This window comes from Neovison vison, chromosome 4, assembly GCF_020171115.1.
Source record: "Neovison vison isolate M4711 chromosome 4, ASM_NN_V1, whole genome shotgun sequence".
In the NCBI taxonomy this organism is placed as follows: domain Eukaryota; kingdom Metazoa; phylum Chordata; class Mammalia; order Carnivora; family Mustelidae; genus Neogale; species Neogale vison.
In genome coordinates, this window is record NC_058094.1 from 186,053,810 (window position 1) to 186,196,757 (window position 142,948).

The 142,948-nt window shown below is 39.4% G+C and overlaps 1 long non-coding RNA gene across 1 annotated transcript; it reads left to right on the top strand.

The window, feature by feature from the left end:
* Positions 1 to 9,924: 9,924 nt before the first annotated feature.
* LOC122904079 lies at positions 9,925 to 73,249 on the top strand. The gene is made up of 3 exons (XR_006384148.1): positions 9,925 to 9,948; positions 71,976 to 72,103; positions 72,967 to 73,249. It is a non-coding gene; the product is annotated as an uncharacterized LOC122904079 (long non-coding RNA).
* Positions 73,250 to 142,948: the final 69,699 nt, after the last annotated feature.

Below are 142,948 nucleotides of genomic sequence, written 5' to 3' on the forward strand. Positions count from 1 at the left end.
TTACTTGCTCCAGATTCTCCATTTTAGGCTCTGCTTTTATAGAATCCAGACAAAAACAGAGGCTATCATAAAGGCTCAGGTAAGACGATGTCTATTCTCTGGATCAGGAAAACGTGCCTGGAAGGTTAGGTTAAAGTCAAGCACGTTAGAGATGACCGTTCATTCCACAAACACATACAGACTTAGGAGCTAAAATCTCCTACTGGCTTGGAAGCTCTCCCAGGCAGGGTATGTTTCAATCATCTTTCTACACCTGATGGGCACAAAACAAATCTTACTGCACAGGAATTAACCACTGACATTCGTGGAAATAAGTGACTTCTAGGACACTTTTTAGTCCCTGCTTGCCTGCCTGACTCATGATTCCCAAAGGCCAGATTACAGTCCTTTCCCCATTTGACAAGCCCCATGGCCTTTCCAGTACGATGCCTTTGCTCAGCCTGTTCTTCTGTTCAGTGGCTGCCTGGGGAATTACCTCTGGCCTGCATTGGAATCCCAGAGCATGTGACTTAGGGCAAATGGCTTCTACACAGGAATCTTACATAGAACGTCCCACTATTGTCTGTACGGAGCAGATCTTGACATATTTCTTTCTCCAGTTCCCATCTTCCACCCAGTCTGCTTTTGAAATATTCTCCTCTGTTCCCAATAACCAAAAGGCACCCACCTTTCCAGTGTCCTCTCTTTCACAAAGGTTCTCATGATCGTTGGGATGGCTGGCTGATTTTAGAACTAATTGTTTTCTCCTCTTCTGTAATTTGCATGGGATAGAATCTCCCTAATGCAATGGTGACCGATCCTATGAAATCCAACATTCTTTTCTCATCATGCTTTGGGGGGCTATTAAGGCTTTCCTAAATATTTTGATCCTTCTCTTTATGGGAAAGAAATTGGATGGCTTTCACCCCAGTCCTTGACGTCAGGCATGGCCATGTGACACGCACTAGCCAACAACCCATGAACACAACTGAGCTGGGCCACTTTGCTCCTGAAGCATTCAAGAGCCGTGGGAGATTTGTCATGTTCTTGTTCCCTCTGCTGGCGCAAAGATCAATTTGGAAACACCCTTTGTGCCAGAAAGAAACCTTGGTTATTTTAAATAACAGAGATTAGCACGGCATTGTTGATTTCTGTGGCCTAATAAGTGCATTATGACTGATGGATGCAGTTTACTTCCCTAAAATGAAATCCATACTATGTATGTGTCTATATGTATATGCATCTATATTTACTTACATTTTTAAGAAGCAATAGAATGGTCTAACTGCTATATAAAGAAGAAAGAAAGGGGCATTGAAGTGTAATGATATATATTCAATAAGCAAATGCCCTTAGCTGATAACACTAGCAGTCGTACAAAAGTAGAATACAGCCATTGCAAGATTATCTAAGATTAGGAATGCATCTCGCTAGGAATTTTGTTTTGTTTTGTTTTGTTAGAGAGAGATTGTGTGCTTGACAAGCATAAGCAGGGGAAGGGGCAGAGGAAGAGAAATCATCAAGCAGACTCCCAGCTGAGCACAGAGACCAACTGGGGGCTCCTTCCTAGGGCCCCAAGATTGTGACCTGAGCTGAAATCAAGAGTCAGATGCTTAAATGACTGAGACATCCAGGCGCCCCAGTCTCAGTAGAGTTTTTTTTTTTTTTAAAGATTTTATTTGTTTATTTGACAGACAGAGATTACAAGTAGACAGAGAGGCAGGCAGAGAGAGAGAGAGAGGGAAGCAGGCTACCCGCTGAGCAGAGAGCCCGATGCAGGACTCGATCCCAGGACCCTGGGATCATGACCTGAGCCGAAGGCAGCAGCTTAACCCACTGAGCCACCCAGGCGCCCTCAGTAGAGTTTTTGACAAGGGTTTACGTCTCCCTTGATTAAAAAAGTTTCCAGGAAATGCAACATATTTTAAAACTATACCCCTAATACTTTTCATTTAAGTATAAGTATAAACAGGAGTTGTGTTCTCAGTCCAGGTTTAGATGTCAAACTCTTTTGGCCCAGATTTTAAAACCTGCATGTTTTGCCTCCACAAAGGTTGTTAGGATGTTGGAAAGCTCTGCAGGGTGTGGGGCAGAGGTTCAGGGTGTGGACTGGCCCTGTATATCCCAGGATGCCCACTGTTCTTGGCCCCTGCCCAAGGGATGCCAGTTGTACTCCAGCTCTCATCATCGTGATGATCAAAAATGTCCCCCGAAATTTCCAAAGTAGACTTCAAGACTGCGCTTTTCCTTCCTTGAAAGCTCTCCTGTCTTTCTAAAGAAGGATCCTGCTCTACACTTCTTCAGGTTACCTAATACCACCCAGCACTGAGATATATCAAGGGTAGCTTGCTGACTCCGTTGAGTTGATTTTCTAAAGCTGATTCTGTTAAACTGAGTTTTTCTTATTAGCGCATACTGAAGGACTGCTCCTAGGGCCAGATCTTCCAGGACTCTGTCTCTGATGGCAGCACTAGGAACGGGGTCATAGGGCAGCACACTGCTGCCCAGAAAGCTGAGTAACGCCATAACTTCCTGGCCAGCACCGTCAAATGCCAGGGACGTTTCTGGAACATCCGCACCTTTTACTTATTTGGTTGTTAGAGTTCATCATACAAGTCATTTCCACACCTCCCAGGAGGCTGTCTGGCATTTTTACCCCATTCCAGTGCCTTCCCAGTATTGAATGGTCCAGCCTTGGTGCAGGAGATAGTAGTACTTGGGCGGGACCGGCTGAACGGAAACTAGCTGTTCACATCCTCTGCAGGCAGCACATGCTCTCAGCTCTTCTGGAAATTATGGTGCTCCCAGATTCTTGTGGTTCTCTGTGCCCTCCTTTTCCGACCCACCATTCACCATTCCCAGCTGTCCTCATCTTCACCCTGGAGGGATTTCCCTCCTGCCTTGCTTTCCATAGCTACCTTGGAAAGCAAGCTCCAGGAGGATTCTCCTCTGCCAGGGCTGCTGGGTGTCAGAAGGAAGAGAGGGAGCCAAAAGAAGGAAAGGAGGAATAGGAGACGCACCTTTCTCCCTTTCACTGTAATTAGATAGTAAATACTTAGTCTGATGGTCTTGGAGATTAGTAGTCCCTGACCCCCATTTACCAGTTTTGGGGAATTGATAAAAGGCTGATTGACCATCTGATTCTTAGAAAGGCTGTGCTCTGCTCTCCAATGTCCTAAATCATGGACAGTGGCCCCCACTCAGGATCTTGTTGGGTTCCTGTCTCCCAGCACAGGCTCTCGCTCTGTTAGGTCTCAGCTTGGTGGCTACTTTCCTGACCTCTGCTGCCAAAGGTTAGGAAATATGTTTGTGTGTTGTAGGGGAGAGTAGAACCCATCCGTTCCAGCCTCCAGACCCCATTTCCATTGGGTACTCCCAGATGGCAACAGGCATTACCTCAGATGGACAGCAGGGGGCAGGAGGGGACCAAGAATATCGTGTCCCCCATTTCTTGGATTCTTCCCTGGCCTGAATCTTTCCTTCTGCCACATTTCAACTTTCTGCCTCTGTTCAAACAGGATTTAGTATACACGTGGCAAACATTTAGCTTTTGCAGTTCTACAAGGTGTTTGATTCTCTGATTCCTCTTAACAAGGCTGAATCCTGCTTCCATTCTCATTCAAATAGGCCAGCTTGAACCAAAGCGTATAGCTTTCAAGAAGAAACTTACCAGATGTAAAGAAATAGAAGCTAAACTATAGTATCTGTGGATATACATTGGTGTAATAAAACTTTAAAGAAGTCAGGGAAACGACTATTATAAAAGTCAAGATAGTCATTAATTTGGGGGGGTGGGGACAAGACCGTGATTGGAATGCCACATGGCTGGTGGGGGTGGGTGGCGGGGGCTTCGGAAGCAGCTAAGGAAAGTTCTGGGTGCTGGCAATGAGAGTTTTCACCTTACAATTTGTACATTTTTGTATCATTTCTGTATCTGTATTTATCTTAAAAAAGTTAGAATAAACAACTCCATCAAAAGGCAGAGATTATCCGATTGGATTAAAAAAATGATCCAGCTCTATGCTGCCTCCAGGAGACACTTCAGAATCTAGGCAATAAGTAGATGGGAAGTAAACGATTAGCAAAGGGACATCATGTGAGCAGCTACCACGGGAAAGCTGGAGTGGTTCTGTTGATATCAGAAAACATAGATGTAAAGGTTTTATAATGATACAAGGGTCTATTAATCAAGGAGATGTGCATTTAACAGTAGAGCACTAAAGGGACTGAAGTAGAACAGACTGAAATGCAGAGAGAAATATTTCAACAACAATAGTTGGAGACATCAATACCCCTACTTTCTTTCCTTCTTTCTTACTTTTTTTTTTTTTAAGGATTTTATTTATTTATTTGACAGAGAGAGAGGTCACAAGTAGGCAGAGTGCCAGGCAGAGAGAGAGAGGAAGGGAAGCAGGCTCCCCACTGAGCAGAAAGCCAGATGCAGGGCTGGATCCCAGGACTCTGGGATAATGACCCAAGTCGAAGGCAGAGGCTTTAACCTACTAAGCCACCAAGGCGCCCCAATACCCCTACTTTCAATAATGGATAGAGCAAGTAGACAAGATCAATAAGGGAATGGAAGTCTTGAATGACACAAGAAACCAAACTAGACCTAACATGTATAGAATCTTCCACCCCACAAGAGAGTATACATTCTCTTCAAGTGCACAGGACACCATCTGTTAGGCCACCAAATACACCTCAATAAATGTAAAAGGAGAGAAATAGTACAAAATGTGTTCTCCAGCCACTGGTGGAATGAAATCGGAAATCAATAGCAGGAAAACAATTGGGAAACTCACAGATTTGTGGAAATTCGACAGCACACTCCTAGATAACCCATGGGTCAAAGAAGAAATCAAAGGAAGTAGAAACTACTTCAAGATGAATGAAAACAAAGATACAAAATACTAAAAACTTACATTATGCAGCTAAACCAAGGCTTAGAGAACTTATCACTATAAATTTCTATATTGAGAAAGAACAAAGATTTAAAAAGCCTTATACATGATTGTTTCTAGCAGCGTTATTTACAATCACAAAAAGATGGACATTCCCCCCCCCCAAATGTTCAGCAACTGATGAATAGGTAAACAAAATGTGGTATAGCCATATAATGGGATCTTATTTGGCCTTAGAAAGGAATGAAGTACTGATACATGCTACAATGTGGATGGACCTTGAAAACATGCCCAGTGAAAGAAGCCAGTCACAAAAGGCCCAGATTACCTGGCTCCATTCATATGAAATGTCCAGAACACAGAAATCTATGGAGACATAAAGGAGATGATGCTTACTTTTGGGGGCTGGAGGAGGATTGCGAGCACAGAGGGATGATAATGAAAACACTTGGAGGTGTTTGTTTGTTTGTTTGAAACGAGGCAAATGTTCTAAAACTGTAGTGATAGTTGGAAATGTCTGTCAGCACACACACAAAAAAATCACTGAATGGTACATTTTAAATAGGTGAATTTCTTGGTATATGCCTTACATCTCAATAAAACTTTTTTTTTTAAGTTAAAAAATGAAACACCACTATAAAAGAGAAACACTGCTCTAAGTAGCTTCGACTACATTTGACCAGACATATTTGGGTGGATCTGTAAATTCAGGCTTAACTACTACTACTGCCAATAAATGTAAATAGTAGAAGCTTAGTTTTTCTTAACTTTACTCAACTTAAGCTATACTTGTTCTGTGTAAATAAATATGATCATAGATTTTTATGCTTGATCTGTCTTCAGCATTTTTAAAAAAAATATTTCGTATTAGCTTTTGTGATTAGTTTTTTTAAAAAGCTGTGTGCAATTTTAAGGCAAATATGCTGAAGGTTAGGTCATAATTCTCCCTACCCTTTGTAAAAAATCAAACTGTTTTCCAAAGGCTCTCTGCCCTTTTGCATAGCCAGTGGGAACCAATGGGAGCTCTAGTTGCCCTCCATCCCCACCAGCACGTGATAGGTTTTTTCTTTTTTAAGCCTTTCTAATAGGCGCGTAGTGCAGCTAACGTTGCAATTTTAATCTGTATTTTCCTAATGAATTATGCTGATGAATATTTTTTCATGTGTTTATTTGCCACTCGTATCATTGCTTCGGTTAAATGTCTGCTCATGTAACCCATTTTTCAAAAACAGTTGGGTGATTTTTTTCCTTCCTATTGAGTCCTGAGAGTTTCTTGAAAAAAAATCTTCGTACAAGTTCTTCACCAGATGCCTGTTTGACACGTATTTTCTCCTAGTCTGCAGCTCGTCTTCATTTTCTTAACGGCGTCATTAGAAGAACAGACCTTTAAAAATTTTTATAAGGTTCGATTTATCATTTTTTTAAATTTTTCAAAATTTATTTTGCTACTTCTGTTTTCAGAGACTTTATATGCAATGAGAAACAAAGATTTTGAAGCATTTTGAGCAGGGGAGCGACATACAGAAAAAGATGAAAAAAAAACCACTTGATCTGATTGAAGACAACAATATGAATTGGAGTAGAAATAAATTTAGAGTAAGAAAAATCAGCTGTTATAATAAATTAGGTGTGAAATAAATGAGGACTTAAGCAATGCAGTAACAACAGGAATTGCAGTTTATTAAAATTTCATCACTGCTTAACTAGAATGTACTAATGATGGAACAGAGTTAGTTTCAGTCCGGGTTAGATCGTCCAGAAGGAGATCAAGAGTCCTCTGACTGGCAACATGAGAAGGATCAACGTCCTTAATTCCATCAGACTTGTTCCTCAAATGTACTCCCCCTCCTCCCCCTTTTTTTTTGTATCGTGATTTCCTATGCAGTCAGGAAATATATTTTCTATATATGTTTTAACCACGATGTTTATATCAGTTACCTATTACTGTATCACAAACCAACCCAAAACTTAGATTTTATTTAGCTCATGATTGGGAAGACCAGCTGGGATCAGATGGGTGGTTCTGGCTCTTCCTGCTGGGTCCTCTCACACCTCTGTGGCTGGCTTTGCTCATCTCGGTTGGGCTCTTTCTCATCTCTCAGTGCCTTGCTACAATGGTAGTCTCTGCTCCATATGTCCTTGCATGTTCCACAAGGCTGGTTTGGGGTTGTTTGCTTAGGGTTGTTGGCAGCTGGCAGTGTTCCAAGAGATTGAGCAAGGTGTTTTGGGATCCAGGGTCAGAACTGATAAGTGTTTTCCATTCTGCTTTATTAGGGAAAAAACAAAAAACAAACACAAACAAACAAACAAACAAACAAAAAACAAGTCAAACCCAGGCTGGATTCAAGGAGTAAATGCAGGGAGGAGAGTAATTGTGGCTGTTTTTACAAGCTATTTCAGGGTCTGTCTTCTGACCTGACCTAAGGTCATTTTGTGAATTTTTTTTTTTGGGGGGGGGGAAAGAAAAGCATTTTTAGAGACCCTTTCTCTGAGAGTTGATGGTGAAGGGATTATTTCTAAGACCAATTTTCATTGGATTCATTATTGCAAAATCTGGGGCCCTTAAAAATGAGCCAGAATTACAATCTAATGTGGAAATCCCAATTCTTGTTATTTGCCTCCCATAAGGATAAGAAACAGCTGCATTATTAAGTGCTGTACTTTGCTACAAATATTAACTAACAACAATTGACCCTCTCTGGGATTTTCCATTTAGTTATTTACTGGAAGCTGTTCCTGTAATTTTCAATAGTGCTGTTATCTATGAGATTGTCTTTCTTTTAACTGTGCTGGGTTTTCAGATGCATTAATACAGCTTAATATCTCTTCCTGTTGCTTCTCTAATTAAAAGCTTGTTGGATTTCCAAATAAGAAATACTATATCCCAGCACTAGCAATAAAGACTGCTAATAATTAGGAGAAAAACGTCAGCAAGGGACGACATTAATCAGACGTGAGGGATCTTCTGGTCAGTCCAAGAAAAGGGGCCAGGGATCTGGAGAGGATTGTGGGGGAAATGATGTGGTTCTGAGAAACCAGTCTCCCAGGAGAGGGGCTGCTGCAGATGGAGGACCGCCAACGGGCAGCCTGAATGTAGTTCAGATGCCCTGTTCCAAGCCGGATTTGTGATTCCTGGGTCCCAGAAGGACAGCTTGCTTGTGCCTTTTCAATCATTATCTCTCTCCTTCCCTTGCTTCCCGAACTCCCTCACTCCCCTCTGTCGGCCTGTGTGCTGGCTTTGGTCCTCACCGCAGACCATAGTACCACGCGTTATAAGAATCAGCCACTAGATGGCGCCAGCTGCTTAGATTCCAGTGCTTTCCTTCGCCAGCTCCGCAGGACCTCGCTGAGAATGCAAGGTCTGAGGAAGGCTTCTCCGCTCTGCCACTGTCCTTCTCAGTCTCCCACTTCCCTCTCTCTCCACCTTCTCACCTATTCCCCACCCCACGGAGAAAATTCGTTCTCCCGGCAGCAGCTTGTGCACGCGTGATTTCGAAGCAGAGGAAACAAGTGCGCGCGCGCGTGCGTGTGTGCGTGCGCGCGTGCGTGTTTGGCGTGGAATGGCGCTGAGTGGGGAGGGAGAGGGCATTTGCGGGGACCACCAGATCTTTGGACGGCCTCTCTGAAGGCACAGCTTTAACTCTGGGCGAGAAAGAAGGCAGCTGCTTCCTCTTCTCTCTCGAGTGTCCCCCCGGGACTGCTCCGCAGGCACCTTAGCGTACTACCATTTCACAGTCTGAACCGATTCCTTCCTTCTCTCCCTCCTGTCGCACCCCCGCCTACTCTTTCTTTGTGGCGCCCCCTCCCCCTTCATTACAGCCGTGAATCCCAGTCCTTGCCCGGAAAAGCCGTCCAGCGGCCTATCCAGCTTTCCCGGTCCCATCCAACCTGCCCCCGGTTAATGCGGGCCCCACTTGACGGCTACCTGGGCAGTCCTAACGCCCTCGTCCCTGTGCCCAGAACACGGCGGTGTGTCGGAACATAGCAGTGGTGTTGACACTGGGGCCACAGCAGCGACGTTTAACCCGAAATCTTAAGGGTGGGCACCTGGATGGCTCAGCCTTTGGCTCAGGTCATGGTCTCAGGGTCCTGGGATAGAGCCCTGCATCAGGCTTTCTGCTCAGCAGGGAACCTGCTTCCCCCTCTCTCTCTGCCTGCTTGTGATCTCTGTCTGTCAAATAAATAAGTAAAATCTTAAAAAAAAAAAAAAAAAGAAAAGAAAAGAAAAGAAAAGAAAGAAAGAAAAAGAAAAAATCTTGAGGGTGAGTTGGAAGTTAGCCAGGTAAAAACATTCTCCATAAACAGTGGTTCCTAACCAGTCACCCCTGGATTTTGCCCCGCAGGAAACTTTTGGCAATGTCTGTGGACAGGTTTGGTTGTTACAATCAGGGGTAGGTGTACTGGGATCCAGTGGGTAGAGTGCAGGAAGGCTGCTGAATATCCCACAACACCCAGGACAACCCCCACAATGAAGAATTATTTACAGGCCCCAAATGTCAATAGTGCTGGGTTGAGGAACTCCCAGAGGAAGCAGCACAGGGATGAGGGAACATGTCTTGTGTTTTGAGGAACTAGATAGTCTTGTTATGGTGGGAAGGCATGGTGGGGAGATACGGCTAGTGACGTGAGTGTGCAGAGTTGCACTCAGGAGTGTAGACTCTGTCCTCAGGCCACCAGAGACTCCCTACAGCTACTTTATTCCAAGGGTCATTGAGAGCCACCGGAGCCTTGGATATAATGAATGAAAAGGCACAGTTTCAGTCACTGGTGTCAACAAGGCATCCTTGTCCAGACCTCTGTAGAATAAATGTTGGAATGCCATGATACTTCTGAAGAAAACTGGAAGTAATTATATTCATTTATGTCACTAAACAAACAGATGAATTGAATTTATATATTAAAGCACTGTTCTAAGTTTCGTAAAGGTTTTTACCTTTTATCCTCCCAACACCCTTATACAATAGGGACCTTGTAAATTTTGCTTTTAAATCCTTGCTTTTTTTCAGATGGGGACACAGAAGCCGTGAGAGGATAAACCACCTTCCAAATGTCACATAACATGTTGGTAGTAAGTTCAAGATTTTTCACCCAGAGCTGCAAGGCACAGCTCAGGTTCTTAACCAGAAGCTATGTTGTCATTGTACGATTTTGCCATATTTCCAAAGAGAAATGAGAAGTCAGTAGTCATTCACCTTTTGTATATTTCCAGTAGTCTTGAAAAATAACACACGGGTTTCATGTTCTTTCTTGGACAACTTTGCATATGTGTATTTATTTTTAAATACTAAATCCATTAATATTTTAAAAGAATTGGGAAAAAATTTCACATACCCCCAAACACTTATGGTCTTCAAAAATAAATGATGAGAACAAATGACTTAAGCATTGTTTCACAAGTTAGGAAATGGTAAAAACCAAGAAAAGCAGAAAAAAAGAATTAAAAGCAGAAATTAATAAATTGGGAAACAAAAATCTTTGGAAATTCTAGATTTTGTTATTTGGAAAACTAGAGACATAGATAAACTGTTAATCTAATTTTTAAAAAGGAGAACATAAAATCACATATTAGAAAAGATAAGGTAGTACTAATTGCAAAACCAGAGGAAATTAGAAGAATACTATTTTTGCTTAATATTATGGAACTACATTTGAGCAGTGATATGAAATTCGTTGATATTCTAGAAACATACCTAGTAACAAAGCCAATCCTAGAAGGAGAATACATAGCTCAAGTACAAGAGAATAAATAGAGAAATTTCCCAAAGAGGTACTATCAGTTCCCACAAAAAGCTCCAGACCCAGATGGGTTCATGGAAATAGTTTACTGTATCTTTGAAGAACTTGAAACTCCAATGTTGTTTAAACTTATAGGAAACAAGAAAAAATCTCCACATTTATTTTATGATGTGAAAAGTTTCAGTATCAAGATAAAAGTGAAAATTATAGACCGATCTTTATTTTGACTATTAGGAAACAAAAGTGTAAACAGAATTCAATAGCAGATTAATGTCAATAATATTCAACAACTAATACAGATTTATTCCAAAAATGTTAGGATTTTTTTTTAAAAGGAAGTGTGATGATTAATGTGTCTACATGGCTGGACCACAGTGCCCAGACAGTTGATCATAAGATAGGTATTATGTTAAGCTTTAGGAGATGGGGCCAAAAGCTTTTCCAAAGGCGCTTCCTGTATAACTTTATGCTTCCCCTGGCATTATATGAAATTTAAAACTGCTTTGTTTCCTCCCCAAGAGTGGGTACTATCAATCTCTTAAATTTTAGTTATTCTTGTGGATGTGGAGCTGTCTCTTACATTATGGTTTCAGTATTTATTCCTCTATTAAATAATGACACTGAGCATCTTATAGATTTATTAGGACATTTGGATATTCTCTTTTGTCAAGTGCCTGCTAAAATCTCTTGTCCGTTTTTCTATTGAGATGACAGTCTTTTTTTGTATTGATTTGGAAATGTTTTGAAAATATTTTCTGTATACAAATCTCTTGAGAGTTATATAGATATTTGCTAATATCTTCTTCTACTATCTGATTTCTAATTTTATTCTCATGATATAATCTTTTCATGAATAGAAGTCCTTAATGTTAATGTAGCCCAACTTTCCAGTCTTTTCTCCTTTAGTTAGTTCTGTTGAGGTTCTAGTTAAGAAATCGTGGTCTTTCTCAAGTTCATGAAAATGTTTCCCTATGTTATATTTTTGATGTTCTTTTAAAAATCATTTACATTTAAGTTTTTGGTTTGTCTCAAGTTTATACTCGTGTAAAAGGTGAAGTCAAGGGCTACATTCATTTTTTTCCTTATGGCTATTCAGTTGACCTGGCACCATTTATTGATAAGACCAACCTTTCCCCAGTGTTCCGTGGTACTTCTGTATTCATTTCCTATGGCTACTGTAACAAAGTCCCACAAACTTGGTGAGTTCAGGCATCAAGACAGAAATTTATTCTCTCACAGTTCTAGAGGCCAAAAATTCAAAATCACTACTGCTGGGCTGTATGTTGTATGTATACCAATATGTTGGCAGGGTGGCCCTCCCTCCAGAGACTCCAAGGGAGAAGCATTCCTTGCCCCAGCATTCCTGTTCGTGGATATATCACTGCAGTTTTGCCTCCATCTTCACATGACCTCCTCTGTGTGTGTGTGTGTGTGAGTGTGTGTGTGTGTGTAGTCTCCTTTTGCCTGACTCATATAAAGACACTGTGATGGCTTTTAGGGCCCATCTGGATGACCCAGGATCATTTCCTCATTTCGTGATTAAGTGTTCTTAATCACATCTCCAAAACTTTTACCATGTAAAGTAACATTCACAGGTTCTAGAGACTAAGATTTGATATCTTTGGGGGTACATTTTTCAGCCCAGTAGAGTCACCAACCATCAAAAATCAGGTGTTCAGGGGCGCCTGGGTGGCTCAGTGGGTTGGGCCTCTGCCTTCGGCTTGGGTCATGGTCTCATGGTCCTGGGATTGAGCCCCGCATCGGGCTCTCTGCTCAGTGGGGAGCCTGCTTCCTCCTCTCTCTCTGCCTGCCTCTCCGCCTACTTGTGATCTCTCTGTCCAATAAATAAATAAAAATCTTAAAAAAAAACTCTTAAAAAATATCAGGTATACATATATATATGTGTCTGGACTTTGTGTTTTATTCCACTGATCCGTTTGTCTCTCTTTGTGCTGTTATCACATTATGGTGATTTTATTTTATACTGATTTTATTATATATCTTTTTTTTTCTGTATTTTTTAAAATTAATTTATTTATTTTCAGCATAACAGTATTCATTATTTTTGCACCACACCCAGTGCTCCATGCAAGCTGTGCCCTCTATAATACCCACCACCTGGTACCCCGACCTCCCACCCCCTGCCACTTCAAACCCCTCAGATTGTTTTTCAGAGTCCATAGTCTCTCATGATTCACCTCCCCTTCCAATTTACCCCAACTCCCTTCTCCTCTCTAACTCCCCATGTCCTCTGTGCTTTTTGTTATGCTCCACAAATAAGTGAAACCATATGATAATTGACTCTCTCTGCTTGACTTATTTCACTCAGCGTATTCTCTTCGAGTCCCGTCCATGTTGCTACAAAAGTTGGGTATTCATCCTTTCTGATGGAGGCATAATACTCCATAGTGTACATGGACCACATTTTCCTTATCCATTCGTCTGTTGAAGGGCATTCTTGACATCTGTTGGCATCTTTTGGTAAATCATTTTATTTTTCCAGGGTTGTTGTGGCTTCTTTCCCCCCTTTTACTTTTCTTTATAAATTCTAGCATCAGCTTGTCAAAAACTGGGGCTAGGATTTTTTTGACTGAAATTCCTTTGCATCTAAAAATCCATGTAGGAGGTAACTGACATCTTCAACAGTATCAAGTCATCTAGTCAATGAATGTGGTAATGTTCATCCCTTTGTTTTATTAAAAAATATTTTTCAGTAATGTGTTATAGTTTTCTCTGAAGAAATAACATCTTTTTTTTAAAAAAAGATTTTATTTATTTATTTGACACACAGAGAGAGATCACAAGTAGGCAGAGAGGCAGGCAGAGAGGGAGGGGGAAGCAGGCTCCCTGCTGAGCAGAGAGCCAGATTCGGGCCTGGGATCATGACCTGAGCTGAAGGCAGAGGCTTAACCCACTGAGCCACCCAGGCACCCAAAATAACATTTAGAAAGCTATTCTGGTGATTAACTTTTTGATTTTTTTGAAAATTTTCCATCTTTCATTGCATGTCTAAAGAAATAGTTAATTTTTTCCATAAAATAAACTTGTTAAATTTATTTATTAAGAATTATACATTATCTGTATTTTAAAAACATTTCTGCACACAATCATATTGTCTGCAAATCCTTTCTTAATAAAATGCAACATAAAGTAGTATTTTTACCACACTTCTGTTAATGCAAAAACCCCTTAGAATTACATATTTTAATTTTACATACCTATTAATTTCTATAAACAAATATTATTTTTATACAATCAATATCAATATTTATTTAGATTCACGGTCATATAGACCTTTCTTATTTTTGCTCTATATCTTTTTCTGCATTACCAGGATTAATCTGGAATTATTTTCCTTATGTCTTTGGCATTCTGTTTACTGTAGATCTGCTGATGAATTTTCTGTTTTCCATGGTCTGAACTGTCTTATTTTTTTTAAGGATGTTTTTTCTGGGGAAGAATTTAAGTTCAGCAATTATTTTCTTTTGGTACTTGAAGATGTCATTCCATTGTCTTCTGTATTCCATTATAGAAATTGAGAAGTAGGCTGTCATTCTTACTTTGTTTCTTTGAAGAAAATGTCTTCTTTTTCCTCTAGTTACTTTCAACACATTTTTTTGGTTTGTTTTCAGCAGTTTTACTGTGATAAATCTAGGTGTGGCATTTTTTTTGTTTGTTTGTTTTTGTATTTTCCTGGTTGGGGAATTTTCTGGTTGAGGTTCATAATATTTCTTAAACCTGTGACTTGACGTCTTTCATCACTTGAAGATAATTTCTATCTGGTATTACTTTACATATTGCTTCAGTGCCTTTTGTTCTCTACATTCCCTCCAAGACTACATATATTTTTGCCATGGCTTACATGTCTCTTACTCCATCCTTCCTTCTTTTTCAGGCTTCACTTTTGATATTTCCTTCTTATCTACTGCCAGCTAATTTTTCTCTCCCTCCCCCATCTCTGTCTCCATCTATTTTATTTTTTTTAAAGATTTTATTTATTTATTTGACAGAGACATCACAAGTAGTCAGAGAGGCAGGCAGAGAGAGGAGGAAGCAGGCTCTCTGCCGAGCAGAGAGCCTGATGTGGGACTCAATCCCAGGACTCTGAGATCATGACCTGAGTCGAAGGCAGAGACTTAATCCACTGAGCCACCCAGGCACCCTCTCCATCTATTTTAGATATAGACCTAGAGCTCTATCTATATATGTACATTGCTGTTAGACACATCAGTTGAGATTTTTAATTTCAGTTTTGCATTTTTAATTCAATTTTTCTGTTGTGCAATTTATATTCTCTAATGAAATCTACCATCTTGTCATCTAATTTCTTGAACAACAGTAATCACTGATTTTAAAGACCATATCTGATAAACCAATATTTTATCACCTGTGGCTCAGGGGTTATTAATCTGTTTCTTTCTTTCTTTTCTTGATTTTTTCTTTTTTTTTTTTTATTTTATTTATTTATTTATTTGGCACAGAGAGAGAGAGAGATCACAAGTAGGCAGAGAGGCAGGCAGAGAGAGAGTGGGGGAAGCAGGCTCCCTGCCAAGCAGAGATCCCAATGAGGGGCTCGATCCCAGGACCCTGAGATCATGATCTGACTGAAGGCAGAGGCTTAACTCACTGTGCCACCCAGGTGCCCCTCTTTTTTTGATTTTTAAAAAAGATTTTATTTATTTTTGTGAGAGAGAGAGAGCAAGTGAGCACACAAGCAGTGGGGAGGGGCAAAGAGAGAAGCAGACTCCCCACTGAGGGGGGAGCCTGATGAGGGACTTGATGCCAGGACTCTGGTATCATGACCTAGGCCAAAGGCAGATGCTTAATGATGAGCCACCCAGGCACTTGTTTTAAAACACTTGTTTTACTTTCTCTCTTTCTCATGAAATAAATCATCTGGTTTTATTTCCTGATGTAACAATAATTTTTTATAATAATTTAAATTCCTTTATTGAACACAACACTTTGGAGATGCTCTGGATGGTGTTATCTAGGCCTAGAGATATATTTCTGGAAGGAAATTAGAGTAAGATACAATCATTTTAATCCAATCAGATATTGAGTTAATTTGAAGTCAGGCTTCGGTCTTTGTAAGGGATGTTTTATTTCTGGTTCATGCCCATTCCTGCCATGTAGGTCATTTAGGTCTCTCAAAGGAAATCCTGGGGAGTTTACTAGGGCTCCTCCTCCACTTATTTCCCTTAAGACTTGTAAGAATACAGGAAATCCTTGCTCAGCTTCTCTATATCTTCATAACCACTGGTGAATCATCAAATTCCTTGATCAGAAAAGTAGTTTGAAATTAATGCCCAGCTCACCCCTTTGTAAGTTCCTTCTCTCCAGAATCTTGTTTCTTCAAGTTCTCACTGGCTTTGTAGTTCTCCAATGTCTTCAAATATATATTTAAAAACATATTCCTGAGCATTTCTAGGTGATTTTAGTGAGACAGTTGTTCTGAAACCAGCTACTCTGTCATTACCAGAAGGATTCCTTTCTGATTACTTATCTTTATAGTATGCACAGTTTTCCCAGAGGAGCTTTTATAAGAGGTAGAAGAATGGTAAGTGTTCTGTGTGAAGCGAGGTGAAATTTTTCTTATGATGCAGGGTTTGGTATATAAGCTCATTTAACTTTTATTTCTTTTCTGTGAACTGCGTAAACATGTATGGGATTTTTCTTTTTCTTCACTAAAAGAAAACGTTTATGGTTTCTGTGTTTATGTTTCTCATTCTTCCTTTTACTTTACAAAGACTTTCAGAGAAATGAAGGAAAAATTCTAACTTTATAATGCTGTCTTCACATTATAAGTCTGATCTCATTTTCATTTTAGTTGTATCACTCTGGCTATTGTTTGGAACATTATTTCAAATAGTAAAAGATTGGCATGAACCTGAATGTACGTGAATGCAAGATGGTTAAATAAATGATATGATAAATTCATATAATGAAATATAGCCATTAAAAATAATTAGGTAGCTTTCTATGTAATGATATGGAACTATTCCAAGAGGTATTAAGTGAGAAAACCAAGATATGGACCAATGTGTGTGCTATTACTGCTACTATCTGTGTGGGAAAAAATGTTTATGCAGTTTTTGTAAGTAATTAAATTGTCTTTGGAATAATATACAAAAATTTGTAAAATTTGCTACTTTCTAGAAAAAGTTACTCCTAGGGAGTGGGATGGGCCACTAGGAGACAGGTCTCAGATGGACATTAAATTTTCAATGCATATCACTCTTTATCTTTTGAATATTGTACTGTGGGCATGTGTAACCTATTCAGTAATGGAAATAAAATGTTTTTTAGATGGAAACATTCATCTAAACATTCATCTTTACTATACTCTAAAATAATCTTCATTTGTGGACATTATTATACTACCTATTATACTACCTATTACCTTCCATTATTTTTCTACTAATATACATATTTTATATAATCATAACCAGAATTTTATGTTATTTTTAAATATAAATTTTCATATTTTTATAATGTTGAAAATTATCTTCAAATTTAGCATGATATTTTGTTAGTTCATGTACCATAATTTACTAATCCTTTCCCCAGTGTTGGTCATTTATATATTTATATGTTTCCTTACTATGTGTAACATGGGGTTGAGTATCTGTGAATGTGTATTCATTTGGATTCTATAATTAACTCTAAAACTTTATGGTTATTTGGTAAGGCTGAGTGAAAATAAAATAAGCACTCTATGGAGTAGAAAAAAGGTTAAGAATGATTATAGATGATACTTTGACTTATGCATGATAAGCATGGCAATTTTCATTTATTCTAACATTTGTCTATATGGACAAAATAAACAGAGTTGTTGCTCTTTAAATATACATACAGTGCAAATTGAACTCTTAGGAAATAATGCACTTAAAGAATCATTAATTATTACCTAATTACTTGCACCACTGTGGCATGGACAGAAAAGTGCTCTGCAATGATGAAGTTGTCAATTATAGTTGATAATTAAGGGGCCAGGTGCATGTTTAACTTAACAAGATAAATATCTGCCCAGATGTTGTTTGTCTGCTGCTTCATTACCAGGTAGGTTAGAAGATTTTCATAAACTAGAAACACTATTAAATGCATAACCTTGCTACATCAAGAAATCTTTAACAAATCTGTTACTCTAACCAATATTCACTTAGGAAGACCGTTCATCAGATTTCCTGGAGAGCTGGAGTAAGAATTAGTATGTGTCTATAATACCATATTTGAAGATTCTCAATGAAATGGCTATTTGAATATAAAATAGAGAAAAAATACAGCAGTACTAGAAGTTGGAGATGATGGCTTTGCATGCCAGAAACACGAAGGACTGTATGCAGTATTTAAATACCAGCTTGCAAGAAGACAGCAAAGAATCAGTTCATGTTTGGACCCTTCCAAGGAACCTAAGAGCCTAGCATGTGAGAGGTGAAGATTCTGGCAGACATATAGTAAAATAAATGACTTGTTATCTGAAAAATGGAGGTCAGACCATATCACTCCTTGTGTGTCTGCTCGGAACACCAGACAGATGGTGGCTCAAACAACAGGACCTTATTTTCTCAGGGATCTGGAGGCTGGACGTTTTAGTCTAAGGTACTGGCAGGATTGGTTTCTCCAGAGACCTCTCTCATAGGCTTGAAGATGACTGCCTTGTGCTATGTCCTCACATGGCCTCTTCTCTGTCCATGTGCATCTCTGATGTCTCTTCTTCTTCTTATAAGGACACAATCATATTCTCTTAGAGCAACCAGGGTGAACAACAAACAGGAACTCTTTTAGTATTTTTTTTTCTGTTCTGTGATTGTAAAATGATTTCAAAATAAAAAGTTAAAATTTCTATGTCCTGTGTTCTTTTTTTATTTTTTTAAGGGTAAGCTCTACACAGGGCTTGAACTTACAACACCAAGATCAAGAGTTGCATGCTCTACCAAATGAGCTAGCCAGGGCAGGGCACTGTGTCCTCTATTCTTGAGTTCAATTTGGCCAGATATAAAATTTTTGGCTTATATTTTATTTTCTTGAATATGTAAATTTTATTGTATTATTTTCTGGTGTGTCATATTACTGACAAAAAATACATGATAATTTGATTTTCTTTCCCCTATCAGGGACTTAGTCCTTTTATTTGAGTATCTAAAACATGTTTTCTTTTGTTTTTGTTTTTTTTAAAGTTTGATAGAACTAGTAGAATATGTCTTTGTTTGGCCATTCCAGGCAAATTTTTCCAACATTTGGTATGTCCTTTTAATATGAATTATACATTTTTCAATTTAGTTAATTTTAATTTAATGTTTCTGTAAAGGTTTCCCCAACTTTTTATTTTAAAAAAATTTTAGTGTCTAGAAAAATTGAAAGAATATCAGTGCAAATATCCATATACAGTTCATCAGTTGTCAAGATTTTACCAGTTGTCAAGATTTTACACTTACTCTGTCTGTCTATACATGTATGTGCATTATTTATTTATATTTGTCAAACTTTTGAGAATATAAAATGCGTAAAAACTGCTTGGGAGCTACTACTTATTTAATAATTGGCCCTTGTGGCAAAATAAATATGAATAAGATCCATATAAAGAGGTCTAAACAAGTTGGGCCAGCAGTTCTTAATAGTCACTGGTTATTATTCTGGGGCTATGAAATAATCACATTTAATATTTTTTTCATAATACCATTCTCCTCTTAGTCCACATAAACTTAAGTAAAGATGGGGCAAATTTTTAATTTACTTGACTTATCAAATAATAATAATCCAGAAATTAGTAATAGCCACCATTTATTAAGCATTTACTATATAAATGACATTAGATTAGGAGATTTCACAGACTGAAAGATCATTTATTTTTTACAAGATGTTGGCAAAGGAAGTAGTATTCTCCCTGTTTTTACAGTGGAACACATAGAAGCAGATAAGTTAAGGAACATACAGTTGACCACATCTTAATAAGTGATAGAAAGAAGATAGTAAGATCTGTCTGAACCCAAGCCCTCATCTTTCCACTACAGAACACAGAATATTTGGAAAACTCAATGCGTGGTCTAGAAAAAATGTCTAAAAGTCTGAATGACTCACATGGGCCAATCTGTACTGGTTGAGATGAAGGGCTGTTTTCTGAAGCTCATTCCTCTTTATGAGGCTCAGATATCCCCTAATGCCTAGTTCTGTGGGTATCAGAAAAGAGAACATTTCTTATGCAGGGTGGTTCCTGTGTGAAAGGTCTCCATGCAGCTTGACTTCCCAGAGAATTCATGTTTTGCCCCTTTGGAAGTAGGTTTGGGATTTCCCTTCTTGGTGTGTGATGTTGCTAAGCTCTTGGTGTGGCAGGCAATCAGGCCAGCATTCCAGCACCCACTGTGCTCCACTTCAAGTAACGGCCCTGATTGGGTAGGAGCTTGAATCCATAGTGTGGCCTCGAGGAGAAAGAATATGGCTTGGGTAATTCTAATTCTGTCTTTGTTTTTGAGATCAGCAGTTTACGTACATAGTTCGTTATTTTTTTTTCATCAGCTTTATTGAGAATTAATTTGCCTACATGTATTTTGGCATTTTCTCTTTCCCCTCCTTCTTTTCTGACTTTCCATAACACATATTTTTAAAAAAATGCAAATAATACAGAAATAAATGATAGAACATGAAAGTTTCTTTCATTAAAAAACACAGTTTGGGGGCGCCTGGGTGGCTCAGTGGGTTAAGCCGCTGCCTTCGGCTCAGGTCATGATCTCGGAGTCTTGGGATCGAGTCCCGCATCGGGCTCTCTGCTCAGCAGGGAGCCTGCTTCCCTCTCTCTCTCTCTGCCTGCCTCTCTGCCTGCTTGTGATTTCTCTCTGTCAAATAAATAAATAAAATCTTAAAAACACAGTTTGTTGGGTACTTATGATATATATATATATATATGTATATATATATATATAATCTCCTCACTCATTTCTTTTCTTTTTTTCCTTTATTAACATATAAGGTATTATTGGTTTCAGAGGTACAGATGTTTGTGATTCATTGGTCTTACATAATACCCAATTCTAATGACAACACATTTCTTCCCCAATGTTCATTATCCAGTTACCCCATCCCTCTACCTCTCTCCCTTCCAGCAATACTCAGTTTGTTTCCTATGATTAAGAGTCTCTTATGGTTTGTCTCCCTCTCTGGTTTCATCTTGTTTTATTTTCCCTCCTTTCCTCTATGATCTTCTGCCTTGTTTCTCAAATTCCACTTATCAGCGAGATCATATGATAATTGTATTTCTCTGCTTGAATTATTTTGCTTAGCATAATGCCCTCTGGTTCCATCCATATCATTGCAAATGGCAAGATTTCATTTTTGATAGCTGCATAATATTCCCGTGTGTGGGTGTGTGCATGTGTGCATATATATATATATATATATATACACACACATACACACCATATCTTCTTTATCCATTCATGTGTCAATGGATAACTTGGCTCTTTCCATAGTTTGACTGTTGTAGACATTGCTGCTATAAACAATTGGGGTCAGTGTCCCTTCAGATCACTACATTTATATCTTTGGGGTAAATACCCAATAGTGCACTTGCTGGGTCATAGGGTAGCTCTATTTTCAACTTTTTGAGGAACCTCCATACTGTATGCAGAGTGGCTGCACCAGCTTGCATTCTCACCAGCAGTGTAGGAGGGTTCCCCTTTTTCCACATCCTCGCCAACATCTGTCATTTCCTGACTTGTTAATTTTAGCCATTCTGACTGGTGTGTGATGGTATCTCGTTGTGGTTTTGATTTGTATTTCCCTGATGCTGAGTGATGTTGAGCATTTTTTCATGTATCCGTTGGCCATTTGGATGTCTTTTTTAGAGAAATGTCTATTCATGTCTTCTGCCCAATTCTTGATTGGATTATTCTTTGGGTGTTTAATTTGATAAGTTCTTTATATATTTTAAATACTAGCCCTTTATTTGATATGTCATTTGCAAATATCTTCTCTCATTCTGTCACTTGTCTTTTGTTTTTGTCAGTGGTTTCCTTTGCTGTGTAAAAGCTTTTTATCTTAATGAAGTTCTAACAGTTCATTTTTGCCTTAGTTTCCCTTGCCTTTGGAGATGTGCCTAGTAAGAAATTGCTGTGGCCAAGGTCAAAGAGGTTGCTGCCTGTGTTCTCCAGGATTTTGATGGATTCCTATCTCACATTTAGGTCTTTCATCCATTTTAAGTCTATTTTTTTTTAAATTTTTATTTAAAAGTAATTTATTTGAAATTCATATTTCTTTATTAAGCTTTTGAACCTAGTGCATATTTAGCATATCTCAATTTAGATTAGCCACAGCCACTGTCTTCTCTGTGGAACAGGGCAGCAGATGCATCATTTTGTGCTTTTGCCAGCCCTTTTCAGGTTCTTGCACACCACCAACACACCACGATCAAGAACCTGAGTTGATCCTGGAGAGCAAGCAACAGAAAATACTCAGGTTTACCAATCACTGGGATCTGGAGTTCATTGTGTTGAACTAAGTGGTGAGAGCCAAGATTCTAAGGGAAGCCTTGAGCCTTTATGTTTAGAAATGGACAGACAGCATCCTCCTTCCAACTGACTATCAGTGATGGGGATTGTAATAAACTATGTGTGGTGTTTCTGGGATTTGTAAACATCTCTGCTTCCCTCAGTGTCCAATCTCTATTCGGTACCTTCAAAGCTCAAGTCATACTTGGTGATCATAAGTTGAGTTTCACCAAAGCATTGTGAAATGGTAACACAGTGCTATTCTAGGATAATGTGAATAATCATGGGATCAGAAGACTGCTCACTGAAATTTATGTCTCTTATCTGAGGTCACCTGAGTGGTTATTCCAGAAAAGAGAATCAGTTTTCCTCATCTATAAAACTAGGAGATGGCCAAATGAGCAGCATAGTTCCTTCCTATGCTGAAATTGTGTGACTACCATATAAACGAAGTAAATATAATAAAAGAATAAATCTAAAATCATTTGCTGAATGCACTCAAGCCTTATTAATATAGAATTATCAGTGTATTCTAAATCTATGAAAAGCTAAATTTATGAAATATTATTATAGAAAAGAGGTTCTCATTTTTTTTAATCTTTTTTTTCTTTTTTCCAATTTATTTATTTTCAGAAAAACAGTATTCATTATTTTTTCACCACACCCAGTGCTCCATGCAAGCCGTGCCCTCTATAATACCCACCACCTGGTACCCCAACCTCCCACCCCCCCGCCCCTTCAAACCCCTCAGACTGTTTTTCAGAGTTAAGTCTATTTTTGTGTGTGGTATAAGGAAATGGTCCAGTTTCATTTTTCCACATGTGGCTGTCCAATTTTCTCAAACCACTTGCTGAAGAGACTGTCCTTTTTCCATTGTATATCCTTTCCTGCTTTGTCAAAGATTAGTTGACCATAGGGTTGAGGGTCCGTTTCTGGGATCTCTATTCTGTTCCATTGATCTATGTCTGTTTTTGTGCCAGTACCATATTATCTTGATGATTACAGCTTTGTAATAGAGCTTGAAGTCCGGAATTGTGATGCCACCAGTTTTGGTTTTCTTTTTCTTTTTCAACATTACTTTGGCTATTTGGGAGCTTTTCATGTACTGTACAAATTTTAGGATTATTTATTCCAGCTCTGTGAAAAAAGTTGATGGTATTTTGATAGGGATTTCATTGAATGCGTAGATTGCTCTAGGTAGCATAGATATTTTAACAATATTTGTTCTTCTAATCCATGGCCATCAATGTTTTTCCGATTTTTTATCTTCTTCTATTTCCTTCATGAGAGTTCTATAGTTTTCTGAGTACAGATCCTTTGCCTCTTGGGTTAGGTTTATTGCTAGGTATCTTACAGTTTTGGGTATAGTTGTAAATGGGATTGACTCCATAATTTCTTTGTCTTCTGTCTCATTGCTAAATTCCTGTATGAGTTCTAGTAATTTTGGAGTGGAGTCTTTTGGGGTTTTCCACATAGAATATTATGTCATATGCAAAGAGTTCTTCTTTGCCAATTCAGATGCCTTTTATTTCTTTTTGTTATCTGATTGCTGAGGCTAGGACTTTTAGTACTCTGTTGAACAGCAGTGGTGATAGTGGACATCCTTGCTGTGTTCTTGACCTTAGGGAAAATGTTCTCAGTTTTTCCCATTGAAAATGATATTCACTGTGGGCTTTTCATAGATGGCTTTTATGAGATTGAGGTATGTTCCCTCTATCCCTACACTGAAGAATTTTATTCAAGAAAGAATGCTGTACTTTGTTGAATGCTTTTTCTGTCTCTATTGAGAGGATCATATGGTTCTTATCCTTTCTTTTATTTATGTAGTGTGTCACATTGACTGATTTGCCAATGTTGAACCATCCTTGGGGCCCAGGATCAAATCCCACTTGGTTGTGGTGAATAATCCTTTTAATGTACTGTTGGATCCTGTTGGCTAGTATTTTGGCGATAATTTTTATATTCATGTTCATCAGGATGTCACCAGGGTCTGTAATTCTCCTTTTTGGTGGTGTCTTTATCTGGTTTTGGGATCAAGGTAATTCTGGCCTCATAAAAAGAGTTAGGAAGTTTTCCTTCCATTTTTATTTTTTGAAATAGCTTCAGAAGATATATATTAATTCTTGTTTAAATGTTTGGTAGAATTCTCCTGGGAAGCCATCCAGCTCTGGTCTCTTGTTTGTTGGGAGATTTTTGATTACTGTTTCAATTTTCTTGATGGTGATAGGTCTGTTTAGGTTTTCTGTTTCCTCCTACTTCAGTTTTAATAGTTCATGCATCTCTAGGAGTGCATCCATTTCTTCCAGATTGCCTAACTTGTTGGCATATAGTTGCTCATAATATGTTCTTATAATTGTTCGTATTTCTTTGGTGTTGGTTGTGATCGCTCCTTTTTCATTTATGGTTGTATTTATTTGGGTCCTTTCTCTTTTCTGTTGATAAGTCTGGCCAGGGGTTTATCAATCTTATTAATTTTTTCAAAGAACCAGTTCCTAGATTTGTTGATCCATTCTACTGTTCTTTTGGTTTCTATTTCATTGATTTCTGCTCTTACCTTTATTATTTCTTTTCTCCTACTGGGTTTAGTCTTATTTCCTGTTCTTTCTCCAGCTCCTTTTGGTATAAGGTTAGGTTGTGTATTTGAGATCTTTCTTGTTTCTTGAGAAATATCCTAACTCATTTCTTGCAACAACTCTATGAAAAGGCATTATTATTCCTATTTTGCAGAGAATGAAAGTGAGACATAGATTAAGTCATCTTTCCAGAAGGCCTACCAGGTAACAAAATCATCTTCTTAATCATTGCACTGAACTGCATTAATGCTTGCTTGGCTGACTCGCAAGCTTTCTCACTTCGGCTCTGTTGTGGTCCTTCTGCCACATGATCCTTTTCAGAATATTTTCTCCTCTGTCTTTGACTTCAGCGGTATCTTTTTCTGATGGCTTGTACTATGGGGAACTCACTAGCTAGGAGGCTTTTTAAGAGCAAGTAGTAATTCTGTTTACTTACACAGCAGCAGTGCCTGTAGCACATGGAGTTGCTAAGTAGTAAATCTTCATAGAAACAGTAAGTAAACAAACAGAATTTTTAACCAACAGTCCCTTTTATGCATTATCTTACTTAGTCTTATGAAAGTAAAATAAACTCTGTTTTAAAGGGATAATGTACACTGTTCACTGTTCAATTCAAGTCATGAATTTCATACTATCAATTGTTTATGCAAAGATTTTATAAGAATAATAACATGAAGAGTTTAGGATTTTTTTATGTGCTGTCTGGAGAAGCCAAATGTTCTTTTTTATATATTAATGTTTATTTGTCTTCCATTATCTTCTGTTTTTTCTATTTCATGTAGGCACTTTTCTCTCGTGCCCAGGTTATAGCTCTCTTGCCCCAGACTTCTCGGTTTGCATTTGATGCCCTCTACCTCATGCCTCCTTTCTCTTCTAAAGCCAAAACTTTCTAGGGAAGAAAAGTTAAAACCCCACCTGAACTCTCTTCTGTGTAGGTAGCCTGGCTTCATACCCCATATTTCTCCCTGCTTTGTATTTGTTTTCTGAGGAATCATGTAGGTGGGAACAGGCTATGGGTTTGAAGAACTTTGGCAGCTTTTCCTTCAGAGGTTGCTGAGCACTTGCTGTTAGAGGACAATTTTCATCTCTCTAGGGTCTTCACGTCGGCACCTTCTTTGGCCTCCAATAGATCTTCACCTACCCCTAGGACCCCCTAGGAGGTCACGCTTGCCATGCCCTATGCTCCTGTCTAATTCAGCCATGATCATCGAGGAGCCTGACTTCAAACCTGCCACTGGTTTGCAATTTGACCTTTTAGAAGTTGGTAGACCTTCCTCAACCTCCTGGGAATCAGAACTTACTTCAGAAAGAGAATAGTGAATTGAGAATTGTGGAATACAGGTCTTAAAAAAAAATCAGTAGCGAAAAAAGTTAATTATGCCAGTGTTTCTCCACCCAATTTGTTGATGAAAGAGCCTCCAAAATCATTACCTGTCAATCCCATCCTTCAGATAAAAGACTCTTCCTTTGGAAACAGTCATCACATGAAAATCTGAGAGCCAATATCAATATTTATTAGGGGACACACACCTCTCCTGTCCTGTTGTATCATGGATTTATAGTACAATCAGTTATCCTGGGGTCCCTGAGCTCTTTCAAGGGTTGTGCTGAAATTAAACATGTCGGCTGTTCTTTGGGAGAATCACACAGTTTCAGACATTTGCGTAGCTGACTTGCCTGCAGAAGTATGAAAGTGGTTCTTTTGAATCTCTACTTGGCAAAATATTTCTTCTTTTATTTCCCCTGCCCCTGTTGTTGCTGGCACTTGGTATCTGAAGACCAAGTGCCTCTGGGAGTGGCTGACATGTTCTTCTGTGACTATATAGGTCAAAAGGGAGTTGAAGTTTTATGTTGGCCCCTGAGTGCAAAGAAGAAACAGAAAGATGAAAGGTCACTGAAAGATGTGCCAGAGGAATAAGAAACGTACAATTGAGAGGAAAGAAAAAATCTTTTTTTAAGAATTATTTTTGGAGAAAGATTAGGTCAATCAGGAATGTTAAAAACGTTCAATATGGAAAATAAGGAACAGCAAATGGTCCACATGAACTGAAATTAGTGCCACGACAGATTTAGGAAGGACCCGCATGGCTCTTCCCTAGAGGTAGCTATAACCTTCCCTCAATGGTCAAGGACTCTGAGTTGTGTATCGGGTATAATTCTCCTTTTTCATCTCCAAGAATTTTCTAGGAGCAAGGATCAAAGGCATTTGTTGAGTGAGTTAATGAGGAAGTGAATGAATGAAGGGGACAGAACAAGAACAAGGATACTTCCTCTCTGACTGGTCAGACAGCACCTGGATCATTGTGCTCAAACCAAAGGACTGCTGAGATGGTGATGCTGTGGAAACCATGTCAGATGAGGGATTTCAAAGAAACTGGGCAAAGTTAGCTCTCAAGAGGGGACATGTAAGGCTGTGGACATACCACATAGCTGCTTCCAAGTAGTTAAAGTCTCAGTGAATTAAATAAAAAACTCAGCGGCTGCTGGGGGCCGGCACTGGGCCTGGAACCCGGAATGTGGAGAAGATGAAGATGAATATGTCCTGCCTTCTGGACATCTCTCATGTGGGAAGGAAAAGGAGACTGATTCTGGCAGTTGGAAGATAAGATTTCAGTTTCATCGAAGGAAAAGGATCTTTACAAACAGACCCAACTGACAAGGGGATGCTTACAAGACAGCAAGGCTTCCTGCTGTGGTGGTTCGTAGTGTAGGTGACAAGGAATTGTAGATGTTCTCTGCATTCCGGTAGGGACAGGATGACCACCTACGACAGGGCTATTCTTGGACAGGATTCTCCATTCCCTTCCATCTCTCATAAACTCTGTGTTTTTGAATCCGAAGGTTTGGGAGAGGAAAGAGGCTAAAGTAGCCAATTAATAAAGGGAGCGTAGTTTGAGTTCACTAAATCATACTGGTAATAGCTAGCTTCTGCTGAGAGTTTACCAAGTCCTTGGCAGTGGTGGGCAGCACCTCTCTGATGAGGTTGAACTATTTTGTTTTCTTTTCCCAGCAGGGAAAACAGCTGAAGTAACTTGCCCAAAGAGCCACAGCAGGTCACTCGTCATGGGGACGGAGGGGACATGCTTGAACCTCCAGGCTGAGCCACCTCACTTACTCAGACCTTGGGTCATTTCTTGACTCAAACCTGCACTTGTGTGCCTGCCAGGAATGATACCTTTAGGGATTTGGGGAGTGCGTTTAATTTTGCTACAACTTGCAGAAGCTCATGTGAAGGCACACCAACTGTATGAGACTGTGGGAATGTGAGGAGCTCTGGAAAATTACTTAGAGCAAGGGTTCTTACCTGACATTGTGTGTGTGTGCGCATGCTCACGTCCATCACTCTATGAAGAGATCTGTAGCTTTAAACATGTTCTTATAGGGGTGACCCATAACCTCACAAAAGTTTAAGAAATGCTAATGTAAGGCCTGCCACAGCTCCAGCGGGGAAAAGAGAGAGCCCATCCAAGCATGGGCTTTTATTCACAAAAGGAGTCAGCAAGCTTGAAAAAGAAAAAACAAAACAAAACCCCAGCAATTGCAGTTATTAAACCAATTAATTCTGATTGTAGGAATCATCTAGACTTAACCTTGTGGGATTCGCTTTACTAGGTCTTTCAGACTCTGTTAGGAGGCATTTAATGGATGCTGCTGTTTCCCTAAAGGAAGTTGGGAGCGCAGGAAGAACACAGGAACTAACTGGGCTGGGGAAATGAGGATTGCTCACTGTCTTTACTTCAGCACCCCTCCCCTAGGGTTTTGCAATATTCAACAGTGGAGTCTCTGAATGATCATTTTGTTTCCACAAAACTTCATTTCTCCCACCTTCGATCCTTGCCTGACACCATCAAGCATCGCATGGCAGTGAAAACAAAGGCAACAAAATGGAAACTGGATAGATCAAAAGCAATCAGATTTCCAAGTAGAAAATTCATCTCTGTTTCTGAGCATCTGAAGATGCTATTAACATTGTTGCTGAATGCTTTTGATGCCAGAAGAAAACTCTCCTTGCATAATAACTGCGTGCTCATTCATGCTATCTGTGAAGACTGTTCTTTGACAGAAAACTTCTGTGAAAGGTACTGGGAGAAGAGAGGGTTGATTTTATTAACTAGTTTTATATTAAGCACTTAATGAATCTATTCCCATATTTCTGTTGACACTACATAAGAGATCAGTATCACTTGTATTTGTGTTAATAGTCCCTTCTCTTACAGGAAATGACCCAGGAAAAAGAAAGAAAAGCAAATATTTTTCAACAAATGAAAAAGATCACTTCTGTTTTGACTTAGTTTCTTTTCTTTTCTTGCTTAATTCTCAAACCTGCTTTGGAAGGATGGCCCCTTGCCTAAGTGTCCATCACCACTTTACATGAACTTGCTAACATCTCCCTTACTATGTACCCTGCTTTGGACTTCCCAGTATAGTTTTAGCAGATTAAGGATTTTTATTCTTTATCAGAGGTGGTTCTGGATTTGTTAGCCATGAGGCTGTGGATCAGTATATATTGGTTCTGTTGATTACATCAAGGTGCTAATAAGATGGAATAATATAATTGATGTACGAACAGTTGTCACAGTTTATAAACTGCTTTCATATGCAGATCTCTTCTAATTTTAATAAATCCTGTTATCTTGTAAAAAAGTCCAACTTTCCTAGCAAAATATATTAGGTGATTATCTCTGGAGAATCCTGACAGATACCTTATGGTACCTATGTCCATGTCTGTGTCTCTCTCTATTATCTCTCTGTCTCTGTTTTAGAGGTCACATCTCCTTTGCTACTAGAGCAGTATGTAGCTGGGACTTCTTTTCCACTGAGAAGAGAGTTAGCCCACACACTTGCTGGAGATGGGGAAGATTCCAAGTCTTGATCCTCCTCTAATTTCTATGAGCCAGAGGGTCAGCTTGTTTCTCTTGACTTTTTTTTTTTAAGGTTGTGTCAGTTTTACAGATGAGTGGCCATATTCATTAAATGCAGGCTTAACTAGTTTAATGGAGGGGGTCTGGGGGCCAGGGAGGGAGTAGCCTATGGTTTGCTCTGTGGACCAGCAGTGCTAATAATGGAAGCACATATAGCCACTGCTCTTAACAGTATTAGCAATTATTTTTCTTTACAAATCTGATTTATTTTTAATAGACTTTATTTTTTAGAACTGTTTTAAATTTATGAAAAAGTTGCCAATACAGTACAAAGTTCCCGTACACCCCATACCTAGTTTCCCCTATTACTAACAGCTTGCATCAGTGTGTTGTATTTGTTATAACTCATGAACCAATAATGGTATGTTATTATTAACTAAAGTCCCTAGTTTATTCAGATTTCCTTCACTTTTACCTGATGTCCTTTTTCTATTCCAGGATCCCACCCAGGCTACCCTACTACATTTAGGCTTCTTTTTTTCTATGACAATTTCTCAGACTTTCCTTGTTTTTGATGACTTGGCAGTTTTGAAGAGTAGTTGTCAGGTGTTCTGCAGATGCCCACAATTGGAATTTATCTGATGTTTTTCTCAGGATTAGATGGGGGATATGGGAGAAGGTTCATGGAGGCAAAGCACCATCTTCATCACATCATTTCAAAGTGAAAGGTCCCCCAATGATAGGTCCCTGATCAAAGGAGCGAGACTGATACAAAGCGAAAGTCAAGCAAAGCTTTATTTCACACCAAGCATTGAGAATCAAACTGACCGTTTGGGGCTGCCTCTTACAGAGAGGGCCACCACCCCCAACCTCACAGACTAACTTTTATAGAGCAAAGGCCATGTGGTTGAGCCTGACCACACACAGGTGGCCAATGAGATTGCAACACACAGAGAAAGCTGCATAGTCATGCTAGGTCACACACGGGTGGCCAACTGAATTACAATTCACCCCATAGTAGCTATTTGAACTAGCCTATCACCTTGGTCAGAATTGGCGCCCAAAAGGCGGGGCCCACACTCCTTGGTAGCTAGGAAGACAGTATGCACGCCTCACTGATTGGATGTCTCCCCCTGACCCGACTCATCCCTGCATCCGGGCTCTGTTATCTCCACCTGACCTGACCCACCCTTGTATTTGGGTTCTGTTACCTGGGACTGGTCGACCATATTATACTACTTTCCTGGACTTGCTTTTAAGTAAGTCCCCTGGGGGGAGGCAGGGTCAGTTTAAGTTTTACTGCACAAACAACAAAATGGCTATTTAATCCAAGATGGAATTGCTCTGGTTAAATAGGCCCTTACAAATGTATATATTATCAACATGATTCCTGACTATAGATGTTGACCTTGAGAACCTGGATGACATGGCATCTGTCAGATTCACCCCTGGAAAGTTCTTTTTCCCAAAACTCACTATGTGCTGCCCACACCTGAGAAATAGGGAGTTATTTTGCCCTCCTTCATGGTAGAGTCTCTACATAAACTATTTGTATTCTTCTGTATGGGAAACTTGTCTCTTTCCCCTCAGAAATCAATTTTCCAAAAGTAATTAAACACAATGGCATCAAAATTTTAGAAGGGAAATATACTATCATTTCTTTACAACGTTACTAATCTGTCCATCCAAGGTATATATTTTGAATCACTCCACAAACCCACAATTCAGTTATGGCTACAGAGTTGCCAGGTATTGCAGAAAGCTCAAGGAAGCAGTAGGTACAGTTCCAGTCCGTTGGAAAATGCTACAGGAATAGCTGGGAAATTCCTACGTGGGATCCTGAGATTCCCCAGGGCAGCTTCAAGCCAGGCAGGTGGAGGGCTCCACAGTCACAGGTGCTGTGATAAGGACTGGTAATGCCAGTGTGGCTTAGAGTGTGCCCTGGGGCCCTAGCCTGAGAAGGAGTGCAGTCCCCTGGGGACATCTCAGTAGGTCCTAAGTGGTCAGTGGTGGAAGAACATATGAAAAACTGGTGGTTGACCAAAGGTGCTTTTAGAAAGCTTAAGTTGATCTTGAAGAGGAGGAGGGTAGGAGGGAGCTGATAGGACGGGGTGGCAAGGCCTGGAGGGAAGGAGTTGGAGACAATTGCCCTCCCTCCTGCTCTGTCCTTTGTCTCAGCTTTGTTATCTCTGTTGTAAGGATGGGAAGTAAGGACCTCAGGGGAACAGAATTGACTTAATTACTCTCCTTGGTTTAGCTTGGTTTTGTTTTGTTTTCACCCTTCAATCATTCTCCCCAGTCCCATTCTCCTTGCCCCATATGTACTCACTCTGCTATGTTCAAGCTGAGTCCTTTCCATCTAATTTCCTAATACTCCTAGTTTTTTAGTGCTTACTGCAGTGTTGTTTTGAGTTTGTCATTTTATTTTACTTTTTTATTTATAATTTTTTTCAGTATAGCTGACACGATGTTACATTAGTTTCAGGGGTACAGCGTAGTCATTCAGCTTCTTGTATGTTATGCTGTGCTCATCACCTGTCTCCACAGAATGCTATTACAGTATCAGTGACTCTATTCCCTATGCTGGACCTTTTATTCCTGTGATTTATTCATTCCATAATTGGAAGCCTGTATCTCCTACTCTCCTTTACCGATTTGGCCTATCCATTTAAACATTTCTATGATAGTAGTGTCATGCTATACATATTACTTTTTTTTTTTTACTTTTTAAAACATTTTTTCTTACTTTATTTTTAAATCTATTTATGAATTCTCCCTTACCCTGCCTTTTGTTCTATTCAGGCCAGGCCTCCAGTGGATTGGATGAGGCCTGCCCACATTGGGAAAGGTGATCTACTTTATTCAGTGTATGGATTTAAATATAAAACTCACCTGGAAATGCCTCTAGACATACCTAGAATAATTATTTTAACCAAATATCTGACTTCCCCCCTCCCCATGGCCCAGTCAAGTTGACACATAAAATTAACAATCAGAAAGAGAGAAGGAGGTAGGGGGCAGGTAATGCATTCAGTTCTTTTCTAGAAAAGCTGTTGAACGTCTAGTAGTTAGGACATTGGGCCTATAGGAAATATATTTAAGCATCATATTCAGGACAGCTGTAAATAACATTTAAATTTAAATAAAGGTTATTGAATTTCAACTTCTAGAACCAATTTATGGACAAAGAATGGATGATGTTTGCAGCTGGAGAAATCAATGTGAATGGTAATAAAAGTAGCAACGGTTAAGTGGAAGTTATAGGGTGGAAGGTGGAAGGGTAGAAGGTGGAGATGGAAAATGTTAGAAGGTAGAAGGGGAAATGTTAGAAGGAATGGGAAGCGTGCCAGTAGCCTTTTCATATTTAGAAGAGAATTAAGATACTGGACTCATGTTGATAAAATGAAAAATGGAGTCATGATGTTGTATAGAAGTCTGGTCATTCCCTCTCCCTTTCTAAAGGACTCAATGAAATGGTACTATAGGAATAATATAGGAATAATCTTACAACAGTGAAGAGAAAAGAGAGACATTAACAGTAAACAGTGGTCTTAATAAATTTGTGGATAATGAAGATGTGGAAGCCCTTTGGTGGTTAAATAGAGCAGGAGAGCTATAGCTGAGAATATCCAGAAGGGGGCCCGCAACACCAGTGAGCATCAGTCTGGCAGGCCAGAGACCTGGAGATCCTCCGGAATCAGATGGTGAGGAACAAGTATAGGAGTGGGGTGCTTGGGTGGCTCCGTCAGTCAAGTGTCTGTCTTCAGCTCGGTCATGATCTCAGTGTCCTGGAATGGAGCCCCACATCGGACAGGGAGTCTGCTTCTTCCTCTCCCTCTGCCCTCCCTGCTTGTGTGTGCACTCTGTCTCTCTCTCTCAAATAAATAAAAATCTTTGGGGAAAAAAAATGTTGATGTGAGCACAAAGGAAAGCTGAGAGTGGTGTTGGGGAGAGGAGCATTTAATGGGAAGTCTGTCTAATACTTTCTCTATGGAGGCACTACTGACATTTTGTGCTGATCAGATTTTATTAAATGGGACGGTCCTATGTCTTGTGGGTTGTTTGATGTCCCTGGCCTCTCCCATTAAATGCTAGTACTAATGATCCTCCAGTTAGTATAACAACTAAAAATGCCCCCAGTTATTTCTTTCTTTTTTTTTTTTTTTAAGATTTTATTTATTTATTTGACAGAGAGAAATCACAAGTAGGCAGAGAGGCAGGCAGAGAGAGAGGAGGAAGCAGGCTCCCTGCTGAGCAGAGAGCCCGATGTGGGGCTCGATCCCAGGACCCTGGGATCATAACCTGAGCTGAAGGCACAGGCTTTAACCCACTGAGCCACCCAGGTGCCCTAACCGCCCCCCCCAACCCAGCTGTTTCTAAATAAAACGGAGGAACTGCCTTCATTTAAGATGCACGGGAAGGAATGCCAGTACTGGTTCCATGGCCCTCTTTTCCTTCTGCACAGAGGACAAGTAGTCTAGGTTTTTTCCCTCCCTCCATCCCTACACATCAGATGTCTCTCTCAAGAAATTGAGTAAAAATCTTCTGAGAATTAAGGTTGCAATGTCGATGGCAGTGCCAGATTTTACCTTCTTGTGGTAATAGAATTCTGCCAGCAGTGAGCCCCACCTCTATGTGTAACATTAGTCAGATTTTTCTTTCTTGGAAAAGACCTAGTAATTGGGGGATGGATGGGGTGATGTACATATATGGGAGCAAAAAAATGCATCCCCCAGTTGTATAGGCAGCTATCACTGGATATAAATGAAAATAAATACCATGATACATCAAATAGGTTAATTCTCCTAGAAGAAAATGGTTAAAGCAGAGAACATAAGGCATTAAAAGAAATCCTCTACTTAATATCCTTGGAGAGGTTCAAGAAGGTTCTGTATCCATAAAATAAGTACAGAATATTATGAGAAAAGGAATAATCATTAATTAAGAAGGAGCTCTTGGAAATTAAGAATTTATTTCCCAAAACAAAAATTTGAAAAGAAGGATTGAAAGATAAAGTTGGGGAAGTTTCCCCCAACATGAAAATAAAAAATGAAAAGAGAGAATACTTTAGATAAACCAAGCCACAAATCCTGAGAAATACAACATTTGATGAATACAGCCTCTAAAAATGCTTCTGTAAATAGATGTTTTATACATATTGATAGAAATAAATGAAGAAAAATCCATTTGTGTGGAAAGAAATTTTTCATGCGGTTGTTTTGAATTTGAATAGGTTCTTCTTTCATTGTCTAGATGTTTGGGATTAGGACCTCTGATTCGGTCCCTTCCCTTTGGTGTTTTGAGTGCTCCCGAAGCCACTGTCACAACCAAAGCACTTCTGGGGTATAGACAGGGAGTTCTCCCAGTAAGGAGACCGCCAGGCATACCACACCTGCTTGCGGTGCCTGGATGGGCTGCTCATGGGAATGGGAGCCCACCTTCGCGGTCCTGGCCCAGTGAGAGTCACTCAGACACTTCCTTCTCAGAAAATGGTCTAGGAACTTCCTTTGGGTGTTTACCTGGATGCTTCTTCCTTTCAGACAGATCTCTGCTCAATTATCCTGTCCTAAAGGAAGCCTTCCCTGATCATCTGAGCAAGAGCCCACCTCTCCCACGCCATCATTCTCTGCCTGCATAGCCAGCTTTACATTTCTTACATTTCTGCATCTGACTGCCTGGCTTGCTGGTATATGTTTTGGGTCTTCCCCACAGGAACGCATGTTCCAGGAGGCCCCTGGTGTCATGGTGTTCCTAGCACTTGCACACTGTATACGGTTTAATAGATGCTACTATTTGGCATTCTTTTTTCAGGGAGACCATAGGGAACTTCCATCGTATTTTTATATTACAGGGAGCCTCTCTTTCTGTTTTCTACTTCTGCGGTTAGCTTCTTTCCCACTGGAGTCACCGTGGGAAACAGAATGACTGGTGAGGGCAGCGAAAGTGCTGACAGAAGGGCAGGGATGCCCCGGAAGTGACTGTGGGATTAGTTTAGCCCCAAATGTTATCCTGATGGCAAGTCCGACCCCCCGTCCTCCAACACATTCAAACCACGTGGCTGTATAAAGTGCCAGAGTTCAAGCTCTTGGGAGTGGAAGTATTTGAAGCTAAGAGAAAAATTTATAGAATTCAGATCATATGGTATTATCCAGCTTCAGTTAAAAATGAGTTAGCAAAACAAAGTTTAAAGTTCCCAACTGAGCATTTAAAATAAAAATAGAATTTTACAGGGAACATAACACCTTTCATTTCAAGAAAGGGTAAGCAAACAATGAACCTTTTCTGAAAAATGACATGACAGAAAAATCCAAGGTCATTGTTCTAGGTGACCAGAAGTTTGTAAAGGAAACTAGAGTATCCTAGCTATCAATAACCTCCTTGCTCTTGCAGTAATAAGAGAGATGGTCAGCAAAGCCTGTACTGGGCTACAAATACCCGCTAAGTTCTAATGTGTCTAAGGGCTGAGTGGAAGGGGCTTTTTAAATAGTGGCTATTTTAGCTCCATATCTTGCAAGTTGATTTCCTTGTACTTTTGTAGGTTCAAGGGAGGCCTTATTTTCCTACCATGTTATTCATTCCATCACTGACCCATAAATGAGCAATTATAAAAGTTAACAGTAACAAAACAAATCTTGTGAGTGACCTAAGTCATACATTTGGGAGGGACAACAATCAGAGCTATAAATCACCTGATATGGAACATTCTGAAGCCATAACGAAAGGCTGAAGACTCTTCCGTTATCAAACTTGCTGCACCTTTGCACGTGTTACTCCCATTCCTGGAAATGACATTGCCCTCAACCTGCTGAAGCAATCTCATGTGGAGTCCACTCCGATGTCACTTGCATTGTGCAGCCTTCCCGACCATTGCCTCCCTGCAGATGGACTCACGTTCTCCTCTAAGTTCCCATAGTACTTTCTTCCATGCATCTATTGCAAACAAGCTACATATTGTAAATAAGTGTTCATCTGTTTGTACCCTTCATTGGATCATCAAGTCATCAGGGGTAGGGAACCAAGTCCTCTTTATTCCTCGTCTCTAGTGTTTTTAGCAAGTGACTGGCCCAGAGAGTGGACACAGGTGTGGTGTTAGTCATCTGTAATGCAAATTGATCAACCCCCAGTCCAATTTTATGACCAAATTCTCCCATGGCACAATGTGCTAACCTCAGTCTGATGTTGCCATCCTGTACTTGGGTGGGGTTGTGGCCGTAGGAGTCCTCCTCTGCAGATCTCTGGGGTAAGATTGCACAGAGCAGCCAAGGTTTCAGAGGCCATACTGGCTTCTACTGGTTCAACTGATCATCGCCCCTAGGTACACTGCTGCGTACTTCCTTCCCATTTTGGCAACTTCCCAGCAGACCCCAAAGGCTTACTCTTCAATCTGCTCCAGATGCAGAATCATGGTTTGGCAGGAAGCTTGGATCCATTTCTTGGTGCACTCTGCCTGTCTTGGATGACACACGCGTTCTGCTGAGATCCACCACCAGCAGAATGGAGCTGCTCATCCTGCTCCTTTAAATTAATTTTCCCTGCTGTTTGGAGTCTCTGCCTTCTCAAAAGAGTGACCAGATGTCTTTGAGTGCCTCTGGCAGGCTTGGCACCAGAAGACACTGTCATTTCTCCCAGCGTACCTCCATCAGGATGCCAGGCCAAGATGCTGGAGCAGCTCTCCTGCCTGCCTGAGTACAGGGACTTTTCCAACACTGAGTTCTTAGATGTCTGCCTAGGGCCTAGTAAATCTGCACTCGTTAATTTATCAACAAGCCTTTAAAGTAAACAAACAAAACCTGGCTAAGATCGTCATGTCATGGAGTAGAGATATAAGGAGGTCAAGCTCATTCTTTCAGAACCACATACCATGTGCTCACCAAATCGCTGTAGAATATATCCATGCAAGTCTGGTGTTGTGTCCGGGACCAAAGGCTAAGGTACCCTCCCTAGAGGAATGCCAATTAACATGTTCATTCCTGGTAAAATTGTAAAGACCAGTCATTTACCAACCAAGTCAGCAGACTGGTAACCTTGGCTGCTGAGCTGGCTTCTGATTTTTGGTTTCTTAATCTGAAAAATGTGAGAGATTAGTAGCTCACTGGAGAAATTATTAAGAGTGTTTTTATTGTCCCAGAGCTGCTGTGTTTTAGAAACCTGACCTCTAAGCCTGCCTCTTGCCAACATCTAGCTGTGAGACTTTGGACCAGTCACCTCTTTCTTCTGGGCTTCACACTCATTTCATAGGAACTGAGAATTCCTTCCATCACTAATAAATCAAGCATGGAGAGATTACTGGGGGATCAGAGATTCAATTTTTTGCCAGCACAGGAAGGTTCTTCCTGTCCCTAAAGAACTTTTAAATCTCTTCCTCAACAAACAATCTCCAGGTGGTCTGGCTGTTTTATCCAGATCTGTCCAGAAGGCCCTGTGCTCCGGAGAGCTCCATTTTCACAACTAGAATCCAAGAGTGTCCCTGCCATTGTGAGACACAAGAGTCCAGCAAAGTCTGCCTTTTTATTTTTTTTCTTGAAAAGATGTGTCTATTTTCAGTCTCATAGCTGCAATTAAATTGATAATGGTATATAAATCATGGGGCAAAGCATCGTTTTGTAAAATGTCATCTGAATATACCTCACAGCAAAAAAACTGTGCACCCAAGCATAGCTCCATCGAATATAATAGCATATCTGCTCTTTTCCCAGCCTGCACCCAGTGGGGTTAAAAGAATTTTCTCTAGATACCCTCCTAACTTCAATGCTCTCTTTCTGGTCATTTAAATCCAATCTGCTGTTGGATCCTTCTGTGTTCTTCCTCTCTTCATTTCTGGTATCAGTCTATTTTCTGTCTCATTTCTTCATGCAATCTCTCCAGCTCTCATCTAGACAATGACAGTATCTTTCGGTTTCCCCACCTGCACTCTCCCTTCCACGCCATCCATCACCTGCGCTCTTGCCGGATGCAGTGGTGAAGCCCAGGTGGGGGCTGCGTAATCAGATGCTGCTTTGGATCCGGGCTCCTCAGCTTGCTAAGCGTGCACCTGCACAGGCGACCTACCTCCTGTAAGTGTGACTTTCTTCTTCCATAAAATGGATCTAATTATTGATCTAACACTAAAGAGTGAGGAGACACTATGTTTGCCACATTGTAATTGTCAAAAAAAAAAAAATGTTAGCTGCTCTTTTTATTCTTGGTATTCGTGGCTCTTCATAATCAAAGCTTACTATTTCTGCCCAAACTTATGTGTTTCTGCCTTGCTTTACATAACCTGTGAGAGTCTGCATCGCTCCTGGTTTCTTGCAGATTGCCTGGAAGTTCCCACCTATACATCTGAACACATGTGGGTTCTTTCATTTATTTATCCATGGTGAGATCAGTCACTCAAAAGTAGATATTACAGAAAATTTCATCTGTATCACTAAAAGAGAATAATGAAATGAAACGAACCCTCCTGTGCCCATCACATCTGCAATGAACAAACACATGACCAACCTTGTTTCAACTTTATCTCTGAAAAGGTTATTTTATTTTTTACTTTTTATAAACATATAATATATTTTTATCCCCAGGGGTACAGGTCTGTGAATCACCAGGTTTACACACTTCACAGCACTCACCATAGCACATACCCTCTCCAATGTCCATAACTCCACCCCCTTCTCTCAACCCCCCTCCCCCCAGCAACCCTCAGTTGGTTTTGTGAGATTAAGAGTCACTTATGGTTTGTCTCCCTCCCAATCCCATCTTGTTCCACTTATTCTTCTCCTACCCCTTTAACCCCTCATGTTGCTTCTCCACTTCCTCATATCAGGGAGATCATATGATAGTTGTCTTTCTCCGATTGACTTATTTTGCTGAGCACGATACCCTCTAGTTCCATCCACATGGTTGCAAATGGCAAGATTTCATTTCTTTTGATGGCTGCATAGCATTCCATTGTGTATACATACCACATTTTCTTGATCCATTCATCTGTTGATGGACATCTAGGTTCTTTCCATAGTTTGGCTATTGTAGTAGACATTGCTGCTATAAACATTCAGGTGCACGTGCCCCTTTGGATCACTATGTTTGTATCTTTAGGGTAAATACCCAGTAGTGCTATTGCTGGGTCATAGGGTAGTTCTATTTTCAGCATTTTGAGGAACCTCCCTGCTGTTTTCCAGAGTGGTTGCACCAGCTTGCATTCCCACCAACAGTGTAAGAGGGTTCCCCTTTCTCCGCATCCTCGCCAGCATCTGTCATTTCCTGACTTGTTAATTTTAGCCATTCTGACTGGTGTGAGGTGGTATCTCATTGTGGTTTTGATTTGTATTTCCCTGATGGCGAGTGATATGGAGCACTTTTTCATGTGTCTGTTGGGCATCTGGATGTCTTCTTTGCAGAAATGTCTGTTCATGTCTTCTGCCCATTTCTTGATTGGATTATTTGTTCAAAAAGGTTATTTTAAAGCAGTTGCCATACATCATACCATTTTGTTCATAAGTACCTCAGTGAGTATCTCTAAAAGACAAGGACTCTTTTTAAGCACAATACCATCTGCTTAAACCGCATTGCTTTAGCCACAATACCATGATCAATCTAACAAATGAACAGCTTTTCTTTAATATCAAGAATCTAGTTAATTTTTAAATTTCCCCAATTGTCTCATAAATGTTTGTTAATTTGTTTTATAGTTGGTTATTCAGATCAGGATTCAAAGTCCACCCATTGAACTTTGTTGATATATCTTTTAAATGTCTTTTAGTCTATATATTCCCTTTTCTTTTCATGTAACTGATTTGTTACAGAAATTAGATTATTTGTCTTATAGAATTGACCACAATCTGCTTTTCAATTGCATTCCTAGAACATGGTTCAATGCATTCTTCTCTCTCCCATATTATCATTGGCATTTGGGTCTACAAGCTTGATGAGACTCAGGTTTCAAATTTTGGGCAAGAATATTTCATGGACAGTGCCAGCAATCGTTTCTTAGCCCCTGAGCCCTGGGCACAGTTCTGGGTGTACAGGGCATGAAGCATATTTTCCACATCAGGTTGCAGACTTCTCCTCCAGGGCCCACCTCTACAATATTCTCTTATACTTATATTTTTGCCTGGTATTAGGGTTCTTAGGTATGAATCTTCCTTTTCCCTTCTCTGTAGTGCTCCTTCCAAGGGAACTCTCCATGTGAACATCTATTTCTCCACCACCCTGACCTGACTGTGCATAGTCAGGTTTCCCGAGTGTTTGCCCTTTACCTGGCACTCTTAATGCCCTTAACATCAATCGTCTCGTACAATTTCCCAAGAATCTTCTGACAAATAGTATTTGCATTCTCGAGATGAGGAAACGAAGGGCAAGAGTTTCAGAATCCCCCACAAAGGAACTTCTAAGTGATGTCCCAAATAACTGGGATGGTCTTCAGTGTTGAGTCCTTACCTTTGGTGGTGATTCAGCCCTGTGGATAACCTGTTTCTTTTCCCCTTTTGAGAGAAGCCGTAACTCTTCCTTATGAAGTGGAGGTGTTGGGTTACCAGAGTGTTAGCAGGATTTTGTTAATTATAGAGGAAGTCATTGAGAGTATAAACAGGTTTGAAATACCTCTAAGCTGCAGCTTCAGAAGGGGTTGCAGTATAGTAAGTTAGAGAAGGGTGTGGCCTGGAATCCTAACTTTTCAACCTAGAGCTGTGTGACATTGGCCAGGTCACTACACCTCTCTGTGCCTTAGTTGTGTCATAATAAAATGTGTATGCCAAATGCAAGTGCTTAGAAAGGCATCTAGCATATAGCAAGCACTCAGTGAATGTTACTTGTTACCGTTGCTATTGTAGCCATTATCCAAAGTGTTTGAATAATGACCAGAAAGAAACAAAGAGCTTAAAACCTTATTTTGTATCCTGTGTTGCGAAAAGGCCACCTGCCTTTTCCATTAACTAGTTATTTCTTTTCTTTCCCATAGAAGAATGAGAAAGAAGTACGGAGGTCTCCCCTCCTTCTTTCCCCCCACCACACACATTTTAATTAAGGTATCTTTTGAGAAGGAATACTTTAATCCAAAGTGATCACTTTGATACTCGAAGAGACACATTTGGAGGCTACTTGGCTAGGGGGAATTAAAGACGGAGAAGCTGAATAAATAGCAAGCAAAATGTTAATGTTTTGGCTTTGTGGTGTCTGCATCTGAGAGCACTCGTCGCAGATTTTTTGGCCGGCTCCAGCTGGAAGCTCCGGGGGCTTCTTTTGTGTGCGCGGGAGCTCTGGCTGCGGAGTGCCCCGCGGCCCCTAGGGGTCAGTGTGGTGCAGGGATTGTCAGGATCTGCGCGGCTCTTGGACACGCTGGGGAGCAGGCGCCGGGGACCAGCGGCTTCCCGGAGCCTGCGGGCGGCAGGCCCCCCAGGGGGTGGGGTTGCGCAGATTGCTGGCCCCCGGCCATCCACGTGACTCCTCCGCTGCCCTGCCAGCACCTGCCGCTCCCACCTCCGTTCTCCTCCCTCCGAACACGACTGTTTAGCCAGGGTCAGAAGAGGTGGATTGTTCTTTAACTTCATGAACGACTGGGGTTAGCCTGACTTCTTAATGGTAAAGAGAAAATAAAGAAACAAGAGATGGATTTAAATGGCATAGTAATTTTATGATAACCTCTAATTTTTGCTGGTGCTACATTCAATCTATTGCATCCAGAGCTATAAAATGTTAGAGGTGCGAGAGGGCCAACACCCGTCCTGATAGCTCTTTATCTTAGAAAGAAACAGGCCCAGAGAAGAAAACCAAACTAGCAGTCCGGATATCACACCGGAAGTCCGAGCTGAGGGTTATTTCTATTAGCCATAACCTTATTCATTATTTAAGAAAATAATGAATGATGATTAGTTTTAAAAGTCATCAACTGATACAAAAATCAGTTTTAAGGTGGTTAGCTGACAAAATTGCACCGTGGCTGAGGTGGTGGGCTTCAGAGAGAGATTCTCTGCTTGCAAATGGTGGGTGGGACAGGGGAGCCATGGTTGCCACTGTCTGGGAGTTCCTAGGGCCTTCCCTGTCTTTTTGCCTCAGTTTTACTCTGTGAAATGAGCATAAACTGAGACAATTCATAAAAAAGAAGTCCTGTGGAATAATTTGGTAAACTAAGTGGATATCGACTGGCATCAATTATTACAATTAGAAACATAACAAAGGAATTTTTGAAGTTAGAGGAGGGCAGGTACCCATATTTCATCTTGGGGAGCCCAATTTTACTCCTTCAGTTTGTCCTTTGCATGGTTCCCAGAGTGAAATTTAAACACGTCTTATGAGTTCCTTCCCTTATCCCAATACAAAGAGCAGAAAGAATGAATGTCCTTTGGGAATTTGGTGAAAGAATCAGAGGTGGATGAAAACTTTTAAGGTGACAGGTCTTAGCAAGAATCTGTTGTCAGACAAAATGTTGAAAATAGAACTGCCCTATGACCCAGCAATTGCACTACTGGGAATTTACCCTAAAGATACAAACGTAGTGATCCAAAGGGGCACGTGCACCCGAATGTTTATAGCAGCAATGTCCACAATGGCCAAACTATGGAAAGAACCTAGATGTCCATCAACAGATGGATGGATAAAGAAGATGTGGTATATATACAAAATGGAATACTATGCAGCCATCAAAAGAAACGAAATCTTGCCATTTGCGACAACATGGATGGAACTAGAGCGTATCATGCTTAGCGAAATAAGTCAAGCGGAGAAAGACAAATATCATATGATCTCTCTGATATGAGGAAGTGGTGATGCAACATGGGGGCTTAAGTGGGTAGGAGAAGAATCCATGAAACAAGATGGGATAGGGAGGGAGACAAACCATAAGTGACTCTTAATCTCACGAAACAAACTGTGGGTTGCTGGGGGGAGGGAGGTTGGGAGAAGGGGGGTAGGGTTATGGACATTGGGGAGGGTATGTGCTTTTGGGTAAATTGGAAGGGGAGATGAACCATGAGAGACTATGGACTCTGAAAAACAATCTGAGGGGTTTGAAGTGGCGGGGGGGTGGGAGGTTGGGGTACCAGGTGGTGGGTATTTTAGAGGGCACAGCTTGCATGGAGCACTGGGTGTGGTGAAAAAATAATGAATACTGTTTTTCTGAAAATAAATAAATTGGAAAAAAAAAAAGAATCTGTTGTCAGAGACATTTACAAGGATGAATTCTTCACATTTAGAACCTTCCTCAAGTTCAAATTGCAGAAGAAAAGAAACCTTCTGGAGACTTTGGATATTTTATTTCTTTTTCTGTGGTTCAGTTGGCTGTGTGCTATTCAAGCTCAGGTCATCCAAATGCAACTTCCTAGAACACACACCCCACCCCGTGGCTTACTCCTTTGGACTATCTTCAGTACCATTCTTTCTCTGCAGACACCCCTACAAGAGAAGTGATAAGAAGGGCAATCCAACCACAGACCACTGCCTTTAGGCTTTGCTGTCTTCTTTCCATTGACTTTGCTGCACTGGTGGTGTCTGAAGATCTTGCCACGAACTCTCTTCCCCTTAGTACTTTTTCTGCTCTCTGAGAAGAGCTGGCATTGAATTCCCCTTTCACCTGGCAATTCTGGAGATATTTGTATTTCAGGAAGCTTTTTTGAAGGCCTTGTTAAAATCAAGACGAATTATACCCATGTCATTCCTGATAATCAAATGTAATAACCGAGCACAGGAAATAAGGTCAGTATATCACCACTTGAGTTTTAGAGATTTGTTGCTTTCTTAGGCAAATTGTTACCCCTGTCAGTGGTACTGCCTCTTTTAAGAAATATGGATAAAATAGTGCTATATTATTAGGTTGTTGTATGGAGAGCACAATACCCCATAAAGACAGAGCATTTAGCATGATGTCTGGTACACAGTGTATGCTTTAAAATGCTAAACTACTCTTTCTCATTATTACTTTTATTTGGCCAGCTATGAACCCACTCAACTGGATTAGTATCCAATAAATTGTGCATTCATTCAATCAGGTCTGTTTTGATTTTTGAAATTAGTTTAACCAGTTTGGTGTTCTATAGCCAGAAACCATGGTTGGCTCAATTTTTATCATATCAACCTTTTTTGTTTACTTGTTTGTTTTGTTTCTTTGCCTGGAAGAGACGAAGACCTGAGTGTGTTCCCTATGAGCAGATGCACATGTTTGTTTAAGCTGGTGACACAGGGCTGGGAAGGGAACGAGGTAGAATGGCCAAGAGAGAACCTTGTAAATACGGGTCAGGCCAATGCAAAGAAAGTTTGTTGGCAAAATCATTTGTGATTTGTGAAAATAAAATGCACGGAGTTTTCTCCATCTCTCAGCAGGGTAGTTTAAGCATATGGGAAATGGTCTAGCTTGTTTCATGCAGCTGTATAAGTTAATAAAATCTAAAATCCACTACTGAATGAGGTGTGGTCACTTGCCTCTGTGTGGTTTGATCTGTGGAGTTTTAGTGTGTGAAGGATTTTTGTTGCTTCAGTTGAATGCACATCTTGATATCCTCGTCTGTCACAGGTGATAGTTCTAGGTAATTGTTAAGATCTACCTGTTGTGGGGCACCTGGGTGGCTCAGTTGGTTAAGCGTCTGCCTTCAGCTCAGGTCATGATCCCATGGTACTGAGATAGAGCCCCTGCAATGGGCCCCCTGGTCAGGCTTCCTGCTAAACGGGGAGCCTGCTTCTTCTTCTCCTTCTGCTATTCCCCCTGCTTTTGCTCTCTCTCTCTCTGTCAGAAAAAAAAAAAAAGAACAAAATCTTAAAAAAAAAAAAAAGTCTACTGGTTGTGACCATGCCATTGTCTTAGATTTTTCCTAAATTGCCTTTACAGTCATGATATTATTTAATCCTCAAAACATTCTTATGAGTTAGATATAATTATCCCAACTTCCTAAACAGGGTAAATAATTTGTTTAAGGTCACGCAGCTAGTAAGGGACACAAGTTCTATTTAACAGTTATTAATTTTTAATTATTGTGCACTATCAGCCCCTCCATGACATGCTTCTGTCTTTTAGGAGATCTCAGTGGCCTCTTCAGCTTATATGGTGAGCTCTGAGAATGCTTTATGGAAGCAGGAGTGATGTATATATTATTTTTAAAAACAAAAGGACCACATAACTTCTTGTTTTAATCTCTGGGAGAAGTAGAACCAAAGGAGAAGTTGGTTATAAATTATTCATAAACAGCCATTAATTACTTTCTTTGACTTTTGAAGTTTGATTCTCAGTTACTCAATTCAGAATTTATTAATTAATAATTTAATTAATGCAACAAATATTCATGAAGCACATATCGTTTGCCTGGCACTGTCCGCAGTGCTGAGGATCTGTGCTGCTCCAAAGGCTTTCTCCAGAATTGGATAGTGCCCTAAACTCAATACTCACTTTTCAGAAAACTTAGTTTCTAAGCATCATTGCATCTTAAGTACCCAATGATTGCATTATTCTTTATCCTTCTAGTATAATTTGTATGTAGCTACACCTACTGCTGAGCCTAGGCCTCCGCTCAATTCTTTTAAACACTTAGCCAAACCCTATGTGTAGGCCCTTTCAAGAGACCAGGACCCACCTTCCCTTTGACAACTTCCCTGACCACAGGCTGCAGGCTACCGGTTCTTCCTCCTCTAAACCTCACATGTATGTGGTGTGTGTCACACTCTTTTGTCCCTTAAGAGCATGACTGTTGGACTCTTATAGTTCAAGGATTCTTCACCCGAGATGAGCCCACAATCACTCAGGGAATTTTGTCAAAATTCATGTGCCTGGCCGTCATCTCACTGACTATTTTCTGATTCAATATTTCTGGAGATAGACCTTGATTTTGTATGATTTGAAATAGCAGCTTGAGTGATTCTGAAAGCTGGAGCAGGTCAAGAAACCGTAGTCTTCTATTGTCATCAGGCATTACTACTGACTCCCTCCATTTTATATTCAGTTTTGCATGCCAAATATATTATCCCACCAGCTAGATTTAAGCACCTGGAAACATTGTGATTACAATTCTTTGTATTTTCCTAATTCCTAGCATGATGCTGAACAAATACTCAATAGTTAATCACTGAGTGAATCATCAATTAATTAGATTGATTCCATTTCCTCTTTTCTCATGACATACTCAGAAAATTTCAGGAATGAATTATACAGTCTGATACCTAAGTCTGATACTTTAGGGACAAACTCCCTGGCCTCAGCCTGTGCAGTAAACACGAGGATGGTTCACTTATGTGCCGGTATGTTTTTTTCCAGCCTCAGTAGAACTGTGCTTCCCCAAACTCCTGAAGTTACCTGTGTGGCCACGTGACTCTGTTCCAAGACTTGTGTGTGAAAGGGATGGTGTCTCTATGGGTGCAGTTCAGACTGGGTTCTGTTGTGCCAGCAATGTTGTGTATATGGGAGCTGTAGCCCATTGAGTTCCCTTGGGTCTCCTTTGAGGAGACATGAAGCAGATCCTCCAGCTGACCCATGTGGGATATGAAGCATGAGTAAGAAATAACCCCCTGTGGTGATTAAACCACACAAATTTGGGGGATTTTTGTTACTGTATTTTAATCTTTCCTGACTGACTCATTGTGGGCCAAATCTATATTAAATTATTTGTCATATGCATTATATAAGGCTTTCCAATTAAAATAAAAAGTGTGAAGAGTTGAACTATTTCTGGGAATGACAGTAGAAACAAAGCCAAAAACTAAAGCCTAGCATAGAAAGGTAATGGATTTGGGACTTTTGTTCATATGGATACTAAGATAATGTGTTTCCCGTATATGTGCTTATTAAAAAAATTGATAGTTTTCTCACTGGGCTGGTAACAGAATGAAGGGTTGTTTGGTAAAAGATAGATGTCATCTTCAGTCCTCAAATGTGCAGGACTGGGAATTGGACAAAAGGCAATCATCCAATGAAAGAGTTAGTACCTTGGTTATACCCTTAATTAGTGATCTGGGATCAATTCTGCTAAATGAGGTGACTGGGTGACAGGTGTGTCACTTTTCAAGGTTTTGATACTTACTAAAATGTACCAGTAAGGTAGTTCTTCTTTCTGTAAGAACCAGTGATTTATAAAAAGCTGTATTTCTTTAAACTCTCCCCAGTCACAAGTATATTCTTTCTCTCAAGGTTAGGTAGTTTGATAGGTGAAAAACTATACCTTCCTTACTTTGCATTTCTTTGGTGGATAGTGAGGTCATCCTACACTACAGGTGCTGTCGAATCTTTATTTCTTCTTTTGTGAATTGCCTCTTTGGGTCTTTGCTAAGAGAAGTCTTTATGGAAGCGATGTCTCTTTCCAAGTCAAAACACAAGGCCCCTTGGGCTCTCTGCTCACCTCAGGGCCTCAGTACTGTCCCTAGGTGGCCCCACCAGCATCTTGGCACACTGACTGGCAGGACAGGGGAAGCCAGCAGTGCAGCCCCTCCCAGAATCCCTGCCTCCCAGCTCTGATCCATGAATGTACTGCTCACTGGACTCCCAAAGCTCCAGGGTCTGATCTGTTTTGTTTGTTTGTTTGTTGGTTGGAATGGGAAGGAAGATTAGAGAGGTTATGAGATGAGGGCAGCTCAGAAACCCAAAGGCTTTCACTTTCAAAAATGCATCTTTTCCCCCCATCTTTTCCTTTTCCAACCTCTCCCTTCTCCTTCTTTTTCTACCAGGGATGCCGCAGCAGTGGAGACTGACCCCTTGCTTCCTTGGGAGCTTGTAGCAGCTTATTTCATACCACACACCTCTCCGCAGGTGGGTGGGATCACTCATAGGCCCTCCTGACCTTGTGGAAAGCCATATTCCAAAGAAGATGGGGACCTTCTCCTCCCCACCTCTTCACCCTGCCTCTGTTCAGGCTACCTCCATCTGGTCTTCTGCCACACTGACATCTGTGTGATCTTTCATTGTCCTCATCTTCCCTTCTTTACTGTGAGGTCCTCTCACCTACAAAGCAGATGAAGACCCTCCAACTTGATCACCTAACCCAAAATTTGACCAGAACTATTGGCCATACCTGGCAAGGATGGACTGAGGCCAGATTCTGATGTAATTTGAACTCCAGGCCAAGGAGCTCAGATAGAATTTTTTAGACAAGTGGGTACCTTATGATCAGAGGTGTGCCTTATGAGAAGACCAGGTGACCCACTGCCCCCTCTTTTGTTTAGCACCCGATGAGAAGCAAGTGGTCACCTTCCTGCGTTGGGGTCAAATTCTCTGGTGAAAGAGTCTCAAGATCAGATTGGTCTTTCTCACAAGTGTGGGAGGGCTGGTACACTGACATTACCTTCATCTTGGCAATAAGCACAAGGACAAGTGACCCATTGGTGAGAGCAGTGATTGGGCTTTCATAGCTTCAGAGGACCAGGAAACAGTTGGCCGGACCTTGCTGCCAATCCAGGAGAGAGGGCTTGGAGTAATAGGCATTTGGTGACTCCCTAGGGATAAGGTTCCTGTTCAAAGGCAGTGGTATTGCCTCCAAATCCATGATTGTTTTTTGTCTTCCTTGTGTATCTGTGAGGGTTCTGGTGAGAAAGCACATCCAAACTGGGTACTTTGAATATATGACTATGTCCAAAGATGGAGCAGGGTAAAGGAAAATTCAAGAGGTACTTGCAGCACTCGGGGATGGTGAGGACTCTATCACCCCTAGACCACAAGGAATAAGGGGAGGAAGAAGTTTCCAGAACCAGGAGCCAGAGAATTTGTGTGGAACAGGATGTTTTACAAGAGCAAGGACTTTGAGGCCCCTAGTGACCCTGCAGTGATGAGGGATTTGGGGAAATATAAATACCATGACTTCATTCTTCTTTCCCTGAGCTCTTTCAGATGCTCTCCAGTGGCCAAGCCCCACTGGAAACCAGAGGACAAGGGAGGCTGTTGAGTAGACCATACAGCAAATCTCTTTAGGCAGAGAAAAGGACAGAATGGTAGAGGAGGTCTGAAGGGCCAAGTGGAAAACACTATAGAGGAAGAAAAACTTTTCCTCTATTCTGTTAGCTTCAGAATGTGGGGATTTGTGAATTAGCCTGACAAAAGACAGACTAGCAGGAGAAAAGACAGATTTAATCACATACTTCAGGTAGTTCACAGAAAACTGTGGCAGTTAGAATTTGGGGTTTATATACCATTTTAATAGGGGAAGAGAAAAGGGAGATGGGCATTTATGGGAAAACAAATGACTTTTTTTTTTTCGTGTTCCTCTATTTCTTTTTTTTTTTCAATTTATTTATTTTCAGAAAAACAGTATTCATTATTTTTTCACCACACCCAGTGCTCCATGCAAGCCGTGCCCTCTATAATACCCACCACCTGGTACCCCAACCTCCCACCCCCCCCCGCCACTTCAAACCCCTCAGACTGTTTTTCAGAGTCCATAGTCTCTCATGGTTCACCTCCCCTTCCAATTTACCCAAATTCTCTACTCCTCTCTAACGCCCCTTGTCCTCCATGCTATTTGTTATGCTCCACAAATAAGTGAAACCATATGATAATTGACTCTCTCTGCTTGACTTATTTCACTCAGCATAATCTCTTCCAGTCCCGTCCATGTTGCTACAAAAGTTGGGTATTCATCCTTTCTGATGGAGGCATAATACTCCATAGTGTATATGGACCACATCTTCCTTATCCATTCATCCGTTGAAGGGCATCTTGGTTCTTTCCATAGTTTGGCGACTGTGGCCATTGCTGCTATAAACATTGGGGTACAGATGGCCCTTCTTTTCATGACATCTGTGTCTTTGGGGTAAATACCCAGGAGTGCAATTGCAGGGTCATAGGGAAGCTCTATTTTTAATTTCTTGAGGAATCTCCACACTGTTCTCCAAAGAGGCTGCACCAACTTGCATTCCCACCAACAGTGTTCTCCACATCCTCTCCAACACATGTTGTTTCCTGTTTTGTTAATAACAAATGACTTTTTGAGGGTAAATGGCCCTTGGGAGAAAAGATGGAAGACATGACAGTTTTATGACAATGTCCCCTTTCCAGTGATGAGTTAATGTTCTCTGGTTGCAAAAACTCCTGAGTAGAAAATATATGACATTTGAGTTCTTTTGACTTCTTTTGAGGGATTCTGCTTTTTGGCAGATAGGGGCTTTTAGGTACTAAAATACCTTCTGCTCAAAATAATTTTTATGATGCTGCGGCATCTTCTGGACTCCTCTACCACCAGAGGTAGCAGGGTCTATGAAGGACTGTAAGGAAACTAAAGTTTCCTATTTTCCTTCGCACAGAGAGATGACCAGGGGACCCTGCTTCAAGGATGTGCTATTCTGACCAGTCCTAGGCTATTCTGCATTATGGCTGAAGGACATCACACACCATTTCTACATAGCCCATGGAATATGACACATGGCCTTCCCCTTACTAGAAAGTCATTGTCCTATTTGGGAATTTCAGGAAAGTTTACAGTGTCCAGGCCGGGCTCTGGCTGGAGTAGAGAATTCTAGAGCTCATTTTCTTCAGGGCTTGGGGAAGAAGTATGCAGAAATATGCAGAGCCCTTCTGTGTACTAAGGAGAAAATTCTAGGCACACTCATAAAAGTTTCTGGAATTTAGGAAGAAAGTGAACTTCCCAGGTGGGGATGTATGTGTGTGTTCTCCAGATGGGAGGAAGAGTAAAACAGTTAAGGTGATAGAATTTCCATTGTTAGATGCCTCTTGTTTGTCTATGAAATACACATGAAGGAGCTATACTGAGCCATGAATAGTGAAAACACTTGAGTGTTTTTCCACGTGTGAAAACGTTACCCTTTGAAAAATCCAGAGCCCCTCCCTGCACCACACATGTCGAATCCGGAGCTCAGCTGTTAGGAGCTCCTCACCTGCGCCAACAGCAAAAACAAAAGTGGTCCGGCACAGACATTGTTTAAAATGGGTGCGTTAAAAATACCATCTTGATTTCACAGATTGCTGGAACTGTGAGGCGGCGTCCTCATTTATGTACTCTGATGAAGGTATGTCTGGGAGAAATGCACAAGCCAGTTAAAAGAGGTTCTCTAATTGGGTTATGCAACAGCAGCTTTAGAATCTCAGTGCTTTAAATTTCAAAGAACCAGCAACTTCTCTGAGCTCAAAGTACAACCAGGAAGAAGGCTTTAGGGCATCAAAAATGGAAGGGCCTGGCAGCTTTATCGAGGTGTAATTTTGATGGTGGCTTCCTCTGTAAGATGAGGTAACAGGGCTGCTGTGGGGAGGCAGAGAGATCTGTTTATGAGTAAGTTTATCCTAAGTGCTGAGGAGAAAAGAAGCTTCCAGCATGTTGAAGAGAGGGATGCAAAGTCTCCAGAAGAAGACCTGGCCCTGGGGGTCTGTTCCCAGTTAAAGAAGTTGGTGACAGTCTTGGTTCAGGTTTATTTTAGAAACCAGGTGGGCTCTGCTCTAAAACTGAACATGGCTCTTGCTTAGTCAAGTCCCAAAGACCTAAGTCAGCTTCAAGAGCTTAGTCTTCCTTTTCAGAACACAATCATTTTATGTCCCCAAGCAAACATTTACCAAAGCCCCTTTTATCTCAGTCTTAGCAGCAATCTTAACTGCAATCTTAGCAGCCCAGCAGCCATCTTCCCACTTGTTTGGCACAAGGTTGGCCTGGCCGGGCTCCATTCCAAGGCACAAGGCTGATAAGCTTGTCTAGGACTCACAGACCTTCTGAAATGGAAGACCGTGGCTGTAAATACAGTGGTACATCTGGCTCCAAACCAAACTCTCTCTTGTCTCTATTACTTACTTCTCTTACTACTTTCTACTTTAGTCTCCCAACTGGCCTTCAAGGACTAGTCAGAGCTGTCAGCGTTTCTGAAGTGATGGAGATTGGTGCTGAGGCGAGAGGGAAAAGGAAAGGTGTAAGAAAGATGGCCAATGTGGTGACCCCATAGGAAGAGAACCTCTCGTATATACTTCTGAAAAGTGGAACAGTTGGCAAACCACCCAGAAGTCAAGGAAAAGGATTGTAAAAAGCAGAAGAAAGAGGAAAAATACTCAACATGTGTTGATTATGAATTTTAATTACTGAGTTATCTGTTCAGTCAAACAGACTGGGAAAGAAATGTGGGCAGGAAGAGCTCTATGAATGTTACAGATGATACAATTCTGTTTTTAGGAAATGCACAATTAGACTGTGTCTATACAACCCAAAGTAAAAGCAGATGTATCCGTCATCAGACTATTTTGATTAATGGGGAAATCTGGAGCTTAAATTATCTGGTTCCGCCAGCTATGTTGATCAAATGAACTGGATCATTGCCAGATCTCCATTTTCCTCAGTGGGGTGTAGACACAACTTTTTGGGTGAAGCTGTTTCAGAGACAGGACTCATTGTGTGAAGTAGCAAAATTGAAGTAGAGAGGAAAAAGTACCACAAAGCAAGTGATAATGATATTCTTACATTTGGATAACTGATATGAGAGGTCATAGATTTAGTTTATTTCCAAATCACACAGCCAACTCAGCAGGCCTCATGATCTCTGGTGTACAGTCACACTCCTCATAATCTTCCTGAGAGATTGTTCTCCAATTAGGAAAAAGGCCTTCATGTTATTCGTCTGTGATGAGGGGACTGAGTGGTTGGGCAGAAATAAAGGAGGAGATAAAAAGCCCTTTGACACCCAGGGTAGAACTCTCTCATGATAGCTCACTCCAGACAGGGGACTAGGGCCATAAGGATGGACCACTTCTGCTATCTTATTGACTGGACAAAAGTTCTCTCTTGATATGACAGACCACATCATCTGCCTTCCTAAGTTCCCATGGAACCACTCTGGTGTTTGTTGTTTTTTTTTTTTTTTTTCCTTTCCCCTTCTCTAGTACATATTTGTTGTTTATATATGTTGGTCACTGCAGATTACGAGGTCGGGGTATTCTCTTACACACCAGGGCTCTTTTTAGGGCACACATCTTAAATGGCACCACTCTCTGAGAAAAGAGAATGATTTGAGTTATGGGGGATGCTGTTGAGCCAAATATATTTTGAAATAAGGTCCTATTAGAATGTGGTTCCTTTAACATTAACTGACATATTGAACAGACTGAGATATGTATTATTGCAAAACAAGAGAGGCCAATTAAAAACAAAAAGGGGTAACCACAGTAGATCATCACAATCATTACAGTAGAAATCATTACAGATCATGGGTGATAAGAAATGGCTATGACAACCCAAATGATCATTATGTATTAAAGGATGAACAAATCATGGTCAAGGCATTCTATGGAATATCACTTCACCATAAAACAGAATGAAGTGCAGATATTTGCTACAGCAGAGATGAACCTCAAAAACATGCTAAGTGAAAGAAGCCAGACCCAAAATATTACATAGTGTATGATTCCATTTATATGAAATATCCACAACAGGTAAATCCATAGAGACAGGAAACATTGGTCATTCTAGGGAGCAGGGGGAGGAGAAATGAGGATTGACTACTTAATGAGTAGGAGAAATGTTCTGGAGCTATATAGAGGTGCTGGTTGTACAACATTATGAATGTACTAGATGCTACTGAATTGTACACTTAAAAATGGCTAATTTTATATTACATAAATTTCACCTAAAAAAGTGGCTAGAAAAGCAAACATGTTTGAATCATGCTATTTCCACCCATTGCCTTTCCTGATGAAGTGATACAGAGAGCTTGGGATCATTTTGGAGATGGTTCTTATAGTCGAATTAGGTCAGTGCTTTAAAGAACCTGAGAGACCATTTCCTCCCACCCTTCATCTTGTGGATGAGAAATGATGTGGTAGTTTCACTGGAAGTTAGGAAGAGGGCCAGGCTGGTATCCAAGCTGCTTGATTCTTATGTCTGTGTCTAATCTAGGAACTCACACTGTGTCCTAAGAGTAGGTGATATAATAGTCTGAGATACCCACTCAAAGTGGTACAGAAAGTTTTACTAGCTTCTTTCCTGCTATGATTTGGACCAATGTATTAATAGGAATAATACTAGCAATAATAATAATAATAAACCAATACCAACATAAGTTTTGAGCTCTTTTTTTTTTTTAAAGATTTTATTTATTTATTTGACAGAGGGAGATCACAAGTAGGCAGAGAGGCAGGCAGAGAGAGAGAGAGGAGGAAGCAGGCTCCCTGTCGAGCAGAGAGCCCGATGTGGGACTTGATCCCAGGACCCTGAGATCATGACCTGAGCCGAAGGCAGCGGCTTAACCCACTGAGCCACCCAGGCGCCCCAAGTTTTGAGCTCTTATTAGATTCCAGATACTGGGTGAAAGAAACACTTTCTACTGAATATCTCATTTAATTTGCCCCAAACTCTAGGAAGTCACTGGGAAACTGAGCTCCCATGAAGGGCAATTAAATTTCCTCCAGATATTAGTGGTGGAGTTGGGGTTGGAACTATCTCTAGGTCTTACAGTGTTGATAACCAATACACTAGTGGGTTCTAAACTTTGTCTTTTACAAACTAATAAAATTCCCAGAAATGAACAGAAGGTAGTCATATTGTATTTTACCAAGTATAAACATTGAGTAACAAATAATAAAGGAAACAAACCCTAGTATTTCTTACCATTATGTAATCAAATAAAAAATGTTTTCATCTTAAAAAGTAGAGGTGGGGTGAGCCTGGTGGTGGGTATTATGGAGGGCACAGATTGCATGGAGCACTGGGTATGGTGCATAAACAATGAATTCTGAAACACTGAAAAGAAATTTAAAAAATAAATAAAAACCAAAATAAAGTAGAAGGACCTAATCACAGAATAGAGAATGCTTTATAAAGTAGATCTATTTAGTTTTATGATAAGTTCTTTAGCACAGTACGAGGAGCAAGTACTATAGGAGTCTGAGTGACCTGTCTGTGCTCTTCCCCTGTTCTTTCAGACTTGCTTGGGCCTAGTCTTATGCATACCATTTCCACTTGACAATGGGGTGCTGCTGTGTACATCCATTTTTTTCTGATTTGGTCAATCAAATAATACCCAGTGCATGGCAGGTAATCACTTGATGTCCCATGGTCAGGTGTTCGGTCTCTACTAGGCTCAGTAGCAGGTCTGAATCTGTCTTTCTAGTGGAGAATCATTGTTTCCAGAACATGGCATGGCTGTACCCCAAACAAACCCCGAGGGACATGTTCTGCACTGCTTGTAGTGGGGCTTTCCAGAGACTCCACTGAGCATCCCTATCAGCCACAGATACTCCGATCCAGTTGGATATGATTGGTCATAAAGTCCAAGTGCATAAGTAGTTTGAATGGCAGCCTAGCTTTAACAGAAATTGACAGCCTCACAGGAGATTCAGAACTTGGGTCAGAGCAGTACACACCTATGTTGTTTCTAGAACCCAAAGAGGCCCAGCAAACCTTATGCCTCTTTGTGGACAGTGGGTCAGTTAAAACCTCTGTCTCATACTATAGAAGAGATACCCTGCCATGTCCCAGACTATGTACCCTTGGAATCATACCAATGTGCTAGACCCCTGAAATACTGTGGAGATTTTCTACCATACTCTGGCATGCTTATGTCTTTCTAAGACATCTGGGGTTCTCAAGATTCCGTTCTCAAGATCCAATTTACATCCCGTTCTCAAGATCCAATTTACATAATATCATTGATGAACTGGACCAGTGTGCTTTTCTGCAGAATATCAAGGCATTCAAGATCCCTCTGGACTGTTTTATGACAGAGGGCAAGAGAATGAGAAGAACCCTTATAAAGTATACAGTTGTCCCTTCCACTTGAAGGCAGTCTCTTCCTACTTAGCTTTTCTGAACTCTTCCCTGGCTTACTGGGGGTAATTACGTACGATTAAGTACTGTCATATGATTCCCACCACCCTGAGATTCCATTATTTCCATTGAAATCAGGAAGTTCAATGCCAGCTTCTACCCCTACCTCCTAATAATAACACCTCAGGGGCTTTCAAAGATGTGGGTGTTTCTCTTGCCAATGCATTTCTAAGTGCCTTCACAAAGCATCATCCAGGTCTTCTTATCCAAATGTTTAGGGGATAATGATAATTTGAGCATTCATGATGGCAGCACATGCCATAAACTACTATGTATTAGTCAAGATCCTGGCAAGAAACGGATGACACACTTAAATGGGATAAAATTGAAAAGTTTAATAAAGGGAAGCAATCCTCAGGGGGCCTGAATCGTCAAGAGGAGAAATTGTAACAAGAAACTGGAAAGTGCTACACTTATGGGAAAAGGAGGCCTGGCAAGAACTGTGACCTTAGGCTGAGAAACGCGGCCATTTCTCTAGTGCCAAAATGGTGCCCGAACCATATTCTGGCAGTGAAGGATAGGTGGCTCTCTCTTCCCCCACATTTCAAGTAAGGTACTCATCAGGACCTTTAGGGACTTCCCTTTGGCTAAACCCAACTAGAAGCCAGAGAGCAAGAGCCCCTCTGTGGAGGTGAGACTGCTGGACAGAGCAGAGCAGAGAGTGGATCTAGAGGGGCAAATGAAGAAGAGCCAGCACTTAGGCTAAGGATTCTGCATTCTAGAGTCACTGAGAATTAATGGAAACTTTCTTTCTTCCAAGTTTTTATTTAAAGTCTAGTTCAGGTGTAGAATTTAGTGATTCAACATTTAACATGCAACACTGAAACACCCAGTGCTCATCACAAGTGCCCTCCTTAATCCCCATCACCTATTTCACCCATCCCCCTGCTCGCCGCCCCTCTGGCAACCATTAGTTGGTTTTCTATCACTACAAATCTATTTCTTGGTTTTACTCTCTTTCCCCCATCCCTGCCACGTTCATTTGTTTCCTTTCTTAAATTCTACATGTGAGTGAACCATATGGTGTTTGTCTTTCTTCTCTGACTTATTTCACTTAGCATGGTATACTCCAGCTCCATTCACAACACTGCAAATGGCAAAATTTCATTTGTTTTGATGGCTGAGTAATATTCCATTTTATATGTATACCACATCTTTATCCATTCATCAGTCAGTGGACATTTGGGCTTGAAAACCAATAGTTTGGCTATTGTTGCTAATGCTGCTATAAACATTGGTATGTGTGCATCCCTTTGGATCAGTATTTTTCTATCCTTTGGGTAAATACTGAGTAGTACAATTGCTGGATCATAGAGTAATTCTATTTTTTAACTTTTTGAGGAAACTCTGTACTGTTTTCCAGAGTGGCTGCTGTAGCCATGCAGGGAAATTTGTATTTCTCTGATGCTGTATAATGTTGAGCATCTTTTCATATGTCTATTGACCATCTGTATGTCTTCTTTGGAAAAATGTCTATTCATGTCTTCTGCCTATTTTTTAACTGGATTATTTATTTTTGGGGTGTTAAGTTTTATAGGTTCTTTATATATACTTACCCTTTATCAGATATGTAATTTGCAGATATCTTCTCCTGTCCTGAAGGTTGCATTTTAGTTTTGTTGATTATTTCTTTTGCTGTGCAGAAGCTTTTTATTTTTTAAGATTTTATTTATTTATTTATTTTAGAGAGAGAAAGTGAGAGAGTGAGTAGAGGGGGAGAGACAGAGGGGAGGCAGAGGGAGGGGGAAAGAATCTCAAGTAGACTCCACATTGAGTGCAAATCCCCAAGCAGAGCTCCATCTCACGACCCTGAACAGGACCTGAGCCAACACCAAGAGTTATATGCTCAACTGCTTGAGCCACCCAGGTGCCCTGAAGCTTTTTATTTCAATGACGTTCCAATACTTTGTTTTTGCTTTTGTTTCCCTTGCTTCAAGAGACACGTGAGAAGTTGCTATGGCCAATGTCAAAGAGGTTACCACATGGCGACTTTTTGAGTTGAGACATAATGTTTTTGGTCTATGTTTCGGGGTAATGATAACATGTGATTGAATTTTGGGTCGTTTTAAGAAGGAGTATCTGCTGGAGTCCAACAGTTGGAATGCTCATGACACTCAGGTGTTGCAAGGAGAATGGAAAAGATGGGAAAGATGCTTGGAAAGAAAATATTTAGTGTATACAAGTCTTTCATGCCAATCAGGTGATGCAGAGTTGCTGTGTGAATACTAGAGCTTCCATCTGACGCTATATTAGTGAACCCAGTCAGGAGGCTGTGAGGACTGCATGCAGCAGCAGATTGCCTCCGAGTTTTGCTTTTGAAGTTAGAAAGCCAAATAGATGTGAAGAGCATTTGGTCTATCCTCATTTCTATGCACATAGAGAGCTCATATTAATATCAAAGGAAGTCAGTTGTGTATGTGAAGGAGAAATAATTTACTTTGGGGTTCTTAGTTGTCAAACCCCATCAGGATTTTCTTCTTCTTGCTCATGAAAATGACAGAATTCAATTTAAAAGCTTTGACAGCCTGTGATGAAATTTGGTTCCAGGAGTGGTAGCAATAATAATAATATCTAATATCTATGGAGTGCTTAGAACGATCTAGGCAATGCACTTTGCCTTATTAGTCACTGACAGCAAACCTAGGAGATGGTATTCTTTATCATCCCCATGTCTCAGATGAGGAAACAGAGACTTAGCTGAATTAAATATAAGCTCACACAGTGAGGAAGAGACAAAGTTGGTTCTCTAAGGCAGAACTGGTCAGCTCTGAAGGCTTTACTCCTAATAACTCTTATTCTCTGTCATATCTTGATAAAATTTACCCTGATCTTTATCTGTTGCCTTTTAATTATGTATGCTTGTGCAGGTGTGTATTCAGTACTTTTAAAACTTTGGCTATCCAATGCTGCCATTAAATTCAGGTTTTAAAAAATTAATAATTAATATAATTAATTTTCTATGGGATGAGAAATTGACCAGACTCTGTCTGAGTTATTGTCATAGTGAACAAAATAATTATTACTGATATTAACCAAGTACTTACTTTGGACCAAGCACTGTTTTAAGTGCTTTACAGGTATTATCTCATTTTATCCTCACAACGAATTCTAGGAGAGAGATACTAATAGGGTCTTCTGATATTTAGCAATAATTAACAAGGTGGGAAAATTGCCTTCAGATGTAAAGACCGTATTAACACTTATTTTACTATTTTCACATAAAATGACTCTTTGAAAGTAGAATTTTGTCAGGATCAGTCAATTCCCTATTCACACTTTCAGGTCCATTCATTCATCCATTCATTCATTCAAAAATACTGGCAGCTAATATTTGTTCTCTATAATGAGTCTATTCTCAGTAATGGGACACACTCATGGGTAAGACAACCTCCACTTTGGAGATGCCTCCTTCTTAGCAGGGGAAGAATTGAGGCCCATCTACATGCCACCAAACTCCCAGTCCTAGAGAAAAGTGAGTGAAAGAAACTGGATGAATCCAATCTTGAGGAAGAGATACAATAACATTTTCTTAACCTTTGAGATTAAATTGTTAATTGTTTAGGTTGATAATACAGCACTCTGAGTATGCTGCATTGTCCTAATAAAGTACAGGATTTTGGCTCTCCTGACCTCTAGATCTAATAAAATTCCAGCTTTCCTGCCCCACTCAGAGGTCCAGAAAATGAACCCCATTCAAATGTGATCTTTAAATGGGACTACTTTTACTGGAAAGAAGTTACTTTTCTTTGAGAAGAAAATAATATTATTATATACCAATCAATGTCTATTCTACCATTTAATGTGAGAACTATATATAATTATTTAAATAATCATTGGAGAGTGGCAAATGCTGTTAAGTCACCCCCATGAGCAGGGACCACTAGGTAACACTATGCAAATACTTCTGTTGTTTTCTTCCTTTAGGAAGAAACAGAAAGAAATGAAAAGAATTGAAAATCTCTTCTACACATTGGATTGATATATTTTAATAATCAATGTGGATCAGAATAGTGTGACTGATCATATTGATTATAAAATGTCAATGCCCAGGAAAAGTTTAGCTTGGAAAACTTGCTACATCTATAATGTACACTGCAAACTATTTGTGCAAACCATTGCTTTGATACAGCATCAAACTTATCCAGGAAGAAGTCACAGTTCATCAGAGAACAGGTTTTCCATCTGATTTGTGCCCAGAACATGTAAAAAACATAGCAGATTGCATGCTGCATTGACTAGGGAACATACATATGCATTTAAATCACTTATGTTTTACTTTTTTTATGGGGCATTGGTGAATTGTATTCCTTTTGCATTTGTAATTAGAAGGCGGAACAGATGTGACGGCTTTGTTTAAAGGGATATGTCCATTAAAATAACCTATATTATCAAGTAATTGTTTCTTTCGCAAGGGAGTCTGTCCATTGTGATACCATGTTTGATCCATTTAAATAGATGATGGAGAAAACATGGTATCTTCAGGAAATATTGATTGATAATGGATGTCAGAAATTTTTGTGATGAGGTTCAACTATTTTTATAAATTTGTTCTTTTTATTTTCTTCTATCTAGAGATGCAACATCATCAAAGAAACAGTCATTCTTTCCAATCTCACTTTTTGTCCTCAAACTGAGATGAATTATCAAACTTATCTGTATTTCAAAAGACACCAAGACTTTTAATAAGCTGTGGTACAGTAAAACTGAATATTCAACTAGCACACACTTGGTGATCAAATATAGTTGATATTAGCCTTGGCTCTTTGTTTGAACCTAAATAAAATGCGGATTTTTATTTCGATCAATAATAGCTTTCTGGAGATCTATAGTTATGCTTGATTTAGACAGATTGTGACAGCCCATGCAATAGCCGGCAGACAATTCTTTAATATATGAACTCGACTGACCCAATTACCCACCTCTCACCGCCAATGCAAAGAACATCTCCAGCAAACCTTTTTGCCATTTTATTCTTGTAACATCAGTGCACTTATGATAAAAATTTAACTTAGTCTTTGTGGAACAGATGCATGTTAATTTCTTGTACCGCTATAATTAAACACCTCTGTTTTGAAGTCACCAATGCTGGTAGACACATCCTCAAGTTCAAAGATGCCATTTGTTTTTAAAAGGAAAATTAAAATCAGAAACACTGTATGGCCTGTACACTGCTGAAAAAGATAGTTGGTTTCACACAAAAAGATGGTTTCACACAAATTCCATTTAGGATATATTATTGCCAAAAATATTCTTCGTTGATATAAAACATTCAGAAAGGTTTCATACAGGAAGAAATGGTGGTATCAATCATGGTATGATTATGATGTTCAATCTAATAACTTGCACTTTCATCTGTGAGCCCCAGGGAGACCAGTATTATGCCCTATGAGGCGGATGGAGAGAAAATCCTTTCAAACTCCTGTAACCAGATCTTGGAGATGGTCAGCATGGTTATATGATTGAACAGTAGCAAGTGTATTTTGAGGCTTGCTTCTCTTGGTTTGGTGGTTTTGTAGGGGGGAATTTTTTTCCTCAGCCCTTTTAGAGTTCCTGGATGGATCTGAAAATGAAATTGACAAGGACAGATTAACAGAAGAAAAGCACACAAATTTATTAAATCCAAGTTTTGTGTGACACAGGAACTTTCATAAGGAAATGATGACCCAAAGAAAGAGTTGGGCCTGAGTATATTTATGCTAGGTTGGATGAAGAGTGGACAGCCATGTAGGAATATAGGTTAAGGAGTACAAGGGGAGTATAGTAAGCTGGGGGAAATTTAGCAAGGCCTATTTGTTAAGATGGCATTTTCAACGATAAGGTGCTTCTTCCATCCAGGTGTAGAGAGGTCTCCTTTCCTATGAAGGTTTTATGACCTGATTGGAGAGAAGGGTGGAGAAAGACCAAAATGACTTTCCGGTATCTGCTGTTTCCTCAGATTCCTTCAGTTTAAAATATTCGGTATGCCAAGGTGCCAGATTTAGGGGGAATATGCCCTAAACCCCACTGGTTTGGATTTATTAAAAAACAGAACAGCTAGCTTTTTGGTTTTGCTGTTGAGATTTATCTCCATTCCATTTTTCCTTGTTATACTCAGTCCTGGTTCTGGTTTTCTATTTCTGTAATAAACTTATTGAATTTACACTGTTGACTATACCTTTCATATCTTATTTGGAAGGAGATACACAGACATAAATAGGTCAATGATTGTGAATTGATTTGACCAAACAAATAAAATCTTTATTTTTTTTTACTAGCCAATGATTTTCCATTTGCAAAAGAGAAATGCTGATAAATTTTCTTCAGCTGCATTATATAATCTGTGTTTCCTATAAATCCATATTTTATAAGTACTTTAAAGGTTTATTCAAAAATCCCACTTAAGTGGTTGTTGGCAAATGATTGATAGATACAATTAGCAAAGATGGTACAATAGGAATAATAAACTCAATTTATTAAATTGATATTCTATTGGTTAGTTAATTATTTCTGGATATCAGATAAACAAACACTCAGGAAGGATGTTAGAAAGCCTCTTTGTGGAATGGCTTTCAGTATGATAGAAATCCGTCTGTTTGAGTTTATTTAGATATAATCCTATCTGAATCTTTGACTTTTAAGGATCATTTCTAAAGCTTTTATTTGATTGTTTACTTAGACTAGTTTCATGTTAAAATTTAACATTCATTAGAAAGTAAAGTAGATGTCATTACTATGATCTTCAAAATAAAAAAGTTGAACTCTCCCAGATTTGTAAGTTAATTTTAAACTAATTGATATTAAGTGTAAATTGCCTTTATTCTATAATAGCCAAAAATGCACAGAAGGCTCAGTATGCTATAAAGCTTACAACTGCTCATAAATCCCCTCCTATAAAATATCATTATCTCTTTCAAGCCCAGGGGTTTGGGGAATTACAAGGGAGAGTTTAAAGACAGTTCTCTAATCAATGGGAAAACTCTCTTTTGGGGGCTGTGAGTTCTCAGCACACCTCTTCATGTTCATCACCTTCACACTGTGAGCCCCTAACAACTATGTTCGTAGGATGGGGCAGATTCTGTCCCTCTGTCCATTGCAGATTGGATGGACACTAGGCAGTCCCTGAATGTGGTTATAAGTGGGGATATATTTCTAAATGTAAGTGCCCTGGGCAACCTAATTCAGAAAAAAATCAGAGAAAAGGCTAGACAATGTGCCAGAGAGAGTTTTATAACCTTTGATATTTATATCAATGTTCTATCATTGATGGAATGAACATATAAAAAGCCAATGTTTAGTAACGTAAACTCCATGGAGTTCTTTGATTTAAATCCCACCACTTGGGAGAAAGAGGTAAGGTTGGATTGCTTCTAAGATAAATATTCTATGAGGCAGTATTTGAATATATATTTCTTCAAATTTTATGAAAACACATTTATTCCATTAAAAGAAATCTTGAGATAAGCAATAGCTGGTAGTCATGAGATAGCTTGATTTTTTATATTTCTATTTAGATTTACTATAGCTGAGAAGAAATTGAGATTCCTGTTTTCTGACGATGCAAGTAAAAATGGATCTACTTTATTATTTACAACCAGAGAAACCCTTTCATCTGTTCCATTGAAAATTTTAATCATTTAAAAAAGAGGATACGAGAAGAGGATTTTTTTTTCAAGGTTCTAGAACAACTACCATAGCTAAGTAGAGGTTTTCTGCCAGGTAGAAGCCCTCCTTCTAGCTCTCCAAAGAATGCATCACTTACTTCTCTTTTGACTTGTCTCCCGTAAAGGCCCTCTGTGGGCTTTGCCCAAATTTCTCTTCTCTTTTTCTATTATTTCTCTTGGCAATTTAATCTTTTCTCACAGCTTTAGTGATGATCCAAACTTCCAAACTTACAGCTTCAACCTTACTTTTAGGACTGTAAAAGTCTCAAACATATATAGAAGCAAAGTTTTCCAAAAGGGTATATGTTATACTTTTCCAAACAAATACTGTGGTCGATAGGACATGTGTGTGTACATATATATATGTCTATTCATTGTGTATTTCTGACCCATCTCAAATTGCTGGTCCTCAGTAGCTCTAAAGCTGCACTGGTCATCATCCTCCCTACACCTGTTTTGCCACTCTCTTCCTACGTCTGTAGTTATGCATCATCCCATCCCTCCAGACATAAAAATCAGAACCTTCCAGTCATCACTCGGTTCTTCAGTTCTTCTTCTTCCCCCTGCCTCCCACTGCAAATCCATCTCTTGGGTCCTGATTATTTTACCTGTTCTGTGTTTGTCTCTTCTGAGCCTTCTCTACCCCCTCACTGTACTCTGTTGCCTTGGGTTGCCAGCTTGTCTGCCCCAACTCAAAACGCCTCCCTCTCACGGCTGACCATCACATCACATCCAGGTTAACCGTTTTCAAGCATAACTGTGATTTTGTTACAGTGCTTTCCTTTGCATTCAGCCTGAAAATCCAAGCTTGTTATGTTGGCTCTAACCTGCATTCAGTCTTTCTTCCCCTCTGTCCAGCTGGCACCTCTACTTTTCCGCAGCCCTGTGCTTGACATGTGAAAAGCAGCCAACTCTTCCAGCTCTGTGTGCCCATCTTCTACTCCAAAGGCCATTATCAAGTCACCTTGATAGAGCTTTCTCCGAGGCTTCCAGCTGGAAGGATACTTCCAGTGCTCTGGTCAAGGCAACATGCTTTTTTCTTTTACCTACTATATTAATTTACTCCAAAGACAAGGCAGCTCAAATAAACAGAAATGTATTTTCTTACAGATTTGGAGGCTAGATGTACCAGATCAAAGGGCAGGCAGGGCTGGTTTCCTCTGAGGCTTCTCACCTGGGCTTGCAAGTGGCTGTCTCTTCCCTGCATCTTCACGTCTTCACCTGCTTTTCCTTCTATGTGTGTCTCTGTCCTAATCCCTTCTTCTTAAAAGGATATCCATCATATTGGATTAAGTCCTATCCTAATGACCTCATTTTAATTTAATTACCTCTCCAGAGAGCCTGTATCTAAATACAGTCATATTCTTAGGTACTGGGAGTTTGGGCTTCAACATATGAAGTTTAGGGGGATGCAGTTTAACCCCTAACATGGGGGCTTTTGCAGCCTGTCTCACTTTAGACACTGCATTCTAGCCTTTTGGTGTGTACACATCATAAATTTCCTAACGTGTTCCTCGTATGAGGGGGCAGTCCACATTTTCTCCATGACATATATGTGTGTGTGTGTTTGTGTGTATGAATATATGTATAAAATAGAGAAGACAATGCACAGCATTTTTTTTAAGATTTTATTTATTTGTCAGAGAGAGAGAGGGAGAGAGAGTGAGCACAGGCAGAAGAATGGCAGGCAGAGACAGAGGGAGAAGCAGGCTCCCTGCTGAGCAAGGAGCCTGATGTGGGACTCGATCCCAGGACTCTGGGATCATGACTTGAGCCAAAGGCAGCTGCTTAACCAACTGAGCCACCCAAGCATCCCAATGCACAGCATTTTATTCAAGTTAATCCACTTTGTTATAACCTGCCATATCGTTGGTGTCACCATTAATATTACTGTCATTACTATTTCTCTTTTGAGAAGACCATGCTTTTAAAAAAGTCTGGGTTGGATTTCCATGATGTTTCGCTCTATGATTAAAAATCTTTTTCCTTACCAAAAGGCAACCCTTCATCATAAGAGAAACAGAAAAGACTGAGATTTAGTTGTATAAATTGATCTCCCCCAGAAAGAATTCATAGTCCATAATCTTTCAGGGTTGTATTTCTACTTGGGGCTTCTTTTTTGGGAGAGGAGACTGTCTCTTATAGATCTTTGTTTAAAACAGAGAACATCATCTACTGCATCATAGAAGGAAAATAGTCTATTCCCTAGATAACATGCAGATGGTCCTCCAGGAAAGGAATCTGTAAGGGCTCCTAGGTGACAGTCATTCTGCCAAGGTTAGAGGACAGAGTCAGTGACTCTCCTGCTCTGGCAAGTCAGTAGTAAAAAAGTCTAACCAGGTAAGTGCGAAAGGTAGTAACTAGCTTCCAGTTAGAATCTCTATCCAGGAATCGTCTATGTTTGAGTAAGCCGGAGCTGGAGGGAGACGTTACAGCTTACGGAGAAAATGACTAAAAATAGGCATGTGTGAAAAAGATACAGGTTTCCTCCCAAGGGACCCATAGAAAGGGGGACAACCAGTCAAGGGCAGCCCTGTGCTTTTCTTTGAGAAGGGAATAAACTAAGTGGGTTCTGAAGTTTTCAATGAACAAGTGGAATGATACTGAACAAGTGGAAAGTTTATTCAGAGTTTCCGTCCATGGTTCAGAAAACACTGTGTGCCCGGCAAAGGGACAGGTGCTGGAAAACCATCAAACTGTCTAAGATGTGATCTTGACTGGAAGGAGCCATCTAGCAGTGGCCATCAGACCCCTGCACACCACAGAGTGCTGTCCTTGGGGCCATGTGGAGGAAAGATGGCTTCTGGCTGGCCCCATCAAGGACAGCATTCCTCCATCCTCTCTTCTTGGTACTCAGCGTGCCCTCTCTGCCTCTAGGTTACTGCTCAGTCTGGCCCATTCCAGGCACTTGCTTATCTTCCTTATCTTTCTTGGTGGTGGAGGTGGAGAAATGGAAGTTTGAGAGAGTAAGATCCTTCCTGTTTCAGAGGTGCCTGGTGTGGAACTGATGTGTCATGGAAGTGTCATTCTGCCTTGGTTCGGAAAGGTGGAAAAAATTCAGGGAAAGGAGGGCTAAGATGGGGTATAAGGGTATGGTGTCTTAGTCAGAAGGTGGGAGCAAAGTTATACCAACAAGCAGTTTAAGTACACAACTTAAACCAGGTGATAGAAAGAGCACCAACACTGCCAAGTACTTCAAGAAGGTAGCTGGAAGCTTAAGGCCAAGTAGGTAGGTCTGCAGAACTGGGGAGGTTAAATCCTTTCCTGTCATCTAGTCAAGCTCATCCAGAATGCATGAAAGAATAACGAATAACTAGAGCGTCTTCAATTTCTGGAAAGTAGAAAGATCAAGTAAACTCAGCATCTCCCCTGCTCCCAAAACAGTGAAGTCAAATGTCAAAAGTGTAGAGAAAGCTTTTGGATATCTTCTTTAAGTGTGTTTTTGGTATTTTTGGTCAGTAAGCAATCAAGATGGAGTGAGATGCTATCCCAAAGATGAAAGTTGGTAGAACAAGAAGTAGTTGAGCCCAAGCATTTGTGATGCCTTCAGACTTACACAAAACCATGGCTAATGCCCATATGAATCAGCCAGGCAAGCCAGTGGCCACTGTGCAGAAGTGTGTTGGTGATGGTCTACTTATCCTGAGTGAAGGGGCCCAGGGACCCTACGCTCTGATCAGGGATACCCTAAGGCCAGAAGATAACACACTATAATACCCAAAGAAAATACCCCTCTGGAAGTATGCCACTCTCCCAATTGTTGCAGCACATGCCCAAGAAAGCTCCATGACATATTTCTGTATAAACCCCAGAAACACTGAATACAGTACCTTGTATATAGGAGATATGTGATACATTTTTAAGATGATTTTAAAAATTAGAATTTTTGAAGATACATCTGGTATGCAAACAAGAGCTACAGCAGACAAATAGATTTGGCTAGGTGTCAACTATTTGGATAATTCTTGCAAGTACAGCTACTAAGAAATAGGAAGAATTTTAGCCAGGATTTTTCACATTGTTAGCATTAATTACACTAACTAACTAATGTCTGCGTATTCTGCCAATGGGGCAGAAGGAGTTCCCTAAAAGCAACTACTTCAGGGGCACCTGGGTGGCTCAGTCAGCTAAGTGTCTGACTCTTGATTTTGGCTCAGGTTATGATGTTGGAGTTTGAGATTGAGCCCCACATTGGGCTCTGCACTGGGCATGGAGCCTGCTTGAGATTCTCTCTCTCTCTTCCTCTCCTTTTGCCCCCTCCCATCTATAAAAAAACTATTCTTTTAGTAAATTAAAAACTCAATAATAAGAAGACTTCATCTTTCCTGAGCCTAGCTTTGTACGAGGGACTGTTTCAAGAACTTTTCAATTATTAACTCCATAAACAATCACAACAACTCTGTGGAGTAGAAACTATTATTGTCCTCATTTCGAACATGAAAAAACCGAGAAACAAAATGCTGAAGCAATGTGCCCAAAGTCACATCAATGACAGTAAGTGGTAGAAACAGGCTTTCAACCTTTAGAAATCTGTTATCGGAATGCATGTTCTGAGATCCTGTAGTATGTAGTATGTTAGTCTTATGATAAATTGTAAGTTTCTCTAAATTATTACCAAAAAATGGTTCATATATCTCTGACTGAGAACGTTAACTCCCAAGGGTACAATAGAGTTCCAGGCCCTTCTTAAGACTTTGGAAGTATATATACAACACAAAGTTTTTTTTAAAAAGTTACATTCATTAGCATAGGCAAGCAAATTAAGCAAGTCAGGCCTGGGAGTGGATTCTTTGGTCTCAATTATCTGGATAGCATTTCACAATGATCATTGCCAAATGTCATATTCAAAGTGTTACCAAACAGGCCCAGACTATAAAAAGACTCAGTTTTGTCTCATGGCCAATCTTTCTAGTATAGAAACTCAACTCTAGTGTATAATTACAAATTGATACAGCTATGATGGATGGAGGATTCCTCATGACTACTGAAATATTTGATAAATACAGATCAGTGACTAAAGTGACACAGATAATTAAAGATGGGCTGGTGGACAACCCTTTTAAGATCAACATATATGGATCTTCTGAGATATTGATCCACTTTGCCCTTGTAAAATTTGAATAAAAATACTACAGAATGAAGAAATGTCGGTTGGTGCATACTATTCCTTCTGACTCTTGCAGATGTCTATATTAGGACAATTATCCAAGTCAAAATAGTGAGACAGAGAGAGAGGGAGAGGAAAAGAGGGAGAGAGAGAACTTTTAGGCTCCTCTCAGTGAGAAGTCCTAGACAAGCTGACCTGATATCAACTTTCTGACTCTCTCTTCCTCTTTCTCTCTCCCTCTTTCTCCTCTGCTTCCCTGTATGTCGGTTTCTCTGGGAAAAATTTCACTGCTCACAGCAGTCAAGATCCATAGGCCCTCCCTATTCATCATTTTAGAAGGAGAAAGAACCTTTTCCCTCTGACATATTTAACCCCCTCTCAGGACTCCAGGCACCCACTGCCCCATGACAAGGACGGGGTGGGGAGATGCAGCCTCCCTAGGACAGCCGCATGGCAGGTGGGGAGGAAGTGCAGATCCAAAGAAGGAGAAGCACAGGTGAAGCAAAAGAGGAACAGATGCCTCCTGCAACTGCTCAACTATTTACAAACAAAATCTATTTAACCTCCTTCTTGGGAATATTCCCCATTTTTTTAAACTCAAAATACATCCAAGTAGAAAAGGTAATCCTCTTAAAAGATAGGAAGTCCATCCTTAATACCCTGCAATATGATACAATGAAATCAAGCTGAGAGGGCCAGGTCGTACTTGGTGACGAAAGTAAATGCTGAGATCCTACAAGAATATTAAGTGTTGCGTATATTTTGGCCTTCCAAAGATGAGTTTTTGAAGATTAGTAGTGGTAGTCAGATATATTAGAACACTTGAAAGCTTTGGGGTAAAACAAACAATTTGGATATGTTTTCTGGCTCCAATCTTGCTCTTGCTGCTCGCTTACTGGAAATTTTCATTTCTTTCTTTTTTATGGAGCAAGGGGCTTAAATTCTTCGGGTTTGGGTGTTGCTTTGTTCACTTGTCAAATGAGGATAATTATACCTTTCTTGGTTGCAGATGCAAAGATTAAGGAGATGATGCCCACGAAACAGAATGATGTAGTAGATCCTCAATAAATGGCACTTTTCCAGCACAATATATCTCCTCAGCACAGTGAGGTTTGAGTCCCTGTTTTCCTTATTAGCCATTTTTTTCTGACTTAAGAGCATACAACACAAATACAAATGGAAACAAAAGTAGTTTGTTCCGGTAGTATGGAATAGAAGCAGAATTAATAATAAATTACACTCACTGTATTTCTGGTAATGAAAAAGACAAGCCTATAAAAAAATTAATTACATCTTGTTATATGTCAGAAATCCCGTAGAAAGGAAAGACAGAGCTGGACACCCACTGAGTCACAATCATGGTATGGCACGCATTTTGAAAAGAGAGAATATTATACGTCACATTGTCACCACTGTTCTGTCAGTCATCGGTGACTGCGGCCATATGAGGCCCAGAACCCTGCACAGCTGCTCAGCACAGCATCCAAACCAAAGAACAGAGCAAGATCTCATGTTTGACCCATTATTTTAAAGATCGAAATAATAGTTTCCTTTCATAGTGCCGAAATAAGTTGAATACTTTGTAGCTTTGGATTTTGTGTTCAAATTTTAAAGATGACACAACCTGTCATCTCTTATTTATGCTCTTATTTCTCAAAAATAGGTTACTGGTAGCTGAAATATGTTTTTGGATATATCTGAAAAAATAGTCCCTTCTACTTGCAAAATGGCAAGCCTCTCTTATAATCCTTTGAAAGAATAGTTAAGGGAAAGTTCAATAGTGTTAGCTTTATGTAGCTGTCACTCCTTTGGGCCCATAATTGAGGTTAAATGACAGGTATGGGATTTTCATTAGAAGAAATCTCTGGAAGTTTGATGAAAAACAGGAAAAAAAAAGCCCTGAATTAATTTACACAGCCTAACATATGATCATAATTTGGGGGGGATGTGACTTGCTGCTGGTAAAATTTAGAAAAATCCACACATATTATTTTAACTGAAATATAGTCTCATGAATGTACATGGTTGTGTGGTTAAGTGTTTATGGGAACTTCTCAGTTTTTGCTGTTCGGCCTGCTTTCAAAATATTCAAATATATTTGGCTTTTGTAACTTTGCTAATTAAACCTTCTAAAACAGATGGAATTATAGAAATTACAGGGTTTAAAATATCATTTTAATTGGTTTACGATCTATGTGACACATAGTGCCATTCATACTGTATAAAATATATACGGATGGCTCGAAAGAGATAGCATACCAATTAATTTTTCTTTAACTCTCAATTAAATCATGTTGTCTTCCTTATTTAATCCCCCTTCCATTAGCTTGGCTTTAAGCTGGTCTGATCAACCCTAACTGAAGATATAGGTTATAACCTGCAACAGTATCAGTGAGTTCTTTTAGGATGACTGATGGTGGTGTGTGTGGGGGTAGAATCTGAATTTACCTTCTTTCCAAAGGAAATAAATGACCTTAAGAGAGACCTTTAAAATGCATATGGCAGTCCCCTGAGTGACGCCTAGATCAATCTTTCTTCTTTTAATATGACTGTCTAATGTATGCAGGCAACCATAGTCCTCTGATTTTCTGCAAGTCTTGATTTCAGGTATTCTATTCTACTGTCTCACTAAGAACACTTGCATTTATCAGACTACAGGTTCAGATTTTTGAGTTGAGATGGGAAGTAATAATCGCTGCACATAGATTTTTGAAAGATTTCTATAGGCTGCTTTGTACGTGTCTATGTGCCTTAAGATCAAGAATCTGGTTGAATAAAGCTCACTCCGACTCACAAAGATTCTAATTTTGAGGCCCACAACGAAGGTCTCAATTAAATAAACCTGCTTTACCCAACAAAATAATGTGCAGATTTGAAAAATACTACGCTACAATTTTTCTGGCTACTGTTGGCTAACAAAATTAAACCCAACCGTTTCTTTCAAATATCTCAATTTGCCATTTAGATGTGATTTTAAACACACTATTCCCCTTTGTTGCCATGGTTACAGGTTTGGGCCCTCATGGGTGACAGAAAAGTCTCACAGTACTGGTTCCTGTTTGAACACACATGTTCGCTGGGTCTCGCCTTGCAGCAGGAGGACAGAGAAGGCTGGAATCATCGCATTCCCACAGCAAGGTAAACCCATGTATCAAATGACACTCCGAGCTGGGGAAATCGCCCACAGCAGGGACAGATTACCTCTTACAGTCACTATGGAGAACGATTCAAATTCTGGCTTTAATGATCCCAGATAGAGCCCTTCTCCTCCCCACCAATGTGACACTTTGCAGACATTTTATATATCAAGGAAATATTTAACTGAAATGTGCTTCCGAGGATGCCTACCGAGCTGGCTCTAGGCATCTTCCAACGTTGCAGGGGTCAATTAAAAGAACCAATCAACTGTTTTTAAAACTTTAAAATATTAAAAAAAAAAGTAGGGGGAAAAGAAAGTGGACAAAAAGTAATGTTAAATAGCATGGAGCATGACTAATGGCGCTAGCATGTTAAAATCATTGGGAAAATGTCCTTGGAAGACAAATGAATTTTCAGCAGAATAATTAACTTAATTAACAAATTTGCATGCATATTCATCAGGCTATTGAAGTCTTTCCAGCCCAGCTTGATGAGCGTTGGTGTAATAATTGTCTCATTTACATTCTGCAATCTACTACAATTTAGGGCATGCAAAAAAAGCCGACCTCTTCCCTTTGACTTTCTTTAGGACCCACATACTCCTAATAACACAGCCATCACCCACTCAGTGGCCTTAAGTTCTGGCCTTTGGAGAGAACCCCCAGAGAGAGTTGACGGTGGGTTTCCCCATCCCCCAGCCTTCCTCCTCTTTCTTCTTTTATTTTTTTTCCTTTTGGCCCAGGTTCTCTGTTTTTGCCTCTGCTTGCTCTCCTGGGTAAATCTTGGCACCAGTTCTGACTTCAAATCTCCTGGGTCGCCAGACTGCATCATGTAAAAATTGCCATTTCCCTCTATCTCTGCAGGGCAATCTTTAAAGGCAGTAAGGTGTGACGCTCCAGACTGGCAGCTTGGCAAGACGGAGCCCATGGATACCAGCACACGGGAATCTGGACCGTTCACTCTGACAGCAGTCAGCACTGGGAACAAAAGGAATGGAGGAAAAAAAGCGCAAATGTATTTTTACATATTGTAGGCATATGGCCACAAGACCAGCAGAAATATATTTAATTACCAATTGCACGCATTGAGGAGAAAAACACTAGGAAGGGGGAAAAAAAAACTGTGTACACAGCAATATTATTCTACTTTAACTTTTCACCTCCTTTTTTTTTTTTTAATTGAAGATAAAAGGGATGTGGATTAGAATGGAAAAGGGTTATCTGTTGGAATCCTATGAAAGGTGATGAGGGTTTTTCATGTGCCTTCCTCAGTAGTGTAACATTGTGGTGGGAAATCTAAGTTTTCTTGTAATGATTTTAGTTATAAAATAATTTTACTAAGGCATTTTTTGAGGGAAGGCCCGGGGGGAGACCTAATTTTAACTGTTAGACAATTTTAACAATTTAAATTTAACAATTTTAACAATTAGACAATTTTACCATTCTGTTGAAACTATACTTCCAATGTTAACGCATTAGTTTAGGCCTTAACCATGAACAAACAACCCTTGCAAAATTATAGTCCCGTTCCTTCCTATGAAATCAGAGCAGTTCAACCCACATGTATTGCCTGCTTCCTGTCTGTCAGGCACTGTGCTAGCCAATGGAGGGAAAGGGATGAATCAGATATAGTCCCTGTACTCCAGAAGCTCACAATCTAAGAAAGGAGACAAATACATAGGTGTATAATTATAATAGTAAATTATTGAAATTATAACTATAATTATAATACACATAATAAAACAGCTGCAATATGATGAGGTAGGTATACCGATCCAGGGGCCACAGAGACCTATTCTCAGGTCAGCCTGGGAGTCAGTCACCTAAAAAGTCCAGGGAGGTGACTTCCTCTTGGAGGAGTTAATGAAAAGGAGCTTTTGGCCTAGGTAAAGTGTAGGTAGGTGGTCCCACGGTATCCCCTATACTGTCGGTCCTGTTCCATCAGTCACAAACCTGGTGAAAAACTGTATCTGAGTCAATGTGTTAGAACATCTCGCTCCTCTAAACCCCACCATCTGAGGCTGGAGCTCAGAGCTATGTCCCCTGAGAGTCTGTGCCCAGTGGGTCACAAGTATGCTCTGAGAAATGCTGGAGAGTGACAACCATAGCAGGTAGTAGCGGTAGCAGCCCCAGGATTGGGGTCGTGCTGGGAGACTTGGCTGAATGACCTATTGGTGGCCATGGACTCTAGTCAGGAAGAGAGAGCTCAAGGATCATAGCAGGTAATTATGTCCCAACAAACTAGTGACCAGGCATCGAGTCTCCCAGCCATGACTGATGATACCTGGCAGGTGTGCCCATCAGGCTGACATTTTCTCCCTGGTCTATGAAGCATTCTTTGGAAGAGCAGGTATAGAAAGGGCTCCAATCCTGAGGAGGGTATAGTTGCAATAATTGTCAGAATCTAGACCCACTTTCACTGGAGCAAGTTTGGTTTATTTTGGGAATTGGCCTTGGAGAGGTTAACACTTAAGGAAAAGGCCAAGGTCACTACATGGCTCAAAGGGATCCATTTTCTTGTACAGGAGTTGTACTGACTTAGTTATTTGTGAGCTCAAGTGGCACTAAGTGGCAGAGTCTAGAGTTTTTCAAAAGCCAAACTCAATGTTTTTAATCACTCTGTCCCACCATCTATATTGAAATTATTATTTAAGAGGCCAAATACTGGACACAAACCCATAGGGTACCAGACTGCAGATTTGACTGCTTTATTCACCATGTGGGGTTTGGGGCTTCAATTTCTTATCCAGTAGGAAGACAACAACAAAAACTAGTCCAAACAATTAGGGAGTAGAGGGAGCTAGCTAGAACTACCTGCACAATGCAGATTTTGACTGTACCCGGAATAACATATTCCAAATAACCTTCCCATTGCCTAAGTAAGTCCACACTACTGTTTCTTAATTTGGTTGAAATAGGCAAGTTTCATTGATTCCATGAATCTTAAAGTGAAGTTACCAGGTTGTGTAGACTATACATGGTAACTTTTAAAATTTGCAGAGTAAAGTAAGAATGACACACCACAAGTCTAGAACAATGCCTTGGTAAATTAGACACCTACTTTAAAGTTCATAAAATTCATGGCACCAAATATGTTTATATTCCATCTCCCAGAAGCATATGGAATGTTCTTTAAGGAAACATAATTCTTTAAAATTAAGATATAAAGGGATTTTTTTTAAACAAAAGAAGTTAAATTTGAATAGAAATACATATAAAATTGGTTTCTGGGCTTGCTAGAAACCAGTGCAAAAAGAGAAATATGGAAAATGGCATGCATAATTTTTCATTGTCAAAAAGGAGGAAACCTATTAGTTCCTCAGGAAGAAAAAGCATCCACTAAGACACAAGCATTAATAGTAATCTAGCATAGACTAACCTTTGAAAGAAAGAAGGAACGGTTTAAAGTCTTTGTAGATGGATTGTCGTACAATTCAAGAACTGTAATGAAATACACTCTTTAAAACTAGCATAAAGAAAGTATTCCTAAAGGCATTAAGTCAGAGGGTCACTAGGCCCTGATGCACAGATCTCAGTCCCCAAGGCAGCACTATTTTGGTTATGTATTCATAAGGCAAACATTTGTTGATTACCTGATCTGTGCCATTCACATTTCTAGGACTAGAAACGAGTGATAAAAAAGAAAAAAAAAATCCCTGTTCACAGTCCAAATTAAAATGATTCCAGCACATTAATATAAAATTTTATAGTTTCAATTGTTACAATGATGTGTGATGAATGAATTATGGGTTAATCAACTTACATGATGCTTTATGGTTTACAAAATGTTTTCATACATCATTACAACACAAGTATCCTTATGGAAGCATTGGGACATGCCAGGTATTGGACTGATGTTCCTGGCCATAGAGCCTTGATATGTCATGAAAGTGATGTTCGTGATTATGTTTTATTTCCATTAGAAAGAATATGCTTGAGAGCCCGTTGCAGAACTTAGCAAGAAAATCAGCTAGTTAATGTCACAAGAGACCTTAACATACCTTGATGTGTTTAAGAGTTGAACACTACACTTAGTGACACTTAATTTAATGAACATCTTTGCTTTTTCACATCCCATGAAGTATTGCAGGACTTTTGGCAAAATGTGAGATCCCTGTGCTAGGCACAGCGAGGCGCTATGAATAACTTTTAGATGATAGCCACTCATCCCTATCCCAAGGCAACGATTGCAAGTCTTTTGGTCCACTCAGGCTCTCGAGCCCTTTATTCTCCTTCCTCAGCATCCCTATTGTGCACAATGGGTGAAGAATTCTGCTTCTTTTCCAGCTAATTAACCCACATGCTAATGATACTGTTCCGTCCTTGGTTGATTCAGAGCAACCTCCAGCTGTCTGCCTCCTGTCTGTTCAGAAGCTTTTGGTGATGAAGGTAGAGCCCATAAGAAGGAAACTGCTGCATGAACTCACCAGCACAGGCAGGCAATCTGCAGGTAGGGTGATCATCTCATCCCAGTTTGCCCAGAACTTACTTGATTTCAGCACTGCAAGTCCCAAGTCCTGGTAATCCCTTAAGTCCTATGCAAATAGGATCAGGATTGGTCACTCCCAGTGCTGGGAACCATCTGTGTAATCAATAATAACAAGTGAATATCTCCATCATTAAGTAAAATACAAGGGCGGAAGTGATATTTGGTGTCTTGGTTTGGATTCCCTTGGAAGTAAGCCATGAGTCAAAGATTCCTAGTGAAAGTAGTTTACTGGGAGGTAATCCTAGGAAACAGTGGTAGGAGAGTGGAGAAATGAGGCAGGAAAGCAAGTTGCCACCTGGAACTTAATCTTATTACATTAAACTGGGGAATGGTATAGAGTCATGCCACCCATGGGGCAGAAGGGTTGGAATAAGCACAGTCATTAGTTGAAGTCTCTTCCTACTAGTGTAGGATGAGGTCACTAATTTGGTCTGCTGAGCCTGGGCAGAGTGGACCTCAGCAGTCAGAGAAAGCCCTCTGACAAAGAGACACAGGTATTGCAGGAGGAAGCTGTGCCATTGTCCACTAAAATGGTAAGGGACAAAGGGATATGGGGAGGCCACTGACAGTGCTGTTACAGTGAGTCTACTTTGCTTTCCAGATTAATATATTCCATAGCATTGATCCCCTGTGAGGACCCAGGCTCAGAGATGGATGCTTGCTTGGTAAGGGGAGAAAGAAATGTGCTGGATATGGGGAAATTCAGAATGTGGGTGCACATATAAAAGGCATGGGACTTTGATGCCTCTGAGTAATACTTGATACATATTCTACTCATTAATAATTATCATATGACCAAACTATAGATATGTGGGATTAGTTGGAATCCTACAAGGTAGGCTTCAATAATGTCACTCAGACAGTCATTGATTTTTAGGGACAAGACTTTTGAACACCCCTTAGGGTCTCATCGTATAGCTTATCAGGTCTCATTATTATGAAGAATTTGTTTCTTTTTCACTTACATCTTCCCCTTAGCCATTAAAAACTATTTTTGTATTTCTATCTTTGAGCTGGACAAAGTTTGTCTCTGGTGTCCCTTAAAAACACCTAAAACAGGACCTCCTTCTGAAGACTGTAAAGTGTTCAGAGTGGAATGCAAGGGAGAGCTCTGTATCCAGGAATCTTGGCCAGGTGGCTAGGGTTGGTGACCTAGCCACCCCAGCCATCTAGGCTGATCATCAGTCACCCAGGTGACCTGACAAATACCTCTGCCAAATGGAGATGCTTGAATCTGGTTAGGAGCTGAAGATTCAATCAGCCATTGTTCAAGATTAACAAAGACAGTAGGTGACCAGAATCCATGAGTCATCAGAAACCTTGAGGCAGAGACTACAGGAAGAGTCTGTTGGTAGTGGAGACATCTTAGGAAATAGCAGCTATGTGAGGCTGTGTGGCCATAATAGCAGGTCACTGGAAGTAGCATCAGAAGTTTACCTGCCATGGAGAGGAAAGGGAAACCAGGTGACTCAACCTGGCTTGTGTCTTAAAAGTTGATCCAGGGTCCATGGGTGTGACTTGGAAGCTGTTTTCTGCATTCTTCAGTTCCTGCGTTCAACCTTATAAGAAACCCTGTTTATTGAAGTAAACTGGAAAACCCTTATCTACCTAAAAGAGCCCAACAAACATATATTTTATATGCTTGAAATAATTTTTCACTTTTCTTTGATTTAGGCTAAATAATTTTAATTCTGTTAGTATTATTTATTCTCACAATTTTTTTTGATAAATTTTCATTAGCCATGCTCTTTCTCATCCTGTCATTATGCCTTTTGGAATTGTCCTATTTATTTTTATTTTTAAAAATGTTTTCACTTTTACTGAGGTATAATTGTCAAATAAAGTTGTTAGATATTTAAAGTATGATGTAATGATTTTATACATGTATATGTTGTGTAAACTGGCAGTTTTCTCTCTTTTTTTAATGTTTTATTTACTTAATTTACAGAGAGAGAGAGCACAAGTAGGGAGAGTGGCAGGCAGAGGGAGAGGGAGAAGCAGGCTCTTTGCTGAACAGGGAGCCTGACATGGGCTCGATCCCAGACTCTGGGATCATGATCTGAGATGAAGGCAGATGCCTAACCATCTGAGCCACCCAGGCGCCCCTGACAGATTTAAGTAAACTCTATGCCAGCGTGGGGCTCAAACTAACTACCCTGAGATCTAGTTGCATGCTCTATTGACTGAGCCAGCTAGGTGCCCCTTTATAATTTCAGTAATATTTTCACTTTAAATTGAGTTTAAAACCTCATAGATTCATGTCACCCTCTTCAAGTTCTCCTGCCTATGAGCCATAATGTAAATAGGCCTAGAGTAGAATAGGGTAAGATTGGGGTCCAAGACATAGATTAATTCATTTATTATTATTATTTTTAAAGATTTTATTTATTTATTTATTTATTTATTTATTTATTTTAGAGGGGGAGAGAGAAAGAGAGAGAGTGAGGGAGCCAGTTGAGGGGGGCGTCCAGAGGGAGGGAGAGAATCTCAAGCAGACTCCATGCTGAACATGGAGCCAATGTGGGGCTCCATCTCACAACTCTGAGATCATGACTTGAGCTGAAATTCAGAGTTGGACACTTAAACAACTGAGCCACCCAGGTGCCCCAGAAGACCTACATGTAAATCCTGGTCCCAAAATTCACTATAGAATAGTGAATGAATGTGCCCACGGGCAAGTTACTTAATTTCTCTGACTCTTAAAGAAGGACAATATTTATTATTAACAATAATTTATTATTATTATCATTTCTCCACAATAAAAGATAGGTGAAAATTTTTCTCTCCCCTCATCCTTACTTCTCAAAAATATTCTGTAAAGGATTAAAGTTTATTATATTAAATAATACAGTTTGGGGGCCTGGGTGGCTCAGAAAGTTAAGCATCTGCCTTTGGCTCAGGTAATGATCCCAGGGTCCTGGGATGGAGCCCCACATTAGGCTTCCTGCTCAGTGGGGAGTCTGCTTCTTCCTCTTCCTCTGCCTGGTGCTCCCCCTGGTTGTGCTCTCTCTTTCTCTCTCTCTCTGTCAAATAAATAAATAAAAATCTTAAAAAAATAAAAATACAATTTGATAATAAAAAGAAAGTAAAAGACTAAGAAGCAGAAACTTGGTAAAAGGGTGCGGAGAAAAGCTAAGAAAGTCTATTATAACTGAGTTAAAACCTTAGCAGTGAGCTTCTCACTGCTAAGAAAGAAGAAGGAAAGAAGAGCAAAATATAATAATCACATCTTACTTTAATAAAATAAAAAATAAAATTTTGTAAGGTAAGGAATAGGTTTTTGGTTTAATTTTGACATGAATTATTACATGTTTCTGTCTAGAAGAGACATTGAAACACAGTAGAAATTTTTTGGTAGACAAAGGGCCTCTGTGCCCTATTTCTTACCCTGACTGCAAATTAAAAGTCATGAATGTAAGGTTGTGTTGAAGGTTTCTGGAAGGCGTTTCTACAGACAGCTGAGAGAACATAGCCAAGGCATCTATTTTTTAATCACATGAATAAAAGCAGCAATACAACCTGAAGGAAGCAGAGAAATGGCTTGGTCTATTCCCTAATCCTTTTCAAAGACATGCTGGCTGCCTTTGCCTTGATAGTACATCAGCCTGCTGACTGGGCCTACTGGGTGCCAGGTTTGCCCGCCTCGGGCCCTTTCTTTCCCCTGCAGCCAGGGCAGGGATTTCTAAAACACAACTCGGCGTCATGTCACTCCCTGGCTTCAAGAACATTCTATGGCTCATGTCTCAGTTATTGCAGTTTCTCTGCTATGCCACATATTTTCTCCTTCTTTGCCTGGAGTAGCCATCTCTGCTGTCAGCTGCCATTCCACCAGCCCCTCCCCAAACTGCCAAGTTAATACCTTTTAGAAGTCCATTGCTAGGGCCAGAAAAACTTCCTTGCCAACTCCAACCTGCTCACCTGGATTAGTCTCCCCTCTTCTGTGTTCCTTGAGCACTCTACTCCACAGAGCTGTTACTTTGTCTTTACTGTGTGTGTTCCCCACGAGACTGAAGGTTTATGCATTGGGGAGGCCTCCATCAGAGCTTCATTGAGCTTTTTAGCAATAGTGAAAGCTCAGTGCTTCTCCTCTGCTCTCTCTGCCTGCCTGTCTGCCTGTTTGTATCTCTGTCAAATAAATGAAGCCTTTAAAAAAAAAGGTCACTATTTCATTAGAATATTAATAGCTCCTGTGTTGTTTTCAATAAATAAACTTGTGTACTATATGTTTTTTAATATTTTTTGGTGTGTGTGTGTGCATGTGCATGAACACACAGTACCTGCTTGAACTAATTCCAAGCAACACCACCAGCTCCTTGTGCATGGGCTTTTACTTTAAATTAGGAAATGCAATAAGGAGGCATCTGTCTTCATGATTATTTACATTATTCTGCTATTCTGCAAAGTGTGAGCCAGTGCAGTAAAACCAAAAAAGAAAAAAAAAAAAAGGAAAGAAAAAGATGAAGCACACAAAAACGAAAAGAAAAGATGACGATTTTGCAGATTATGAGTCAGCTCTGAAAATACAAGAGCACCAACTGGGACAACCTATTAAACTAACAAGAAATATAACTGAAGCTAAAAAATAAATATATTGAAAATGACTATATATACTACATGAATAGTAGTGATCAATTTTGGAGAATATGGGAAACATTTAACAGACTAACAAAATACAACAACTTAGAAATAAACTTCACAAAAATATATATGAATTAAACAGCCCAAATTAAGAAAGATTAATATACAGAAGATGAGTAAGTTCAGAGGTCTGCTTCATTCCTGAATGAGATCATTCAATATCGTAAAACATATCAAGCTATCGATTAAACACAATGCTATTTAAAACCCCAGTTCAGAACTTGAGAAAGTGTTTCTGAAGTTCAACTGGAAGATAAATGGAAAAAAGTAGCAAAGAACCAAAGTAATAAAGAAGAGCAATTAGGAGAAACTAGTAATGTCATTTTTTAAAATATATTAAAAGTTACTCAACGGACAAATGGATAAGGAAAAGTTACACATTTTAAAACCTTACTATACGTTGCAAGAATAATCCAAGAGAGACTAGAATATTACAAGCGTTTTTATACCTAAAGACTTAATGTTAAATGGAGTCACACATAAATGTAAGAATGGGTGTTGCTGCTGCAGAAGTTGGTTGATAATTTCTCAATTAAATTTAGTTTCTCATTTCATGCTATATACGATTCCCAGATGGCGTAAAGATTTACAGGTAAAAGAAGCAAAATATAGGAAAACTAGGAGAAATTGTAGACATTTTGTTTGCTTTAAAATTAATACTTGTCCTTTTTTAGTTTTTAGAGTTTTAAGCTTACAGAAGGACTGCATAAGAAGTTCCGGGCTCTCATACACCTCGCTCCCCTTCTCACAGGTCCTCCTATTAGCCCCTCTTGCAATGGTTTGGTGCGTTTGTCATCACTGGTGAACCAATACTGACTCAAGTCCATAGTTTATGTCTGGGTTCCCTCTTTGTGTTAGGTAGTTATAAGGGTTTTGACCAATGGGTAATGCCATACATCCACCAATACAGTATCATACAGGTAGTTCCTGTGTTCCACCTGGTCGTTCCTTCTTTCCCTCCCTTGTGCCTATAGATAGAGACCATCAGTCTTTTTGATACCTCTACTTTTTGCCTGTTGCAGAGTGTCATACAAAGAGAATGATTCAGTATGGTGCCTTCGCATACTGGCTTCTTTCACTTAGCAACGTGCATTTCAAGTTCTCCTGTGTCTTTTCGTGGTTTACTAGCTCATTTCTTTTTTATCATAGTCTAATGTTCCACTGTGAGGATGTACCATAGCTTATTTACCTGCTCATGTACTGGAGGACTAAAATACTTTTTAAAGAAAATTTTGTAATATTCATTAAACAAAATAAGACATTTATTGAGAGCCTACTATGCACCAAGCCGTCTTCTAGAATCTTGTGATATTTCAATGAGCAAAACACAACAATCTTTACTCTTGAGAAAGTTACATAAAAGTAGAAGAAGACAGACACACAGAAAATGAAGAATAAAAATAATGAATAGGTACATTTTAAAGTATACAAGAAGGTGGTAATTTCTGTGGCAAAGTAAAAGGCAAAGGGAGTGGGGAGTATGGGGACTGGTGAGATTAGGCTGCAGATGGTAATTCTGTACCAGGTGGTCACTGGCCCATGAGAAGGTGACGCTTTCACCCAGACTTGGTGGAGAACAAACAGATGGCCTGCAAGTGTAAAATTTTACAATTTACTACCAATAAAAAGAGGCATATTCAAACAATGTTATAAGATCCCATTTGTTAATTTAGCATAAACTTAAAAATATAAGTTTGGTTATGATACATGGAGATTTGACAAGATAGGATAAAGTATTAACTGCTATAATTGTTTTTGAAGGCAAAAGGATAATATGGAATAAAAAGACTGCAAAATGTTTAAGTAGCATCTCTGTCTTTCTCTCTCTCTCTAATAAAAGCGAGTGGGGGAGCATCTGGGTGGCTCAGTCGACTAAGCGTCTGACTCTTGATTTTGACTCCAGTCATCATCTCAGGGTTGTGAGATCGAGGCCTGTGTCAGGCTCCATGCTGGGTGTGGAGCCTGCTTAAGATCCTTTCTCTCCCTCTAGCTGCTCCCACCCTCTAAAAAACAAAACAAAACTAAACTAAACAAAAAAAGTGTTTGAACAGTCATTCCACATCCATAAAGTGATCAGGAATGCTAATAAAGTTTGTGTAAAAACTATTTAATTGTAGTTTTAAAATTTGAAAATAGCATATATTTTCTATAATGGGAACACATTAGAAATTATTATGGTACATTCAATTAATGTAATGCTATGCAATCTTTAAAAATGGTGAAATCATTTTTGAAGAATATTTAATGATTTGGAAAAGTGTTTATGCACAGAAAATGTTCCAAAAGAAATATACCAAATGTTAACAGTAGTTATAAACCTCGGGTGGTGGGATTATGGATGCTTAAAAAATACTTCTTTTTGATGTGAATGTATAATGTATTATAAAATTCATGTATAATACATACATATTATAAAATTCATTATTAAAAATGAAAAGTACAGAAAAGTAAAAAGAAAACAAAGGCGGCTTTGGCTTATTTCTCCCAATTCTGTTCCTCTTTTTACTTTCTTCTTCCTCAATGATTATGACTTTTCTATTTTCTTTGCTCCTTGTTGCATCCCTCTCTCCCAGTGTCTTTCTCCTCCTCCATCATCTCCATCTTCTTCTGCTGATAGTCATGCATCAAAGGGCAACCACACATGTTATTCGTGGCCAGACAGCACTCCAGAAGGTCATCTATAATCCCACCCTTTCTCCTCATCCTCACCAGCACTTTTTTTTTTTTTTAAGACTTATTTATTTATTAGAGAGAAAGAGAGAGAGGACAGGGAAGGGACAGAAAAAGAGAGAGAATTTCAAGTAGACTTCCTACCGAGCACAGAGTCCAACCTGGGGCTCGATCCTGTGATACTGAGATCACCACCTCAGCCAAAATCAAGAGTTGGACGCTTAACTGCCTGAGCGACCCAGGCACCCCAGTACTTTTTAACATATAATTGAACTTGCCTGTTTTTGCTGTTTGGACAGGTGAAGAGTTATGTCTTATTTTGAATTGCATCTCTGTGATTTCCAGTGAGGCTGGACTTCATGTTCTTATTAGTCACTTTGGTTTCCTCTTGTAATGAATTAAGTCTACACATCCTTTACCGACTTTCTGGTCAGGATGTTTGTTTGTTTATTATTTCATTCATTCATTCACTCATTCATCCATCTTTGCACTTCTGTGTGGTAATCTGTCAGTTTAAGCCACTCAACAACCTTCTCTCAACTTCTGTCCTTCCTGTTAACTTTGCTGTGCTGCCCTGTATAGACAAAATTCTTGAACTTTGATCCATCAGTTTTTTAATTGACTCACCAATATTTCCATGTAGAGCATCACCTAGCTCTTCAGTTAGATCTCGGTTTTGAATTTCTGTATCCGTCATTTGTCTTTCTTCCTGTTTCCATTTTTGTCTTTTTCCTCTTTATTCTATAACGAATTCTCAAGTTTGTCCTCCACATTACTTATTCAGTATGTCAATGCCAATTCTGCTATTTCTGCTTCCTGAAATTTTTGGTTTCCTTACGGCATTTTCAACTTCAGTAAACCCTACTTTCTTCTTATCTTACTGCGTGCAGGTCTATTCCCTCGCTAATCTTCTTTATCCACCACATCTCTTCATCTTTTGAAACACAAACAACTCACGACTTTTTCTTTTACTTCCCTGAGCTAAAATGTCTGGACATATTCTTTCTCTGAATACTCCAGTAGGTGGTCCCCCTGCTTTTCACTGTTTCCATCCTCACCCAGGAAACCCACCATGGGAGGGGCCCCAGCCCCTGTGCTCTGACCACTTCTGCAGAGGCTGAGTCTCTTTCCTGGAGTCACAGATGGTAGGTAGGTTGGTGAGCCCAGTGCCTCACACATTTCCTGTCTAGTTTTGCTCCCTCAGACAGAAATGGGATCCACTCCTACGTCCATCGCTGGCTCTCCAGCACATGGAACAGATGGACCACATGGAAAACTATAGCCCTGGTTTTCACTGCTTCTATTTCTATCTACTCCCAGGCCCATAGTGTTTATTTATGGAGACTACTATGCTGGTAGCCCACAACCCAAGTCTTGCCCAGGTGTTTTCTGAAGAGTTGAAGTCTCTGGATGTAGATGGGGGTGAGGTGGGAGTGACTGAAATGAGAAATTACCATCTGGCTGTCCTAAAAAAAAATAACATGAGCTCAGTGAGGGGCTAGCCGGCTAGTTTTCTGGTAGGTGCAGTTCACGTGTTTCTCAACAAAGCATCATGCAGTGGAGGAGAAACAAAAGATTTTTCTCCTTTCAGCTGTGCAGGATTTCTTCCCTTTAGAAGAAAAGCACAACGTGTCCCCCCTTGTGGCATGGTGCTTATGAGTCTGATTATAGTTACAGTTATCTGGTGTTAGAGCCAGATTCTCCTAGTTTTGGAAGTAGATTCATTGTTCTAGCTTTCACTGATGTTATGAATTTTCATCTTTGTGTGTCTTCAAAGAATTTGTAATAAGACACTGAGAAAGGCCAGGTGTCACTTAAAGCTGATCCATTTATTTAAGAAGCCATAGTTTCATTTCTTGCCCTGGAGGGGACAGGGACTTCTGCTTGGAAAGTTCTTCAAAAGACACCTCAGGTCAGGCATAGCCAGGCCAGTTCTCAAATAATAACAGGCTTGAATGCTCTGAATATTTGGGCAAGCAATTTTCCACAAAGAGAGAAATTTTCCTGAGCAATTCTGAAGTCTGATATGATGAATGCCTGCCTCCACTACATAAAAAGGTATAATATAGCTTCTCCTAAAGGTATGAACTTTAGGTAAAGATGCATCAAATTGCATCTGATGAATCCATTCTATTAGATGAATTAAAAAAATGAATAGACTAGCCTGGCTGTGTGGATATAGAGTGAGAGAAGGAAGCAAAGAGTGATCCAAATGAGAAAAATTATACATGGTGAGTGCCATGTGGTTTAGCCTGTTGTTCTGTGGATGGACTTATTTGATATTAGTGCCCTTTCTTTGAGGCCCAAAGAATAACATTAGGTGTTAAGTAGTCTTTATTTCAACACAATGTCTATACCCACTATATGTAAGTTTACCAAGTAAAATGAATCATGCCCCAGTTGAATTTGAATTTAAGATAAATAATACCTAATTTTAGTATGAGTATGTCCCAGATATACAGGACATGGAGGCCAGGTGATAGAATTTTGGAGACATTTTCTAGAATTTGGTATCATTCCCACTGTCTCCAACCCCCATGGGGAAGAGGAGGGTGTGCTCCCTTCTTCAAACACCTCCTTAGAAAGAGCTGAAGAATTTGAACCCTGGAGACAGAGGGAGCTGGTGGGGTCACATGCCTGAAGACTCAATTTAAAGGTGGTAGGAGAGAGACATCTGCCTAGCAGCGAGCAAAGGAAGAGGATGCCCTTGAAAGCAAGTGGTGCCACATTGGGGTCATAGTACCCACAGATCAATCACAGGTCCCTGGGCAGAGACTGGGCCCGAGTTATCTGAAAATGAACTCCACTAAGGAGGGCTTCCTTCCAGATGAAGAAACTGGCAGAAAGGGCCCCTCCAATTGCAAGTACTGAGGAGGCTGTCATGAGTGGTCACTTGGAGGAAAGAGAGGAAGAAGCTGACATTCCCAGAGAAGAACTTTCTGCAGGATTTGTGAAAGTATCCCAGAAAAAGAACCATACAATGGCCAGGAAACAGTGGAGGTCAGCCACTCTTTCATTTCTTCATTCTCAAAGATCTGTACTCCATGCTAGGCACGCACCATTCTTGGTGCTTAGGATACATCAGAGAATGTGGTGGACACAGAAACTTGCTCTTAAGGAGGAAAGGGGTGGCAGACAGTGACCTAAACCTGATCAATACATACTGTATAGAGTATGTTAGAAAGTAAGAATTGTTATGCTGTAGTATTAGAGCAGAGTCAGGGCCTTGGGAGTACCATGGGAGAGGGCGGTGCAGGTATTACTTAGGTGGGTAGGTACTGATTGGTGTCAAGGTTCCTCATGAAAGTCTGGGTTATTTGTTGTGGTATGTCAAGAGGACATGTATTCAGTTCTTTTAAAGTCACCAAGAATAAATTCATGCATATTACCAATGGTCACATGTCATTCTAAAATATCTTCTCAACTGGACAAAAGAGAGGACAGTAATAGTAATTAGTAAAACTCCCTAGTCAGCACTGTCATTTATTACAGAGAAAGCTAATGGAGAGTCAAGAAAACAAAAAAGTCTGGGAAAAAGGTTAATATCAGCCTTTCCCTTTTTTTTTTTCCTCTCACTACCTGGCTCCTGGCTAAGGTGGTGTTAGTAGGGATGACAGGGGCAGGAAAGGAGCCAGAAACTAAAGGATGTGTTCTTTTGGAAACAGAAGAGAAACTAACCCAGGGAGGAAAGAATGACCCAGAAAAGGGAGAGGGTAGCAGTGGAACACACCCAAATTTCTAAAGGCAGGTTTGGGTGAGTGTTTAGAAGAGATTTAAACATGGAAAAGAATATATTTAAATACTTAAACAGCCTTTCAATTATTTCAGTTTGTTAAAACAGGACATCCCTGAATATGATTCTGTGCCAAGGCTGACTTCAAAGTTAGGAAGCCAACTCAGCTCACGTTCCTAGCAGCACAGTTTGAAGTAGTTTGAAGGAGTTGAAGATCACCGGAGAATGCATAGACAGAAAGTGGTATGTACCACTCAGTCATGGACTGAGTTTACACCTAGCAACGTGGTTAGTTTTCAACTATGGGGTGACATAGAAATGGGAACAGATTAATAGCATCATGCCATGAATATAATTTAAAATACACATACACACACACACACAAACTATATTTTTTACATGTCATGGTGTCTACACAGACATATCAATGTAGATACAAAGGCTAACTAAGAAATATACTCGAGAGGTGGGCAAAGGAAGGAGTGGTAAATTAAGAGGGGAGATGGGGAGGAAAGAGTGCTGAACAGTCACACCGTGCCATATTGGAGCTTGTGGGAAGTGTCCTGGATCATCTTTCAACAGTTATGGCCATTGCCTGTGCTGTTCAGGGGCTCAAGTACTTTGCAAGATTTAGGTTGCCTGTTCTTTATATGAATGAATCTGGAGCCCAGTGAGCCCTTGTATGATTCCATGCATCAGTGAAAGAGCAGTAAGGTATCTGGGTTGCTAGTGTAATTCTCTGGAAGCAGCAGGTTGAGCCCAGGAGTAAAAACAACAGAAGTAGGGTGTTAAATTCTGATGTTTAATCATGGCTCTTGGATGGGCACCCCTTTTCCTGGTGATCAGGGAGAGGCTGCAGGGGAGATCAGAGGGGCTTTGGGGAGCACTGCCAGATGCCTGAAGCTGATGAAAGCCTCAGGTATCTCCTGGCCAAATTCCTAAGGTAAGTTTGCGACTTCCCAATAATGGGCCACAGCTGGGGTTCTGCAGGATGTTGTGGGTACTATGGCAAGCCCCAATCACCATCTGGTTCCAGCTTGAGGGGAACGAGGCATGGGGAGTGGCCTTTCCTCTGGGGCAGACCATGAGACCTCTCTTGCAGGGGAGCTTTGGGTCTAGGTCCCTCTCCTTCATCTTCCATTTCCTTTACAACTCATTGACAGTGGTAATGAGATGGAGAAACCCTCCTACCCTCTTTACTGATTTCTCAGTATGCCAGCATGCTTCTGGCTTTCTTGCCAACTCAGGCTTGTGCTTAATCCTACCAGCTTCTCCTAACAGTGCATGTGAAACCTAGAAAGAGATGGAAACTGTTTGTCTTCTGCCCACTGTTGGAAGATCAAACTGCTTGATTCAGATCATGTATGGCTTATATAATAACACCTATTTTGCCATATATTAAGTTTTAAGTTGGTTTGCATCCTTAGGAAAGAAAGCACACTTTGAATATTTCAGTATGGAATCATTCTGTTTTGCAAAGGTAATATATTTTCTCATTTCAGCCTAGAACCTGGACAAATTCACTCATTAAACAATATTGACAAAACATCCATTTTATATTAGGACCTGACATTTAAATGCTTCTAGGCTTACACAGATAAGTCATGGTTTCTGCCTCCATGAACTTATCTACAGCCTACCAGGGAGACCATTATAATATGTTAAGACAATTGCTATCATTGGGGGGATGGACAGCAGCATATGTTTCTTGGAGAATCAAGATAAACTACAGAGGAGAGAGATCTTCAGCTAAGTTTTGAGGGACAGATGGGCAAGAGATGGGAGCTGTGAATGGGTTCTTGATGGACACAGTGGCCATTTCTGTTTCTGGACACCAGAGGAGGCAGGAATGAGAAGCTGGAATGGAGTTCCCATTCTGGCTTTTCACAGGCTTTGCAAAGTGCTTAGGTCTTTGAAGAACTTTGGTTGAGGATTATTTATAGATCAGCGATTCCTACAGACCTCAATAAAGCTTTCTGTTTGTTTTAAAAAGCAGCATGGCTTTGAGAATCAGTGTGCATGGCAAAAGCTCCAACTAATGTATCACAATTATAAAAACACCTGTTCTAGATATGGCAATATTTTTGTTGTTGTTGATCCACTAGGCTGAGCACATCAAAACTAAATTCTACATTAAAAAAATTTAATGAGTAAATGATAATCCTAGCTTTAATTTTCCCCTTTGAAATTTAAAAATCATGAATTTTTGGATTTCAAAAAAAATCACACAGTGAGCATTGACATAACTACTTATTGTAGAAGCACCATTTTCTTCAAAGATTGCAATTGATTATGAAGAGTAAGTTTAGGTTTGACCTCAAGGATTCCAGTTTCTTACCAATATATCTAAGAGATTATCCCACCTTAGTGGGATGAAGATTTTATTTTACTTTTTAAATTAAATATTTTAATATATTATTAATAATGTTAAGAATATGTCATAATAGATATATTATTAATATTAATATTTATGTAATTAATATAATGATTAATAATTATATATCACAGAACATGAATGTATATATAACAGCTCAATGAATCTTAACACTGTATGTATGTGTGTTATCAACATCTGAATCAGGAAATAGAATATTATAAGCACCTCAGAAGCCCCTGTAAGCCAATCTCCCAATCACTACTGCTACTTCCTTCATGACTCTCTGTATCAGTTAAATCTTCTGTGTAACCAACCACTCCTAAATTTATTGGCTTAAGACAATAGTCATTTACAGTTCTGTGGGTTGGCAGCTTTGGCTCAGCTCAACTGGGAATTTCTGTTGATCTAGAGGAGGCTCAGCTAATCTTACGGTGAGAGCACCCTCCTGCAAGTGTCTCCTAGATTGCCTGGGGGCTGGCTGACTTCTGACTGGGATGTCAGGTTTCCTCCATGTAAGCCTTCCCAGGGGCCAAGTCAGGCTTCTCCTTCTAGGGGCAGAATTGTATTACTGTTACAAGACCCAGGCTTCATGGATACATCCATTGGTCACGTTGTATCTGTCAAAGCAAGTCGGGAGGCCAGCCTAATTTCAAGGGGTGATTCTCCACCTCAAAGCAAGGCCTTCAATGCGTTGTGGCCATTTTTATAATCAATCACAATCACCAGTAGTTGGTTTTTGCATTTTGTGTAAATGAAACCATACATCACATACTACTTTTGGGCAGTCTGCTTTTTCATTTGACATTATGACAACAATGATATATTGGTACTACTGACAATAGTAAAAAAAGTACCAATATAACATTTTTGTCTATGTCTTTTGGTGAACAAACGTACATGTTTGTTTCTGTTTTGTATAAAATCTAGAAATGAAATTTCAAGGTTAGAGTATACGTACATATTCAACTTTCGCAAATAAGGCCAGTTTTCCAATGTGATTGTAACAATTTACATTGCCACCAGCAGTTTATCAAAATTCCAGTTGTTACATTCTTGCTTAAACTTGGTGATTACTTAATATCAGTGTTTTTAATTTGAGCCATTCTAAAAGATGTGTGCTTCTGGCTCATTGCTGAATTTACATTTCCTGGGTGAATAATGATATAGAGTTTCTTCTCACGTGTTTTCTAGCCATCCGGATATCCTCTTTGGTGAAGTCCCTATTCGAGACATTGTCCTGTTTTTCTACCCAGTGATTTGTAATGCCTGGTCTACCTCTGCTTTCATTTAATTCCTAGCATGTGTTTTTCAGGGATCCCAAAGGAAAACTTGGGGTGTTTATCATAGTTCTTTTCTTGGAAAGCCCCGAATGTCAGTAAAAAGAAATTCTCCAAAACCTCTACACTTCTTGGCTGCCACTCTGTGCAGCCCACGAAGCAAAATAAAACTCTCTTGGCCCAGCAAAGCAGGGAGGCATCAGTGAGTGCATCAAGGGAAAGCTGCACGCTGTCAGCTGCACATGACTCTGCTGCCTTTCTCCTAGACCCTCAGCCCCGGGGCATCTCAGCAGCCCTTACTCCACTTTCATTCTCACCAGATCTTGAGTTTGCTGAAAGCTTCCCTCAGCTTCCCTGGTTTCTCAGTCACTTCTTTTGGCTTGTCTCCCAGCTTCTTTTCCTGTACCCTGTGCAGGGTGGCAGACCACTTGAGGCATCTCGGTTTCCCTTCTATCCAGGACTTTGGCCTTTCACCTGCTGGCCACTTTGGTACCTCTCTATGGTCTTCAAATTTCTTGTTAATCCAGCTATTTTAGTTGTTCTTAGTGAGAGATTTGGTCTGTTATGAATTAATCCCCTATTACCTAGCACAAGATGAGCGTCTTTTTCTTTTCTTGTCCAGCTACATAGTATATCATTGTATAGATACTCTACAGTGTTTTTATGTACTCCCCACTTATGGATACTCAATTTGTTTCTTATATCTGTTATTGCAAACCACAAAGCAGTGTGTAAACTTATATGTCCATTACTTCACATATGGGCAAATATATGTTATTAAAATTCCTAGAATGGAATTACTTGGTCAAAGGGAATATGCATTTGTGTTTTGATATACATTGCCATACTATTCTTCATAGAACTTCTACTAATTTATATTCTAAACATGTTACAAGCATGCCTATTTTCTCACAGCTTAACAACATGGTGTTATCTTAATTTTGGTATTCACCAATCCAGTAGCTAAAAATAATGATCTCTCATGAAAATAATAGTATCTCATTATAGTTTTAATTTGCATTACTCTTATTGTGGGAGAGATTGAACATCATTTAATATGATTTAAGTCTCAAGTTAACAAACTCCTCTTTAGATTTGTGATCAACATTTCCCAGAGTATATTCCACTAAATTAACATAACATTTTCTGGAAAAAAAAGTCACTGTATCTTATGCTTCCCCCTTTTGGCAATTCAAAATTCATTATAAAAGCCTCTGATAAAATAAACCCATTTAACTTTTTCTTATTGCGGCATAGTATATATAACATATTACTTATTTTAACCAATAGTCAAGTGTACCATTCAGTGACATTAAATACATTTACAATGTTGCATAACCATTTCCACTATCTATACCCCAAATCTTTTCATCATCTCCAACCAAAATTCAGTGCCGTTTAACAATCCTCCCTCCTCCTTCCAGCCCCTGGTAACCTCTCTTCTACTTCCTGTCTCACTGAATGTGGCTTTTCTAAGTAATTCATGTAAGTGAAATCATATAATATTTGTACTTCAGTGTTTGGCTTATTTCACCAAGCATAATGTTCTCAAGGTCCATCCATGTTGTACCACACACAAAATTTCATTCCTTTTTATGGCTGAATAATAGTCCATGTTATATTTTATTGTTTCTCCATTCATCTGCTAATGGTTACACAATATTTCCACCTTTTGGCTATTGTGAATAGTGCTACTATCACAATAGTAGCTACTAGGCATCATGTACAAAATTATTTAAAATTTTTTATTTCTTTTCAGCATAACAGTATTCATTGTTTTTGCACCACACCCAGTGCTCCATGCAACCCGTGCCCTCTCTAATACCCACCACCTGGTTCCCCCAACCTCCCACCCCCCCGCCACTTCAAACCCCTCAGATTGTTTTTCAGAGTCCATAGTCTCTCATGGTTCATCTTCACTTCCAATTTTCCTCAACTCCCTTCTCCTCTCCATCTCCCCTTGTCCTCCATGCTATTTGTTATGCTCCACAAATAAGTGAAACCATATGATAATTGACTCTCTCTGCTTGGCTTATTTCACTCAGGAGAATCTCTTCCAGTCCTGTCCATGTTGCTACAAAAGTTGGGTATTCATCTTTTCTGATGGAGGCATAATGCTCCATAGTGTATATGGACCACATCTTCCTTATCCATTCGTTCGTTGAATGGCATCTTGGTTCTTTCCACAGTTTCGCGACCGTGGCCATTGCTGCTATAAACATTGGGGTACAGATGGCCCTTCTTTTCACTACATCTGTATCCTTGAGGTAAATACCCAGTAGTGCAATTGCAGGGTAAAAGGGAAGTTCTATTTTTAATTTCTTGAGGAATCTCTACACTGTTCTTCAAAGTGACTGCACCAACTTGCATTCCCACCAACAGTTTAAGAGGGTTCCCTTTTCTTCACATCCTCTCCAACACATGTTGTTTCCTGACTTGCTAATTTTGGCCATTCTAACTAGTGTAAGGTGGTATCTCAATGTGGTTTTAGTTTGAATCTCCCTGATGGCCAGTGATGATGAACATCTTTTCATGTGTCTGATAGCCATTTGTATGTCTTCATTGGAGAAGTGTCTGTTCACATCTAGATATTTGCAAATGACAGTACAGACAAAAGGTTGATATCCAGGATCTATAAAGAACTCCTCAAACTCAATACACACAAAACAGACATTCATATTAAAAAAACGGGCAGAAGATATGAACAGACACTTCTCCAATGATGACATACAAATTTATTCATATCTTTGTTTTCAGTTCTTCCGAATGATTATCAAGGAGTGGAACAGGTGGGTCATATGGTGGTTTTAGGTTTAACCAGTCAAGAAATTGCCAAACTGTTTTCCACAGTGGCTGCACCATTTTTTGCATTCCTCCCTGCAGTGTATGAAGTGGGAATCTCTTCATGTCATGTCCTCACCAACACTTTTCAGTTCACTTTATTTTTTCTTTCTTGGTTATAACCATCCTATAATCAGGTTTGAAGTGCTATCTTGTGCTGTTGACTTGCATTCTTATAACGATTACTCCCTTAGTGCATTCAGGCTCCTACAACAAAATGCCATAGGCTGGGTGGGTTTTAAACAACAGAAATTTGTTTCCCACAGCTCTCGAGGCTGGAAGTCTAAGATCAGGGTGCTGGTTGGTTGGGTGAGGGGACTCTTCCAAGTTGCAGACTCCCATGGCAGAAGGGGCTAAGGATCTCTGTGGGAGCTCTTCCATGAAGGTGTTAATTTCATACATGAAGGCTCCAGCCTCATGACATAGGCACATTTGAGTGGCCCCACAACATTATACCATCATACTGGGCATTAGGATTTCAACATATGAATATCAGGGGAATGGAAACATTCAGACCATAGCAGTTAGTGATGTTAAACATTTATTCATGTTTTTATTAAACAAGTGTACACCTTCTTTGGAGAAGTGTCCACTCAGTTCCTTTGTCCATTTTTTAATTGGGTTGTTTTGTTGTTGAATTGCAGGAGTTTAAAAAATATATTCTGGATATTAATCTCCTATTAGGTATATATTTATACCTAATATTTATATTAGGTAATATTTATAAAAATATTTTCTCACATTTGGTAAATTGTCTTTACACTCTCTAGAGTATCTTTGGATTCACAAAGGTTCTAATTTTGATAAAGTCCAATTTATCCATATATTATTTTATTAAAAGTGTTTTTTTAATCAAATTTGTGAAATTGTTACCAAATTCAATGTTATAAAGATTTTCCCCAGTGTTTTCTTCTAAAAGCTTTTCAGTTTTGGCTTTTTGGTTCTTTGATACATTTTTAGTTAATTTTTGTATATGGTAGGTATACATGTGGAGTTACATTTTGCATGTGGATATCCAGACTTCCCAACACCACTTCTTGAAAAGACTGTGCTTTACCTATTAAATGGTCTTAGAACCCTCATCAAAAATCAATTGACCATTTACTTGAGAGTTTATTTCTGGGCTATTTTAGTCTGTTGATCCATATGTCTTTTGTCCTCTAGTACCCCATACTGTTTCAAGTACTTGAGTTTTGCAGTAAGTTTTGAAGCCAAGGGTGTGAATCCTCCAGCTGTACTCTTCTCTTTCAGATTGTTCTGGTTATTTAGGGTCCCTTGTGGTTCTACCTGAATTTGAGGATCAGCTTTTCCATTCCTGAAAGAAAAATTATTTATTTATTTGAGAGAGAGAGAGAAGGAGTGGTAAGGGCAGAGGAAAGGGTGAGAGAATCTCAAGCAGACTCTGTGCGGAGTAGAGAACCTGATGCAGGGCTAGATTTCATGACCCTGAGATCATGATCTGAGCTGAAACCAAAAGTGGGACACTTACCTGACTGAACTACCCAGGTCCCCCAAGGTTGTTGAAATTTTGATAGTAATTACACTGAATCTGTAAATCATTTTGGGTATTAGTGAACTTGTAACAATGTTACGTCTTCCTATCCATGAAGATGGGATGTCTTTCTGTTTACTATTGTCCTCTTTATTTTCTCTCAGTGATGTTTTATAGTTTTCACTATAGAAGTTTTTTCACTTTCAATGTTAGAATCATTTCTAAGAATTTAATTATTTTAGATGTCGTTACTAGAGTTAGGAATTGCTTTCCTAATTTCCTTTCTGGATTTTTCATTGATAGTCTATAGAACAACAACTGATTTTTATGTTCTTTGACCCTGAAACTTTCTCCAAATTTGTATATTCGCTATAGTAACTAGCCATTATGTGGCTTCTTTGGAATTTCTTATGTATATATCTGATGATCTCACCCATGAACACAGAGTATTACTTCTTCCTTCTCAGTTTGGATGCCTTTATTTCTCTTATTCTTCTAATGGCTGCATTATGGTGTTGAATAGCAGCAGTGAAAGCAGGCATTCTTTTCTTGTTCCTAATCTTAAGGGAGAGATTCCAGTCTTTTACCATTGAGCAGGGCCTACTAACTTTATTTTAAACCAAGGTCATCCTATTTATTTGAAGAATAAACTATTCACATTGGGAAACACTTTTACTGGTAGATTAATACCTGGAATGAGTCTATAGTATCTTACAATTAAAATAAAAAATCCCGGTGCTCAGGGAAATACGTGGCATTTAGATTTCAATTTTTTATTCCAACATTTTGATGCCACCATTTTGCGGAAACCATTCTATCTGCTTAATCAACTTCTTTGTGTACTTCAGCTCATTTCACAAAATGAAACCAAAAAAGAAGTACTTTTCTCAAGCAACTAAGCAGGATGTGGCTACTAATTAAAATGAAGAGTGAGTTGTATGTGGCACTGTTAATATAGGGAGGACTGTCACACACATGACTTGGTACTCTGTGGTGTTCTATTGTCGGTGGTTGGAGAAACTCAGCAGGAACACTTAACAGCTGAAAGTTTTATAATTTGCCTTTTAGGGAAAAAGGTGTGAGGTTGATATGAAAACATTGGGTGTTGTTTCCTCTTGCCAAAAAATCCTTGATTTTATCTTCCTCACTCCAATCACTACTCATTAATTTTCACCAAGCACCCCATCTCCACATTCATGCTTTCTCTCAAAAAATCCCCAGTGAGACTCTGCCAAGACTCTGTTCCTCACCTGAACACATTACCTGCTTTTACACATTACAGGTACCTCTGACAAAGGCCAGGAAATGAAATGATGAATAAACAAATTGGCTGAAAAATCAGAGTTGTTGTAAAATTGGCAGCAGTAAGGTAAGCAAGCAGCATCTGGCAGTGGTGAGATAATCAAACAGTAGAGTCAAAATGGCTGGGCTCAAGCTGGCCTCATCAGAACTTTCTGGCCTTGTGGGCAAAAGCAGATGAAGGGCACTTTTTGCAGTATTGAGTCATAAAACCAAAGTCAAAGAAAGTTTTAGGTATTTCACTGATGTCTCGGCTTTGTCATGTCTCTGCATAAGTTGTATCTATACTTTTAATAGCAGTACCTAGTTTTGCATATAGTGGAAGTTGAATAAATGGTGGTCAGAGAGTCAATGAAAGAAAGATTATCATGCCTTGTGTTAGGTGCTCCACAATGGCCTCCTTGTTCTTCCTCAGATACACAACACACTTTTCCTTCTTAGTTTGGACTTTCTATCTCTCCTAAAATGATCTTCCCCAAACACATAGAGAGGATTTTACCCCTCATTTATTTAGGTCTCTTCTCACAGAGGCCTTCCCTAATGTCCCTTTCTAAACTACCCCCCAAATACTTTCTCTCCCATTACCTGCCTGGTTTCTCTATCTGGGTCTTCATTTTTGGCACTCTGTTAGTTCATTGATATGTATGTGTGCTATCGATCTCACAAGGGCAAGATTTTGTCTTACTCACTCCTATATCACCAGCACTTACAATGGTGCCTTGCACATAAGCTAGGTACTTAGAAAATATTTTCTGAATGAACAAGCTAATAAGTAAGCCAAAGGGAAAGTCATTTAACATAAAAAGAGAACTTACCGCCTCTTTGAAATGAAGCCTTGTCACATGTAGGTAGATTATAGGTAGATCATGCCCTCCTATAGGGTCCCCAGCACTCTCTCTGCCCCTGCCTGTTGGCCTTTTCTTTGGCAGACTTCTCCTTCATCATGGCCCCTGCATCCTAGGCTTACATCATGCTAAGTTCAAATATCCAGAGAGAAGGTCATGCCCTTTTCCCAGTAGCACAGGCTGGATTTCAGGGCTTTTCTGGGCTCTCCTGAGCAATACCCCTGAACCAAATGCTCTGACTAAGGAGCTGAAACATGGTAATGGGGCAGGCCTTGGAGACAGGAGGGTAGGTCCAGTCATGCCACAGGGACCAAGACTGGGGAAGGGCAGCTTTCCAAAGAAAAATCAGGGTACCGATACTAGAAGATGCATAAAGAGTGCCAAGAGTGCTCTGTGCTCCCCATGACTGAAAAAGAGAAAAATGAACAATGAACAAGTAAAAACAAGTTCTTTGCTGCTCAATTACTTAACTTCCATTAAGACCTCTCCCCCAGGAAATTAATAGAAATAAATCAAAATTAAATCCTTGTCTTCTTTATGCTTTGTTGGCACCCCAAAGGTGCTTTTAAAGATTCAAATGCTAACCACATGCTTGTGACTCAGACATGTGGAACTCTTAACTACTGCCTTTTCAAACACTCTTCTATGTTTCAGGGGTTAGTCCAGATGGTAGGGACAAATTGTACCTCCCACTACTGAACCCCTTTCCCTGCTCTCCTTTCCTCCATGGTACTTATCACTTTCTAACATATTTTATGATTTATTTATTATCTGGGTCCCTTCTACTTCCCAGAATGTAAATTCCATGAGCAGAGGGATTTTTGTCCCTTTTGTTCACCAGCTCATCCCCAAAGCCTAGAGTTGTGCCTAGCATCCCACAAATACTTGTTGAATAAATAAATGGTGAGGGATTAATGTCAGTGTTTGTTTATTTAATACTTCTCTCTTATTCAATAGGTTAATATTACTCCATCTGATATATTCTGCTCATTTTTTAAAGAAAGATTCTGTTTTTTTCCCCTTCATATTAATTTCTTATAGTGTTTCTAGCTTCTATGTTCAAAAGAAGAGATTGAACAACAATTTATTTATGTTTATTTATGCTCCCTAAATACATATTTAAATGATCTTCTGATACTGTTTGTAACTGAAGCAACTTCATCAAAAAAGAAGAGAAGAGAAAAGAAATGGGCACACACATACATGTGTACTCACACTAAGAAAAAGCTATGTTCTGCTGTCTTAGAGCAATTCTCGTTGTAGTTTGTGCCAGGGAAATAACAATCTGTTATTACATAAAGATTTCCTGATTTGCTTTGTCAGTTTAATATTAGATAAGGACAAAGAAAGGGCTGGCTGGGTGGCTCAGTGGGTTAAGTGACTGACTTGATTTTGGCTCGGGTTATGATTTGGCTCAGGTGGTGAGATAGAGCTCCAGGTGGGGCTCCGTACTGAGTGTGGAGCCTGCTGAAGATTCTTTCTCTCCCTCTCCTTCTGCCTCCTCTTTGCTTGTGCCCTCTCACTCTCTTACTATCAAAATAAATAAATAGATAGATAGATAGATAGATAAGGGCAGAAAAGAATGGGATTCATTTTTTTTTTTTTTTTATTTGAGAGAGAGAGACAGTGAGAGAGAGCATGAGCGAGGAGAAGGTCAGAGAGCGAAGCAGACTCCCCATGGAGCTGGGAGCCCGATGCGGGACTCGATCCCGGGACTCCAGGATCACGCCCTGAGCCGAAGGCAGTCGTCCAACCAACTGCGCCACCCAGGCGTCCCTGGGATTCATTTTTTAACATACAAAAATTAGACATTTAAATCAAATTTTTTAAAAATATGGGCCCTGGCGCAACTGGATGGCTCAGTGGGTTAAAAAATATGGCCCTTGGCTACTTGTACCTTTCTCAAATATCCTGACATTTGGGATTAATAACCTTGTATAGTCTGCCCATCTTGCATATTTTTCACTCTGCAGGACAAAATTGGAAGTGGAGCTTCCTTTACCTTAACCTTATTTTCTAATTTATGACATGCTTTTTTACCCCTCCATAATCCCTTGTGCCTCCCTCTAAAAGCCTGGAATCCTGTCTACTTTTCAAAAAGAAAAGCTACATAGCATGTCTTATTTCTCTTTTTGTCATGGATGCCAAATTAGAATCACTGAGTTGCAATTAGGGTTCATAAACTTATATACCAATGTAATTTCAGTCACCTTTTTTTCTATAATCTTAATTTTTTACTCCTATTTAATTTACATTTTTGTCAGTGATTTTGGTTATATTATACTCAGAAGGTTTTATGGAAAGAACCAAGTTGTAAATAAGCCAATTAAAATTTTAGAGTATATTTATATACTGACCACTGTAATGTAAATTAAGAGTGGGATAGAGGATTACAGCAAAATAAAAGACCTCCTATGTTCTTGAAGAGTTTATGGTAATATTTGTGGAATGGGACTAGTGCAGACCCAAGGAGGCTAGATATGCTCTGCATCATCCCCTGTCCTAGGATTGCAGAGGTCATGATGGCTGTCAGCTAGTCAGAAAGTGGCCCACAATCTTTTCACATATGGAAGGCTGTTTCAAATATCAAAACCCACTATAAATTTTATCACCCTGGATAGGCTATGCTATGTAGTACCAACAGCTTCAAAATGTCATTGACATCAAACCACCAACTTTCTTTCTGGATCACACTACTGTCCACCCTGAGCCAATGGGGGCCCCTGATCATTCTCCTTACTCTGGCAGCCAGGCTGATGGAGCAGCCATCAACTCTGACCACAGAAACAGAGGGAAGAGCAGAACACTAGAGGGTCTCCCACTGACAATGAAATCCTGGCTCAGAAGGGACAGCCAGCACTTATTTTCACAACTCACTCACCACAGCTAGTCATACAATGCTCCCCATAACAAGAGGGCCAAGATGTATAAACTTTGTATGGGCTCAGAACGAGGAGAGAACCAGAAATATTGGGTAAATGGCACTAATGACTACGCAGATCTACCTGTACAACAGCAGTTGTCAATTTTTAATCTTTGTTGTTCAGCAAATGCATAATGATAAAAAGTTGCTATGAATTTGAGGAGGACTTGAAAATTAATTTGTATTACATTAATCATATTACTATCTAAGTAAGTATAACAAGACTAAGACATTTTTATCTTAAAAGTTAGGCTAGGTGAAGATAGAGCAGGATTATTTCTATGGAGTTCACTTTGGGAAAATAGCCTGATGAGTATGTAAGGGACATGGTGGAAATGCAGAGGACAGGAGTGTTGGCAGGTGAGGAGGACACTGATCTCCGTAACACAGAGAGAGAAGTTTGAACTTCGGGAGGTAATGCAAGAAGATGAAATGGAGAAGAAGGAGGGTGGGAAAGCAGAGAAAGGATAGAGAGAGGAGAGTCTAGCAAAAAAGGAGAATTATTTAGTGTCTGAAATGACCCTTTCTTTGAACTTTCTCCACCCCTCTACGGAGTTCAGTTGCTTAGTGAGCTCAAAAATGCATGATGTGACCACTAGAGAAGGAGGCAGGTGTCATGCTGGGTTGAAGCAGTAAGCATTTTAGACAGTAAAGATGCAGGAAAGGACTGGACACTCTAAGCTTCTCAGAAATTTGCAGAAGTCTCGAAGAAGCCTTTCAAGGTCTTGGCCATAAACTGCTGATTTCATGTCACTCTTGAATGTTCCCAGCTGACATTTTTGTTAATACATGCTATTATTGTTAAATAACATTAATTCATACTATTATTGTTAAATATGACATTTTTGTTAATTCATACTATTGTTGTTAAATTCATACTATTATTAAGTATTGTTAAAATAAATATCATTAAATGACTTACTCATTTAATGATATTTACTGAGTAAATGAGTAAGTCATTTAATGATATTTATTGAGTGCAGACAAGACAGTGAATATACAATAAACAAGGTTTGTATCACCTCTCATGGTCACTCAGGAGGGGCAGACATTAAACAGTTACATATGGAAATAAACTTATTTATTCAGTCTATAATACTCAATGGTTATAGATTCATAAACTTCCTATGGATTATAGGTCCTATGGGTTGAAGACTATAGTTCCTGGAGTTTAGGCTGTTCCATAAGAGGCCCGACAAGGATAAATGAAGGACCCCCCCCCCAACCAAATTCAATGTTTCTATTTTTAAGAGTCCTCAAAAGGATTTCTTAATTTCAATGCCATAAACAATTCATGCTAGATGGTTAACCAGTATATTAAAGAGCAGAAATTACATTGGAGGGACAAAAGATAGTATGTCAATTAGAAAGAGATTTTAAAATAAATATTTTTAAAAATAGTTAAAGAGATCATGGGATACATAAAACAAAATTTAGATTACATAAAAAAAAAGAACAGGCAAGTTTGAATAAGGAACAGATGGAAATTCTGGAGACAAAAATATAGTCATTGAAAAAAATTTTAAAATATTCAATAGCTAGATTCAAAAGGAGCTTACATACAGTTGAATGTGGAGTTAGTGAAATGAAATATGGATCTCGGGAAATAAATCAAATGCAGCTCAGAAAGGAAACAAGAGATTTAAATATGAAAGGGAAGGTAAGAGCCTTGGAGAAATGAAAGAGCTCAATTTATATAATAGTAGTTCTGCATGGCAAGACTCCAGCCTATAGGTTAGAGGCATGTTGAAATAAGTGAAGACTGGTAAGTTTTCATAATTGAAGAAACACATGAGATTTCAGAGTGAAGGAACGTACAGAGTCCTAAAAAGTTTAAGTAAAAACAAATTCTGTCTGATTCGCATCACAGTGGAACTTCAGAACACCTAGGGAAATGAGAAAATTTTACAGGCTGCCAGAGAGAAAAGGCTGTCTGTAAAGAAGCAATCATCAGAGGTATTGCAGACTTCTTGTCAGCAACCATAGGTATTATAGGACCAAGGAATAACATCTTCATTGTGCCATGAGGAAATAACTGTTGACCTAGAATTCCCTGCTTATCTAAACTGTAGTCCCACAAAATGAGAGGTAAATAAGACACTTTCAGTCGCTCAGACCAAGTGCATGCACTATTCATGGACCCTCCTTTAAAGAATCACAAAATATTGGGTGCCTGGGTGGCTCAGTGGGTTAAGCCGCTGCTTTCGACTCAGGTCATGGTCTCAGGGTCCTGGGATCGAGTCCCGCATCGGGCTCTCTGCTCAGCAGGGAGCCTGCTTCCATATCTCTCTCTCTCTCTGCCTGCCTCTCCATCTACTTGTGATCTCTATCAAATAAATAAATAAAATCTTAAAAAAAAAAGAATCACGAAATATTTATACCTCAGCAAGAAGGAAAATGAATGTATGTACACACAACTAATGAATCACTAAACATTATATAAAAAACTAATGATGTACTATACATTCGCTAATTTAAATTAAAAGAAAGAAGGACAATGAACTCAAAAGCAAGATGTTAGGATGCAATAAACAATGATCTGAAGGAAAGGGAAGACTGAAAACTCATTATAGAATATAAGCAGTTTTTAAAACACAGAAGTTGGCAGAAAAGCAAGAATAAAGGTAAAAGCTGAATATAAAATAGTAAACAAGGAATAGTGGAAAAGAGAAATAAAACAAAAAATTTTATGGATTCTTCTCCTACCCACTTAAGCCCCCATGTTGCATCACCACTTCCTCATATCAGGGAGATCATATGATAGTTGTCTTTCTCCGCTTGACTTATTTCACTAAGCATGATACGCTCTAGGGAGGGAGACAAACCATAAGTGACTCTTAATCTCACGAAACAAACTGTGGGTTGCTGGGGGGAGGGGGGTTGGGAGAAGGGGGGTAGGGTTATGGACATTGGGGAGGGTATGTGCTTTTGGGTAAATTGGAAGGGGAGATGAACCATGAGAGACTATGGACTCTGAAAAACAATCTGAGGGGTTTGAAGTGGCGGGGGGGGGGTGGGAGGTTGGGGTACCAGGTGGTGGGTATTATAGAGGGCACAGCTTGCATGGAGCACTGGGTGTGGTGAAAAAAATAATGAATACTGTTTTTCTGAAAATAAATAAATTGGGGAAAAAAAAAGAAAACAAAATACTAATTCAAAAATAAATTTTTTAAACTAAAAATGAAAGTAAAATAAATATTAGACAAATTTTAAATCAGCAGGAGAAGAGGAGAAGACTCGAGCAAATAATCATAAAATCAATCAGAAAGTTCATTAGTTGAATATTAACCATTAAAAATGCCACAACCCAGAGCATGGAATGGTCTTCCATGTTTTTGTGTCTTCTTCAATTTCTTTCATGAGTGTTCTATAGTTCCTCAAGTATAGATCCTTTACCTCTTTAGTTAGGTTTATTCCCAGATATCTTATGGTTCTTGGTGCTATAGTAAATGGAATCGATTCTCTAATTTCCCTTTCTGTATTTTCATTGTTAGTGTATAAGAAAGCCACTGATTTCTGCACATTAACTTTGTATCCTGCCACGCTGCTGAATTGCTGTATGAGTTCTAGTAGTTTGGGGGTGGAGTCTTTTGGGTTTTCCATATAAAGAATCATGTCATCTGCGAAGAGAGAGAGTTTGACTTCTTCATTACCAATTTGGATACCTTTTATTTCTCTCTGTTGTCTGATTGCTGTTGTTAGGACTTCTAATACTATGTTGAACAAGAGTGGTGAAAGTGGGCATCCTTGTCTTGTTCCTGATCTCAATGGGAAGGCTGCAACCTTTTGCCATTGAGGATGATATTTGCTGTGGGTCTTTCATAGATAGATTTGATGAGGTTCAGGAATGTTCCCTCTATCCCTATACTTTGCCACAGTCGCCAAACTATGGAAAGAACCAAGATGCCCTTCAACGGATGAATGGATAAGGAAGATGTGGTCCATATACACTATGGAGTATTATGCCTTCATCAGAAAGGATGAATACCCAACTTTTGTAGCAACATGGACTGGACTGGAAGAGATTATGCTGAGTGAAATAAGTCAAGCAGAGAGAGTCAATTATCATATGGTTTCACTTATTTGTGGAGCATAACCAATAGTATGGAGGACAAGGGGCGTTAGAGAGGAGTAGGGAATTTGGGTAAATTGGAAGGGGAGGTGAACCATGAGAGACTATGGACTCTGAAAAACAGTCTGAGGGGTTTGAAGTGGCGGGGGGGGGTGGGAGGTTGGGGTACCAGGTGGTGGGTATTATAGAGGGCACAGCTTGCTTGGAGCACTGGGTGTGGTGAAAAAATAATGAATACTGTTTTTCTGAAAATAAATAAATTGGGAAAAAAAATGCCACAACCCAGATAGTGATCTAGCTTTCCAAGGATACACCATTCCTAAATCACTTAACTATCCCAGGTCAGATGAAAGGATGAAAAACTTCCTAAACCATTTTCAGAAACTCATGTAACAGAAATATCAAAATCTGATAAAGATAGATCTAACACAAAAACTAGAGATTGTATACTCTTATTAATATCAATCAATTAAGTAATTAAAAATAAAATATTCTAAACTGAATAGAGCAGTCTATCAAATAATACATCCTAGTTAGATAGGTTTTATTCTAGAAGGAATACCTTAGTGTTAGGATCTCTATTGATCTGTTAAATCAATAGATCAAAGGAAACAACATAAAATCATCATAACTGATGCTGTATATAAGCATTTAAAAATATTTAATGTCTATCACTAATTTAAAAAATCCAAGAAAACCAGAAATAGTGGGAAACTTCTTTTACCTTTTAAAGAATAATTATTATAAACAGTAGCTCACAGTACATGGAGGAATTCCCATTAAAACCAAGATTAAGCAAAAATTCCTACTATTTCTAGTATTACTGAATATTTCTGTGAAGTCTAGCCAATACAATAGATATGAAACAGAAGTAAATGAAAGTGTCATAAGGGAATATATAGAAAAATCATTACTTACAGATGGTGTGAACTTCTACCAAGAGTATTGGTGGACTGTTCTGGACTTATTTATTTAATATGTAACAAGCTAAAAAATTAAATGTAGGGGCGCCTGGGTGGCTCAGTGGGTTAAAGCCTCTGCCTTTGGCTCAGGTCATGATCCCAGGACCCTGGGATCGAGCCCCACATCAGGCTCTCTGCTCCATGGAGAGCCTGTTTCCTCCTCTCTCTCTCTCTCTGTCTGCCTCTCTGCCTACTTGTGATCTCTTTCTGTCAAATAAATAAATAAAATCTTTAAAAAAAATTAAATGTAATAGCTTTTCTCTATGCCATTGATCATCAGTAGAAAATACATTGGAGGGGCACCTGGGTGGCTCAGTGGGTTGGGCCTCTGCCTTCAGCTCAGGTCACGATCTCAGGGTCCTGAGGTCAAGTCCCGCATTGGCCTCTGCTCGGTGGGGAGCCTGCTTCCCCCTCTATCTGCCTGTCTCTCTGCCTTCTTGTGATCTCTCTCTCTCTCTCTCTCTGTCAAATAAATAAATAAAATATTTGTAAAAGTAATTACTTAATTAAAAAAAAAGAAAATACATTGGAAAAATGGTCATGTTTAAAATGGTGGAAATAAAAAGTATCTAGGGAAAGAAATAACAGGAGATGTTTAGTACCTATATGAGGGAAAAATAACCCACCTGGATTGGATCCACTACTTTAAGGTACATGAAGGACTTCTTGAAGCAAGTAGGGAAGCCTGAATATTATAAGATGGAAAATCTTGCTTAAATTAAGGTATATGTTCACAAGTTCAAATGAAAATCTATGAGTTTTCTGGAAGTGGCAGGAGGGTATGATCAATTAAATGATCTTTAAAATAGTATAAAAGAATAAATAAGTGCTAGCTATCAATTGTATTTTGGTGGTAAGCAGGAATATACAGTATCTCACTAATCCTTATGAAATTTTTAGTCTAAACTTAGAAAGGTTATTTAATTTTCTAAAGGTCACACAGCTGGGTAGAACTGGTACTCCAACACAGGTCTGAAGGTCTTCAGATACTGAGATTTTTAAATATCTGTGTTACATATTGCAAGTGTGACAGCCATTTAAATTTCTTGTATTACAAATCATGTCTAGAGCCTATTTGAGGAAGAAGCAGTTTCCACTATGTTACTCACATTCCATTTAAAGCCTATTCAAAAAAGGATCCTCAAAGTCTTTCTTTACCTAAGCTTAAAATAGTAGTCTATGGAAAGCTGTTCAGGATATATGGTTAAGTGAAAGAAAACAAAACAAAACAAAACACACATTGCACAGCAGAATGATCCACTTCTGCACAAAAATATATTTTTATGTCCATATAGATATATGGCAGGATATTAATATCCATAAGTGTATATGGTAGGATATATATATATATGCATGTATATGCATAAGTATATATGTGGTGTGTATGTGTATACACACACACACATACATATATATGTGGCAGGGTATTAATACCCTAAAATGTCAGAAGTGGCTAACTCAGAATAATTTTTATTCTTCTTGTTTGTATTTTCTTCAGTTAGTTCTTTTAAAAGTTGTAACATTCTCCCCAAAACCTCAGCTCTTGTTAAACTGAAAAACACAGGAAACTAAATTTGTTCCCCAAATGAGGTTCATAATGAAAAATGAGGCCAGGATTTTTTTTTATCTGCAGCCTTAAAAACTAATAGTATTAATAAAGTTATTTTGAGGATCAACCAGCTTGATTTTTAGCCGTTATGTAAGTCCACGGTGAAAATAAACAATGATTGTCATATGGTAATCAGGTGAAATTGCACCAGGCGTTTATTTTAGAAATGGGTCTTGTCAACCTGCGAGGCCATTAGGACAAATCCTGGTGTTCGTGCTAACATCAGAACGTGGTTCTGCTTCCACACGCGTCCCAGCCCCTCCCACGCTCCTTTGGCGATGCCCGCGGGCTGGTGCATAGAAGAGAGGCTGACGCGGTCCCACTAACAAGCAGCCTTCCTTCCAGAGTCCTGTTTTGCTTGCTTGTTCGAGAATGCCCAGTGATTCTTGTTGTCATCAAGCCGCTCTACATGTTAACACGAATCTTAGCAAGACCTTAAATCCTGACTTCTGAGCAGCTACATTTCAGCTCACTCTCGGTATCTCCTTTTTGTTTGTTAGCTATAAAACCGAACAAATGGGATTGAGGGACTCTGGCATGGCTCCAAATCGGAGTGAAACGCATCCCGAGTTGGCCCTTTGCCCAAAGGTATAATTTTCAGCTGTGAGTTGCCCTTAATTCTGAAAATCATCTTTGTAGCTTCAGATTTTTCAGCAGAGTAGAAGCATTGTGTCTGCTGTCCAGGCAGCCAGTATTCAGAAATAAAAACGATATTTTGCTCTCTCTTTGCATCAGATCAGAGTTCTTTCACTAGAGGATTCAACACATGAAGAACACTTAAGTATAAATTCCGAAAATATGTGCTTGCAGGTCATAAATAACAGCATGCAGATTTCTTTAGGTTATCTGATGTTGGAACAGATCATTCTTTCAAGTTTAATACCTGAGATATTTTAAAACTGGATTTTTCTGCCTTTATGAATAGTAAAAGTACTTAGCACCAGGTTCAATTATGTTGGGATAAATAACAAATTATTCCGTGATTAAGGATAACAATTAACAATCCATGTATTTATTTATTTATTTAATTTATTTGGTAAACATGAATGCCAGCATGCCCACCATATCAACAGTACACCGGCGTTCTGTATTTTATAATACTACCGAGCAGAGGGACTTCCAAACAGCAAGTTGTTTGGAAAGTTCAGTGCTTTTTATTGTTCAGTGCATAAAATCTTTTTATAAGTCTTAAACTCCATCAAGCAAAGGACTTGTGTCTTACATCTCTTATCCCCCAAATTGAAAAGCAAATATACACAAAGAGAATTACATGCCATTTCTTTTTTTTTTTTTAATTTATTTATTTATTTGACAGAGAGAGGTCACAAGTAGGCAGAGAGGCAGGCAGAGAGGCAGGCAGAGAGAGGAGGAGGAAGCAGTCTCCCTGCTGAGCAGAGAGCCCGATGCGGGACTCGATCCCAGGACCCCAAGATCATGACCTGAGCCGAAGGCAGCAGCTCAACCCACCGAGCCACCCAGGCGCCCCTTACATGCCATTTCTTATCATTACATCTGCAACAAATATATACCAAGTTTTCTAATACCCAAGTAAAATAATTAAACATATTCAGAAGACAGAATAACTGCCAACAGTCTGACACTTACTTGCTACACAACCAAAGCAAACTCTCCAAGATTCAATTTCCATATCTAAGAACATATGAAAACTTTTCTCTCTCCTCTTTGGCAAAGCTGTTGTGGGAGTCATGAGATAATCCTGTGCATGGGTCTAGCACAGGACCGGACAAAATTTAAGAGTTTAATTACTGGGCTTCCCCCGCCCCCATTATGAAAGGACTATGAGCTTATTATAGAAAATTGAAAAAAAAATGTTAGTAAGAAAAAAAAAATCACCACTGTTACACCATCTAGTTTTTTTCTGGCCCTTTTTCTATCATAGTTTTTGTAGTTGAGGTAATGCTCACTATAAAATTTTATATTCTTCCTTAATTCAATTTACTTTATAACATCAGCATTTTCTCATGTTATTACAAGCTCTTTGTAAACAACAGTTTTAGTGTCTGCATGATATTCCATCCTGTCATTTACTAGCCATTTCTCTATTATCACGTAGGTTGTTTTTAGTGTTTTGTATGTAGACAATGCCATGATAAACACCTTTGTTTTTAACTTTTGTGTTTTAGATTATTCCCTCAGAATAGGATATATTTCTCCCATCTGTTCTTTGTTCCATGTTTCCACCTTTTCTGCCTTCTTTTGATTAATGATTTTTTATGATTCCATTTTATCTCTTTTATTGGCTCATTCACTATAATTCTGTTTGTTTTAGTGGTTGTGTTAGTATTTATAGTATACATCTTTAACTTCGCACAGTCTACCTTCAAGTAATATTATGTTACTTTGTATAGAGAGTAAGAACTTTACAATTGTATATATTCACCCTCCCTCCTCTCCTGTGTGCTGTATTGGTTGTATACCTTTCTTATACCTATATTATAAATATTATGATACTTTGTCTTTATTTTTTTTGTTTTAAACAATCAAGTCTCTTTCAAAGAAATTTTATGAGTAACAAAAAATGTTTTATATTTAGTCACATCTTTACTATTTCTGATGCTCTTTATTTCTTTTGTAGTTCCAGATTTCTGTCTGGTATCATTGATCATTTTCCTGCTGCCTAAATGATTTCCTTTTACATTTCTAGTAGTGTAGATCTCTGGATAATGATTTCTTTCAGCTTTTGTATGTCTGCAAAAGTCTCTATTTCTCCCTTCAATACTGACAGATTTTTTGCTGGGTATGGAATTCCAGATTGACAGTTTTTTCCTTACAATATGTTAAAAACATTGTTCTACTGACTTCTGGTTTGCATTGTTTCTGACAAGAAGTTTGCTGTCATTCTTATCTATTTTACTTTATATCCTATGAGTTTTTCTCTGGCTGCTCTTAATATTTCTCTTTTTCCTTGATCTTAAGCAGTTTGAATAGGATATTACTTGATGTAGTTTTTCTTCAGGTTCCTGGTGCCTGGGATTTTTGAGCTGGAGTCCATTTGTAGAAAAGAGGTTAAAGCACACTAACTTTTGCCTAGCAAAATACTTAGCACCCAGTAGGCATGCAGTAATGGTGGGTGGACTTATGGATGAATAAGATCATAAGTATACTGATAATACTACTAATCGTAAGATAAAGGCAGTATTTCCAGAAACACACACACACACACACACACAGAGTACAGAATTTCACTAAAAGCTAATACTGGGAAATCTACATATTTTCATAAATCTTCTTGAGTAGTTTTGACTCAATGAATATTCATTTTATTGGAAGAGGGAAATATATTAGTTTTGGGGGCAGAAATAGGATATGGTAAGTCACAAATTCTGTGACAACATTGGGAAGAATGAGTTAGCTAAGGAGCCCACTGAGTACTTACATGCTTCAAACTGTAAGCTTCATGTGAGTCCAGAACACAGGTGAAATTTGGGGCAGTGGAGCAGATGCAGCTAACACTGAATTCTGTAGGTATCACTTCTTATCTCCTCAATTCTAGAACATTCATTCATGACCATGACATTAAAATGAACAAAAGCCAGGTACAAATGAATTAAATAGTCATTAGTAATAGAGAAACACTTAGACTTACTGCCCTGTCTTAGGAAAATGTCTTGGGAGTCATCAGCAAGGTGGTGATATGCAAAGGATAAAAGACAGAGATGAGAGCATGTGGTCTTGAGTCACAAATAAAAGATTTTACTGGACAGGCAAGCATGTGAACTCATTGATTCCAGAGTGATTTGTTCCTCCAGGTGTATTGTTCTCCAAGTGTTGCTTCCCCTGATGGTATTACAGTCAGCACTTTTGTGAATTCAGATCTCTGCCTTTTGGCTGTAACTGATTAAAAGCCAACTCTAGGCTTGGGAGATGGTAGGGCTTATTCTCCCAGTGTGGTAGATTTTAAGGATAGGTTTGGGGGTCTAGAAATTTGACAGCTTGCTGTGTTGATGGTTGGCTTCATCTTTCACTGCTAAGGGGCTGAGAGAGCAAGAATGGAGCTAAAAAAATCTTTTATATAGAGAGAGTAATTATAAATACTCAGATAATATTTATATGGTGACAAGCATGGCAATTGATTAATTTTAGCATAAAGACTAAGTACTTTGCTGTTTAACAGCAATGATAGCATTGACATTTCTGCTGCTTTATGTAACGTATGGTGAGAATATATACAAAGAAGATAAATATATAACTCTGGTAGAAAAAAAAAAGAACAGATACAGGAGCTGGGGCACATGGCCTTAAATCAAATGTCTCAGCATATTAGTTGTATACACATCTATTTAAATGTAATAGAGAGTAGAAAGATCATTATCTATTTCCAATAAATCAGAAAGTGCTATTTTTGCAACCCAAATATCAAAAAATAATTTTTTAATATATAGAACCCAAACCCACATGATAGATGTCCATATTATTTTATTACATTAAGATTTGGTAAAATAAGACATCACTTACTGTTACACAATTAAGTCATTATGTGAAATATTATTTGTTGCATTGCTTTCTATAAAATCCCCAAATGAAACAATAAACATTTTACCTCAAAAATCTAGTTCATTAAATTCCATTTTATTATAAACATCCTATACAGCATCTGAGATTCAACCTAATACAGAGGGCAGAATACTTGCCATATTCATGAAGCCTCAGATCTGCCACACACAACTATCTTGTATAAAAGTGGCCCAAACTCGTTGCTCTTTATGTGTCACTATATCTAATAGAACATAGGTTGGATATGCTTACAACTGATTAGATTGGTGGTTCGAGTGTTAGCCATAAGGAAACATATAAGAGCATATAAATGTAGATTAAAAAAAAAAAAAGGTTAGTTAACTCTGAATTGGTTTGTAGTCAAAGTCTGCTAAGTACTGGGTGACTAAACCCATCCCATCAGATCTTCTTTTAAAAAGTTTAAACACCCAGCAATTTGACAGAAATTAAAACTATCAAAACTAATGATGTACCATAATGTGGCTTACTGAACATAATAAAAAAAAATTAAAGCTAGTCAGCCTCTAAGAAACTCTGAATATGTTTCCAGGTCCTCTCCTCTGTGCTATCTATCTGAGCCTGGGAAGCAAGTGGACATAACTTCAGAGGCTCTGTTCCATGCCAGTACATATTCTTGGATATGCTTAAAAATAAATCCTTATTATGAAAGATAGTCTGAGTATATTTCCCAACACCTGAGAGCATGGAAAATACATCTAACTTAATCAATAAACTTATTTGTCTCTTGGTAGACCCTGTCTAGTAATCTTTGTATAGCCTTCTTAGTCAAGAAGTAGTCATTCATGATTTATCATAAACATTGAATTTATATTTATTACAATGTATATAAGGAAACTTCTCAAAAGTCATGAAGATAATTTGTCAGGAACTGAGAGTGGTACTTATAGTAGGAAGAAAATAAAAGTATTCCCTGTTAAATTAAAGAAATAACAAGATGCCTATTGTCATCACTGTTTTTTAGACATTCTGAAGGTTCAAGCAAATGTCATAATATGAGAAAACAAAATGAGCAGCATATAAATATTGGAATACAGGAGGAACTCTTATTAACTGTTGATATGATTGTCTGATTTTATACCTGCAAAAGACAAGAGCATCCGTTATAAGACTATTAATAGCACTAAAAGAATTTACTAAATTATAGGAGCACAGGAAACACACAGAATCAGCAGCATTCCCATTTGCTAGCTATAATTGGCAAAAAAATTGAAATGAAAAATCAGATCTCACTCATAATGACTACAGAAACAATAAGGTACTTAGGAATATATTTAATAAAAAATCTACATAAGGAGAAATATAGGAAGTCATATCATATGCCTGTTTATCATATACAAATTAAATTAAACCTACTCCATGCTACACATGCTTCTTTTTGAAGATACGTATATTTCATGCAATAAAGCTCCCAAATACAGGCCACGTCCTTTCCTGGGTGTTCAAGTTGAGAAACAGCAATCTGTTTCAATCCTGAAGGAAAAGCTGAGTGTGTTGAATTTATTGTAAGATATTACATCTGCATATTGTTCTTCAGGGGCACTTAAAAGGATTTTCAAGAATAATTTTGACCATAAGCAATTGTCACCTTGATGCAGGTTTTGGAAATCAATCCTTATGTAAGATGAATCTCCACTGTGGTGCGTGACTTTTCTGAAGGACATAGAGCAGACCAGGATAAATGGAAACTTGGGGTTATAATATGATTAAACATTTGGTTTTCTAATAGCAAAATAAAATGTACAGAAAAGTCGAAAGAAGCAGAAAACTGCCAACTTATGCTCCTTCTTCAGACTCATTCCTGGAGACATCTGAAGGCAGAATGCTTATGACTGCCAGACCTCTGCCCTTCCTTTATTGTGTTCATCCTGGCTAATTGAGTTAGAGAATTTCCATTGTTTAGAAAATGTGTCTGCCTCCAGATTTACCAGTCATTAGAGTCCAGGGTAAATAAGCTTTCAGGTTGTAAAGGTGAACCATGCTTGACTTCCTCTAACTAGGATGTTCACTTAGAATAGTAGAGGCTCAGGGCACCTGGGTGGCTCAGTGGGTTAAAACCTCTGCCTTCGGCTCAGGTCATGATCCCAGGGTCCTGGGATGAAGCCCCACATCTGGCTCTCTGCTCCATGGGGAGCCTGCTTCCCCACCTCTCTCTGCCTACCTCTCTGCCTACTTGTGATCTCTGTCAAATAAATAAATAAAACATGAGAGACTATGGACTCTGAAAAACAATCTGAGGGGTTTGAAGTGGCGGGGGGGGGGGTGGGAGGTTGGGGTACCAGGTGATGGGTACTATAGAAGGCACGGCTTGCATGGAGCACTGGGTGTGGTGAAAAAATAATGAATACTGTTTTTCTGAAAATAAATAAATTGAAAAAAAAACACACATTAAAAAAAAAAGAATAGTAGAGTCTCAGTCTGGGTTCCAAGGTGTTGCTAATGCTGGTGCTTTGGTGTATGAGCAACGGGAAAGATCGTGCTGGCATAAGAGCACCCAAGGACAAGATAAAATTAAGGAACTCCTAGGATGAAGTGTGAGGAAAATTAAAGCTCTCTTGAGACTATGGTCCACTACTCTATCGCTTTTGTGGCATATTCGTGTACTGTGTTGAGAGAAGGGTTACCTGACTTCCTTGTCCGTCCTCTCCCATGGGGATAACCAAAACCCCTAAAATTCACCAACCAACTGAATGTTATGAATATACCCTGGGAGATGCCCTCACTGGGGAAAGTGCATCCTGGCTAGACAGGAAACAATGTCATGTAAATGTTGGTCTTTCCTAGATGAATATAGATGTGTGATGCAATTACAACCAGAATCCCAACTGTCTTTTCTGTTTGCTTGTCTTTGGACCAGGACAAGCTGGTTCTAAATATGTACCAGTTGTCAAGAGAATTTTAAAAAAGAACTAGTGGGAGGTATTTACTCTATCAGCTATAAATAAATACTAAAAATATTGCAATGAAAATTCTATGGGACTGGGATATGGATAGTAAATAAATTGTGAAAACATAATAGTAAATATCTAATTGCAGTCACTCAGCAAGAAATCATTTATTAGGCAGAGGCTATGTACCAGTTGCTATGCTAAGTCACTAGATCAAAAAGCTGTGGACAATATACAGTCCCTGTCCTCATTATAGGCTGAATATTTGGAAGGTATGAGCAATGTCATGGACAAAGAATCAGTGGTGCCAGGAGATGCAGAACAGAGGGATGGATCTTAGTGTGGGTCCACAAGTAGCCTCCCTGAGACTGTGATATTTTGGCTGAGTCTTGAAGGATCACTAAAGTTAAGCCAGGTTAAGGAGGCCAATGACAGGAGGACATGGCTCTTGTGGGGGAACCATCCTAGATGGGAGCAGTCTGGTACATTTGAATATAGGGAAGGCAGGTAGTTGGCTTGGGAGAGGGCTCAAAAACCAAATTTATTTAGGAGCCTAGGAGAGGTTGAGAGAATTTCTAATTTTACCTTAAGAAAAATGGAAAGCACTTAAAAGTTTTATATAAATTTCCTTGTCTTTCAGCTCAAGGTGATGTATAAATTACAAGTATTGATGGTAAATGATATATCTGTATATTTGATATAGAATAATGTTTTCATAGATGTCTCAATAAATTTTGCATATCAAGTAAAAAAGTACCTATACCTATATTATCAAATATTCCTCTTTTTTGATGTACTTTTTCCTTCTCTGAGCTTACTATTTCCTCTGTTTTCTTATCATCAGCTTTATATGGTATACATTTCTTATCAATTTTTCCCCAGTGTATATATGTGTGTGTGTGTGTGTGTGTTGTTATTTCCCTTTATTTCTTCAGTTGTTTTAAAGGACTGACCACTTTTCTCTGTTTCATTTATTCCTTCAAAAATTTTGATGCACAGCTAGGACCAGAGTGAGGTAAGTGAGAGACACTGAATGCAAAATTTAGGATGCTCAACACTCAAGATTTAAAAGTATGTTCTTGCAATAAATAAAAAGTCAAAATTAATATAAAAAGTCCACCATGAACCATATATCAAGGTTTTAAATAAACAAGAACCCAACCCTGAACTGCACACCTTGCCTCTCAATGGCTTCTCAATGGCCTTCCTTCAGCCCCAGCCTTGCTTCCAATAAAACTTTATTTACTAAAACAGTCAGCTTGCCCTTGGGCTATAATTTGCTGTTTTAAGTTTTTGAGCAAATGGATTAGAATTTAACAATGTTTTTGAACAATGATTTAATAGTGTTTATAAAACTGCCTTTCCCTTCACAAATAAAAGCATATTCATATGTTTTTATTTACCTTCTACCTGTCCTCCTCCCAATTGTTTTAGTTTCAATATACTTTTGACTTAGTGTCTTTTACTTTTAGGTACTTGTCTAAATAGTAGCATTAAACTTCACAACTCCACTAACTACCATTGTCTGACTTAATTACATATTTTAATGGCCGTATTGCTCGTCATTGTATCTTTTTTTTTAAAAGATTTTATTTATTTATTTGACAGAGAGAGATCACAAGTAGGCAGAGAGGCAGGCAGAGAGAGAGAGAGGAGGAAGCAGGCTCCCTGCTGAGCAGAGAGCCCGATGCGGGACTCGATCCCAGGACCCTGAGATCATGACCAGAGCCGAAGGCAGCGGCTTTAACCCACTGAGCCACCCAGGCGCCCCTCATCATTGTATCTTTACTCTCCCTGTCTTAAGCTCTGTATTCAGAGTCTTTTTTGTTGTTGTTAGGGAGTGACTGACTCGATGATTTTCCCTGGGACCTAAAAGTTTTTTTCTCCCAGAAAAGGGACATAGGTGGTACATTTTCAGTCTTTGTCCACAAATGTCATACTTTTCCACTCTTGTCTGAGTAACAGCCTATTCAAGTCAGAATTCTAAGGGAAAATTCCTGTTTCTTTACAACTTGTGAACATTTCTCTATGTTATAGTATGTAGTCCACTTCTCTTCTGGTTCACTTGCCATTTATCCTTGGCATTTGGAAATGCCATTATGATATGAGTGAAGTGTGTTTCAATATTCCTGCCCAGGACCTTTTAGATCTGATGACTCAAGTATTTCAGCATCTTTCTTTTTATTTTTGGAATTTGTTTCCCCTCTGCCCACTTAAATTCACCCTTCTGGAACTCCCATTACATGGCTTGTATGGGCTCCAGTGTGTGCTTATTGTTGATGCCACACCTAATGCGAGTTTCCCGTGGCCATGCCTCTGCTTTCTGGTCCGGGATCTGCCCTGGATATTCAGGATGGATCAGCTGACCTAGGTTGAGCCAATCAACATCCTTCTCCAGGATTTTTCTTTTTAACTGGAACAAAGGGGAATAGTTAGCTCTCCTGAGTAGAAGAAAACTATAAAGCTTATTTCTGCCGTATGGACCATCCCCATTTGTGGTGAGACAGAATGAAATTTCAGGAAGAAAGGAAAAGAGATGGTGATATTTGAAAACTTGCTCCTGGTGCTTCACTTTTAAGTCAAAGAGAGTGACAAGAGGAATGTCGTTCATTTTAAATGACTAAATTGGCACAAAAGTGAAAGGACCAAGAGAACAACGGAGGCATGGAAGCCAGTTGAAAAAGTATCTTAACAATTCCCCTGAGAGGTGATTAGAGCCCTTTTTGAGGCTTTATGGGGATAAGTCAAAAACATAATTATGGGTAAGTTTGATGGGCCTGGCCATAGATGGGTGTGAGAGCGGGGACTAAGGGGAGGCTAGAATATGCCTAATCTTTTTTGTGTGCCTGACAGGCACAAACATGGATAAAATCAACACCACATTTAATAATAAAGTTGAGAGAAGGAAGGCAGATACAAAGAAGCACTCACTGTTCATATCACTACAGAGCTAGGCAAAAATCAATCCAGGATGTCTGAAATCAGTTTGGTAGATGGGGTGTAGCCATTGTAATGGCTATGAAGTGGCTTTGGGGGGGTGCTGACGATTCTGTTTCTTGATCTAAGGACTAGGTACACATGAGCATTCATTTTATGAAAAATACATTGAACAGTACACATATGATATGGACATGTTTCTATGTGAATTTCATATCACAACAAAAATGTCAAAAGCAAGGGCGAGAATCATTAAGGGTGAAGAGGATGATTTCTGTTTACATATTCTGAATTTGAGATGTCCATATGACAGTGGTTCTCAAGTGTGGTCCACTAAGGAAAAGTGACATTACTCAGGAGCTTGCTAGGAAAGCATATCTTTGGGCTTCACCTGAGATGCATCAAATCAAACATCCCTGGGGCAGGGCCCAGCAATCTGTTTGTACAACCTTCCAGGTGATTCTAACATGTGCTAACATTGAAGAAAGATTGCTATAGGGTATCTGGATGGATCTATTGGGCAGTAGCTAAGCATGAGTCTGAAGTTAAGTAGAAAATGGTTTGGGATGAGGGTATGGTTTTGTGGTTGCATTATTTAATTTAAATGATCCTTAAAGCCATGAGAATAGTAAACTCCCTCAAGGACATTACATCCAGTAAAAAGGAGGTGCTGAAAGAATACCTATGGGAAAGCATAACATTTTGGGGGTAGGTAGGAAAAGAGGATACGGCTTGAAATGACAGCACATAAACACAAATATTATTCAGCTTTAAAATATGTTGGAGAAGGACATTCACATGGAAAGATTTTTGTGATGTATTTTAAGTCAAAGAAGACAGACAATAAAAGGGCACAGAACTTAAAACCCTATAGGCATACATTGACTATCTCTGAAGTGTGCAATTAAAACTATATTTTATTTTCTTCATTTTGCTCGTTTGTGTTTTCTAGTTTTTCCTCATGTGAAGATGTGATTTTGTAAACAACAACAACAAAAAAGCTAATAAAATTGTTTCTAAAAGATGAAAGATATCTTGCACACATGGAACTAGACAACGTAGGCATGAAGAAAATGTAGTTTTGAGATTTTTAAAGAGTCTATGTTAAGAGGAAAAGCACAATTATAAAATTTTTATCTGTAATCCAGACAGAGAATTGGGTACTTCAGAAAATTGAATTAGCACATTAAGAGATGAATTCAGTAAATTCTTTCAGAATGTGAAAGACAAAAATAAGGAGCAGAACAGAATGGGAATAAGACAGGATAGAGGAGGTACAGTCCTAATAGACGGTTGCTCCCATAATCCAGAGGTCAGCCCCTCACTCCACTGTGGCTTCTCCTGACCTTTTCCCCACACAGTCGCCAGGGTGATCTACTAACCAATCTACTAACCGTCTAAAGACAGGATCACCCCCTTTCCAGTCCCTTCAGAGGCTCCCCATTGTGTTTCTGGGAAGATATAATATTCTCTCCTGGTAGCAGGATTCTGTCCATCCTCCTCTGTCCCCATCTTCTGTCCTCATACTCCTCCCACTCCAGCCACATTGGGCTTTCTGTGCCTTCAGGGCCATGGCCCGGGACCACAGGCCTTTGGAAATGCTGGATATATTCTTATTTCTCTTCATCCTTCAGGTCACAGTTTGACTTAAACTTCCTCAGTGAAGTGTTCTCCCCACGTTATGCTTTTCCCTCCTCCTATGCAGGGTAGCACGTAGTTAGAATTTATTTGAGCCTCTTCCATGACAGGATAAGCTTAGTGAGGGCAGGGTCCACGTCTAGTGTATTCACCTCTGTTTTGCTGCATATAACACAGTCTGTAGCACACAGTAGGGGCTCAGTGAATATTGGTTCCTTCACGATTGTCACAGATGTTCTCCTCTTGGTGGGTCTTCACGATTATTTTAAAGAGAAGGCTGAAAGCAGATCGGCCCCACATCTTTGCTTACGCCACCGTAGTACACAGACGCTGCCAGACGTGGGTGCTTAATTGCAGCTCCTCCTCTTATATAAACTAATTTCTAGAAGTAAGCTAACCAAATCTTAGAAGCTGAGTTGTCCATTTGGAGTTTCCACGTGAGGTATCCAGATGGCCTGGAAGCATGAAAATGGCTTCAAAACCTGCCTTGCGTAATCTCAGCGAGTGGTTTATGCATGGACAGACTCCAGTTCCATCAGTGGTAGGGGCTATCTTTTAATTATGCGGTTCTCATTCTGTCATCTAAAACACTGCTGCGCAAATTGTAGGTGTCTTATAAATGCTTATTGATTTAATTATCAGTTAATAGATATGTTTTTTCGCAGAATGTTAGCTTAGTGTTTCTTAATTTCTAGCAATCATTTCCTATGACCACATGGACTTTCCTTTCCCACCAAACTGATTAACTCCTGAAATAGGAGGAGCTCTTTATTGAAAACAGAATTGAAATCACAATGCTTCCAAATGCCTCTAGCAATGCTGTGGGTTTAGCCTCTTTTTTTCTCATAATATTCGCATCAGTTATCTATTGCTGCATTCCAGATTACCCCCAAATTTAGCAGCTTACAACAACAAACATCTACTACATCATAGCTTCTGTGAGTCAGGAACCCAGAACTGTTCAACTGGTCCTCTGGCTCTGAGTTTTTCACGAGGCTGTAGTCATCTCGAAACTTGACTCAGAGGAGATTTCTTCCAAGGTCATTCACTGGCTTTTGGCATGCCTCAGTTCCTCCCAGGCTGTTGGCTAGAGGTCTCAGTCCCCTGCCTTTGGGCCTTTCCATAGGGTAGCTCAGGACATGGCAGCTGGCTTTTCCCAGAGGGAGGGTAGGGAGAAAGGAGAAAGAGAGAGGACAGGAGAGTGCCTGGGAGAGAGAAACGAGATGATGAGTCAAAAGCCAGAGTCTTTGTGTTAACTAGTCTCAGAAATGACATTCCATCACTTTTGTCCTATTCTGTCCATTAGAAGTGACTCACAAAGTCTAGCGCACACTCAAGGGGAGGGAATTACACAACAGTGTGAATACTAGGTGGTGGGGATATTTGGGATATCTCAGCCATTGCCCAACACAGTATTTTCCCCTTATTATTTAGTACCTAAAATCTTGTCTTATTTTCTTACGGGAAGTTGCAAGAATGTAGAAAAGTATAATGAAATATAATAAAGAACAAAGCACCTAACTTTAATAACTTAACATTTTGCCATATTTGCTTCATTAACTTTCTCATTTTTATTTTATTTTTATTCTTTTTAAAGATTTTATTCATTTATTTAACAGACAGAGATCACAAGTAGACAGAGAAGCAGGCAGAGAGAGAGGAGGAAGCAGGCTCTCTGCCAAGCAGAGAGCCCGATGCGGGGCTCGATCCCAGGACCCTGGGATCATGACCTGAGCTGAAGGCAGAGGCTTTAACCCACTGAGCCACCCAGGCGCCCTCTTATTTTTATTTAAGTATTTTTATGTTAGTTGTAGATATCATGACATTTCACCCATAACCTAATAGGCACATAAAAAAGGATTCCATGTATCTACCTAATCACAAAACCATTGTTACATCTGACAAAACAGGCAGTAATTAACTGATATCAAGTAATACCCAGTCCATTTTTGAAATTTTAAAAATTATCCCCAAAATGTCTTTTACGACTGGTTTGTCTAAACCAGGCTTTTGGGACACTTGGGTGCCTGGGTGGCTCAGTGGGTTAAGCCGCTGCCTTCGGCTCAGGTCATGATCTCGGGGTACTGGGATCGAGTCCCGCATCGGGCTCTCTGCTCAGCAGGGAGCCTGCTTCCCTCTCTCTCTCTCTGCCTGCCTCTCCATCTACCTGTGATTTCTCTCTGTCAAATAAATAAATAAAATCTTTAAAAAAAATAAATAAAATAAAATTATTATTAACATTCACATTAATATATTAAAATAGAAGAAATATATGATCATCTCAATAAAAGGAGACAATGCAATAATACTGATAACATTTAATACTTTAAAAAAAATTTTTTTTAATTTATTTTCAGCATAACAGTATTCATTGTTTTTGCACCACACCCAGTGCTCCATGCAATCCATTCAATACCTTTTATTATTAAAAATCCATAGGAGTGCCTGGGTGGCTCGGTGGGTTAAAGCCTCTGCCTTCGGCTCAGGTCATGATCCCAGGGTTGTGGGATCGAGTCCCGCATCAGGCACTCTGCTCAGCAAGGAGCCTGCTTGCCTTCCTTTCTCTCTCTGCCTGCCTCTCTGCCTACTTGTGATCTCTGTCTGTCCAATAAATAAATACAATATTTTTAAAAAATCCATAGCAAATCAGAAATATTTGTCCCAGAGCACCTGGGTGGCTCAGTTGGTTAAGCATCTGTCTTCAGCTCAGGTCATGTTCCCAGGGTCTTGGGATCCAGCCCTATGTTGGGCTCCCTGCTCAGCAGGGAGTCTGCTATTCCCTCTCCCTCTGCCCCCATCCCTTTCAAATAAATAAATAAAATCATAAAAAAAGGATATTTGTCCCAAACTGCAACAAACATCATTCTTTATGGGAAAACTTTAAAAGAGGTCCCTTTATATCAGAAAAAGATAAGGATGCCCATTCTCGTATCCTATTTTACCTTATTTTGGAAATCCTACTTGTTGAAATAAGATAAGGGAAAAAATTTGAAGTCATAAGGCTAGAAAAGAAAAACAAAAGTGTCACCATTTATAGATAATAGAATATTTCTAGAAAACCCAAAATAATCCACAAATTATTAGATATCATAAAATCTAAGTTGTTAATTTAAAATCAATATGCAAAACAATAAATGCCAATCATAGTTAGAAAATGCAAATGAAAAGCCTTATATTTCTAACAACAAACTATAAAGAACATAAGAATAAATCTAACAAACTATACACAGACCTGTATAGAGAAAATTATTAAACTTTGTTTAAAAGCACTAAAGAAGGCTAAAAAATGGTAAGTAGTTCACGTTTATGATAGCATAAGCCCAGTATTGTAAAGATATTAAGTCTTTCCAAAGAAATTTAATTAATTTCCAAACAAACACTTAATTAAGAGTATTTTTCATGGAGCCTGAGAAGCAAATTCTAAAATTTATATGTAAGACCATAGAGCCAAAAAGAATCAAAGTATTACAGAAGAGAAGAGAAGAAGAACTTACTGTACTTGGTATCAAGGTTTATAAAACTGAGTAATTTCCCTCAACTCCCTTCTCCTTTCTAACTCCCCTTGTCCTCCATGCTATTTGTTATGCTCTACAAATAGGTGAAACCATATGGTAATTGAAGGGAGTTGAGGGAAATTTGAAGGGGAGGTGAACCATGAGAGACTATGGACTCTGAAAAACAATCTGAGGGTTTTGAAGGGATGGGGGGTGGGAGGTTGGGGGAACCAGGTGGTGGGTATTGGAGAAGGCACGGATTGCATGGAGCACTGGGTGTGGTGCAAAAACAATGAATACTGTTATGCTGAAAATAAATAAAAGAAATAAATAAAACTGAGTAATTAAGACAGTATAGTACTGACACAGGAAGACTGATGAATGGAACAGAAGAGGGAGTACAGAAATAGACATATGTATATACAAAATTGTTATAGAAGACAGAAATGTTTTAGGTTCTTGGGAAGAAAGAGAATTCAGTAAATGTGTGGGGGAACAACTGGTTTTCTATGTGGATTAAATGAAGCTTAATCCTACCTCACACCATGTACAACATTCAATTACTGAATTTAGCCGTTTGAAGACACACAATAAAAGCTTGAAAATAAATATCTAATATTATCTTTTTGACTTCACAATAGGGAAGAAGTCTTTCTGACTTTTTTAGATGAAGCACAAAATATTCTCGGTATTAAACTTTTAAATTTATTCACAAACACTTAAAGAAAATGAAAGACAAGTCACAAACTCAAAGGTATGTAACACATTTAAAATTACAAAGCAATGTTGTATGTGTATATATGTATCTCTACAAACCATGAAGAAAAATGCAACAAAGACATTAAAGAACATTTCTTAATTCTAGTTTTATCTTTGCCAAATATTTTAGAAATTTATCAACTTGAACCTGATACTTTGACTCACTTCATTTCTTAATAGAATTCACATCAAAATGTATACAACACAACTTTAAACTCTAGATATTTGGCAACAACTTTCTTTATTGTGGAAAAAATGTACATAACGTAACATGAAACTTTAACCATTTTTGAATATATAATTCAGTGCTGTAACCATTATCACATTACCACTAGAAATTTTTCATTACCCCTAAGAGAAACTCTATGCTCATAAAGCAGTAATTCCTCATTGTCCCTCTCTCCAGATCCTGGTAACCTCTCCTCTGCTTTCTATGTCTATGAATTTTCCTATTCTAGGTACATCACACAAGCATAATCATGTATTCACCCTTTTGTGCCTGGCTTATTTTACTTAGCATAGTGTTTTCAGGATTCATCCATGTTGTAGCATGTATCCAAATTTCATTCATTTTTGTGGCTCCGTAATATTCCATTATGTGTATATACCACATTGTGTTTATTCATTCATTTGTCGATGGACATTTGGGCTGTTTCTACCTTTTGGCTATTTTGAATAATGCTGCCATGAGCATTGATATACAAGTATCTGTTTGAGTCCCTCTTTATAATTCTTTTGGGTATATACCTATGAGCAGAACTGGCAGATCATATGGTAATTTTATGTTTAACTTTTTGAGGAACTGCCAAATGGTTTTCCATAAAGCCTGTGCCATTTTACATTCCCACCAGCAATGCATGAGGGTTCCAGTTGGGATTATCTTTATGCGTCACCCTCTCTGATTTTGAAATAAAAACAAAGCATATGAAGATCAGTTTTTACCTATAGGTGAAAGCAATAGTTAAATAGAAAGCAAAACTATGAGATAATAAAATCTAAGATTTGTGGATTTCCTCTTGTTTGGCGGACTTTTCAGGAATCCGCAAGTGTTGTTGGCACAAGCTTCTTTGTCAGTAGGTAATGTGAAAATTGAATTTGTTGTTGGTGATAAAGTTCATGTCTGCTTTCTTTGGGGGGACATTGATTTGGGAATATAGTTTACTGTAACCTGGTAATTTCAGTAATGCAAATGCAACAAAATGTTACTTAAAAACAAAACATAAATTCAATCGGGGGTGGCAAGGCAATTAAGGGGAGCTCTCTCCATTTGCTCGTCCTTCTGGGGCATTATGGCAGCTGCAGCCAATATTGAACAGGGAGCTGCAGCTGTTTACAGATGCATTAGGAAGGAGAGGCTTTGGAACTCAGTTACAGAATTTCTCCTGTGCAAAAGAAAGGCCAAAATTATCAGAGAGGGAGCACATCTAAAGGATATAAGTAAATTTAATCTTCAGTAAGAGCGCAAGGTACTAAAACTGAACATTACAGTTACAATAAATCAAAATCTACGCTTTGGCTGGCCACAAAGAAAGGTGAGTGAGGTTCAGAATATTTCCCACATATCAGTTACTCTTCTACAGTTCCACAAAAGCAACATGTATACCCATCTATGTTTCATTTAGAATATTTATGTAGTTCATTCATGCCACAGGATTGTGAGTGTTTGAATTGTCTGTATGTTGAAAGGTTGTCCATTTCTAGAAGTATGAACCAGGATAAATGCAATGACTACAGGAAAGTATGAAAACACCAAGTCTTCCAATATTTGATCATCCTTAACATAGAGTTTTCATGATAAAAAGATTTTTGTTGAAAACAGTATATCTTCATATTGGAATCATGAGACTTAGAAGGGGACATTTTAGACTCAGGGCTCTTGGTTTTGACTTGTGACTGGATGCTTAACAGGTGGTCTGCCACTTGCCTTATGACTCTGGTGACATCATCTCTTTGCCAAGATGTTGAAGCTGAAACACACACCCAGCAGAACAGGAGCTACCTCTGTAATTCGACAAATTATATTTATTGTCTCATCTGGCTATATCCAATTGTCCAGGAATATGACTTTTTGTCATTACTCTTCACCATATATGTGGTTGTCATGTAAAAAAAAAAAACAAAACAGTCATAAAATCAATTTGTTAGCAAGGCAGAGAGGGGGCTTCAAGGCATGGAAGAGGACCCCAATCCCCTTGGGGAAAAAGCAGAAAGGTCAATTTGGTTTATTAAAGAGCTGATCCTTTTAGGTTCAGGATATAATATACTTCCTTTAATGCCATCTAATAGGAAATCAGAAACAGTCCAAAAGCATACTATTCCCTTAGGAGGAGTCAACACAAAATTAGTACCACCAGGCCAAACTCTAGTGCTTTCTGCTGCCTTAAGCACAGAATCCTGCAAGGCAAATGTCATTTTTACTTCTTGGAATCAAATTTAAGGCCTGGTGTATGGAGGTGTTCTGGCAGGCATATATATATATATATATATATATATATATATATATATATGTAAATAAAGTGTACTTCAGAATGATCTGGTAAACTTATGCCATAGCCTAAAAATCACAGAGAAAGAAATGTATTTTTCCCAGAAACAACACGTTATGAACACACACTAATTAGGCACTTATTATTGCTTAGCAGTCATAAGGGTAGATTTTCTAAGCAGATTCCTCAAAGGACAAAGAGTACAGGTTCCAGGACCAAAGTCAGCCAGAAAGGGGCTTACCTAAGGCAGGGCATCCAGTAAGGGGTATAATCAAAGACAAGACCATGGTGAGAATCAAATCTCAAAGGTACAGGGAGAAGGGGCAGTGAGGTGAACTGGGAGGTCAGTTGCTTCTGAAGAGTGAGAGTACTATAGGCCTGTTGGCCTGGTACCTGCTACACAGTAAGAAAGCAGACATGAAGCCTTCTGAACACCACGGAGTGTGTGCCAATGGCTATGGGTAAAGACATATGCAACATATAATCCTTGATCTCAAATAACTTCCAGTATAGTTGGGCAGACTCCATTATTACAAGGGAAGCAATCAGAAAACAGTTTAAAAGAGCAAATAATGATGGACTAAGTAATGGGCTCCTGAATGTGTGGGTTCAGAGAGGATAGTCAAGGAAATCCTCACAGAGAAGGGAGCTGGAGCCAGCCCTGACAAGGTCAGGGGAAGGGAAAACAGATCAGGGGCCTCCCAAGCAAAGAATAGCATGTGTGAAGATCCTGAGGGGGAAGGAACATGACGGCTGCAGGGATCATGGTAGGTTGACCCACAACAAACATGGCACTGCAGAGATGGCTGGAGACTGGTCCTAACTGAGCAAATCGTGCACCCTGTGAGGGCCAGTGTGCACTGGGACTATCTGGAGAAGGTTGGTGGCCAGCAAAGAATTGGATGAGGTGGGGAAAAGCCATGGAAACAGTGTGTAGGGGAGACTAGTTGGGAGGGGAACAGGGAAAGTGGGAGATGTAAGAGTCTGAGGAAAGTATGCAGAAAGCAGATGAAGCTGTCTAGCCATGATGCCCTGTTTAGAATCCAGAAGTGGGACAGTGGAGGAAATGATAAAAGTTAGGATGTTTTAGAAGAACAATCAATAGGTGTTATATTTTGACAGTACATGAGGTATAAAGAAGAGAGCAAAATTCCAGAATTTCAAGCCTGTAAAATGGAGGTCAGAGAAAGGATACTTTCCATATGAACATGGTTTTGAAAGGGGTGGGGAAGGACTATACATGTAAGATTGGGGCATACTGATGTTGAAGAGACATTTAAAAAACTAAATGGAAATGTCCAATGAGGAGTTAGAAAGAAGGGAATAAAGCCAGGATAGGACTGGAATTACGGATTTGAGTCCATGCGAGGTAATTTTCAGCAATTTGGTGTTCATATATTACAATCCTGAGGGATACTACTCTCTGTATCTCTCGTGGGATGTGAATTTGTGTCCTCGAATTAGCTGAGTAGTTTTCCTTTTTCAGAAGAAGCAGTAACATAAAGCAATCTCTTTGGTAGCAGCATGGGGAGGAGACATCAGTTCCATTACAACCTGTAAATCCAATAGTTGACTTGGATCAGCAGTTTCTTTGAGTGTTGAGACTCCTCAACCATTATTTGAATGCCAAAAGGAAACCCATCAGAATTCTCCTCAGTTTTCAAAGATATTCCTGGGAAAATCAAGGTAAGGATCTAGAAGTAATTCTTCCCCACTGACACCCGGCCTCTTGGTCTAAGTATCACTTCTGTTACTGCGTGGAACTTCTTTCATGGAAACAGGTTGCTTTGTTTCCTGAGTGTGGTGTTCTCATCAGACAAATCTGTTGTTTAGTGTATACAGGTTGATTTGGCGGAATGATATTTGCGTGTGGTGTTATGTAAATAGAGTTATAGCCCATCTTTCTGATACTAACATCGGCTATAATTAGGACGTATGTGTATGTAATGAAAGGGTGGTGTGTATGCGCGTGCACATGTGCGTGCTGAGCGCAGGGTAGAGAGATGTGTAAGGGAGCCCGTGTTCAAGTTCCTGATGTAAAGAAAGTCGCCAATTCACAGAGGAATTTGATTACCTCTATCCATTATACACGCGCAGTGAGTGAGCGTGCTACCCGCCATCTGTCATCCATTTCATTTGCATCGCCGGCACCTGGCCTGTTTGTCTGCTGCGCTCGCTTCTTCCCCGAATTCTTAACGTTGCTTTAATAAAACACAGAAATGTTATTGTTAAAAACCAATTAATTTACAATCCTCTACAGAGATAGTATTACTTATAATTCAATTTGGCTTCTAATGATCTGCTTTCTTGCAAAATGACTTAATTCTTGTGTCAAAGATTAGTTATTAGATATTACCCCGCCGTACCAGTCATGTACTGCTGAGGTAGGCAAAGCAGCTTGGAATGTCCCTGGCCATTAATCAGAAGTCTGAAACATTTTCTTATTTAACTCCTTCAAGAACCTGGTCACAGGCATAAAGCCCTTAACTCTTCCCTGTCCAAAGGCTCAGAGAGTGTGCTCCTTTCCCTTGATGAGGTTTGGTAGCAGGAGATCTGGGGAATGTCAGAGAAAGCTTTTAGTCATTAATCTGAAAACGTGGATAAACATCTACAACTTGAGATTCTTTCCATCTCCATATACCCACATACATTTTTATCGGACCATTTCATACAGTTTAGTTTCCCCTCTAGCCATTTTGTGAATGAGGTATGCAAAATTGCTCCTCTTTTCTAAATCTGGCCTTTAGGAGCGAAGGTGGTTGGATTTCCCACACGATGACAGTGCGGGTGTCATTTTGCCTGTTATGACAGGATTATCCACACCCATCATGCAGGCCAACCTGCTCACACAGGGGCAGTCTGGCAGTCCTCAGCCACCTTGTCCACACATTTCACCAATAGAATCACCAAACATATGGCTCTAGCCAGCACATTCTAGAAACCTCAGCTTGGGCTGCAGCTATCTGAGAGAAAATTTATTCTTAAAAATTAAAGATCCTTAAAACCTTCAAAACAATTTTTTTCTGTATAATATTCTCAAGCTGTACATGTCTCTACTCTTTTAACCTTCTGGTGTAATCCAGAATTTAGTGTGGGAACTATTACTTCCTTTCTTGATTGAATTTTAACACAAGGCAAATGACACATATCCTAACAGGGGGAATGAAAAAAAAATCTATAATTTAATATTTCCTTCTCCACAGGTATAGAATATTAAATAAAAATATATTTACATATAAAACTATGACCATAAAGACTAGGAGCTGTCCTGAGAAACCTAATTAATTGCTACAAAAAATATAAAGCCACAAAAATAATCATTGAAGATTGGTAATAACTAAGTGAAGATACTTCTCAAACTCTGAAATGACTCAATTAGCTGAACATGAAGGGGCCAGAGAATTAATAATACAGACAGAAAGCAGAGCTCCATTTTGATGTGTGTGGAAGGGGGTCTTTTTCTGGGGGGGGCTTCAATGAACTAAAAATCCAGCTACATTCTACTCTTACAAAATCTATTTTTTAAATGTTGCATTCATTCTGCTTATACTTTTTAGTTTTATAAGATGCAGTGGTTGCTGGTTCCCTTGCAGATGCCCACATGAAAACTGTGGAGGTGGGGGTGGCAGATCACGTGGCTCTTCTTCTCTGGATCTTGCCACATTCAAAGCAAGAGGTGCTCATTATTTCCCAAAAGAAGAAAAACCAGCCTTGTGATGGAAGCAGACAAAACTTGAACAGCTGTCTTATAAGAAGCATTTTCTTTTTTGTACATTATAATATCAAGGGAATGGTGCCTAGCTCCACATACTCTGTCTTACATAACAGACTTTCTACCAAACAAAACAAAACAAAAAACCAAAACAACAACAACAACAACAAAAAAACGATCAAACTTTGGTCAACTCCAAAAGATAATCCTATTTCAGCTCTGTGGCTCATCCTGAATGTTACTCTCTGGTTACTCAATAAATTATGGGTATTATTTGTTCTAAGTAGCTTGTCCTGTCTGTTCACACACATTCTTTTGCTAACAAAACTAAACACAAAAGATCAGATTGAATAGGAGGTTGTCCCAAAACTTGGAAGATTTAAAAACCAAGTCTGAAAGGGCCAACGGGAGAAAATGATGGGGATAAAATGGACAAATGGGCCTCAAATCTGTTCCCTAGTGACTTTGGCTTAGAGTGATATGATTTAAAAACTTCACCAGGAAGAACAAATAATTCACATCCCTGAATCACTGCTCTATATGCAAAGTAGGGATGGGAACCAAATGCCAAAATATGTCCCCAAAAAGAATAATCCCCAAATAACCCTATTTTCCAAAGTTTATTCTTCAGATTCAGACAATGCATCATCAACCTCAGAAATAGGAGCCGAGCCAAGCAAGCTGCAATCTAATATGGAAATTCGTCCTGGCCACGGTACTGTGTCATTCTTCTGAATGGGATCACCTGCACCCATCTCTCCTAGGAGAAAATTTCAAACAGAGTTAGCTCCTTAAACCTTCTAATTAAAATGAGAAATCCCCAGGCTTCCATGACTCAGCCTCAGAAAAAGATTATTAGGAATTTAATAGGGAAAATATAGCAGCTCAGACCATCTGTGACCCAGTGCTCTGTGAGAATTTAAAGAAAACTGGAGGGAGGCAGCGCACACTCCAATGCACGCTGGAGGAGTACTTTGTAGGAGCTGCAATAAATCAACATAGTTAGAGTACAGCCTTTTTCAGATTTAATTACTGTTACATAATTATTAGCAAAGCATTCTCCTCTGAAACTGTAAAACTCATTACATCAAAAATCCCCAAGCTCCTGATGGAATTTATGAACTAGTTACTTTCTTTCTAGCTTTGGGAAAATAGTGGAATAGAGTCCAGATTTGTCTCCGGGTTTTTTAGAAGCAGAGGGGGATTCCCCCCCCCCCGTTTTGTGTCATTTTAATAGGTTTCTGAATTGGTTTGCTATGGATCATTCTTGGAGACATCCACAGTCTTACCTAAACACCTGCTTAAATGGTCGAATTCCATTTCAGTGGTAAAGGGTGTTAAGCAAGTATGTTTCAAAGGATGCTGACAACGAGCTGACTGACTGTCAAAAGAGTGAAAGATCAATAATTTTTAAATGTCTGTAATTTTTTTTTTTGGAAGATGCACTTTGGGTCCAGAAGATCACAGTGGGTTGTGGGGCTTTTGTGGGAAGGGCCAGCGTCAACATGGGAGTGATCTGTACATCTGTACACCACTATGAGGGGACTTGGCCAAGCATCTCTTCCCAGCATCACACTCAGTGCCTTTATATGGATAGTTTGACGTTGTTGTCTGAGGTGGGAGTATTTATAAAACAAAACATGGCAAATGCCACAATCAAGGCTTTTCCCCTGCAGAGTTAGCTGTTAAACGTTTACCAGCCTAGCACTGTTGCTGCTCTTACCAATGACGCGAGTGTAAATTTGTTTCTATTGCCTACACAGCTCTAGCAGCCGGTGTCTGGGATAAGTTACCTTCACTGAAACACTGTGTCCATTTAACAGAAATAGGTTTATCTGAAGTCTGGCTTGGGTAGGGGCTTTTCTTTTGGCAGGAGCAATACTGTGGAGTGGGATTCCTTTGGAAGATGGGTGAATGCCTATGGCTAGTTAGTCTTTACTCCACAGTGTTGCTGAGCCTAAGACTGGGACATTCCTTCCATTGTGGGTCAGGCAGCCTCCCTGGATCCTTAGCCCTTACCTGAAGGGAGGTGCGGCTGCTGGAAAATAGTTTGCTCTTGCTCCTTCACTCAGAATATACAGCCAGATGTTTTCTGTTGTATTTGTGGGCTCTCCCTGGATTAGCTCACAGTGAGAGGAAGATAAAGGCAGCTGAGGCTTAACCAGATAGCTACCTTGGACCTGCTCCCCCTGTTGCCACATTTCCCGGTAACTGACTCTCCACCAGCCCTGGGGCAACCTTAGTTTCTCCCTGGCCATCCTCTAATCCATGCAACAGTAGGATCTCCCACTACACTCACTTTTCATACTGCCATGTAGCCAAACTAAATGACTTCTTGCCCTGAACTGTCCCATGCTCCTCCAGGCCATCTTTTTTCCAATAGGAGAGAAGGTGACTAACACTGCATGAACATTGTTCTAGAACTCTGCTTTGATGTTCAATGCCATGCACTTTGTGTTTTAGATGAACTGTTGATTTTTTTTACAGTCTGTTTTTAATTAATATGAGTTCTCATTGCTTATTTCTTATCATAGCCTGCTATTTGTTTTAAAATTTATAAATGTGATGGCTTTACAAATCTCTTGGAGTATAATCTGTTCAGTTTTCTTTTGTTTTCAGGGTTAATTCTGTGTTCTCTGGATGCAGTTCTAATGTTTGCTAAGTATTATGTCTCTTTCATGCTGGAGTTTTTCTCGGATGTTTGGTGACTCCGCGGTCTGTTCATATTATAGATGTGGTTCTAATTTAAACAATATTGTCAAGAAGAGTTATTTCCTCAGCTCAACTGAAACCTCCTGTCTGGCCCATGAATTTGAGTCTGGTTTGGAAAGTTCCTGCCGGCTGAATGGAGTATGAGGACACATGGCAGGTCAGGACAGGCTTTGCTTTCAAGTGTACAGGTGGTTTTACCTCTGGGCTTAGAGACTAATTTCTCAGTGACCATAGGTCTACTGGAGTGCTGCTTGCTTCTACTGCCCCATGCTAATTGTTGTTAGGCCCACCCTTTCAGAATTCTGAAGTCACAGGGTGCTCCAGAATTTAATCCACAGTCAAGTGCTAAATCCAGAAGCACAAGATTATGGAGCTGTTCTAACATTTTTATTGTCACCTGATTTGTTAACTAGGCAGTCTCTCTTGTCTTCCTTCTCCGGACTCTGCTGTTTCTGATATTGGAGTTCCTAGGGTTTCTGTAGGGAAACTCACCTGGACCAGGAAGTTTTCTCTTTTATTTAAAGAGATTATGGGTTTTTCAGTTGTATTTTTTCTCTCTCTGTGTTACGTGTTTGAGAAAATTTTCTCTGTTCTGATCTGTTGGCGCTACATTTTCCAGCTTTCAAGTGTTGTTGTGAATTTTATTTTTTTAAAAGATTTTATTTATTTATTTGACAGAGAGAGAGAGATCACAAGTAGGCAGAGAGGCAGGCAGAGAGAGAGGGGGAAGCAGGCTCCCTGCTGAGCAGAGAGGCCCATGTGGGGCTCAATCCCAGGACCCTGAGATCATGACGTGAGCCGAAGACAGAGGCTTTAATCCACTGAGCCACCCAGGTGCCCCTTGTATTTAATTTTTTAAATCTCTTCCTGCATTTGAAATGGAATTTGGGGAGAGAGTGTTGGCAACACATGACCTCGGTCATCTTGAATTAGAAATCTTTTTTTTAAATTTCTTTTCAATGTAACAGTATTCATTGTTCTTGCACCACACCCAGTGCTCCATGCAATATGTGCCCTCCTTAATACCCAACACCTGGTTCCCCCAACCTCCCACCCCCCGACCCTTCAAACCCCTCAGGTTGTTTTTCAGAGTCCATAGCCTCTCATGGTTCTCCTCCCCTTCCAATTTCCCTCAACTCCCTTCTCCTCTCCATCTCCCCACGTCCTCCATGTTATTTATTATGCTCCACAAATAAGTAAAACCATATGATAATTGACTCTCTCTGCTTGACTTATTTCACTCAGCATAATCTCTTCCAGTCCCGTTCATGTTGCTACAAAAGTTGGGTATTCATCCTTTCTGATGGAGGCATAATACTCCATAGTGTATATAGACCACGTCTTCCTTATCCATTCATTCGTTGAAGGGCATCTTGGTTCTTTCCACAGTTTGGTGACTGGGCCATTGCTGCTATGAACATTGGGGTACCTATGGCCCTTCTTTTCACTACATCTGTATCTTTGGGGTAAATACCCAGTAGTGCAATTGCAGGGTCATAGGGAAGTTCTATTTTTAATTTCTTCCTCTATTCTTTTTTTATAGGACTTAGTTCTGGCTCCATTATAACCATAACTGTTAACTTAACAGAACAGAATTTGACTGTAACACTGCCCACACTTTGCCAGTGACCTGCAAACACAACTTTAATGAAATAGTATGAATCACATAAAGTACTATGGGTCTGTACATTAATTAGGATACGTAACAATGGACCTCCCCATCCATTCCACATTTCCTGACTCAAGATTGAGGAATATACTACTTTTGAACTAAGTTTCTTGTGGAAGATAGGCACAGTAAGAGGAACTATCCAATTCTTATCTCTTCTTTATTTTTGAATCTGGTTTAAATTACTTCTATTAATTTCTTTTGTGTTTTAGTAGAAAATTGTTATTTTAAAAAATCCACGAAAGCTTATGGTGCTAATAGTCTTTTTAAGAAATCTTTGTGCAATGAACATCACATGTTATTCTCTAGACAGTCATTGATTCTGTGGCTGAAAAAAATACTAAGCCTTTTGCTTAATGCCAGCATTTATTGTTTCTTTTTCTAAGACATCATTATCATAGGCCCAAAGATAATTTTTCAAGTGAAGGACTGTTTTGTAAAGATAAAAAGGGGAAATGCTAATATTTTCTTACTACAACTTGCTAATTTGCAATAGAATTGCTTTACCGCAGAAAATTCTTAAATATATATTTTTGGACATTACTTACAATACTTGGAATCTTATACTATGATCACATGAAAAATCTATTTTAGTTTTATTGCCATGACAATTAACCACTTAGAAATTTATTCTGTTGCTTTAATTCTTTTCCATATATTGTCAGGTGGATGGAAGTCAGTCCATGTAAATCTAGAATTCAAACATCTGACCTAGAGAGTAAAAGCCATGCTTTAAATTGGTCAGCATGGCAATGCAGAAAAATCCTAGAGGGATACAGATGATATCAATCACTTGCTACGCTCATGACTAATTTAATCTCCTTCTTGCCGTGTTCTCCCATCAGCCTAACACTGCATGACCTGTCAGAAACTCTGCCACGATGTGACTGGGCTAAAGATGAAACAATTTGTTCAGTCAAGCTGATTTGCCTACCATCTGATTCGGGTTTTGTAGTATCTCGTCCTGGCATTGTTGAAATTCATTTTATCATAATCTATAAAGGAGGTGTTTGATTAGCAAGTTAGAGGTAATATGAATTCAGCCCCGATTCTGGGCTGGGCACTGCTTTCAGCGTTGTCCGTGTATTATCTCACTTAATCGTCACATCAGTTCAATGAGGCTGGAGCTACTAGTCAGCAAGATATACAAGGAAGAAAACTGAGGGCCAGAGAGTGTAAGTCGCCTGCCCAAAGTCATATAGATAGTAAGCAAGGAAGCCAGAATCGTCATCCATGGGATGAAGGTACAGTGTGTGCTCATATACCACTTGCTTTAAAAAAATAACATGGTATGTTTGTGAAACTATATGTTAACTATTTACATGTAAATATAATAAATGGTCCCAAATAACAAATTAATTATATTTTAGTCATTAACTAAAGAATATGTATACCAAATGTTTTATTGAACTAATTTAGCCTTCACTTACATATTTGAAAGAAGATAAAGCATATTTCTATTAAAAATATCTGTAATTAGGGGCACGTGGGTGGCTCAATCGGTTTAGTGTCTGCTTCCGCTCAGGTCATGAACCCCCGGGTCCTGGGATCAAGTCCCGCATTGGGCTTCCAGCTCAGCAGGGAGCCTGCTTCTCCCTCTGCCTACCTCTCCCCCTGCTGGTGCTCTTTCTCTCTCCGACAAATAAATTTAAAAAAAAAAAAATCTTTAAAGATATCTGTAATTCAAACACTTAGTTTATATTGACTTTTTCCTTCTATTATTCTGAATTTATTGACTTCCCCTCAATGATCATGATTTCTAATTTGATTTAAAGAATACCTTCTCTATCCCTTTAAACTCTCTGGCTGTCACTCTGCCTTTCTGGACCTTAATCCAACCCGCAGATCTAGGGACTCCCTGCACTTGCTCATCTACTCTAACCCTGGAGCCAGTGGCACGCCTAGGTGTGTGGATTCGGGAGCTGTATGGGGAGGAGGTTGGCTGAGGATGGAAGATCTTTAGCAAAAAGGATGCAAAATGAAAAATACAAAATTAGGTTCAAAATGAATATTTACTTAAGGTACTTTACAGATTTTTTTAAAAAGCTGGAAAATACTAAAAACATTAAGACATCCAAGTACACACACTTACACACACAATATATTCAATTGTTAACTGGTTGACAACTTAAAAATACATTTCCCTCCTGCAGTTTTTGGCTACATGATTATTATAATTATTGATCCTCTCTTCACAGAACAACAATTTGGTAATACAATTTTTAACAGGATAGAAAGCTGAGCCAGTCTTTCCTCCACCATAGTTGATCACAATATCACCAAAAATGATGGCCCATCATTTTTATCCAATTTGGTTCTCTATGTGGGGTGTGCGTGTGTGTGTGTGTGTGTGTTTATAAATTATTTTAAGGATTAGCAAAGAAGATGTATTTCCTGTATGTTCAAATCAAGATTTTGTAATTTATCACTTGCCTTATTGAACATCCTAAAATGCCTTTACAAACTTTAGTTCAATGGTATTTTATAAGTTTTCTCAAATAAGCCATTGTATCCAAAAAAGGTGGAATTGTAAGGTGCATTTATACTTGGATGTACTGCCTTACCAGATCCACCCCTGACAGGAGAGCTTTCATTTGACCAGACTGAGATGAGACAGAAAGTTTCACTAAACAATTACATATATCCAGTCATTAGTAGGACTTCCCACTGACTAGTTTCTGGCTTCTTATTTTCCCCCATTACCACACTGCTGGGTACTGTAGGACACGAGGCTTCTGGTGCTGCACCTTCATTCCCCATTTAGGTCAGGATGTAGGTAGCAGGACTATTCCAGGAAGCTAACCCTACAGAGAAAGCTGGCCGCAGTAGCATGAAGTGACTGAGAACCACAGGAAGATATCCCAGTAACCCCAACATAAATGATCCCTAAGTGAGCTTCCCCAAATCTTCATCTGTAAGAAGAAGCCATATGAGAGAGAGGCAGAAGGACAGAGAGTCAAGGACAGATATACCTTGAGTCCTGGCACATACTCTAGACTAAGCTCCAGGTACCAGGGCCCAGAATTCCTTTCCTGAATTCCTGGGCCACTGACCTTCTGGCTTGACCACTCACTGTGTGGAGCATACTTACTCAAGCTCAAATGATGGTCAAGTGGAACCGGGGTGGGGAGGTAGAACAGGAGACAGACTAGTATCTGGGGGATGGCTTTCCCCACATTGCAGGGTCCAAGGAAAAACTCCAAGGAGTCAGAGTATTCTCGCTTTGAACTAGGCCTTCCCATTCATTAGGCAGGCATATTTGTCAAGAGAGCAAGATTTATAACGTAGATGTTCTACAGTGAATATGCAATACTTGGATTGTTCGAAATAATATTGAAAAACTTGTCACATCTTGTCAAATGTCAAGTAGTGAAAAACTTGTCAAGCAAGCAAAACTTGAAAGACCTAATCTAGTCATACAATTTAGAAATTCCGTTCGGTGTGTCAAGAAAGTGCAGTAGGACATCTGTCTGCTAAAAATTGTTGGATTCTGGGAAGATTGTTGAAGGAACTTTGGCATCAACATTCAGGGTTCCCACGATCGCCAAGCCTGGGAGGTGGAGAAGCAGAGCAAATGCTGCTCCAAGCTTCTGGAGAATCCACTACAAAGCAGAACACGGGGCTTGAGCAAGTAGAAGCACACCTCATTGCTCCCAGTGATAGGGGCTTAGTCACCATCGCTGAACAACATTTCCCTAATGCCTCCCTGCAGAATGGAGCAGACCACAGCGATCTTATAGACTAAGGCCACCTTGGGTTGGTGGAGTCAAACGCTCAATATGTTTCTGATAATGTAGCCAGAATCTGTCATATTCCTAAAAAGAAATCATTCTTGGATGAAAGAAAATTATTCTCTTTGGGAAGAGGAGAACAGTGACATTTTCAACAAAACAGTGAATTTTTATTGCCCAGCTATTTAAAATTCTAAGCACTATTGTTTGTGTTATGTAACACTTAGAGAATGATACAATGAGGACACATTGTTAATATAATCCTAGAAACAATCAGATACCTTCTCATCTGCTCTTCCACCCTTGTCAAGTAACTGCTGTGGGTCCCCTCCAAATCTCATCAGATTCTGTGCCTCACATAGGCTTGAATAGAAGAGGTGAGAGTCCACAGTTCTCAATGCTAAAATGTTGTCCCAACCATCTGGGTTTTAGGACAAGTGGGCCAGCAATCCCTGCAGATGCTGGGACCTTCCCCCTTTGGTCTCCCTTCTTTCTTGCTTGCAATTCAGTTCTGTGTATTCAACCACACAGGTCCTCTCCATCCACTACACAGGAACTGGGCTTGGCATTTTGTTCAGCTTTCAGATGCATGTGGTTTTCTGCCCCACATCACTTAGGAAAAGCTGGAAGGGAGAGATCAGAGCCCCACTAGGGCTCCTCAGTGTGATTCTCTCCTAATGATCCTTTTCCAATCAGAAGGGAGTAATTCTCCTCCACCTCATTATTTTCCTGCCTAGCTTTCTGCCCTTTGAAGCTGAGTTTTTCCTTTCGTTAACAAACAACTAGGAAAGTGTACTCACTAGTACTTGTACTAATCTTGCAGTTTTATAGCCTGACCTCTGACCAACCTTTGCCAGAAATGGTTTCTTAAAGGGACAGTGCCTGCTTTTTCTAAACTTATCAGAAGACCTTAAAAGAGATTCTACTTCCTTCTGGGATCCCCTGGAGAAAACAATACACGCAAAATACAGTTATCTTTTATTCAGGCATTGGGGTGCCTTTTTGCACTGTCTATATGTCAGATTCCACATAGTGGCCTGGATAGTTGGTATTCAGAAACCAGGCAAGAAATTAGCATTTCAAACTGATACTAAACACAAATTAGACTCATTCTCATCTTCTATGACAGGAATGGCACTTGATAAACACATAGGGAACTTTTGGCATACAGAATGAATGGATTCAGTTAAGCAAACATTTATTGAGCACCTGCTGTGTGCAAGACATTGTGTTGAGTGCTATACTGAGTTCTGTGAGTTAACAGTATGACCAGGATTTGCAATTTGATAGAGCATATGGCTTTACACGGACATAATATGGAATCCTTAATCTTCATAAAGGGAATAAGTACCATATGAGCCGATGATGGAGTAAATATCCCAGGAAGTCAAGAGAGGAATGGGCAATGCATTTTCAGATTGAAAAGGACAAAGGGAAGCCATAATTCAGGTTTTCTTTCTCATATTTTCTTTTTTTCTAAGGTTTTCTTAACCAGTGTCTTTTTTTGTTTGTTTTGGCCAGGACTTTTTGAGCCATGCTATGGACAGCCTGTGGAGCTGGAGTTTGAAAGTTTAGGATCTAACTTAAATTTGCCACTTGCTAACAGGGTGAGTTGGGGTGAGTCACCTAATTTCTCTGTTTTTCTAGATTCGAGACTGGCAATTGCATTTATTTGCCACAATCTACCCAAAGGATGGTTGTAAAAATCTCTGCAAAATAACACAGGTATCATTCAGGTGGGAGGGCTCATTATCATAACAAACTTTTTTTCACTAGTTGTTACTGGTTATCAATGTTCTATTTCTAATTTCTAACGTTCTATTTCTTCACTGATCTTCATAGAGTGTTTCTTTTCTAATCACTTCATATTTTCTAGCTTCGGATCAAAACACAGACGACTTCTACGAAGATGTGCAGCTTCATGTCCATTTGAGAACAGAAGCCCTTTGGGTTTGTTTCTCTCACGTAGCCTTGCCCCCTTTTCTAGCAGGAACATCCTTGTCTAGTACAGATCCAAGCAACGATTTACTGCCCTTCTGTCTTCTCAGCTCCTGCCTTTCTCCCCCCTCAATCAGCCCCTCCTTCTGTATATAACAGAAGTGAAAAGGTGCCACTGCCAAATATAAAGTTGAGAAGCGAACTCTGTCACTTAGGGTTTTTTTTCCCCCCAATCATCAGTTTCCTTTGTAAGTTTAACTTTTGACAAGTGGCAGGAAAAACATCTCTGGCAAGATTTCTAGAGTGAAATGTAGTGACTTAACCACAGACTTCATTGTGATTGATGAAGAGATTCCAGGACAAAGTCTGGAAGGAAAGTGGTTCGACTCATCTGGTCTGTTCAACCAGCCTTCAGAATGAGGATGGTAAAGGAAGAAAAGCACTTGTCCAGCACAAAATAAATTGGGGTACTCCATGGCGCCGGTCCATGAGACACAAGTCCCCAAGAACACTCAACACTAGAGGAAGTCACAGGTGACAGGTTTTTCTCTCGGCTTACTGTTCTCTTTTGAGCCTAAGAAATGAAAGCAATTATTATATTTATTTCTCATGTAGAATGATGCAAGTTAGGTATCTCATTCACTAGGGAACTTGAACTCCTTCTCATCTAGGCATGAAATCTAGCTATGAAACATAAGCTACCTATCAATTCTGGCAGGATCATGAAAAAGAAGTCTTAAACTCTGGACAAATTCTTTTATCTCAACCTTTTTAAATGAGCAGGGTATGTGTGTGTGTTTCTCCTTCTTCTTCATCTTCTAAGGAAAAACAGTGAATTAGAAAGAAACTGGGAACCAAAAAAAAAAAAAATAAGAAGAAGAGTCTTGATTCTTGGTTAGTATTCGTGATTGGGTGGCTTTGGTTTTTCTCCATCAGTAAATGTCCATGTTATAGTAGGCCTATAGCTTTAAAAATATATATTGTCTAATATGATGAAAATAAGAAATAAACCAAACCTCTAATTCCAGAATTTGAAAGCCAGTGTTTCACATTTCCATTAAGTCAAGTGCCCTCTGACTTGACATGCTGGCCTATTCTGTAAATGATTCCATGGACTGACCAGAAACCTAAAATTGAAGCCATATGGAAACTTACTGTGCATATTAAATTGTGTGTAGCAGTGTTAACAGCATCTTGATTTGTGGCTGCAAGTAATAAATGAATTATATTAATTTTGTAGCTGCAAGCTAATTTCTCCAGAATTACTTTTTAATAACCAAGCATCATGTTCGCTGGTAAGATTTAAATACATTTAGGAACAAATTTGTAGACTTTTAAGTAATGCTAGATTGTCATTTTGAAAGCTTAAGAGTGCATTTACTATTTCCCCCCAACACCAAAGTTTTAGAGAGAAAATGATTTTGCTCAAACTGGGGAAGTTTGTTGGTAAACAATGGGTGTGTTCCTACCCAGAAGCGGCCCCCATGGCACTACAGCCAAGTGGGAAATGCACTGTTGCAAGTGTTCCCCTGCTCACCCCTGCCCCGATTTCATAGGTGATTTGTCTCTATCATGGAACTTCCCATTTCCTCCCTTCTGTTGGATTAAAACTAATCATGCTTTCATGTCAGCGCAAAACTTTGAAAATTGTGGTCAGTGGTCTTAAGGGAAGCTATTTAGTTTGGTGGTGGAGACTATAGGATCTGGGGGCCAACTCCCTTGGATTGATCTTTCATCCCACTGCTTACAAACTATGTGACCTTGGGCTGGTTTGTGTGCCTCGGTTTTCTGAGGGGGACAAATGATAGTATGTATCCCACAGGTTGTTGAGAGGATTAAAAGAGAAAGTAGATATAAAGCCCTTGGATGAGAGCCACCTTGATGATGCCTCATTGAATGTGAGCTACTGTAATTCTCTGGGGGAGAATGAGTTTCATGGGAAGCTGGGGAGGTTGCTGGTCAGGCAAACCTACATGGAATTTCAGATCTACTGGTTACTGTTCTTAGACATTAAATGAGCTTAGATAAGTTGCTTCACTGCTCTGAACTTCAATGGAATGAAGTTATCTGTACAATGGAATGCCCATACCAAACCTGTCTCCTTGAACTGCTAGGAGAGATACAGGAGACGAAATGTGAAAAAGTATAACGTAAGGCTAGTCATGCAATAGTTTCAACAAATATTCATTCACATTCATTTCCTCTCTCTTTCATGGGAAGTGCCTCATTTCTATTATTTGGGGTGGGGGTGAGGTCACAGCTCAGTCAGATGGCCCATTTGCCCCTATCATCTCAGACTCCATGCCAAAGCAGACTTCTGACAATAGGGACAATATGAAAAATCTATACTCACAACTAATGTGCTAAATGTTTATATATAACTTTTAAAATATATTTTATTTTTTGGCTATAGATATTTCTTTCTAATTATGTTTGATAATGGATAATATTATAATTAGATGGCCTTCCCTAAAGGAGGAGGAAACTAGCTTATACTGAAAAAGATATTGCTATGGGTAATCTGTATGTGAGTCATTGGAATGGTAATAGCCCAAATGTTCAACACAGATACTAATACCGATCATTAGTTATTGAGTGCTCACTATGTGCCAGACACACTGAGTGATCTACTTATAGGATTTAATCTAATCTTCCCCTAAATGCTATCAAGTAATTCTTATGGGATCTCACAATTGCAAGTAAAAATACTGAAGATAGGTTTAAAAAGAAACTCCCGTCCCTTCCTAAATTGATGGTTCAGCTCATGCATGTGATGGAATGCAGTAGAGTGGTCAGTTTCCGCTTTTTTTCTTGATACAATATCTGATTTCATGATACCAAGCTTTATAACTAAGGGCTTTTAAAAACCTGTACAAAAATATTGCTCCAAAATCTTGCAGTTAGGAGCCATATTTTCTTTTGTCTGCATGGTCCTCAGTGATCCTACCCAGGAGTCAAGGTCAGTTGTGGTCCAACTCCTGCAGCAATACAGAGAGGATTCTGGGGTCACAACCCCACACACAAGCACAAACATACTGTGCCACATTCAACACCGCAGCAAGCTGCACCTGGAGAAACACTATTGGTGTCCCCCTCTCTCCCCAGTTTCATTCCTCTGTTTT